This window comes from Centropristis striata, chromosome 10 (assembly GCF_030273125.1).
Source record: "Centropristis striata isolate RG_2023a ecotype Rhode Island chromosome 10, C.striata_1.0, whole genome shotgun sequence".
Taxonomy (NCBI): domain Eukaryota; kingdom Metazoa; phylum Chordata; class Actinopteri; order Perciformes; family Serranidae; genus Centropristis; species Centropristis striata.
The window spans coordinates 19,799,008-19,943,186 of record NC_081526.1 but is presented as its reverse complement, the minus strand read 5'-3'; the positions used below and the strand labels follow the sequence as shown (position 1 = coordinate 19,943,186).

The 144,179-nt window shown below is 38.7% G+C and overlaps 2 protein-coding genes and 1 long non-coding RNA gene across 3 annotated transcripts; all 3 read right to left on the bottom strand.

The window, feature by feature from the left end:
* Positions 1-28,134: 28,134 nt before the first annotated feature.
* Positions 28,135-69,840, bottom strand: tbx15 (T-box transcription factor 15). Its single transcript, XM_059343158.1, has 8 exons — positions 69,447-69,840; positions 61,470-61,677; positions 57,702-57,803; positions 47,991-48,162; positions 40,981-41,148; positions 38,288-38,352; positions 32,318-32,415; positions 28,135-28,967 (listed from the first exon to the last, which is right to left on the bottom strand). Exons 1-8 carry the CDS (start codon positions 69,631-69,633, stop codon positions 28,135-28,137), a joined length of 1,833 nt encoding a protein of 610 aa, XP_059199141.1. The 5' UTR covers positions 69,634-69,840.
* Positions 69,841-76,157: 6,317 nt separating this feature from the next.
* Positions 76,158-104,991, bottom strand: wars2 (tryptophanyl tRNA synthetase 2, mitochondrial). The gene is made up of 6 exons (XM_059343547.1): positions 104,879-104,991; positions 89,245-89,502; positions 86,437-86,517; positions 84,824-84,906; positions 82,372-82,490; positions 76,158-77,567 (listed from the first exon to the last, which is right to left on the bottom strand). Exons 1-6 carry the CDS (start codon positions 104,981-104,983, stop codon positions 77,119-77,121), a joined length of 1,095 nt encoding a protein of 364 aa, XP_059199530.1. The 5' UTR covers positions 104,984-104,991; the 3' UTR covers positions 76,158-77,118.
* Positions 104,992-108,656: 3,665 nt separating this feature from the next.
* On the bottom strand, positions 108,657-115,429 carry LOC131979174 (uncharacterized). The gene is made up of 3 exons (XR_009395032.1): positions 115,366-115,429; positions 113,621-113,813; positions 108,657-110,803 (listed from the first exon to the last, which is right to left on the bottom strand). It is a non-coding gene; the product is annotated as an uncharacterized LOC131979174 (long non-coding RNA).
* Between the last annotated feature and the right edge of the window lie 28,750 nt (positions 115,430-144,179).

Sequence of the window (144,179 nt, the reverse complement as noted above, 5' to 3'; positions counted from 1 at the left end):
AAGTGGATAGAAGAAATGCCTACAGTCAGTTGGTTAAGACAGAAGGAGGAAAGAAAGTGCTGATGGGATTATTCTTGCAGCAATAAAGTGTAACTTAAAATGGATGAACAGCTATATTTTATTTAGAATATTTGTCTAGTACAGCTTTAAGATTAGAGAAAAAAGGACAGCAATAAGAAGTCACAAAAGGGTCCTGAGGTGGTATCATACCTCAGCAGTTCTGCACAAAGCACCTCAAAATCAATGTGTCTAAAGCATCAAATAAATATAGATGAGAGAAAAAAAATACTTTTGAGCATGAGAAAACAATGCTGTAGCCACTTGTTTTACAATATAAGGCACATATCAGACACACTCACACACACCCTGCTGCTGATATACACTGTACCATACGTATGAGCACACACTGGTAGACTCTGGGATAAAGTACGTCGTCCTGGTGAGAGATTAATGTGTGTGGTGAGGAATCTTCATGTGATGTGACGATATCTGGAACATGAAGCGGCTGCCCACCCGCATGCCGGGGCTCCCTGTCCTGCTTTTAGATTTCCACTGGCCTTTAATGTGAAAAGCCCACCCTGCTGTAATTTGCGCTCCGCTAAAACCGAGAAGTGACTCAGTGACGGGAAAGGTTGCAGTGACCCTGTGAAGCGGCCCCAACAGCGCGGTATTAAAATGCAACTGACCGCGAATGCAGTAACATAAACTTTATTGCAACCACAAGCGCTCCCATCCTGTCATATGCCAAAGTCAGGACAGTTAATCTTTCATCAGCTTACGTGTTGCTTCACTGAAAATCGTCATAGAAATACATTTTTGTTTTATTATTGATATTACATAAATAAGAAGCAAAAGGCTGAACTTTGATGGAATGTCTACTTGTGAAAAAGACAGAAAGATGATATAAAACCAAATGTATGTAAATTATCACATTTTGAAAGTATTTACAGTAAAATTGGAAAAAAATAAAAAATAAAAAATTCCAGTGAGTCAGAGTGAAGCTGATACCTGATGGTGTCTGTCACTGTCACAAAATCTATTTCATGTACAGAAAAAAACGGTCATATCAATAAAATTATTTTCTATTTCAACAGCAAGCTGTCTTACTATGCAGGGTTTCTATATATATATATATATATATATAGTGATCATGTGTATTGTGCATATGCCCTGTACCTTGTGGTCTATCTATATCTCCATCTGGCTGAACAGGTGCAACTTCATATGCAGCCAAAGCGTTCTGGAAATGTATCCCCATAAATCAATTTAGATATAATTACAGACAACACTATTCATCAGTCAGCATGGGTTCATTTCATGTCTTCTGAAATGATTAGCATAGCAAGCTATTTTCACTGATGGAGTGATCAAGTTATGAACTACTTTCGTCTCTTTTATCGAGGTTCAAACTCGTATCTACATTAAGCCAACTTTTCATTCACATTTAAAATTGTTCTGAGTTATTATGTGTTGATGCATGTAGCTCACTTTGAACAGCAAAGTGCTGGCCTTTGTAAGATACTGATACTAGCATGATTAAAAATAAGATCCACTAAATGCTTAAATTTGATGAAAGATCTTTGAAGATAAAAGGTTCAACAAATTGTGTTTGGGTTGTCATAAAACTGTAACCACACATTGTCAATAAACAGCAATGTTTATATTCAGTTGTTTTTGTAACTTTTGGGTTCATGTAAACAATCATTTGAAAAGACAAAGTATAGATATATAATGTAATATATATACAATATAAATGTGTACTAATAATTTTGTGCTTTTAACAAGCTCATAGCTTCAATTTTTCCATAAAAGTGAAATGGTGTGCAGGAATCTGCTCACATGCTGGAGGGGAGGTGTTTTCTATAGCTTTCATAGTCAAAGCCCGTTTCAGACCATTTTTAACTAATGGTCGACACTGTTAACTATATTAATATACGGTTAGTTGAACACCAGTCATGCAAATTCTATGTACTTTATTTTCCCTTTGAGTTTTTGTGTATTATTTGTTTTTTGGCCAAGAAAACTGCATCAGATAAAATTTTCCTGAATATAAAATAGTTAGGATTTATCAATGAATAAGCTCTTTGTGAAAATGACATAAATTACATGTGTATTAACTGCTGATTTGTTAAACCTGAAATAATTGAATTTGCTTCAATGGAAGAAACACAGACAATTAAAACTAGAATATTGCGATGGCACTTGTAGCTAAATATTTGTTTAAAGAGCACTTTAATTAAAAAATAAAAAAAAATAAAAACAGTGTAATAAAATAATTTCCACAATATAAATGATTGACTTACTAGGGACTCAGTTATGCATTAAAGATGAGCTTTACCATCATTTAAGATGGAGTTTTGATGTCAGGCAAGAAATCTACAACTGTATATACAAATACGTAGTAATTACAAAGAGTTCTGAAAAATCAAACGCTACCTAGAGTAATAAGATAAAAGTTATTAATTATAGCATGTTTACACCAGCAGGAACAGCGAGACTAGCAGTGAAACACAGCCCCTCATTAGGACGATGTCCAAATCAACAAAGTTGGATCACATGCTGTTTAGTTGACAATCATAAAACTACTGGTCCGGCTCCACGGTGGTGATGGACTGAACTTGTGTGACATGTGGAATCAGGGAAAGTGCTGATTAATTAGAAGCCAGCTAATTGGTGGTCGTCTGAAATAAACATAACGACCTGGTGACACACAGTATGAGCGGTGTAAACGATCAGGCACATGGCACCCTGACAGAGAGGTGGGGGCGGTGGAGAGGGAGGAATAGTGTATAATATTACATTTGACTAACATTACAGATGACTAGCACCAACAGGCACACGATCCACGGTAGATGGATGAAATCTGTCCTCAAATGTTAGAAGGTCTTGTTGTTGTAGTTTGATTTTGGGTTGAGCTTAACATGGAGCATTGGCTGAGCTAGCAAATGTGCTATTTATATCACTGAGCTTCCCAAAAAATACAGCGTCTCACTCTGACTTAATCTGCTGTTTATATACTAATCACTGGGTGGTATGCATTTAATCTCTAAGTACTTATGAACTGTTTTATAAAGTTTTATGTTATTAGTTTTATGTTTACTTTATCATAACCCAAAAAAATCTCTTTGACTTTGATCAACAAAGCCAGTGACTTGGACACAGGAAACTGTGGTTCGCATCCCATCTCAGATCTGTTAACGTTGGTTTCTTGTACCTGTTAACACGATTTTCTTACAGGTCTTTGATTTTAACTACAACTACAAAGTAAGTAAAAGGAGCTTGTAGTGACGATTTTTTATGACAACTTAAATTGCAGCAACTCTACAGAACATTTAAGTTCTTTTAACACTTGTTTTGGTCTTTATCTGCAGCTCTACTTTGTCTTACTCTCAATGTGCTTATCCATTCTAGTGTTTTAAACTAAAAAGTTTGGAGAAGCCCACTGTATGCTACCTGCCCAGCATCAATCAGCTGACAAAATTAGCATCTGGCTCGAACCAATAGTGGAGCATTTAGCAGATGAAGAGCAACATATTTCCTTCAGGAGTTGGTGGATGCCAAAACATAGTTAAAAGAAGAGTGGATTTTGGATTTAGATTTGTAAGGTGGTTAGAATTTTTTTTTATATCTGCTGGATGTACAAAGGCAACTGTTTTCTAACATAAATCAACTTAAAATGTGATTTAATGTCTGTATGTTGTGTTTACAGCTTGTTCCACAGCCTCAAAGTGGACAAAAGTAATTGAGTTAATACTGATTTAAGTCCTGTAATGGAATTGACATAGAATACTATACCGGTGATAGGGTGCCGAATAAAAAAAAAAGCTGACATGGGTTGACTGAAAAGGCAATTTAAAACAGCATAATTGGTTGTGTAGTTTGGTGAATTGAATCTGCAGTGAATCCACCAGACAGGGCCATGAAAATTTCAAAGAAATCTCTTAAAAAGTGCAGATAGTGCCAATTGATACGAACATGCTCTGACCCTGTGAAACCTTGCTTGGCCCAATGATGGAAAAGTAATTCTTCCACTCTCTCTCCCTCTTTCCCTGGTACTGTAACTCTATATCTGCAGCTCAGCCATCGCTGAGGTGATTAAAGCAGATCTGAGCCAACCGAGTGAAATGCAGTCTGCAGGAATGTTCCACTTGACCATCCAGAGCATACCAAGTGAGAACGAGAGGTGGTGTATGGGAGGAGGTTTAAGTTTCACTAGACCTTCTAATGTTGTACCAGTCAACCAAACATTTAAGCTAATAAAAAGTAAGATGGTCAGTGCGTCGGCCAAGATAGTCAGTTGATGTGTGAAATGTCGTTGTAATATTAATGGAACCCCACTGGCATTAAAGCAAAACATACAAAATCTTAAAATAAGCTTTATTTCTTTTTAATATAAAGTTGGTTATGTAGTTATGAGTAGGTTAGTGTCAGGCAGATGCCCTCAATTGCAAATCTCCCTGTAGAGTCTAAGACTTTCTATCAAGGCCAACTTATCTTATATCCTCTGTTAAAATTATCACAGATTAAGTGTTACAATCATCTGTCTAATAATCCAGTATTCTCCTATAAATTGTTGCTACAGCTGTTACTACCTTACAAACAAGTCAAGCTGATCAGATCAAAACAGAAATCAAAGCCACACCATTGATGCATATTCATAGTGATTGCATTTACTGAGAAAATGTCCATTTTTTCACAATATTTGCTACTGACATTTCCATCTGGGGACCACACCAATATGCCTAAAAGTAGGACATTTTAACAGCGAATTGATTGAACGTTATGGTACACTTGTCACATTTGGTGTGTGTGAGTGTGTTATTTATCTATTATTATTTATTTATTTATTTTTGGATAATCAAGTTTAGTTGGCCTTCCAAAAAGACAAAGAGGGTACCTCCTTTTGATGAAAGAGTGGCATACCTTTAAACTGTTCTGTTTCGTCCCTCCCTCTTAGCTGACTATCGTTGTAACTGCACTCTCCAATGCCCTATAACTGAATAACTGACTGTTACATGATGTCAACCTCTGAGGGAGTTCAATTTATAATCCTCGCTCCTCCACATCTTTGGATGCTTAAGAGAAAGCCAATTTCTTGCATTTGGGAGATTTTATACAGCAGTGGTGATGCACATCATTTAGTGATTTCCTTATTCTTAAAGCCTGTAGATTTAACATTTGTTATGACTGTCATCTACCTCTACAGGTTTTCCATTGCTGCAGCTTGCAAAGAGCTTCCAAACTGCAGACAGTAATGACATTAGCAATATAATATAATGTCATCAGGCCTCTGTCATGGCTATTCTCACCTAATATGGTGCAGTCTCAACACTACATTAAAGAACTCCCTCTAACCAGATATGACTTACTGTCTGTCACTTTAGTGAACCATAACTGAGCACCTGCTTCTGCACACACAAAGTACTGACGCACACTCAAACCCATTCACCTTCATCCCGGGGTCACTGTCACATTCTTTAGACAGAGACAGATTGCCTGTCACACAGGTGTTCTTCCCTCCCTCCCCCTCCCTACACACACACACACACACACACACACACAGATGCCATCACATACGTAACTGTCATTTTGTCCTCCTAGCAACAGATGAGTGTTTCATTGCAGTGCAGGAGAAACATATAGTATCTAACTCAAATAATATTTGTGAACAATGACTAACAGTTTTATAGTTTGCTTCATCACAGATCAGCTAAGCTTTTTATTCCAAAAAGTATCAAAACATCCTTAAAACTGCTCAAAATGTCCCTGCAGAATTATCAGCATATCTTTTATCCATCTGTTTGCTCAGTATGCTAAATATAGCAATTATTTTATCAAAATACAGATATCCATGTCATGGTAAATGGACTGCATTTACAAAGCGTTTTTTTTTTTTTTTTTTTTTTTGCTTTACCAGACAAGGGGCTTTACAACTTGCCTCATTCAACCATTCAGTGATGTAGTCAAGAGGAACTTAATCCAGTTCAAGTCAAGTCTGAGTCAAGGTCAAGTCCAAAGGGAGTCAGGACCAAGGCAAGACCGAGTCCAGAGCAAATAAAGTCCCGTTCAAGACCATAATAGTCTCACAATAGTGTCTTTCCGATGCTAATATAGTGATTTAAGAGTTAGAATCCATTTATAAACAATATTGATCTTTCTTCTAACATCAAACTAATCTAGCACATGGCATTGGTAGAATCAGCCAATAAGGCAACATACTGTAAAACTTGTTCCTAAGTAAGAGCCAGAACAACTTCACCAATAGTCAAGCCCAATTTGGAGTCCAACAAGGTGCAAGACTTCAAAAAAGTGGTCTCACAACCAGACTGATAGACTGATAGATTTCAGTTGGAATACCCCATTATAACATGGGTAAAATCTTCCTTAGGATTTTACACGTTTTAACTATACTTTTTAATATAATGCAGATATTTTTATTAACTTTTGTGCACTTAGCAAGTCATTAATAACAGTTTGTATAATAATATATTTCAACACAACATTCCAACAATTCTTAAAATTCCTGCTCCTCTCTTCTTCTACCCCACCTATCTGAACAGTTAATTAGCAAAGAAGACATCCCCAACCAAGACATCATGATCTAGGGACACCCCTTGGTGTGAAGAATCAAGGTGTTAAAACGGGGAACTGATTTATTAAGTTCTAATTGTTGGTGTGGATGTCTCTCCGTCAGACAGGGGCTGAGGTTACTGACAGACTCCGCTGAGTGCTAACTTTTGTCAGCTGGCAGATTCATGGCGGACTGAAACCCCCGCTGGGGAAAGAATATTTTTGAAAAGTTGCAAAGTTGTTGCCACCACTCGAAAAATTGCTCCTTGTGTCCTAGAGGGGGTACTGTTTGTTTTTTTTCACCACCAGCAGGCAGATGATTAATGACTGGGGAGGGAGAGAGGTAGCATGAAGAGGGAGAAATAGGAGAGAGGAGGACAGACAGAGGAAGAGCAGGGGGTTGTGGGACTAAAATATCCTGATGTGGGGGGTCGGTGAGCTCAGCAACGGGGGTCGTCGTGCTCGCCTGCTGGCCGCTCACAGACCAGCACACGTAACATGCTTGCTGTAGATAGCAGGAGATTGCAGAGGCTCAAAAAAGCTAGGCTTGTCTGGCTGGGCTATTTGTGGAGCAGAAATTCAGCTACGGACACATACTGTCATCCAATGATGGATCAGTAGGAGAGGAGCAGTTCAGATGGGGAGGAGGGGAGGACTGGGCATCCTGTTGCAACACACAGGTTTTGAGGAAAACAAACCTCAGCCGCCAAGCCATGTGCCTGCCATCAAGCCTTGGACAATCCCAAACTTCTGCCGGTGTCTGATCACAGATACAGTTTGTTTTCTTTGGTCTGAATCAGAGATGGAAGGCTTACTGTGTATATTTGGTTCCACAAGCAGCTTGTTATAGTTAACTGTCATCTTACCAGGTTACAGATTTAAAACAAATCTGACTCCAGACTGGTAACTGTATCTACATGTGACAGCCTTGTCTGCACACTTTACCATAGTTGACCATCTCTGGTGTTCCTTTCATTTTAGCATTTAAAATTCCACTGTATCAATTTTTACCCTCACATCCATCTGATAACAAAATCAGTGACTCATGTTGGCTGTTTAACCTTTGCACCAGTCTGCCATTTTATGTATTCATCTTGCACAATGCAGGACAAGTGTAGCCCCATTGTGAGAGCAATGCTATTGATCACCATTTACATCTACTAGGTTTCAAAAATATTTAACCTATCGAAATTATTGGTAAAAGGTATTAACTGGTTTTAACTAAATCACTTAACTCCATTGGATTCTGACACTGCATAACCTCATCGCTGTCCTCCCTCTCCATCTTGAATAAAGTGACGAACAGAGCACTGAAGGAGAACTTTAATGAAGATATTCAACTGTTTCTTGGGAAAATGCCGAGCTCCTGAGAAGTATCGGTTTTGGACATACAAATGTTCTACTCGACAGTGAGGAAGAAACCTAGGTTTGGTAAAGCAACTATACTCTGCTTCCCTCGCATCAAAAAGACTGCTGAAGTTTGCATCATGTTGGTAAAGAAAATGTTAAACATGGCATTCAAAGCAATGCATTTTTCTCTGGATTGGTTTAGACTCAAAACAGAGCTAAAAGGGGGAAAACTGTGGTTGCTAGAAAAACAACTCCAATTACAAATGCAAAACAAATAAAAAACAATACAAGAACTAAATGAAAAGAACCTGTCAGACCACCCTAAAGTACAGACCCCTCCTCCTGTCCACACACCTTCCTTGTCTTCTCATCAGTAGTTAAACTGGCTCGACTGGGTTTGGAATAGCATCAGTGACCCCTGGGGCAAAAGTCTGCAGGTCGACCCCCCCTGTACTGTGCCCTCTGTGATTTATATATCTGCTCTGAATTTACAGCTTGTGAAATTCTCTCCGTTAACAGAAGGACGAGAGAGAACTAAGAACCAGGGTTGGTGGGAGCTGGAGGAACAATGGGCCTTTCCACCGGGTGAATATTTATGTATATACTGTATATGCACTGAGAAGGTATATTTGAAGTTGTACATATGTGGATTCAATACCATGTATAGAAAATGTGTGTGTGTGTGTGTGTTTGTGTGTGGGCATGAGCAGGAGTGTGTATGTCTGAGGCTGTACATATGTGTTTTAATGTGTGGATTCATGTGAATGACATATGTCTGTACTGTAAGTGTATATCTGTGTGTGTGTGTGTGTGTGTGTTTGTGGAGTACATTCCCCAGTCAGCAGAGCACCTGTCGCGGAGGAGAGCTTATAAATTCCCACGATAAGGAGAGGGGAAGTGTCACATAGCTGGGTGTCATTTTTTCATTTTTTTAAGATGTGAGGAAATGCCGCCCAGCTTGATCTCCTTTTGAAATACAGAAACACTCAAAATAGTGACAAGTTTCCCATGAAGCATAAACTTTTATTGATGTAGCAGAAACATTGGAAACAGCAAATCTAATTCAATCCTTAACTCCTTGTTTTACTATCAGTATGTTTCATCGGTTATAGTTCCTCCACAAAAGCATAGAACACAAAGAAATTGTTTTCAGCCGAAGCAACAACACCAACGGTATTGAGAAGAAATGTATTATTTAAAAAACTGGCATATGGGCTTCATTTGGGTCAACACGCACTGCAATAGGTTGCATTGCAACAGCAAAGTCTTACCAAACAGTTGTGAAATCACACATTCAGCAAACAAAGAGCAACATTAGCGTTTACTTGGAGCTGCAGCTGTGTTTAATTTACCCAATTTAGCTATTTCAACAGAAATGTCTTGGTCTTAAGTTAGATGATCCAATCTCATCAACAGCTAGTTAACAATAGGGGGTATTAGTATTACTAGTTTTTTTATTTAGCTTTTTTTTTTATTTAACCTTTATTTATACAGGTAATCTCAATAAGACACGGGTTCTCATTCTCAAGAGAGACCTGTTGAGGACATACAGCAATACAACACAAGTTAGAGAGAGAACAGTACATTTACGCAAAGGACACAGGTCCAAAAGTGATAAGTGCAATTCCAAATGTTTTTAAAAGAACTTTAATACTATAAAAATATAAACAGGATCTTAGGTGCTGGATAAACAGCTTACAGCGGATTTAGCAGAGCTTGTTTATAAAAAACAGATGCCTGTTACTGTTGGAAATGAGGATCAGGATCATATTGGATTTGCAGGGGGGGGAAATACTAAAAAACAATCATCCACTAGATACCATTCTTGCGATGAGATCACACCAGTTGCAACACCGTATCAAGCCAGAGGCATAAAGTGCAATGGTTAGTGTCCCCTTCCCTTCCTTCAAACTACACCTATCTTCAAAACACAGCCTTCATTTTGATTTGAACTACAGAGCTGAAAAATTTTGCAACTGCTTCTGGCACAGTTGCACAAAGACAAAATCTATCCTCAGACAGACATTTAAATGCCTATCAAAGTACTCAAAATTGCTTCTGTGGTATTTCCCGCTGCAGTGGGTCTCTCCAGGACCACATTTTGCCATGATAACACACAGACTCACAAGGTGAAAACAATAACTGCTATACTCTGTCACAGCTGGTAAAAATAGGCCGAGAAGCTTGCTTGACCTTAAGTGAAACTGCAGAGTTGGGTGATAATTATTATGACTGCCACTTCACATAACACACAGTCATTGTTAATCGAGGGAATATTAATTATTGCAGCTTTAAGTGATTTTATTGGTTTGCTTATATTCTATTGATGCCACTGAACTTGCATTTGATATGAGAACCCTATGATAGGTGATACAAAAGCTTTGAAAGCTCCAAAGAAAAGGAATGACAGTTAAATTAATAGTTTTAACAAAATACTATAAATACATTGAAAGCATTGGTGTTGTTTAAAGTGCCAATAACCATAGGAATGTCAGCAAAAATGTTTAAGTTAATTACCAAGAATTGGACCATAGATAATGATAATTTAATATTATAATGCTTTCAATATTGTGAACATTGAACAGAAAACCAACCTGATGATTTGATGTTCAGCAGAGTGAAAGTGTATCATCCCTGATCCCAGCTTTGACTTTGTATTGTGAAACCAAAAATTTCACAGTTATTTCCCAAATGCTGCTTCCTAAAATAACACCCCCCCCCACCCCCCACCCTCCACCTGGTGATCTGCTTGGGTGCCTCCTGTAAAACTGCCTCCCTACATAACTGCACTGCCACACAGCCCTCCTGGTATTGATGACACTCTCCTATTAAAAGAGATGTTGCACACATAATCTCCTCATTAATTGGTTGTCAGGGGAGATATTTTGTCATTTCATTCCTTGGTCAACTGAGACATTGCTCTATGTGTACTCTCTAAATCAGTCTGTTCATCACAGGAGGTTTCTATGTAAATGATAGGTTAAGATAATCTCTGTTAATTGGGCGACCAGGGATGGTGGGACCAATGAAAGGGAAACCTGGCTCATCACAGTTACTTATAATGGACTGACACGTGCAAAGTAATGTGCTGCACATTTGCATGAACACACCATAACCCTAAGATTTACATCTCACGTCTGTATATTGCATTGCGAACAGTTAAGAATGTGATGGTTTGGGTGGTGGACGCCTGTGTTTGCCTTTCATGTAGGAGACAGTAGTTTGAATCCAGTCATAGATCTATGTTTCATATTTGTCTTTTATGTTAAACATACTATTTCTCTAACTATAACCAAGTGTTGCGTTACTCTAACCACAAACCCAATTCCATATGAAGGCAAACTGTCCATAACCCTACCCATAGTGTATCTGCATGCACACATGAGCAGATACAGTATGTAAGAAGCTAAGACTTTACCTGTTCAGTCAGTGTAATTCAGCTACAGGCCAAAACCGTAAAATATCAAAGCAACTTCACCCCTGAGACGCCATGGAAACAGCTGTGGGTGATGTTGAACAGAACCAGGCTTCATGCTGATTTTACTTTTTTGTTATTTCCTCATTGATAGCTCATTTTTTTCTGAATTAGTGCAGAAACAAAGCAGAACTGCTGAACAAAATTACTGTAGATACAAAGTCATATCATGTTTTACATTAAAGTGACCTCAGCCAACTAAATGTTCGAAAGGGTCTCAAGCATACCATTGTTTTAAATCTTAAGTTGTCATACAAAAGTCAGGAAACTGAAATCCCCTTTGCCAATTATATTCAAATCTTCTTGGGTGGTTTAAAGATTTGACCTATCAAAAATGAGACAGGTTAGTAGAGTTCTGCTTTAACTCACAGCCCATGTTTAAACGATTAGTAGTTAAAGTGATTAACTTTTATTTTATTTCATGAAACTTCACAGGCTATAAAATACCAGTTTAATTAACTTATTGTCTTAAAACTACAAGGGCGTTTGCAGCAGCTGCTCAGAGCAGACTATGCTGGTTGATTGAAAAAACAACTTGAGGTGGTATATCTAAAAATAGGTGCAAGTTAAGTAATTTCACTATGTGGGCAACAACAAAACAAACTTTACTAAAAAGCCCAGGGTAGACAAGACTTAAATGGTTCCATTAAAGTGTCATAAATCAAAGTGTGATTATCATTGTATCATACTTTTCCCAACATGGAAAAACACAGGAGCCAAATGTGGCATGGGTGTTGGGACATGGTGCACGATGGCATGTGTGGGAAATCGATCCTTTGTGGTGAAAGTAAGAGGTAAACAAACAAACAGTTTTGCCGAATGTCATCGTCTCCCCGCTGGGCGTTTGTCGGTGGGGGTCAAAGGGGTAGAAGGGAAAACAGGAGTGGAAATGTCATAAATCAGAAGGATTTTAGAATCTGATGACAAACCTAATTCCTGTCTGAAAAGAGCCGAGCCGTCCCCCCCTGACTGTCATCGAAGCTGGCCTATAAACATCGCAGCTGTCACCCAAGCTCGCTCGGACCGCGAAGGACATGCCATCGTGCCTCTCACATGCTCTATCTGTGGGCCAATTCTAGACTGGAGTGGCTGGCGAATTCCACTTTGCATTTTGTCACATTCGGCCACAGTGGGGGCTGCACCAGGACCCCAACTGTAAACCACAACCACCAGCACCACCTCCACCCACTATCCCCTCTCATGTCTGACCATCTGTCGAAGGGCATTTACTCCTGCAAAATCACTTTATCCATCTATCACTCCGAAAACAGGTTGTGAAGCCTTAAAAAGGAAAACGTGGATAAGCGGGAGAGCCAGGTACGAAGCAGAGGGTGGTGAGTGGGTGAGAGAGGGGAGCTGGGGGTCGGCACACCGTGCTAAATGTTGTCACTGCGAAAGGTGAGTAGAGGAGCTTTAGAGCCATTTTCCACTCAACAAACACTCTGCTTGCCCCCCATCATACCCCATCCCAACCCCCTGCACACACACACACAAACTCAAACACACATGCAGTGGTAACTAGATAGCTCTCAGCGTGCCTTCTCTGTAACCTATACAACTAAAGCTGGCAACTCACTCACTAGGGATGAAAAAAAAAAGAAATATAGAATTACACCGGGACATCCAGGCATCTAAGGAGCACGTCTCACTGTTCCAAAACTGTTGCACTGACTTTAACCTAAAGCAAGATGAGACCCTTCACTGCTTTATACCACAGGGGCATGCAGGATGTATAGGCACCTGTGAGGTCTTAGCCAAGTCCTGCTGATATGTAAAAATGTATTATCAACTGTATTTCTCTGGATTTTTAGCCAAAAAGGGCCAATGGTTTTAGCCAATGTAACATTCTGGGCACATACTTCAATGGGTACATTTATAAGCATTGAGTACATAATAATTTAAGAATTAACACCCAATTAGGAATTTCTTTGCAGCATATTAGCAGCTGTTGGCTCATATTTGTGGTACTCCAAATGCATATAAACAGTTTTGCAGCTGCTTCCAGGAAACAAGTGCTCTGATAAGCCAAATGTTTAGTACAATACAACCGTACAAGCTGTTAGAGTTCGTTTTTTGCGGAACAGATGAGAGGAGAGTAAAATCTTTTTGACTATTTATTTAAGACAATAATGAAAGAGTGAGTGGTGTACATCAACCTTCTCTGTTCAGAAATCCCAGGCTGCTAAGCAGTTAGCTGTAACCACCTCCCAAAAAAGGATGACTATTCTTACTTTTACAGAGTTTTATAATGTAAATGTGCGACTATCTGATTGGTCAAAAACTGTTGGTGCAGCACCATGGTTTAGACTCGGTTCCTCCTATTTCTTTGGCACACAGGCTAGTCCTAGCCTTTTGGTGCTTCAGCTTCCAGTCACCGCCCTGTGGAAGGAAAAAGCTAACAGCACACTTTTGTATCTTGTCTAGTGTTCGTCAGTGTCTATCTCCACCTGGGCCTGTGACCTTGAATTGGAGCACAAAGAGTGAGGCTTTGTTATTCAACGGTACCCTCACCTGACTTCTATCTTTGCCCCAGTCATATTTATTACGGCCACTAGATGGCTTTTTCACTAAAAATGTAAACATATGTATGAGATTAGAACACTGACATAAATTGAGCACTCGTAATGAGACCCACGCGTGCGCAAATCAAACATCCGCACGCACGCGCATATTGTTTTTTCGAGTGCTTTCAAATCACTTTTATCAGATTAATGTCAACGATGGAGGAAACAAAAGATAGCGCTCAGACAAGCATATTAAAGTACATTGCTCTGTGTGACATTTTGCAAACTTTCAAGTCAAGGCAATTTATATCACCAAATCACAACCCATGTTCTTCAGGCATTCAGGGCTGTGAGATTTGTCCCGTTTGTCCTAGTGGAGCTGCCGTAACTTGCTGTCTAATCAGCGAAGTCGCTCAACCAATCATATTCGGTACAATGGTCATTGGCATGCCCGCCCAGGCCCGCCCCCTTACTGACAAAAACCGCCCACTACAAAAACACACTCACAAGCAGGCAGGTGAAAGTTTTGTGAGCGAGCAGAGGAGAGTGGAGTGCGTGCAAAGTGCGTGCAAATCGTGTTTTCAAAGCGTGTTTTCCTCCTCGCAGGCTGCAATATTGCTCTAGGGAGCAGAGATGCAGGATACAAAATAGCTCGCGAGTGATTTGAAAGCGCTCGAAAAAACAATATGTGCGTGCGGATGTTTGATTTGCGCACGCGCAGGTCTCATTACGAGTGCGCGGTTTATGTCAGTGTTCTAATCCCATACATATGTCTGTTTGGGGAACTGGTTCAAATGACTTGGAAGGTCTCAAAAATACTGGCAAATGTAGTTTGAACTTGTTGTTTCATTAGCTTTGCTGCCCATTGCGCGCTACTACCCAGGACTAGTACTCTGACTATTAAACAATACTCTCTTGTCAGTTTCTTACACACAATAAGCAAAATCAGAGAAACAGGTGCCCTGTGGGACTGAAAATGATGTCATAGGAGCAGTAAGAGGGAATGTACACTTTAAGAATAACCTGAAACTCACTATATCGTCTTCTCAGCCTCAGACTGAGCTGATAATACCATTGCAAGTGAGTGCACAAGAATATCACAGTACTTGCTATACTACTGACTGAACAAACAACAACAACAACAAAAAAACACCTTGAAGAAATGGATGATTTAAACAAAGTTTGTTATTATCTCATAAAGAGACACCTCTTAGGGCATTTTTGCTTACTCATGCATACATTGATTTTCAGTGCATTTGTTTTTGTTTTGATAGTTAGCCTTTACTGTAACTTAAGCATTTTCCCGACACAAGTGGTTTAAATTCCTAACTAACTGCTGCCCTGGGTTTCCCCTTCTCGGCTGGTTTCGTCGTAAATGGCCACAACACATCATAAATAAGAAGAATGTCACAGGGCCTACTTCCTGTGTAATTAAACCAACGTGTTGTACTGTATGTGATGCTGGAGAACGCCTGTGTGTGTGCTCGCCATATGTATGATGACACACAAACGCTCTGTCTTTCTACTGTACTTCCCAATCACACACTTGAAAGTGATGAGTGAACATAAAACAGTTTCCGTATCTCTTAATGAAAACAGCTGAAGCTTCACGTTTGGCTGCTGGATTTATTGAACCACAATGGCAATTTGGGGAAGAGCCACTGCGGTTGGTTGCCGTTGGTTTTAAGACAAAAATGGGACATTCTTTAGGGGTGACAAGGTGGATTTAACAGTTGAATATCGTTAAATGTAGGAATGAGCTGAACAGCTTTAAACAAGGTATGTTTTACTGACAAAATGTATGTTTGCAACTACTAAGTCCTGAGTTTTAATAAGTAACAAAGCATGTTATTGTTCAAAGAATGACATGGTTTCCCTGAATATAACATGATACCTATTTAAATGTGAGAAATTGCAAAATACATTAAAAACACATTACTGCAGATCAAAAACTTTTGCTTGCAAATTAAAAAGTTCTGTTTACAAATGCAAAAGCATTGTTTGAAAGTCTAAATCCAAAAGTTTTGAGTTGAATATCATGGGCTTTTTTTAAATTTACAAACAAATTTTTGGATTCAAAAAAGGAAAGTTTTGCTCTCAAACCTGTTCTGTTGGGTTGCATCGACACAACGTTAACCAAATAGATTTCCACCTAAACAGTCAATCTATGTTTTGGTTTATGAAGTAGTTTTTTGCTTAGCACAGTAAACTAAACAGTCAGGAGGATGTTTGTTATTTTAAAGACTCAGCAAAAAAATCCTGTGACCATGGCTTAACGCACACCCAACACTTTCTAAATGTCTGTTTAAAATGAATTAAAGTGTCAAAGTGTGGCAGGGGCTGATGTGTCTGGCCATCTGCCCTTTGGCCTTAAAGCAGCCCCACAAAACACTTCCTAAATCTCATTTTGCCAAAGTAGGAACTCATCTGTCAACACTTTTTGCCTCTCTGTAGCCAAAACAGTAATTATATCAATCACCGCTGCTACAGCTAATTGAGATAACAGCAGTGCAGGAGAGAAAGAATGAAGCTCAGAGCTGCGAGAGAGAGGCAGAGCTGAGGGCATACCCTGCTCTCTGGCTCCCTCCACCACAGGCTCCATTGTCATTTTCGGGAAGGTGATCACAGTAACAGTCTTGTAATTGGCTTTAAGTGGATTAAGTGGTGGGCAGGGCAGAGCAGCTCTGGCCAGAAATGTGCAGTCCAAACACAACCTGTTGCCCAGGCTGCGGCTGAGCGTGAGGTCTCAATCTGGACAACAGACATGGCTGCTTGAGCCGTCGCCAACTCATATATATGTATATAAAACATATTGCCCCAGTCCTCTCCTCGGATTGGCTGAATCACATTTGAAAGACTTTGTAAAATACCCAATAAGCACACACCTGTGACTACAAAATTGTTAATTAACTCATACCACTAGTGAGGCGTCACATAGCAACCTTTTTGTTTAGCTACTGTTTAGGAACTACAAGAAGACATAAAGTTAGTATGTACTTTGATGCTATGCCATGCAAGACTTTTTTTGATTGATAAATCACAAATATTCAGGGTTAGTCTTGCCTGATGTAATATGTAACTTTTAAACATACAGATATTTAATTTGTACATGCAAGGTCTTTTTGGGGAGGGAAACAACTACAGTAGCTATATTTTAGGGTTTTGGCAGAATGTTAGATGTTACATCAGTAAGCTAATAAATCTTGCCTAAATGGCAAACAAGAAAATCTAATGCTGAAATACATACTTATGGTATTATAGCAGTGGTATCCATATTCTCCCCTTTATGTTGTCTCCAGTACGCTTTTGCATTCCAAGGAACAAAATAATGTTTCCTTTGGCAGCATATAATTCCAGTGAGCTGAGTAACCAGGATACTCCTGTTAAATTTCTCTCTCTTTTTTTATTTTCTAATGGTTGGAGCTGCACAATACAAATTCCACTAACCATCCTTTCAACTGATCTTTCCTCAGTTCAGTTTAGGCAGTTACTAACAAGGAATCATATGGTAATTGCAAAAACACATTGTTGAATTTCTATAATAGAAAAAATAAAAAAAATGAGTAGTGTGTTAAAGTAGTGGTAAAGTGTTAAAGCTGCAGAACCTTTCGGCTGAGACTTTACAGTTCCACTTTTACAATTCATTTAAATGTGGCTCCTGCAATTAAGACTTGATTTGAAAGTAATTTCAATAAACTACAAATACAGCTGTATTATGCAATATGCAATCCAAACATCACAGAGTCATCCTCAATTAAAACCTTCTTTCCACTGGCCTTTTACTTGTGGTTGTAAATTTAACATGGCATTCCTTTATGGAGCAGGTGTGAGGGATTAGGCGAGGGTGGTATTGGTGGTGCTAGTGGTAGAGTGTGTGTGTGTGTGTGTGTGTGTGTGTGTGTTTGTGTGTGTAAGTGGGGGTGGCATTGGCCAAATTGTATATATGGCATCTCTTGGACTCTTTCACATACACATAGAATCACGCTGATTTAAGTGAGCAACAGGAGAATCATAAATTACATTATGCAATTTTAAAGGAAAATGCAAAAGTGAAACAACTGGGCAACACAATGATAATACCTGTCATCACTACTGAGAAGACAAGTGCTGTTGGAGAATACCTTCTGTCTGAAACTTTTACAGCTTCCTTTCTTTGACCATAAAGGAAAAGCTGCAGACATATGCTGCTTTTTGAACACCTGAAAATCTGGGGCAAGAAGTGTGTGTGCATCTTTATAATGCCATCTTTAGCTTTGTGTCATAGGTGTGACATCAGTGTTGTCTACTTTCGCATTTGAATAAGAGATGAAATAGCAAATTATTTGGATGGTTTTATGCTGAAAAAAAACACAAAAATGTTCCTGGAATTATAACTTTGGACGCTTTAGTAGTTGAAGTTGTAATACTTTTGGCTCTAAAATAATGACTTTATTCTGGAGTATGATACTTATACTAAAAAGACATAACTACCTATACCAATCAAATCTCTGTAATATAACAAAAAAGCCAACTTTGAACACTTTGCAACACACATATGGGCTTTGATTATTTTCTGGAAAAATTAGTTCAATAAAACAAATAAATGTCTATGAATAATGTTGACCCCAGAAGCCACCCATGAAACACCCACAAGCATCCGGTTGGCATAAGTGACAAAGTTGTCCTTGGTTTATACAACGATACATACACACACACACACAACTTTTCCTGTAACTAAACACTAAAGCCACTCACACACAGCACACACACACACACACACACACACACACACACACACACACACACACATCCGCAGCTTTTGTCCTCCAGCTGTGCATTTCAGGGACTTAAAAGAGGGTTTGGCAGAGTTCAAGCATTTGGTCAGTGCGTGTTTTTGACACACAGGTTTCAGGAGCTCGCTGACAATGTACAGTCCAAAAAGTCCACCAGAGTAAAGAGAGAGGACCCCGGCTTCCTTTTTCCCCCTCTATGTGCACGTCGCAATGCGATCCCAGCCAAGCTGCCAGGCAGCACAATGAACACGGGTGTGATTCAGCTTTCAACAGGCCTGTTACCGGGGATTACCCCGGTGTTGTTTAATAGTGTTATCCGGACCACAATAGAATGTTGTTTTATCAGAGTAATAAGTCACACACTTTGCTCACTGACGGCTATAGAAATGTCACCGTAAAATTTCTGCGAATCTGTCCCTGGCGTCAGCCCAGCCGGTGCAGGTGAGGTCCATGAGAGAGCACAGCTGCCACTCTCAAACTCGCATTCAGACACGCACCAGAAGGCATGTATGGCCCCCATAGATAGATTGATGGTGGCGGGGAGGAGAACCGAAGGCTGCGTGGCTGTCCTGAAATCAGGCCAGCTTTAACACAGCGGACACGCTCTCTAGCCCACAGTCATAGTAACATTTTATGTGACAAGCATTATAAAGGTGATTTATAGAACGCATGTGTGTTGGGCTGAATATTTTCCAGAGTATTTAGCCAGGGGTATTAGGTCTGCATTTTCAAATTTGCCTGGTTGTTCGCATTGTCCCTGGGTTGACTGTTAAACAAACTTCCTGTGAAAATAATGAGTGAAACCGATGGAAAACTACAAATGCCCTCAGAAGGCCTGACAAGGACGATGGAGGCACGGTGGCAAGCACACACTTATAAGCATTGTTGTTTTTATGGGATGGCCTTTTATGTATGGCACTGACCTCTGGCATGTTCTCCTTTGTACTCTTTTATACAGGTCAGACCTCAGCCAGAGAGCCAGTGGTGCTTGCAATTGGTCCACAGCTTTGATGTAAAATGCCTGCAGAAGCGAGTGGAGCTTAGTGGGGACAGTTCACATAGCTTGAGTTGTCAATCACAACATAGTTTACTCAGTCAACATTCAAATACTGTTGTGCTTGTCTAAACTTTCCTATTTCAGCCTGTTAAAAAAAGCACACATTCCCAGGAGGTACTCCATGTCTAATACATTAGTTTCCACAGTAAAAATTCCACTTATTTCCTTCTTTTTTTATGAAGGCCACCTGATCAATTGTCTGAACCATATTTCTTGGAGAAAAAGCTGACAAAAACACTTTTTAAGCTGTTTTGCTATTTTAAGCTGTAGTGGCTTCCTGTAAGGTCAGAACCTGCATTATTAAGAGAGCTTAATTTTCCACAACTTCTTATCCCTATGTTTTATTGCAAAATGGACTGCATTCAAACAATTTGACTATTATTTTGTGACAGATTATAATGTGCAAGGATGTCACATTGAAAAAGTGAGGAATGTAGAGGTCTCATGTTTTATTGCCAACAGTCAACCGAGTCAGATAATGTCAGAGGGGAGATTTTCATTTCTCCAGCTCGAGGCCTGGGGACACCTGTTTCACTGTATCTGGACCCACAACTCCCAACACCCTCCCCCATCATCCTACCACAGCCATTCATCCAACAAGCATGCTGTTCCACACCACCCAACACTCTCCTTTCCCTGCCATCACAAACACCCTCTTCCTTATGTTGTCCTAACATCAGTCCACTTGATTTTCACATACTCCTTCAGAGTCAGACACACAAGTGCACTTGAAAATGGCAGCCGTTGTTTTGATATTAGTTGTTATTAAAGCTTTTAACTATTAGCTTAAAACAAAAAATAATCAAGTTAACTACAAATACATTAAAATTGTACTAAAGTACAGTGTTTGAGTAAATTTAACCTAGCGTCACATTTCTACCACAATGCAGCCATGCACAGTTACAAAATGCAAATCACTTTTTATACCGACCAAAACCACAGAAAACATTTTAAGATGTGCTACAGAACACACAATTAAACGCTAGGCCTACAACATCAATACCATTATCAATTATATGTGCTATAAAATATATATTTTAACTTTTTTAACACAGACAACAAGAATGCACAATCTGCAAGAAAAGTGCTCCCTATCAAATGTTCTGCACTTGGGTGGGAGCATTATTTCATAAGGGACATTGATCTAAATCTGCTACCCATGAAATCTTAAATAAAGAAATAAAAAATAAAGTAATGCATTACTTGATAGGGGGAACTGTGTATCAAAATACACAACTGGTGAAATATTAAATAAAGACAAACAGTGTTCCCCACCCAACAAACATATGTTCCCCATCTTCTTACAATACAGTCTCCCTTGTTTGTCGTAAAAGGATCACCGTTTTTTTCGACAAGGTTAACATATTGAACATGAGCTGGCACATAAATAGTCCTTAATTAAAAGCTGTTTAAATCGTTTAAATAATAATGTAGTCACCGGTCACATAAGAGTAACTTCATGGTCAGTAATAGCATCAACGTCCAGCAGTTTTCAAGTTAGTTGTCACAGAGCTGGTAGCCAGCAGAGAAAATCAGACTAGCTTGTCCTCCTAAGTTGTTTTTAGCCGACGTTAGGCATGAAAATCTCAAGTTTTTTAATAGGGCGCTTAGCTAGCGTTAGCCAGGTGAAGTTTACTCCACAATGTTGGACATTTTCTGTTTCACAGACCAACCTGCTTTACTTTTAATGGAGCAACAAACCGACCCATAACATACCACACAGTGAAGAAACATATTTTTTTTATCTTCGTTAATTTATAATTTAGTTAGCTAATCTTGCCAAATTTCGCTAGATGCTACCCTTACAAACAAATGTCCGTCTCTGACATACAAGATTTGACCAGCCAATCAGAAGACGGGGTTAAGGGTTTTATTTATTTTTAATTTACATGAAATGAATACTTTTATTTATACTATAACATTAATAAATGTTTTCATATAAACAATACATTTAAAAATAAGATTTATTTTAATAAACAATTTCATAAAATATATGTGGTGTATGTGGTGTCCATCATAGTTACACACACCCCAGTGAGGTTTTTAAATAGCTTTGTTTTCCATTTTTTTAAAATCTTATTTTGAAGTCAGTTTTCACTTATGGAAAACAAAGAAAAGCAGTCATATTAAGGATAAGGAAATATTTTTGTATTATTTGGCATATATATTTGGTGTTTATGCTTGATAAATGACTTGATTATTAAATGATTGATCAGCTTTGTTATCAATTCCCAATACCAGTTGACTAACAGATTAATCAGCTGTATTTCAGCACTTAGCTTACCTTTACTCCTGCACATCCTTCTCACACTCCACCACTCCGGTTCTCACACTCTAAAATCAACCCTCCACTGGGGTTTCAATATCCGGGTCACCTGCCTGGTCAGTCACACTATCCGCTGGATCTCAGAGGACCTGACGGCAAACCTTCACACAGCACCGGACCTCTCTCATTTAGACATGGCGGCTTCCCAGTGGGGCGTCTTTGTACTCAGCAGGCACGGCACCGTGGGACGGCCTGGGCCAGGGGCTTTATCAGAACCACCTGCCTGTGTGGTGTCGACCATATCTCAAACATCTCTTTTCCCTCCAGAGGAAGAAGAAAAATCATTTGGACTGTTTCCTGTTGACCTGCATGCCATCGCTTAGGCCTTTTTTCTGAGAGTGTGAGAATATGTGTGTTTTTAATTTCTCCTCCAAGTGTGTGTCTAATTGAGAATACATGCTCTAAAAATGGAGAAAACTGCAGCCATTTTAGCCAGTCCTCCTCTGTTCTTGAATCTGTTGTAGTTTGGTGTTTGTTGGATTAAGATTTGTCTTTTATAGAAAAAACAGACTGAGGCTTGACATGCAAGGGGTGGAACTTTGGTGAAGTGAAAGTTATAATTTGAAAATGTCTCTTTATTAGCTTTTTTTAAACACACTGGGGGTTCCTTCATCACAAACACGTTATGGGGACTTGTAACCCTTTTTTTCAATATACCAATGTTGCCAAAACCACAAATCGATTAAAAAAGGAAAATGTGCAAAACATTATGTACAAGAAATCCAGAATCTTGATATTTAAAGTGACAGTTCAGCCGCAAGTCAGAAAACTGATCTTTCAGTAGTGTTTGTTAGATTGTTTTTAGATATTGGACATAGAGATGTCTGCCTGCTCTCATTGATAATGAAACAATATGACACCTATTTACATAAAAAAAAAAATACAAGACATTTGAAAAACTCCATATCAATTTCTCTCTCCAGACATTATGATGTCTGGAAAGAGAATCCATACTTAAGAATTGTGTTTCTTTGATTGTCTAAAAATATAATTCTATGTTGTGTGGTTTATACCCAGTTTGAAGTCTGATACGTGCAGATATTTCCTTCTGACAGGAAGCTCTAGATCTTTTTCCCAGATCCTTTCTTCTGATTTCTCACTCGCCTGTCCATTTCAAATCTGTTCTAAATTTACTTATCCACCACTGTGCATCTTTCTTTCTTCCAGAGAGACAAAGTGACCTAAGAGAAGAAAAAAAGTTTCACAGTTTGGTTTGTGGTGTGATCTTATTTTTTTGATTATCTGCAGTGAGAAAATCTGATCAGAAAGAAAAACGTTTTAAATTGTTCCCATGTGAATTAAGTCAGTGTTCGGAAGGATTTTGTGGTTCACTGATTATGTTTTTTGGGTGACAACATGAAGCTGAATGTTGCCACCCAAAAAGAAAAAGTCATCAGCAGTGATGTGATGTGACAAGAGGAAACCAAAACTTCAGAATTTCCAAATATTTTATGGAAAATTGACCTTGAACACTTTTCTGTTCTCTTGCAGGAAACATTTTATAAATAAATAAAAAGAACATGATTCTGCCATTTTAATTTTGTTTATAACCAGAATTAAATTCTTTAATCTAAAGATTACAAGCCAATGATGTGTGAGGTTTTCTCTTCTCTAACCAGCTTTTATTTTAATAACAACAGTCAACTCATGTGGGTCAGTCAGCACACGATGAGACTGAGACGTCAACATGTCCTTTCTTACTTTCTGAGTCATCCTGCTGCAGAGAGTACACAAGTTTCCTTCAGAGATCTGCACTTCTGTGACTGTAAAAACATTGGCCACATCACCAGAGACTGTATGTTTCTTTTTTTAAGCTTGACATCTGTATCATGACTTTATCAATCCTAAAATAGTTTCAAGATGTTCCTTGAAGGAGAGAGAGAGAGAGAGAGAGAGAAAGAGAGAGAGAGAGAGAGAGAGAGAGAGAGAGAGAGAGAGAGAGAGAGAGAGAGAGAGAACACTGGCGTAAGGCGGCTGAAGGTATGTGAAAACCCTTTGTGAAAAGAGCTGTGATTTAGTGTTTCAATACACATGTCAGGCGCACTGTAACACCTCAGAGAAGTGGGCCTGCGTCTCCTGTCAGCAATGATTTACTGTGAAGATGAGTCAAATCAAGGAATCTCGAGGAATAAACACAAGAGGGCAATAGTTTACCAGGAATTTCTGATTGGAGTATGTGATGTAAACTCACACTGTGACAGTATCAAAACCAGACGCTCACATCTGAGAAATTAAACCAATATTTTCAAGTCTTTTGCACATGGTCACTGACCCCCCTCAGCTGGACTTGCATCCAGTAAAGTTCCCCAGAGAGTGATTCTGAGTCTGTTAAAATGTCTGAAATGTGTTTGACGGGAAAGATCAATGGCTGAGACAGGGGGGGATTATGGGATACCCTCCAGTCAGCGTGCTGTCACTCAAAATGGCCTCAAAGCTGCAGATTAGGCACCAGATCTCTCTCATCTCTGTCAAAGGATCTCGTTAAAATACGCCGTCCTGTATCTCCAATTGTTCCAGTTTCATGTTTTACGGCGAGCTGGCCGCACTCGGCCGTTAATCAATCAGTGTGATCGTTTGCATATTTTGTTTCTAATGAAAGACGCCACGATGAAAGGCAGAGAGTGGCTGTTACTCATGCTCGGCCATTCTTTTCCACTTAAGGACCTGATGGATAGTTTACGGTATAAAAACAGACCTGCTGTGCATTATGTCATACTGCTGGACCCATGTGCACTGCCCCTCTTTACAAATACATCCCTGACTTTAACAGGCCCTGAGGTAAATCTGGGGTGAAGATGGGTGGGTGGGTGGGGGGGGGTGGGGGGGGGCATGCTGCTGGAACAAGAGCGGGTGTATATCAGACAAATAACGTGAATAATTATTGGAAATAATGTCCAGATAGATGGAGCGGAGCCAAATTATGAAATCATGCGCTTCTCTCCGGTACATCACCCGGCTCATTATTTGAAGTCATGCTTGGAAAAACAGGTGTTTCCAATACTGGGTCGCTGTCTCCACGGTCTTGCACCCCCTTCATTTTCTGATGATGGTTCAGATATGATATTTCATGGCTGGAGCTGTGTGCATGATAGGAAGTGATTGGGGAGAGCCGTTCAGAAGACATCCGTGTAATGGACGCTGATTGGCCCCCGGCTAAATCCCCGGAGTCTGAGCCTGTGTAACAAGAGGGGAACCACAAAGCTGGAGCAGGAATGATCCTAAATGCTGCATGTTTTTCCTCTTTCCGAGGTTCAAATGATTACAAGGGGGATTTCTCTGTCTCTTTAAACAGGTGCCATATTTATGTGCATGGAGCACAACAGCAGTGCAGCTGAGTGCAGTTGGCACAAGAGCTTTATTCTTCCAATTCTCATAATAAACAGAACCAGCAGGGAGAAAATTTGTCTTTTTTGGGTCTTTTTCTTCCAGTTTTCAGTTTATGATCGATGCATTGCATCAGCGTTTGAAGCTTGGTGCCTGTGATGTGGTGCAGAGCAGATGTGTGTGTGTTTTATATGTGGAGAACTCTGTGTGATTAATAATCATGTCATTCATTGTTATAGCTTCGAGACTTTGACTAACTCCCACAGTGAGAAAGTGTTTTTAAATAATAATTTATTTAATTATAATTGTTAATTTAAGTCAAATCCAATCCATCATTTTTCAGTAAATGGCCGTGTAATATAGACCAGTGTATAAAAGTATAATTATGTTGTTTATTTCCTTCACTAAACACTATAATTAGTTTTGCTTATGTGCTCCAAATAATTTTTTATGAGCAACACATGCGTTTGTACTGGACACAAATATTCAACTATTATTTGAGTGGTACTCGTTCATTCATAGGTATTCAGGTTTCCCATACAGTAGAATACCATTCATTCATTATCCTTCTCCGCTTCGGGTCGCTGGAGCCTATCCCAGCTGACACATAGAGACAGACAACCATTCACGCTCTCATTCACAATTTAGAGTCACCAATTAAACCTAAGTGCATGTTTTTGGACTGTGGAAGGAAGCCAGAGTTCCCGGGGAGCAAGCTGACACGGGGAGAACATGCATACTCCACACAGAAGAGCCGCAAGCCAGAGTCGAACCGGCGACCCTCTTGCAGTGAGGCAAGAGTGCTGTCGAATATCAGAGGCCTTTAAATTTGCAATGCTGTTATTCATTTTCTCTTTGGGCTTTGCACACAAACATATTCTCGTGAAGGGGTTTGTATGATTTCCAATGAAAAATTTTGCACAACAATTCATATGATGTCTTATGAAATGTGACATGTGACGAGCGCTGTTTTGAGGAATGGTGTTGCACCGTACATCACACTGTTTTAAAAATAACAATTGCTGTCTTAAACATGTTGTTAAAGTAAAACGGTTTAGGCAACAAAACCACTTCCATAAGGTTTGGCCTGACTGGGTTAGGCTTAAAGAGGACTACTTTCATGTGACAAACCACTATCCTAAAGATAGGGGAAAAGAACAGGGTTAGGTTTTTAAAAAATAAATAAAATAAATCTACTTCCAGAAGTAACTTTCATCAATGGGACACAAACATCTATCTCCTGGTTGAAAGACCAAGGGTTTGGCACATTTGCCAACTCTCCCAAAAACCCAGCAGCTGACTAAATATGGCTTTTAACATCACATTGCTTCCTCACTTAACAAAATTATGTGGCATATATGAATTCCACTGCACTACTTTTCGTAGGAAAACTGTTCACGAGGACAGAAAGGTGAAGTGACGACTCGTGGTCCGCTGACTCTCGTTTCCAACAAAAGCGTCTCTGTGTGAACAATGTCAGGCTGAAAAAATGTGCATGCAGGCTGGTGTTCTGTCAGGATTAAGCTATGAGTAGAGAAGTCTGTTAGCTGGCTGCTAGGCTAATATATGCAATGTAAAGTGTCGTAACCATAAGCCTATTGTGGCTGGTAGAACCAACCCAACAATATGTTTTTCATTTTTTAGAATAATTGTCTTAAATATGAAATATACTTTGGAAACCTGGTGCTGACAAGGAGAAAATGAAACAAAACCATGTACATGAATTAAAACGTTTATTGAGCTTTTTATGTGCTTGGCACCTGTATTTACATTTTTTAAAATGCCTCAAAAAAAGAATTACTTTGCCATTTCCCTTTTTTCACACATTTCTCTAACAGATTGGGCTGTAAAATTGTTATATTGCTCAGCACTTAAATACACATCTCTACAACACATCAAAACATACTTTAATTACTCTGTTTTCGCTATTGCTTCTTTTATAACTTTTCACACAACAACTTTTAAGCTTATGTTATTGATTGCATTCGCCATCTTATATATATGCTAAAAAACATAATCCACTCAAAAATAGTGAAGCCATTCCAGTCTATGAGGATAACGGGTTGATGAAGTTGAGTCCTGAATTCTCACGTAGACGCCTGCTGGGAGTTTCCCTCGGTCGACCCGACCTGCAGTTTCTTCATCTCCTGCATGCACGTGGAGCAGCGAGTCAGTCAGTGATCTTGTCCAGTCGTTCCTTTTATTCCAGCCAGAGCTGAAGACCATGACGGCGAGCTGCTGACCCCCTTTGACGTCTCTGAAATGCTTCGGCACAAGTGCTGTATGAAGTCTAAACTTCTGGATCACAGTGGAGATTCTTTGGTTGCATGACATCATGACTGCATGGCCTTTGAGTCCCGCAATAATCAAGAATGAGTCACTTGAAAAAAAAAAAGAGTGTTGCTACTATTGCACCATAACAGCTTCACAACTGATAATCCCTTCTGAACATCTCCTTCTTGTTACAATCTGTTGAGTTTGTCTGTTTGTTTCTTGTCAGAAACAGTAAGAGCGTCCGGTTTCAGTCCTGATTTTTCTGCTTCATTAATACAAAGATAATTAAATAATAGTTTTGCCTCCCTCTATAATGCTTTGTATGTTGTGGAGTGTCTTTAAAAACAAATGTCGTTTTCTGAAACCTCAGTACATGAACGCCAGTTCACCATCAACACCAAACCAGGTTCATAGATTAGAGATTTGTCTCTCGGCTGAAAGACTTTAGAAACGTGGAGGACTGTGAGGTTCAATCCTAGTTTCTACACCATGTGCATGGACATCTGAGAGGAGGAGCCGTACTGACGTCCATCACAGGAGCTGCTGCCCTGCTGGCTGCCACTGGTGTTGCCGATCATGTGCATAGTGTCCATGCTTCCGTTGGACAGGTACTGGCGCTCGGCGAAGGCCCCGGCGGGAGATGAGGAGCAGAGCAAACCTCCCTGGGGCTTCTCTGGGCTGGCGGCCAAGCGGGGAGAGGTGGGGAAGTTGTATCCGTACAGGTTGTAAGGGTTGTGCAGGGAGAAAGCGTTGTAGGAGCCCTGCTGCACGTGGTGGTGGCTCCCGCTGAACATGTGGGCGGAGGACGGGGAGGATCCGGATGAGGAGGAGGAGGCGGAGCTGGAGCCTCCTCCAGCCTGCATCACGTACTGAAGCTGCGAGGCGGGGAAGGACCCGAGCTGACCGCTGTAGGCATCCATCTTGCCTCCAGTGCCGCCTCCGCCACCACCGCCGGTCAGCGAGGCATGAGCGCTGCCCTGCATGCCAGCAGCAATCAAGGAGGAAGTCCTCTGCGGCAGGAAGGACTCAGAGGTCTGAGCGGAGGCCACAGTGCCTCCTGCAGCCTGGAGCCGTCCGTAGGAGCTGTCAGCCAGGCCGCCGTAACCCTGCAGGGCCGCCATGTTGCTGCGAGCGCAGGCCGGGTACTCTGTCAGGCCCAGGTTACAGAGCTGGCTTTCCCTGCAGCCAACATTGAAGGTGTTGGGGGCGAGGTGGAAGGTAGGCGGGGAGCAGGACGGAGACAGGAGGTGAGCCGCTCCAGAGGGGGAGGGCGTTCCTGTGCTGGAGGTGGTGGGAGAAGTGCCAGTGCTTCCACCTGGAAAACACATACAGTGATAATGAAGTAACTGCCATTTGTCAGCTTATTTTATCACTTTAATATAAAAATAAAAACTGTTCCAACACCAGATCCAGTTAAGTTTGAGTCAGTGTGAAAATACATATAATACTCAAAGACTCAAGGATCAAGAGAAGAGAACCACCCAAAGTGGCACAAACAAGCTTCAAAATTTTGTTAAATTCATAAAAGTACTAATAATAAAAGAGTCAAATATACATACATACATCCTGCTTGATTTACTTAAAAAATAAGCCAACGTTTTGCTTTAGATTGTTATGTAGATGAAGATGACTAATCTTTTCGTATAAATTACCAAGATGGCGACAGCCTAAATACTGAACGTGAGGCTTTAAAACTGAAGTCAATAAACCTCTGGGTGACATCACTGTGACAAAATCCACTATTTTGATGCAGGCTACGATTGGAACGGAGTAAATAAAATAAAAATCACTGCATGCTGTGTGCATGTATATTAGAAGACTGACTGTGATCACATAAAATATCTTGTTAAGGAAAAATGCATGACGTCTTCAACAAATGCAGATTAACATCAAAACTAGATACATTCAGGTAAAGACACAAGCTTCGTTTTTTATTGTTTAATTATGTTACATGTTTGCAAGATTTTTCCATGTTAAAGCAATGGTTCAGGTCATGATTAATCCTAATCAATAAATACACATTTTAACCTGTTGTAAAAGTTATTTTCAAATCAACTTTAAACAAACTGGAGCATGTTTTTTTTTGGCTGTTGTTGATTTAATTCATCTCTCATCTCTTTTTTCCCCCCCTTTTTCTTTCCCTCCTACAAAAATAGCTGAGAAAATTAGTTTGGGCTCGTTTTTTCCCAAGAAAATGTGATATGATGTGAAAGTGACATGAATCCTTGCCTGCCACCCTTTGACCTCCCTGTGGAGAGAAGCAAGAAACAGAGTTTGGTATCAACCACCAGTCTCTGTACACTGTAGTGGTGCAGAAAAAAGGTCTTCTACGACAGATTCTAATGTATAAATATTCCTTTGAGACAGTTTTCTCAATGTATGCCTGTTTTTTGACAAAATCTACCAAGAAAATTCTTCATCATCAAGATGTTTCTCCTAAATTTGAGCATTTTTATGTCTTTTTTTATATATATAAAAAGCAGAAAGAGATAGAATTTCGCACCACCAATTGAAGAATTTCCCATTTTAATTCCCCAATAAAGTAAGATATAATAGGAATTCACCTGCTGCTAATATTAATATACAATCTTGTTCATCCACATGTTAAACTCTTACTCTTAGACAAATTGCAGAGTCTTACTCTTTGAAACCGCTGCATACGAGATCATGAACCAAATCATAAAATATATTGTTGGTATGTGAGATAAATATGGCTTTAGTTTTGACCATGTCTGGTCAACAGAGCCGCCCCACAACCCCTCCGTCTTTTCCTCTATAAAAAGCCACAGACTCTTTTAGAGTTCAGACATGAACTGCACTGATTCAGCTGAAGGGGGGCTGGCACAAACTGTATCCACCAAAGTCAAGCTCCTTCACAGTGAAATGATAGCTGTGGGATATCAATCGCATATTTCTCTATTAATGAGACTTTGGCCGGGGTTCATCTTGCTGTTGGAGAAATTCAGTTGAACCCGGAATGAGGAGGAGGCATAACTAAATAATCCAGGACTCGCTTGGCTGGGGTTCTGATTTTGCACCATATGCCTTCGATAATATCGCTGCAGTGCAGAAGATGAGGGGGGGAGGGAAAAAATAAAGAAAAAGGGGGGAGAGAGATGAAGAAAGGTAAGGGAAAAGAGAGAGGGGGACGATAGTTTGGTGATGTCATGTTTTCCTCTGGTTAAAAGGGCTCGAGGTGCTTCAGTGCAGAGAGGGAATGGTTGATTACTTGAAGGGAAAAGGGTGTCTGGTGCCATAAGGGCAAACACACACACACACACACACACACACACACAGTCCCTGCACACATACACTAGTGTCCTTTCAGGGTGACACAGGGTTCACTGGCAGTGCAAGGACTTTGATTAAATCCTTAATCACTTTTGAGGAGTTTAATGATAACACATGTCGGCCTGCTCAGACAAAATACGGAGCGTCACATCATGCTGACCTGCAGAGGTGACCGAGATAGGCTCGCTGAGGAAACTTCTTGTCCGTGTGGCGTCCCTGGAGCCGGGACAAAGGGAGGTGGCCCCAGCTGACGCTGACTCGTGTTGCCGAGCCGTCCAAAAGCCACAGGGTTAGTTTAACGATTTTATTTTCGAGGGCTGCGCGTGATGTGAAAAGTTCAGCAGACGCCTGCCGACCTGCCAGGGGAGCAGCGTATGGCCAAGCTCAAATGAAGGACAACCATAGCTGATGTAGTGTACGGTGATATACGCAGGGAAAATATGCAGAGGGAGAGTTCAGGTCGGGACAGCTCGCGCATCAAGGTCATGCTAATTACCAGTGTGCACTATTTAAATGTGCAGTTATTGATTATTTTGCCTTTTTATAACCTCAAAAACACTACAAGTTCCTTAATTAACAACAAATTATACCATATTCTTGTTTATTTGCATCAATTGTTTTACTGATAATAAACCACAAGCGTAATCAATTGTTTTGTGCCAACATGTGGACACATTCAGTATAAATTCTACCAACAGTGTCAACAGTGAGTTTTTGGGATATACCACAGTGGTTCTCAAAGTGGTTGCCAAGATTTCAGATTACAATCAAAACCAGGATTAGTTTCATTTTACTATTATCAACATACACTGACACAGATCCGAATCAGTGACTATTCTGATCATGGATTTTGGATTATATTTAATGCTTCAGGTGCTTCAACTCAAGAGTTAAACATGTCTGTTTCATGAGAAAATACCAGAAAAGTTGTCTTCTATTAGGTGTGAATGAAAAGCTTTTTATCAGTCTTAACAAATGCTGATAGCAATGCTCCTTGTTTGTTTTTGCTTTAATTTTTAAAACATCAGCTTTGGATGCCAGTCCTTCAAAATAAAGGATTATTTCCAGAGCTGACCATTTGGGCCTACCTTATGTATATATTTTATTGTTTATTTTTGCAGGGACAGAGAAAACATTAAAAGTAATTGCACCAGAGTTAGTGAGTAACTAATACCAAGATGATCCACCGAACCCAAGTGGATACACAGAGACCAGTTTCTACTTTGTAGGGAAGGGATCTGACCTGAATTTTTTCTTGTCTTTTCATCTACTATTATGCACTTAATCTGTATATCTATACAGCCAAATACTTTAAGAGGCAACTGACAATCTTTGGGGGAATTTTCCAGAAAATAATATGTTTTTTTTACGAACCTTGCTGTTTCTGCATGTTGGTGAAATCTTCAAACGTGAGCGTCCTCACAGGAGGTCTCCAGAAAGCATAAGTCTCCATGATCGCCTCCAGGCCAGTCCTGACGAGAACACATACGCACACAGAGAGATTTAATAATATATAAAAAACTGCAAAAGAAAGGAAAAAATGGGACAATTATGTCCTGTGCATGTGTGCTGACCAGATGACATGAAAACTGACAGAAAGAGTGTGAGAGTTTGGTGGAAAGTGAGATGAAGGTGCCAAGATTGATATTTTATTGCTTGTTATTCAGGCCTCACATGGTCAGACTCCAACTTACATCTATGAACTGCTAATTCCTCACAAGCCTCATAGCTGCTGGAGCTCTTCTGTTAGTTGAGTTGTTCCAACAACTCTTCTTTCTCATTTTTATCTTGCACAACCTTATTTTATCATTAACCTTCCTATTTAAAAAAAAAAAAAAAATTCCACTGTTTTCTTTTATTTATTCTTGAGAAATCAATCAAGCCCACATGTTCAATGATGTAGAGGGTACAATTATAACAAATCATAAAAGACACATAATGAAGTTAACAAGAAAACAAACAAACAAACAAACAAAAAGTCAGCCACAGAACACAATTATAAACAGCTACATTCAAGAACAAAATAGTTTGCTTCACTTAAATGTAAAGATGTGTTAAGTTTAACGAAAATGTTCCACTTTTGCAACAGAAAAAAACAACAACAGAAGTTTCCCTGAATTTTATTTTTGCACGCAGAACTTCAAGTATGGAGTGGAATAATGACTTTGAGACCACTTAAATGTTTCTTGATGAAAACTGTAACTTTAAATAAGTCTGGGAAATACATTCACATTTGTCCCATCTTGCATGCAGTCCTGTAGATTTGTGTCCAAATGTTCCCCTTTAAAGTCTTCAAAAATGTCACATTTTCCAGCATCATGTCAAGATATGTGTCAGTTTTTCAAGTGTTGTACCCTGATATTCTTTGTAACATTGTTTTTGAACAACTGCCATGTAAATAAAAGCTATATTTTATATTAATAGTCCTACTATGACTATTGCATGTGTGGGTGTGTGGATATGAGATTGCAACAGAGAGAATATAAGTGAGTAAGAGCAGATATATTGAAGGGATCAGTTGAACAGAGAGGGGAAGTGATATTGGTTAATAACTTGTGTGTGTGAATGAGAAAGAGAGAGAGAGGTTGGTAGTAAATGAGCCAGACTGGAGGAGAGAGAGAAACTGGAGTCATGCTCGGAGGAAACTGGAGCCATTAAAAAGGAGCAGGTTTTAACAGTGCACATAAATCTGTGTGACGTTTCATCTTGAATCTGTACACGGTTCTCCTTCCTGCTTGATTTACTTTCCTGCACGCCGCTCAACCCCCGGCCCTGTCACTGCTCGCCGTGTTATTTTAGGGCCACTAACTCCCTGGCCGCGGCAGCTCGTTAGTGCACCATGCTAATCGTCCCGGCCCTCGCCATCACTGCACTCATTCATGCAGGCACACTGCTGCGAGACCAAAACCCAACAAATGAGCTGTATCCCTCCACTGCAGGCCATAAAGCCGGTCAGCAGACACACCTGACGACACTAACTTCTATATTAAGATGCTGTTAAGAGAGTCAGAAAAAAAGAAAACAAGCTGGTGCTTAACTTGAGAATTAGCAGTGCAGGTTTGCCTTTAGATTAACTTTAAATTTCCCCTCAATGTGGAATCAGTTGGTAATGTTTCACAGAAAACAGGCTGTATTCATACTGCAGTCACTAAAATACAGAAGTAAATGTTAGCCTTTATTTGATGATGTTAATATCACTCATATCCGATACTAATATAAACTGAGTAACGTTTAACAGACAGGTGTGTCTGAGCAACATAAACACATGAGGTCACACCTGTCTTAATGTTTGCAGCTTTTTGTTTTTTTAACACTCCTAACTGCATTTTAGCTGAACTGACTGTAAAAAGGGCGATTCATAAGAAAGCATACTATTTTATTAAAGGATCATAAAGCTTGAAATTTCTTAACCATGAAAAATTGTTGTGAAGCAGCATTTGCATTGTTAAAAGAGAACTGATTGTGATTTCTCTTTTCGAAATGCAATTATTATCATTATTATTATTATTTTGTTTGCATTGGTTAAAGACTTTACTGCAAACACTATAGATAAAATATATAGATATTGCATGAATATGGTGTTAATGTAGATTACATTTCACAACTTGAAAATAACAGGAGACCAGCTGATTAATTTGCCAATTAATGTAATTTTCAAATAATTGACATCAGCTGATGTCTGATTGTTATTAATTATTACGTTATTATATTATTAATTATTAAGTTATTATAGTAAGTTAAGTGAGCAAACCCAAAGATTGTTTATTTTTTTTTATTTTATTTAGGTAAGTTTATAAATATCTGTCCTCCCTCAGAAGCAAAAGTTGCTATACTGTTGTTAAGTGCTCTAAAAACTGCTAGTTTAAATCTGAATCTGAATCCTAATTCTATATTCATATTTTCTTTTTCTTTCTTTTTTTCAGGTTTCGATTACCTGTGGACTATTTTTTTTGCACTCTGTCAGCCCTGCAGACAGAGTGCAAATCTACTCAAGCACTTTTGTGTCTCCTTCCTAATAATTAATATTAAATTGTTGTATTTTATCAGATGCTAAACAACAGAAACATGATGTCTGCTTTATTTATCACCCTCTGCTTTCTAAACATCGGCATCAACGTTGGCCACTGACAAATCCATATTGGTTGACCACTACTTGACTTGAAAAGGATTTTTCTTGAGGCATCAAGTCAGACAACAGCCTACTGTGGCATCAACATTATTACTAAATTACCAGATTTATTTGTTATCATGTCGACATGGCATTTGTATTCTATTGGAATTTCACTCTGGAATTCAGTGATCACTTTTTATTATGTGATATGTATGTGATAGCAGCCGTTGTCCAAATCTGCCAAGCTGCAATTTTAAATCTGATTCAAGACACAAAGAATGTTCTAAGCATGACAGAAATGTTGGCAGGTTGCAGGGAAATGTGTGTAAAATGATCCGATCTGATGAAATAGTGCAGCCAAAGAGCCTTGGCTTTAAAAATTTCAATGAATATGCAGATACAGAGTGAATGTGATTCTGTCAGACACGGTGGAAAAAATGTTTCATCTGACTTTTTACCTATTGAAAAGGAAAATGAATACAAACTGTATTTAATACCCCCAATGACAGACAGAGTGTCCTGAGCTCATAACTACAAATCAGTGAGCGTTCTTTCTCCTACACAGTTTTTGGCTCATTTATTTACTCAACAAGCTGTATCTGAAGCTGCAGCCAACATCCAACCACCACCCCACCGAGACTCCTCCCAAATAAATCAATTAAGTGCTGCTATTGGAGTTTTATATTCAGTTTTTTAATTGTTAATTTAAAAGTCTCTTTTTCTTATTTTTGTGCTTTCTTTATAATGTTTTTCATATCAGGTTTTCTGTATATTTTTTGTATGAAATGTATTGTATGGATAAATCGTTTTTATTATTATTATTATTAATGCCCTAATATAGGGCTCTTTCCAATAATTCAAGGAAGAGTTTGTGCCAAGATTTTACGCCAAAATCTGAGACAAAAAAATCTAAATTTCCAGCTGTGGTGTGAAATATAATATAATAGTGCAGTGGATTGTAACTGTTCAGCAGAGTGACTGACAAACTTACAGTATGAGACCAATAAAACTTCAGCTGCGGCTCATGACCAAATTCATAAAGAATCAAAGATTAAAATCATCTACAGACACAAAGAGTGACATTCAGAATGACTGAAAAGACTTTTAAGGTGACAGAGGCTGTGTTTTGACTCTTAAGTCTCTGAGACTTCAACTTGTATCTGAAGAAAACAAATCCCAGCAGGAATTCGAAGAGAAGGAATCACGAGCTGTACGTGAGGATAAATTCATTTTCTCTCTCTCCAGACAAATATCTCATTCCCCGTTATCTTTTTATCTGTAGCTTTTCTGCAATGAAATTCTAATGCCAGTTCATAAATCAAACAGTCTATTGTTTGAAAAACGAAAAAAGATGTCTCAAATATCTGTGTGCCAATAATGCAGACCAGATGGAGGGGGCTGCTTTCATGTGCGGAGGGGTCTGGTGGTTGGGTTCTCTCCCTTCTCCTCTCCTCCATGAATGATCAGTCAGAGACAGAGAGAAAGAGATGGATTAAGAGAGGGGAGATGGAGAGGAAGAGAGTAAGGAAGCTCAGGAAGATTTGTCTTTACTGACAAAAATCAAACATATTTAATAATAGTTTAACCTTCTTCATAAGGTGCGTGATGTTAGGAGACATGGTTTATGAAGCCAAAGCTCAAACAGCCAACAGGAGCTCTCTCTCCAGGTGACATCAGCACACTAACAGTGACAATACAGCTGATGCAACTTTAACAGCTGACAGAGAGACTAAAGGGTCCGATGCACATTGTGCATGTGTGTGTGCAGGAAGAGGAGGGCTGAGATATAAAATATGGCATAAAATATCCTGTTTGAGTCTGTACATGATTGATGCTGCAGGACTTCCTGTGCAGACAGAGCGTTAATAACTGTGTTTGCACTGATTTGCAGGTTGAAGCATGCAGAGTTGACTGGGTCAAAGTGGCTAAAATTTGTTGAAAAGTGCATGTATTTTAATATGCAACCATTGTTTGAAACCTTTTTATGGCCATATCTAAGTATAGCAGGTCCTAAATATGTGCTGAAATCTTTCTGTATGTAACCGAATGTTTAAAAAGCTAAATTTAACCTTGAATGGAGAGATAATGGATCCATAAGCAGTTTACTGTACTGTTATTAACACATAAAATAAAAAAATATAAATATAAAAATATATTCTTCAATCATGAAAGGATAAGCTCAAACTCAACACTCAACAACTCAACGTTCTCTTCAAGTGAAGAAGTTGGCTTCTTGGGGTGAAGCAATGATATGTAGCTGCTACTGGTGTCATGATTCTATTCAGTTTTAGCACTGAAGGCTCTGCCATTGTCTTTAATTTGTGAAGATCAACATATCATTGGTTTTATGTCATTGGTTTTTATGTCATTTACATTTTTTTTAAAATTATTCTTTAAAAAAGATTCTACATGGTATTAAATATGATAAATACCACATTTTTAATGTATCACACTATATGATCAAATTTAAATAACATTAACAACATTAAATGACATATTTTACCAGTCAAGATTAAAAAATATTAAGTTTACTCAAAAACCACTGGATCCTGGAGGACGAAAGTTACTTGTGTCTGGGTTTTTTTCTCAGTCAGATGTATTTATTTATGATTACGCTCTGTCATATTTGTCATAGGAATTGCAAGAATTGACAAGCACCTAACTGATTGATTTTAAATTTAGAATCAAAATCATTACAACCCTGGTTGCTGCATCACATTTCAAAAATATAAATACAAGTTTGAGAAAACATCCTGCAAACCTCCTGCTGGCTGCGATCATCCCATTATACTACACTGAATGGTTATATTGTTGGAGAATATTGTGGCCTGATAATGTGCAATACATCTGTGTTGAAACATCAATTAACAGGAATAATCGGACACCAATCGGATTATTACGACTAAATAATTCCAACCTCCATTTTCTGCATTTGAAAGCATGAACAGTGTTATGCATGAGCTGAATGAGACAATGACAGAGATAGAGATGAAGACAAGAGGTGGACAGTGACTCAGTCTGTGCTGCAGATCTGCAGATTTGATTCTTGGCAACAGACAAAGCAGCTATTTTTATTTGCAGCAGCATATGGTGGTAAGTGCTATCTCCAGACAGTCATGTCCACATTAAAGATCACACGGATACAAAGAAAAAAAAAGACTGTTTGTGTGGCAGATTAAAAACACTAACAGACTGTAACCGGCTGCTCAGTTGGTAAACAGATGATAACGAACCTGTTTCTTCCAGAGTCCCTGAATCCTTTAGCAAACGGGTTGCGGTCGATCTTTAGTCTGGTGATCTGCAGAAAAGAAGGACAAGGAGAGGAGATTAAAATTAATTTAAAATTTAAAATAATAATAATAACTAGAAAATTTCCTCTGGGGGAAATTTTGAAAGGGCCACGGGGGCTACTGCCGGTGTGTGTACACTATGATGAGATTCTTCAGAGATTTCAAACAATTAATACTAGTAATGTTATGATACTATTCCTCTTCAAGTATTTATTTATACAGCAACCTATGCCCTTTAACCTCAAAATGTGTGTGTGTGAAACATTTGTATCTGGAGGAGTGTGCGCGCTTACGCGCGCATATGTGTGTGTGTGTGTGTGTGTGTGTGTGTGTGTGTGTGTGTGTGTGTGTGTGCATGCGTGTATCTTTAACTGTTATTACATTAAATGACCATTGTGTGTGTGCGTGCGTGTATCTTTAACTGTTATTACATTAAATGACCAGTGTGTGTGTGTGCGTGCATGTATCTTTAACTGATATTACATTAAATGACCTGTGTGTGTGTGCGTGCGTGTATCTTTAACTGTTATTACATTAAATGACCAGTGTGTGTGTGTGTGTGTGTGTGTATATTTAACTGATATTACATTAAATGACCTGTGTGTGTGTGTGCGTGCGTGTATCTTTAACTGTTATTACATTAAATGACCAGTGTGTGTGTGCGTGTGTGCATGTGTGTGTGCGTGTGTGTGTGCGTGTATCTGTAACTGTAATCACATCAAAACATAAAAGCGTGGGGTCGACCAATCAGAGCAGAGCAATCAACGGAATTAACAGCTGTGGAATCTTCTGGCAGAGTGAAAGCAGCCAGAGGTGGGCAGAGTGAAATTTCTGGCCTCGAACAGAAAGCATTTTTGGCAAAACCATAATACCTATCATTGATCCGACTTCACTTTGAGCGTCCTGAGTTCTTCCTGAACCTCTACATATGTTTTTTTTTTAAGAAAAAATGAAAAAATAGCTTTGTTAGAGCGATCTAAAAATAACAGTTAAATGTCACTTTTTCCGAAATCTTCCTGCGTTTTTAATATGGGACCCAATGAGGCTGTTGGTGGTTTTGGTGGCGCATCTTTGCGTCGTACGCCCAAATTATAACTCTGACAGCTTTACCAGAGGATTGTGAGTGAGAAGACAAATTTTCCTACATTTCTATGTATAAATTATTTCTGTAGAGTGGAATTTGCGGCCTGGAGCGCAGTTTTCAAATTTATTTTTTGACAGTTTTACCTCTCCCTCTACACTCTGAGCGATGACATCACACACTCTGACACGAACATTCCGTGCAATACACACCCATTATAATCTCAGAATTTCTCCAAAAATGATCATGGTCATTGAACAGAGATTGATAAAAAACTATACGACCTATTGAAACGCAAAGTAATACACCAATACACAAGACGTGTGTCTACTGTTTAAAGTTTAAATGGAGTCTCTAGGTGAAATTATGCCGGAGAAGTAGACATCTGAAAGTAGACGTCTGAAAATCTTCAATTAATGTTCTTTTTTGCTCATTTTCTTTCGGCCGTCCCATTCATTTCAATGCAAAATTTTGGGCAGTTTTTTGCGACTTACGTCGCGAAAAATTCATATTCCGTAGAGAAAAGTAATAGCACACCGATCCCGATCAAACCGCACATTTTGATATATAATTTGTCCTGCAACTCGAAGAGTTGCAGGACAAATTTGCATATTCATAGATTTGAATATGTTTATATTTCATATGTTAGATTTCAAATTTGCATATTCATAGATTTGAATGTGGAAATTATTATTTCTTATGCTGAAAAAAAAAAACATTATCAGACACACATAATTGTTCCATGCAGGCTATATATTTATAGGTCTCAATACCACTGGAGGAGATCTTTAAATTTGCCAACATTTTTGTGCTATTTTTTTTAATTTTATTTTTTTTAAAGCTGCAGACCTTTGCTAGAAGGAGGTTCCTGCTACAACACTAGAATTGACAATTAGTTTGAGGAATTAAAACTGCATTTTGGTTCATTTGAGAGGTTTTAGGTAGACAGTGTGTTTATAAGAAGCTCTATATTGATTTGACTTTGGCCAATAAAAATGCTTCTGAATGTCATCATATTTTAACAGAGCAGGTTGTTCTCATGAGCAGTTCGTAGTTATTACTACAAACAATAATGCACTAGAATTTTTAGCTTTCCCTTGAAATTATCGTGACAGTCTAAGTTATCATAAAACCACCATTGAGATGTTTAAAGGAGCAACTGTCACATTTTGTGATTGTGTGCTGCCAATCTTAAAAGAAGTGATTGTTACATGTCATGTTAAATATGATATCAAAGAAATCAAGCTGCAAAAGTGTGTTTTTATAACACAACCGCTTCATTGCAGGAAATGTTGCATGAATTTTTAGGGAAAAAATGCAAGATCAGCCAAATTTTAAATTAATTCTTGAGATTGCAAGTTCACAAGTTTGCAGGGTGTGTGATTGGTTTGTTTGGACGTGCTTTTTATTTTATTTTATTTTTTTTCACTGGGTGCCTGCATTTTATACATGTTGTTTTGTCTCTTTAAATTTAGTTGTGAAGCACTTTGAGACTTCTGCTCACGAAAGATGCTTCATAAATAAACCTGTGAGGAACTAAAGCGAGGATGCATACCTGCTGGTTCTGGTAGGCAGTGACGGTGGTGAAGACGGTCTCGGGGAAGCTGAAGGTCTTGACTCCCTCTCCGCTCGGCACTGGCTTGTTTTGAGAAAGTTCGCTGCTGAAGTCCTTCCTGATGACGTGAACACGAGGCTGGTACTTGTGCATGGAGTGGAGGATGATCTGAAAATATGAAAGGAAAAAAGGTAAGGCACAGCTCATATATTAATTAACATATTGTTATATTTGGATCATTATAATGCTGTGTAAAGTAAATGTGACTTTCCACTTTGCTGGTGATATTTTAATCTTTTTCTAACAGATTTTAGAGGGCACAGTTTGGGTTTTCAGCTGTCATGCTTAGACTTGGTAACTTCTAGCTACGCGCCTGTAAGGACAACACACACACTCACACATTGTGTAGGAGAAACATAGTGAACAGCTGTTTTTATTAGTAACTGGCCAATAGAATCGGTGTCGATACGTCCATTTTTGTACAGGGGCAGGCCTCGCCCAAGAAGAATAAAATATAAACTTTTATAGTGTTCATGGCACACTCTAACTGAATTCCTGCGAGAATGATGTTATTCTGAGACCAGATCTGCATAATTTTACCTGTGACCAAAAATAAAGCCAGTACTGAGACCTTACTTTATCTCCAGTGTTTGCTCTTGGGCCTCCAATCTATGAACCAAGGAGACTTTACAACTTTGTTGTTTGTTGTTTGTCTTCTTTGTGAGAACATTTGGAAAATATGCATAAATGATGAAAGCCATCTTCCAAATTAATCAGTCTTCACTATCTTATATGCATTTTACAACTCCTTTTTTTGTTTGTAACACAATAAAGAAAGTGTAGATTCTAACATTACTACCATGGCACAGTGACAAGCTCCATATCAAAAAGATCTCAAACTGGTGTTGGATCAGGTTTCAGTGAGGACTCAGCTGTAGATGTGAAGCATTGGAGGTCAGGAGGTGAGTTTGTTGATTGAAAGCCCTCGTAAGTTTAGTGATCTATCAAAAAACTGTATGTGCATGTGCCTCTAAACTTACGAAAACTCAGCCTTCAGTTTCCTTCTCTGCAAACACGATACATGCAAACTCTCTGCAGCATCATTTAGCTATCAGAGCTACGTGACATGAAGCGGAAACCAAGTTCACACTGTGATGACGCTCGCCGGAGGGCCGAGGATTATTTCACAGCAGAGCGGAGGCGTCAGACGGTGTCGGCCCCCGCCTCGCCTCAGGCCTCGGTCTGCTCTTGATTAATCAGAGAGTGAGAAAACCTTCCCAGAGCCAAACACCCCCGAACCTCCACCACCTCCCCCCACTGCTGCAACAGAGGGGGTCACTTCAAACCAGAACAGCTCCGAGTATCAGAAACACTTCTTTTAATGCTGAACACACTGATGCAGGCTGATAATCTGCAGTCAATGCTTTTAAACATTTTGTCTCCATCTGTGTCGCTCAGCATTCATGTATGTCATGTTTCAACACATTTACTCAAGTACTGTACTATAGTAAAAGTTTGTCATACTTTTAGAGGCAAATATTGTACTTGTACTATTGTACTATTTGACACCTACTGTAACAAAAAAAATATATGACTTTTCAGTAAAATATGATAAAAGATGATAAAAATATATATTTTTATCATCTATTCTGCAGTGCTAAAGTAAGTCCAGCTCTTTTTCAATGTGTTTCAATATTTTGCTGCTACAACACGAAATGTAGACAACATCACTTCCTGTTTATCAGACAACTTTTAAACGATGAATAGAAAAGCTTTGATGGAGTGGATACAGGTTGAAACACAATAATGTTTTTAGTGATAGATATTTTTAAAAGGCAGACAGAGAAGCCCACAGCTGCTTCACAGCCCAGAGGAGTCATGCTCCGAGTCTCCAGTCGGCCCGAGGTGAAGCAAAGTCACAGCGGATCACACACGCAGAGGGCAGCCAGAGGACATCAGCTGACAGTTGTTCACGCTCAGATACAATTAGGCTAAATAAGTGATGTTTTCATTGTCATGGAGGGTAATGACGTCCTTTTAACCTCCTTTTGAAAATCATCTGGACGTTCAGACCCGAGAGACACCAGCTCATCCCGCGTTAACAGATGTGTCTCCATAAAGTCAAATCTAATCACTTTCTGTTTATGAAGCGCATTTGGATTTTCAAACACGGTTAAAAACACTTTAATGACCGTGAAAATCCAGCGATCAAAGCAACAATTATCTCATCTGTGAAATGACATCCTGCAGAAGAATGAGGACACCAGCAGACAGCAAACTGTATGTGTCACACATGACTCCGCTGTCATGTGAAAAACTCGCCTCTGTGAAGGTCCAAGTGAAGAAAAACAGACAAATGTTCAAAGCAGACCCTGTAGAAAATCCCTCAGCAGAGTTTTAATCGATCTCACACAACAGCATCGATACATTCAACGCTTCATTAACAACAACAAAGCAGCTCTGAAACAAAAGAGAAGCAGCGAAAAGAAGAAATGTTTTGGCCACTTCAACATGCTTCAGTGTTTTTATTAGGTTTTCCCACAGACTGATGGGGACAGACAGGAAATAGAGGGCAGGCGAGAGGGACAGCGTGAAGCGGATCTGAACCCACGAGGACGAAGGCTAACGAGTCCAGCAAAGTCAATGAGGCGTCCCCAAAACAAAGACTTCTAAAGAACGAGACCCTCTGTGTACAAATGACATCAAGCTGCTTGATTGTTTTTCAGTTGATGAAAGAAACAGAACACAAAAAGCTCATTTTCAGCTACTTTCTGACTTTCTTGGCTTTAAGTTCAGCACCACATTGGTAACAAGTATTTATAATATCCATTGAAGACTGAACCGTTCCCAGTAATAATTCTGAAGGAAAACATAAAAATAAACGTTTATAGGGCCGTTGAGTATTTACTTTATACTTCTGCTCCACGACAAGCCAGAATTAAATATTCTTGTTCCTTTGGAGAGTAAAATACTTAACATCTAGTTTGTTGAGAACATATTACATATATATCTCAACAAAGCAAAATGGCTATTTCATATTTTCTGTCCTCTTCATATTGGCTGGTCAAATGCATATAAAAAAAGTGAAATAATTACACAAAAACAGCCTAAAAACAGTCTAATAAGACAGAAAAAATGACTACAAGTGACCAAAAAAACTGACAAAAAAGACTCAAAATGACCACAGAGACACAAAAAACTAGCAGAAGAGACACAAAACGATCCAAAAAAATACACCCTATGACCACAAAGACACACAAAATGACACAATAACACTTTCGATCTGTTTCTTCGTTTCTCCGTCTGTTTCTTTGTTTGTTTCTCTGTTAATTCCTCCATGTGTTTTTCTGGATGAGCCATCTGAGACATAATAAATATTTTTTTCTGCTCCTGTTGTGCGCTGTGACGTCTGATGATTCACAACGTTCCTGTTTCTGATGAGGCGGACATTTCACTACACCACAAGTTCACGAGGATGACCGAGGAGCGGTGAGGGTTCCCACACAGGAAGCTCAGAAATTAATTTCCTCTGGCCTCTGAAGGCCCCTTCAGGGACACAAAAAGCCTTTAAACTGAGCAGCAGGAGAAGAAAGACAAACCTCTCCTCGCCCACTAACAATCCATGTGTTATTACATTTGTCACCAGCGAGCTGATGGGATCATCTGCAGAGGAACCTGCCAGCCCCACGCAGCTCGCTACGCTAAAACTGGACACCGCCATTTTGTCAAAGCGTTGGAAACAACACCATCATCTGGCATCTCCGCCCTGATGGAGGAAATTGATTTGAAGCAGCTCCTCATGCTCTTTCAACACTATCTGCAGCAATCAAAGCCTCGAACATGGCTTCATGACAGGAGGCGGCGCGCCATCTTCCACTGTTTCGACATTCAGAGAAGAACTCCTGGGTTTGCTATTAATCCAGCCTAAATTAAACTGAAACCAATGCTCTTATAGTTTTACTCATTCCACAGAAAAGATCATATAAAAGGTGAGTTATGAGCTTTAATTTCATTCAAAGTTTCAGATGTTAACGGTCTTTAAATGATGTACTCTGCACCAGTTCAGTGGGGTTTTTTGATGCCCATTGAGATGAAATATTAAGTGAAACTTGAGCAGCACACAGTTGTTCTCATTATCCGCACAGCATTACGTCAAAGTTTAAATCCAGTTTTAAATCATCTGTTCCTTGCTCTTATTTTAAGTCTAGAGGCTTTTGCAGTCATAGCTCACAAACTATGGAACTGCCTTCGATCAGATCTGCTGAATCAAATAGCGTCCTTTTATAAATACTTCCAGCTTACCCTTTATTTCTGTAACTTATCCATGTGCTTTAAATGCATAAATGCTTGGTCGAATATTAAATGGTGAAGCTGTAGTAAGTGCAATGAAAATAAAGCTAAAAAATCCTATGAGGTGGATATGATGATAAAAAACATATTGAGACTTTAGACATCTAAAATGTGATTTGTGGTTGTCTTTTTGGCTGCATTAATCAGTTTTTGACCAATAGGGGGCAGAAAAACATAGAAACCGATTAACATATTTACAAACAAATGCCTACTTATGCATTAATCACACATCCAGCACCTTTGGTGAACATTTGGAGTATTTCTTCAAACACATTCTGATGAAAAACTTGAAATGATTGTATTATTTAACGTTGTCAAGTGGTCACAGTTTTAAGTTCAGGCAACAAAACTAAATGGTAGTGGTGAGGGAAAACAATATGGTTTGAGTTACATAAAACTATTTCCATATAAATACGGGATGCAGTTGCATCTTTGATGTATTCACGTAAATTTGTTTATTTACAAGTTCACTTAGAATAACTTTTACTTTCAAGCGGACACCAACAGTGAGTCAACTCACTTCCTTCCTTCGATCCCGTCACAATAACTATACGGCCATTAGAGATCACTGCCCGACAACAATAAGCAGCATCTCTTGGCACACATTTACGCAGGTTTCTCACAAATTTAAGTGCATTATTTTTCAGCTCTTTTCCAGCTATTTACCAGCTCCTGACAATTATAACTTGAGAGTTTATGAGCGTTTTTGTTTACTGCAGAGGTTGCCAAGCTGCTGCATAAATGACAATTATCTAAATTCTATAAATAAATAAAAACATTAGCTGAGTTAGCTTTTATTGTATAGGTTTTAAACATAATAATCAAAAGCAAATACAGTTTTCTTCCAGCTAATATTACGCCTTTCCCATGAAACCTATTTCTAACTGTGGAGAGTATAAAGTGCAAAAAGAAGGGACTCACTTCAGCTCGCTGCCCACTTGCTGATTATACATAAGGAAGGCAGTAAATCAGACAAATTGTGGTCTAACTTGTTGCATTACAGTTAAATATTTCACCTATGAAACCCACATTACACATTCGGAGGGGCCAAGAACCAATAAGAGACTTACTTTAGCTCACCACCTCTGTTACTGGCTGCAGGCGAGGCAGTAAATCAGGCACATTGTGGTCAGACTCAGATTTTAACTCAGTGGTGCGGCTGCTGGAGCGCTCTACAAATCAAATTCAATCATTAAGTGCCTTTAATGAAACCGTTTCAATACAAAAAGCTCTGCAGAGCCATGAAGGAAATGAATATTATATTTTTAAAACAAGGGCACGGGTTCAACTCCCAGACCTCTAATATCTCTCCACACTAATCCTCAGACCTAATAATATTCAGTCAGGGTGGACCATCTTCAAACAGAAAGTGTGGGAGGCCGAAAGTGTCCTGAACTGCAGAAAATCAGTCTCACGGCTCTGTGAGTCATGAAAGCATGAAGTCCGTGAAGTACCGTGTCAACTTTCCTTTCAAGCAAACGCATCAAAAACATTTCAGTCCAAGAAGAAGAAAAAAAGGCCTCACAGATCCAACATTTATTTCTGCAGCCCTGTGGAGGGACATGAAGTATTGGACGCTAATAAATCACAGCTCGAACATTTAAAGTGTTTCAGCTGAAATAGATATCATCTTTGCTACAGGATCACTCATTTCTTTCTGATCTCATTCATCTGTCGCACTGTGATGCAACAGTTTCTGAAAATGTGTTCAATTTAAGTGATTTGTGAGCTGCATAAAACCCCCACAATCACCATTAAAACATGTGAAATATTAAACTATATTTGACTCTTTTAAATATTCCCTTTGTCTTGTGTTGCCTTCAGGTCATGTGGGAAATATGAGCATGAAAAGTGCATGAAAAAGCACCACGTGCAGAGGAAACTTAGGCACTAAACACAGAAACCCTAAATACAGAAACCCCAGAAAGATTTAGTTTTTTTTTATTATTTATCTTTTGCACTTTGTGTATTAATATTTGGATGTGCAATGTGAAAATAAGCCTTGCAATCAGATAGGATGCAACCAGTGGTGGAAGAAGTATTCAGTTTACTTCAGTCTTGCATTCAAAACTTACTTAAGTAAAAGTATCAGCATCAAAATGTACTTAAAAGTATTAAAAGCAAAAGTACTCTTTATGTAGAATGGTCCCACTCAGATTGTTATATATTCCAAATAAATTATTGCATTATTATTATTGATGCATTTATGTCAGCAGCATTTTACTATTGCAGGTAGGGCTCATATTAACAACTTAATATACTTTTATGTTGTTTAATTTATAAAAATGCACAATCATTTTTATATTAATCACATTTTTCATGTTAAATCTCGACCTGAAAAATAACTAAAGCTGGCAGCTAAATGTAGTGGAGTATAAGTAAATTTGTTACTTGAGTACTTTAGTAAATGTTATTAGTTACATTCCACAACTGGGTGCAACACAGAGTTACATAATGTATGAGGCGATGTGTAATTCATCAATTTTGTTCCCGTCTTATATTTCTCATTAATATAGAGCTTTTATCTCATGCTCTAAATATGTCAAAATGGTCTTAAGTCATACACAAACAAAAAGATGCAGGAAAAAATGTTCCTTCACAAAATGTCCATGTAACTAAAAGTATTGAGCGGTGCAGATAAAGAGGAGAGTATCCCTTACGTGTCCCTGGTCGTCCAGCTCGTTGTTGGTGAGTTTGAGCTTGTCGAAGCTGACCACCTGCCTCATCCAGGTGTCTCCTGAGGCCAGAGAGTCCGGGTGGATGTACGCCCGTGGAGGCACCGGGGAGTCGGCATTTCCCGCCACCATCCACTTGGAGCTGTGGTACACATACCTGCAAGACAAGACGAGGGAAAGAGATTAAAACCAAGACACCAGAACTCTTGCTACATTAATGCGAAAGAACATCTGCTTCACCCAAGTATTGATACAAATTCCATTTATCATTTTCATTATCGTCTTTCTTCTTCAGCTGTTGTTTGTCTTCTACTGTACTGGAGCTAAATTTGTTTTTTTTTTTTGGTTCTGTTGCTTTGTCACTGATTTTTCACTGATGCTGAAACTTTACTATTAACTAAAGTGTGAACCTGAATTAATGATTAATTATAATTATTAATTATTGGCAAAATCTGCATTGTTTTTTTTTTTTTCTGAGAAAAATGTGGAAGCCGTGGAAATGTAGAAGTGAAGATTAACAATCAATCACAATAGAATTTTTAATTCTGCACCAGCTGCAACAACGTGTGGCTGGTATTTGCATGTGTGTGTGTTTACGTGTTTCATAATGTACAAATGCTGTTGTGAAGACACCTTCTGTAGCAGGAAGTACCTCAGAAGTGCTTGTGTCAAGTGAAATATGAATCACAGTTCTGCCTGTGGCATATTTTGTAAAAGCAGAAGCGGAACAACTGTGCAACAAGGAGTCACAAAACTGTATAGGTCGTCCTCTCTCTGTGTCCTTCCAGTGGTGGTTTGGACACAAATTAACTACTTGAAGCCTGACGAGATGGATTTTCGTGTCATTTTGTGATCTTGCAATTTTTGCATGATCTTGTTTTATCGTGGACATGCATCTCATCGCAAGACGAGCTCTAGCTATTACATTGTGCACATTTTCTTTACCTTTATACTAGTCTGTCAACTACTTTAAAAGAAGAATTAATGCAACATGAATGAATGATATGATGTTTTTATTACTATAACTGTGAAATAAGAAAACTTTTTACTTGGTTAAATTGGTTCCTAGTTTTTTTTGGTGAGTTTGTAATGTTTATTTTGGTTAACATTCAGCTGAAAATATATATTTGAGTAGCAATAATTGTATGAATACTGGACATTCCCCCTGTAATAGTTTGTAGAAGAAGTGTGCAAACTTTAATTGAATTAATTGAGCTTTTTTAAATATTAATGCAAACTGCATGTCATCCTACAACAACATTATTTCCTCCATCACAAGATTTCTGTGTTTTTAATTCACAGACGGTTAGAACTAATATTCCCTCATCACTTCCATGTTTTGAAAGCTCATTTGGATCTCTGAGGTTGCTTCGGGGTCGAGCTGGTTATTATAAAGGCTGTTTGGATTTGCTTCGGATTTTTTTCAGCCTGCTGGAAAAACAAACTCCAAACACTCGGCCACGTTGCCACAACACCGGCTTTAAGAATTCATCTGTTGTTTCTTCATTGTGCTTGAAATTTCTGAGAAGAGCAACATAAAATATTCCACATGCAGTCACACACTCGGCTGCATAGTTTCAATTAAGCAAAGCCATAATATTTGATTATGTTGTGTGTGAGTGTGGGCCATCGGGGCGTCCCACCCATTAAACAGCGGGGAGAGAAGAAGAAAGGCTGAGAGAAAGAAATGGACTTTTACCCTCCACTCTCCACTGTATTCAAAATAGAATAAAAGACAAAATGGAAATGCAACAAAAAAAGGGGAAGAAACAAGTAAGAATAGAAAGATTTATGGACAGAAAGAATGCAGCAGGACAAAGAAAGTCATCAGGAGAGATGAAGAAAGAGGACATGAGTGAGATAAAGTCGATAGGTGGAGAGAAAGAAAGGTAGAGAGAGAAATGCAGAATGGGAGAGCAAGGCTGAGAGAGAGTGGAGGAGAGCGAGTGTGAAGCACAGCTGTTTGCCTTTAGTTCTGGCCCTGCGCTCCGTCCAAAGTGTTTTATCTGCAGCGTCTCTGCCAAAGTCATCAGTCACTCCTGAAACATGGACAAAACTCTCATTTGGTCCTTTTGTTATTGCCTCTGAGGGCTGCACCGCCCTGCTACACACACATACACACGCACACACATAATATATAAACACATTCAGACATAACATATAGCAAAAGATACTACGCCTCCGTCACCACAAAACACATACACATATTTAAAAAGGCGTTTCTTAGGATAACACGCCCTCTGGATGCCATATTGGAGGTAAAATTAGCTCTATGTGACTGTAATTACTTCAGTGAGCTTCTAATGTTGCATTTGTAAACAAATGTACTTGATTAGAACTTTCAGTTTGACTGAAAATGTTTTTTTTAAAGGAGCTGAAGGCAGCCAAAACCTCTTAAAAACTACATTAATAATCAGATCTCATGTCAGACATTCTACTAAGTTGTTCAGTTTCACTCAAGCTTTTATCTGAACTCGGGTCTCTGATCCCAGCTGACACTGCATGAGAGGCGGGGTACACCCTGGATAGACTATCACAGGGCTGACACATAAGTCACTTTCAGACTGCTGTTTCAAGCCGAAATATTTACGTCTCTGTGATGTTTCGCCTTCAGTCTGACATCCCAGAGGCGTGATGGGGGACCAAGTGATCCCAGCTCTGTACCGCCTTAGGAGGTAGTAACAGAGGCCTTCAAAACTGTCAATTTTATCAATCAACGTGAAGCAGCAGGGTCAGCAAGATGGAAAATATGTGACGTATGTTATTTTTACGACCAACAGCTGGGTAATAAGAGGCGGAGCACATCATCACAAAAATTAAGTAAAATGCAGAAGAACTTTCCTTGAGCATGTAGAATCTCTACAGTGAGAAACAGCGCGACAGGCAGTTCTTCACCATCATTGTTTTGAATGCACTCGCTGCTGCTGTCTCTTATTGTATATTTACTGTTGCTGTTCTGATACACGCAACTACCGTCTCCTCACACTTCGTTTCACAATGCTGGATTACAATGTGAATGGACGCCAATATTATACAGTTGCAGAATCAGTGTGAATGTCCTAAAGCGAAAAGACAGCGGAGCTTGTAACAGGACATTCGCAGGACTTTTGCAGAAACAAAGTCTGAAAGGGGCTATAGAGACAGACAACCATTAACACTCTCATATACTCCTACGGGCAATTGAGAGTCAACAGTTAAACCTAAGCTGCATGTTTTTGAACTGTGGGAGGAAGCCGGAGTACCCAGAGAGAACCCATGCTGACACAGGGAGAACATGCAATCTCCACACAGAAGAGCCGCAGGCCGGATTCAAACCTGCAACCCACTGGCTATGAGGTGAAAGTGCTCTGGCTCATCCACTATTGACTTATTTGTTCCTATTTTTATTCTTCATATGCTTTGTTTGCACAGAAACATCTGGTATGGAGAAATATTGAACTCCTTAAGAGGTTTACGATGCTTAACAAGTTAAAACCGGACTGATTGATTTAATCAAAGTTTTCTTAAGACGCAAATTACAGGCTGCATCTGCAAACCGTCTTTGTTACTGAACTCTGCAATCACATGACCAAAAGCTACGTCTCTCTTTCTGTGTCCTGTTTGTTATAAAATACATGCTGTCATCATCACAGGAATCCAGTTTGTATCAGACCTTCATGATTGAGCAAGATGTCTTCACAAGCCTGTTGTGGTTTTTAATCTCACGAGCTCAATTGTTTGTAGATGCATTATGTCATATTGTTTTGCTATTTGTGCAAATAAAGACTAAAATTAAACTTTAAGCCCCTTCTAAAAAAAGAATATGTCTTCTGTCTCAGCAAAGCCCCATTATTGCTATTGTGCTGTTGCTCATGCTGAGTTAATTTAAAAACAACCTGGAAATGAGAAACACACACTTCCTGTGTGTGAGAAAAGAGCGACCACACAGCAAGAGGAACTGGCGGGCTCCATTTTTATCTGTAAAGCCACAAATTTACTGCAAAGGTCTTTACAATCTGTTCGTAAACACCTGAGTTACTAAAGTGATGTCTGACTTTAAACACAAACATGTAAAAAAAGGTATTTATGAAAAAGAAAATGTATTATTTCACTGTTAAATGTTGAAATTTGGTGAAAAATAATTATATTGTAAAAAAATTTTTTAAATTATTTTCCTGAAATTTCCCAAGTTTTTCTTGTTATTTTCTACATGAAGTAAGAAATGTAATTTTAAAAAAAGTTACTTTATTGCAAATATTAACCATAAATTATTTTTAAATTTGTAAATTATAATCATTTTTATACAGTATTATCTAATTGCTTAATGGTAAAATTAAAAAAATACACATCATATTGCTTGAATATAAAATGAAGGTAACTTTCTGCTTTTTACAGTAAAACTTTTGAAATAAAAAAGGTTTTAAGAAATCATATCATCTTACCATCGTTAATTAATTGTAATTAAAAGAAAACCCCCGGAATTTATTCTACATATAAATGTTATTAAATACAGATATTTACTGTAAATATTCATATTTGTAAAGAAATTATCTGTAAAATAACTTTTTACATTTACATGCACTATTTTATGATTCTTATTTATTTATTTATTTTTTACCCTGTACCTGTTTTTACCATATCTAATACCAAGCACACATCTCCACACACAGCTCTGACTTTTGACCTTCACACACACACACACACACACACACACACACACTGAAAGGGTGCCAGGCGTTTCTGTAATTTCCTGTTTGGAGTGCTGTTTAGGGTTACGCTCGGCGTTGAAGGGAAAGTGTTAAAACACAAGGAAACTTTAGCCCCAAACAGGACTGGAAATCTGATTAGTCCCCTCGCTTTCATCTTTCATAAATCTGCCATCTGGCACCGGCAAGATCAATAAAGAGTGGACTTTATGTGACACTCTTACTGGACAGATGGGGGGGAGGGGGGGGGGAAGGAAGAAGAAGAAGGGGTCCTTTCCATTCTCCGCCAGCACCAAACCACACAGCTGACTAAACCAAACTGTAACACGCTCACATTCTCTTTCACACACACACACACACACACACACACGCACATAAACACACACACACACACACAAATCAGAAAGCAAAAACAGGTTGACAGTGTGTGTGACTGTATGTGCATTCTCGGCTGATACACTCTGACACAGACACACACACACAGACACACACACACACACACACACAGACACACAGACACAGAGTTGCCAGGCCCAGGCTGTATATTGGGTTACTGTACTGAAAGAGTAAATATTACTATTGAATTACCATTCAGGGTTGACTGGTGTGTGCGTCCTGAGTGTGTGAGAGAAGACTTACAGTTTTGTGTGAGCAAGTGTGTGTGTGTGTGTGTGTGTGTTCTTATACTTATGAGGACCAAATGTCCTCACACTAATGTCCTCAGACTGGGTGAAAGTCCCACATATGGTAGTTTTAACTTGTCTTGATTGTGTGTGTGTGTGTGTGTGTGTGTGTGTGTGTGTGTGTGTGTGTGTGTGTGTGTGCGCGTGTGTGCGTGCGTGCGTGTGTGCATGCGTCTTGTTTTGATTGTTTTTGCTTTTGATGGTGTTTGAATCCATTTTATTTATCTATATAATTTATCTATTTTTTAAAATTGTTTTTTGTTTTTTTTGTTATTTGGATCCATATACCCTCCCAGTCTGGTCATTAATTTAATAATCACTGCAGTGCACAATAAAAAAACAAAAAAATGACTTGTCTGTAAACATGTCCTATGTTTGTTATTTTAAAAGGTTACTTTACTTTACTACTATTGACCATTTTTACCTTCACGAGATACCTAGTTGAATAAAACGTGTGTAATAGTCAACTAGTAGTCAAACAAGTAGTCAAAAGTTCACTAACGGAGGAAACTGATGTCTGATGTTAAGGATATGGAATAAATGCTCAAACGGCTTTCAATAAGACCATCTGATTAACGTTAGAAGGGACTGACATAACTTGAAATGCATAAATGAGTGTTTCATCCCTTTTGAATGTGTGTGTGTGTGTGTGTGTGTGTGTGTGTGTGTGTGTGTGTGTGTGTGTGTGCTGAAGCAGAACTGCGACATGCCCTGACACACAGTTGAAGGAATGAAGTATGTTGGAGGAGCCAGACAGCCCCCACGCTCGGCAGCCGGAGCTCGGAGCAAACCGAGGGACTGTCCACATAAAAGAGCTGTAATATATGGAGATTTAATGAGCGTGGTACCATGAGACGTTCCTAAAGAGGGGCAGGGAGCCCAAGTAAAGCAAGTCGATTCCAATAAAGGCCGTGTTTCCAGACCCCAAACTCCCTGGACCCGTGAGACACTCCAGTGACAGCTCCCAGCTCAGTTTGCAAAGGACTGTGGTAAATTCCCCAGCCAGGAAGAAAATCCTATTTGATTTTACAAGATCTTTTGGCCTCTAAAAGTCCTCCATGATGTCTTGGTTCGCTGGTGGGAGAGAGGCAGTAGGGTAGATCTCCTGCTACGCTCCGATGGAAAACTTTACATTAATAAACAACGATTGAGACAAAGGATGTCAAATGCATGCATTTCAGAAATCCCTATATATATTCTTATTGTTTAATTTTATGCAGGCCAACTTGATTTGACCCAAGAGGGAAAAGCATTTTCTGTGTTTCCTTCAAAGACTTGTTTTGCAAAAAGAGAGAGGAGATTCATCTGTGGCATCCACAGCCTTTAATCAAATATTCACTCTTGCATAGCAATGCATTAAAACTCCCAATAAACATGTTTCAAGAATTTAAATTTCTGCTTTAAAATGTGCTCACCAGCTGCAAAGAAAAGGCTTTAAAATACTGCTGGTACTGGGAACACACACACAACTCTACTGAGCTTCTTTAAAGACATGTCTCTAATGTTTCGTCTCATAAAGCAAATTATTTTCAGGATTGTAGGATATTTATGTTTTTAAGAGACAGTTTGATAGGCCATTGTAGGTTTAAGCTCTATACCTTGGGTTTGAATATGAGATAAAACATGTTTGCATTGGCATAAAGTGAAGTAAGAGTATCTTACATTTGAACTTTATGGATACATTTGGTGATATTCTATATTTTTCTTATTGTCAAAACAATCCCACATTTTAGTTCTCTGTCCCATAAAGCTCCATTGTTGTCCAGAGCATCAAATGTGTATTATTCCGCCATGGAAAATAGTCCCTAACAAATCCACTATTTATTCCTGTTTGAGTAAAAGTTGCTGAAAACTGCAGTCGCCAGCTGTTAAAAATGAAAATATAGATTTGTGAGCTGCTGTTCTAAAATCTGACGTCTGCTGTTGACGCAGGAACATCAACAGACTGAGCTGTTAATCTTATCCTGTGCAGCCGTGGACAACTGCAGCCTCACACATGCACACGCTCCGACACATGACGGCGATCTCCTGACAGCAAGAAGAACAGCTCCTTTGTTTGTTGTGTTTATCTGAACATATAAGTCAAAAGAAGAAGAAGCTGCGTGTGATCGCTAAAGGGTGTATGAAGGGGAACACAGCACGTATATACTGTCACACATGTTAGGGTGCACGTGGACTGTGCACACTACAAGCTCACTGATTGCACAAGGGATAAGTTACCCTTCAAATCTTTCTGACAGAAAGGGCTTTGTAACAGGTGGTTATGTTAGGTAAAGAGTCTATTTTAATCCACATCGCGATCTTTACCTTAAAATAAACAAGGGGTTTTGTTCGCTAAAGCTAACCATGTTAGCGTGGAAACTCAAATCTACAGAGCTCATTTTTTATTTGCTCTGGTAAATTAATCCTATTCGGACAGACTTCCAGCTGGCCTGGACCTAAACAGGCCAATCACAACCATTTATGTCATGTAAGGCAGGTTGGATAGACGACTGACATCCAGCGCAACTCATGGAACTCAGATCAAACTGTCAAACTAGATTCGCTGATCAAATATGAATCATGATTCTGTTCAAATTTTTTCAGAAACAAATTTCAATGACTTTCCGCTGTAATTAGAGAAAGTTTGCAAACAGGCAGCCATTTTCCTGCTTGAAAATTAGCTAAAGACTGCCCCAACTTGCAAATGTCACTCAGCGTCTAAACGCATTTTGGGGTGCACTTTTTTGAAAACGCGCCTTGGAAATTTAAAAACAATGTTATTTGAAGTAACTTCTGTGCGTCATATTTCTATGCCAGCTACTCAAATCTGGCGATGCCGAAACCTAACCAAGTAGTTTCCCTTATCAACATTAACTACATGTTTAAAACAGAAATGTGCAACCGTTTAAAAACATTAAATAGAACGGTTATATTTCATCTACATTTACATCTGTTTTTTGTTGAGACAACGTTGCAGTTGCACAATTGAGAGATGTTGAAAGATGATGAGAGGACAATTTTCCTGTTTCTGTGGGTCAATAAAGTAAAATCAACTATAAATACTAAATATGAGGACAACAAACCGGCAGCTTCAATAGAAAAACAGTGGCATCGACTTTTAGAAGCCATTTATTGGTTGAACTCTGTTTTTCCTGTAATGAGGCTGCAGCTCTGGGTTATTTGACACATTATCACTTCATCACACGCAGTAACAGCCTGAATCTGTATCAGCTTCTATAAAACCAGATGCTGAAGCAGGTAAACTTCTCACATTTCTGTCATTATACCAGAAAAATTTGTATTGCGCCACAAAAGTGACAGTATAAAGGGTCCACAGTGGACAGCAGCAGGTTTATGTGCAGCAGTTCAACTTTTCCTTCCATCTCGACCTCATTTTTCCCCGTTTCCGTCATTAGACCTAAATGTTGAGAGTTATCCTATTTGCAGCCTCTGGCTCTGCTGCACGGCCAGTGGGATGATGAATACATTTCAATCTCCTCTCTCCGGCTCTGACTTCTGGGACCAGAACTGCAGACCAGGACATCAGTCTTACTACATATCCAGAGAGATCCATCATATACAAGCCTCCCTCCAGCACATGCACACTTTAATCACTCTCTCTGCACTGCACTGTTGCAATGATGCAATGCAATGATGGGGAGTTTCTGCTTCCTCTGCTGCCAAGAAGAAGAAGAAGAGGAACACTTTTTGTAGCTTTTATGAGAAATCTGAAAAATTAAGGGGTATTTTTGTTCCATCCAAATCCAGTTATGTACGAGTATAACATGAGAAACAGCGTGAAGATGAGAAAAATCCAACTAGGTCAACATATTTATGCTCGGTCCGACATTTGAGAAGCATCCAGGAAAATACAGTTGTGAGCTCCAGCTGCAGCAGTAGTGGGGGCTCACTCATGCATTTACACATGCACAAATAACTGTGTGTGTGTGTGTGTGTGTGTGTGTGTGTTTGCATATTATGTACAGCTGTGCATTCATTAAAAGTTCTGCAGAGTGATATTTTCAGCCTGAACGCTGCTCATTTGTGCAGCAGCATCTGTGCATGTCTTTCATGCCTTTACAAAACAATAAAAAAAAACAATTACTCAGCGTTTTGTCTGCAGTTTAGTTCTCGTCATGGCTGGGAAGAATCTGACGCAGCATTTAAAACCATCATGGGGCATTAAACTTCCCACTGAAACCCAAAAGAATGAACTCATTTTGGTTCAGGAGCAGTTTGTGAGAGAAACTCTGAGGTGCATTTCTGCATTTGGAAAGTAAGTAAAACAGCAAGGAGCAGAAAAAAAGGTGCAAGGACAACTAAATGTAATGTAATGTCTGATGTACCTGTATCTCTTGTTGTCCACGGGCACAATGTCCATGGCGATGTAATACTGCTGATGAGGGTCCAGGCCGGCGATCTTCACTCGCATGGCAGGAAACATTCTCCTGAAGGAGAAAAAGGCAACAAGCAGTGTTCAATCTGGAGTCATTCTTATTTCTGTTCCTTTTTTTCTGTTGTGTGTATAAAAAACAAGAGATAAACATTTAAAAAAATACCTCTGTGTGGAAAAAATCCCCAACACTGAAAGCAGACTGATGAAGTCAGCAGCTGTTTCACGGTAAATTGACTAACAATGTGTATTAAAAGGTAAATAAACTCTGATACAGAACAACGCTCAAGTAATTTAGGAGAATTAAAGAAAGATGTATAAACAAAATAAAATCATTAAAAAAAACAGATTTCATGTCTGCAGCTGTGGTTGAAAGGCAACCTGATGTAGCCAATTTATTATTGAAGCATTTAAGTGTTTTGATTAAAAAAAAAAAAAAAAAAAACAGAAAACATGTTGAGAAACAGCGTGAAACAGGAAAACACAATGAAAACAAACAACACAGAGGAGTGAAATGATTATTTCTCTTGATTTGCGACGGGAAAAAATTTGTATGGCACTTTTTTCTAGATGAAAACAAATGTGTCTCGCACATGTATCCACTGTAGAAACATCTCAACTAATTCAACATTATCAATGTTTACCACCTGACAGAGAACATAACCAGTGTCTGAACTTGAAAAAAAGAAGAGCACCGTCGATTAGGGCTGGGAAACATATCGACAATATTCCACATTGTTGATGATTATTTTGAAAAATTGTTATTGTGTAATTATTTTGTCAATATTGTTGCAAATAACATAAAAAATATCAAGAAATTAGATTTTTACATTGTTTTAAAACATGTTGCTGCACAGTGCAGATCTGAGCAATCCTGATTTTTACAAAGACAAAAAGTACTGGATTAACTGGTAAATGACACAACTGTCACTTCACAAATTTGAATAATCACACAGAATTTTATTTTCTTCTCGAGGAGAAGTCTCTATTTGCTGTCAGTCTTAAATCACAGACATAAACATTTATATAAAACCTCAGCTGATGTAAACACAGTGATGTTTATGCAGCTGAATAAACCAATTAAACAGCACGCAGACACATTTTAACTATTTATTTACTGGTACACAAATTAAAATGTATAATGTTTTAAATATTGGGTGAACTTGACTCTGTTGTCCAATCCTACATTTGTTTTGCAGGCATTTGTTTCCTGATTGGCTTCTTTAACTGAAGATTTAGTGAAAAGCATCCAATCAGTTCACAGCTTATAAAGTGGCAACTCTCCTCTGCAGCTTTTGTTCAATCGGAGTTCAGTTTTTTAACAACATGGTCTTCAAATTAATTTAATAGCATCTAATAAATAAAATGTATTTAACATCTTTACCCCGAGCCTTAATCTGTCATTACTCAGATTTATGGATTTATAATATATACATATATAAAATGTGTTTTTATGCTCTTTTCATAAAGTGGGAAATCCACAAACCTCCTGAACATTTCCATAATATTTTTTATTATTCATTTACTGTAATAAAACACTTTGTTCCATATCATAATGCCACTGTGACCTCTGACCTTTGCACGCCAGTAATGTTGGGATTATTCTTTGGTTGTAGTCTATTTTTATTTAATTATAAACATATAAAACTGCCACAATGAAACAGTTATTTATATATAAATGAATGTATTTTTATTCTTGAAACATTTTCAGCCAGCAGCTTCTCCCCTGAGCTGCCTCCAGACTGCTGCTAAACCCCCATGGAAATTATATTCTAAAAAAAGAAAAAAGAAAAAACGTCACCTTTATGAACAGTGTGTGTGGAGAGAGGGAGACATTTCGACTTAATTCCTCGTTTTGCACTTCAAACGCTGCATTTTTTCCCATTTCATTTAAAGCTCGTAAATCCGGCGCTGCCTAATGAGAAAAGAGGGCTGTTTTCTTGCTTCCCTTCTCTTCTGGATTTATGAGCTTATTATGAGCAGGGCCGTGAAATATACGCGCGGCGACGGTCGTGTCCGCCTTCACTCTGCCTCAGCGCACAAATGATTGTTGCTCTATTTATGAGCTGATTACCAATTTAAAGCCAATTCATAAAAAAAGAGAGTGGAGTCTGTAACGAGACATCAGAGTTTATTTTCAATCTGAAGTCAAGACGAGAGGAGGAGCTGGGGACCCATGGCCTCCTTTTGCTGCGCAGAAAAATAAAATAAAACTACAGGTGGACTAAAATATATAGATCCAACAAACCCATTTTATACACTACAAACAAACACAACTCCCCTGTTAAACAGAAAAATAAACATGGTGTTTATTTTGGTGCGAGAGGCCAACGATTTAACGCTCTAGTCTAAAAAAGGTCCTGAATAAATAAACTACTTCTTAAAAAGAATTCCGATATACCAGATCACATGTTGCTTTTTTGCAAGAAGAAATATTCCAAACATCAAACGCCTTATTAGCCTGAAAAAAATCACAAATTAACCACTGTGAGGGGGGAAGAAATTTGGAAAAATACACAAAAAATCATTAAGTGCATAAACTGACTTTTCCTCGTTTTTACCCACAAAGTAAACACGGATACGATCTATTTAGGTCAAGAATAATCCAAACACTCACTGTAATCGTGAAACATTTGATCCAATAAATGTTACGAAAGGAAACTTAAGTTGGAAATATAGCCTAAGGAGTTATCTGACCTCACTGAGAGCGTCTATTCACTTCATGTAAGAACCAAACGCTTTAAAGGCGATAATTAAGACCTTGTTAAGAGCTGATGTCAGTCATCGGATTGATGTGAACAGGAGGGGAAATGTTAGTGGAAATGTGCACGGGGGGAGCGGAGCAGACTGCAGGGGAAAGGTCCTTCCTGCAGGATCCGCAGGTCAACCTGTGCGCTCGCTCTGGGTTCGTACCGCCGGGGCCCGAGAGAGAAACGCCGAGCATATCGGAGAGAGATTAATTAGAAGCAGCTCTCCTCATTCAGGAGGAACCTGCCGCGTCACGAGGGCCTGAACACTGCAGAGAGGCCTGCATGTGCAACACATTAACACCCTCCAAACACAGCTCAGAGGTGTGTGTGTGTGTGTGTGTGTGTGTGTGTGTGTGTGTGTGTGTGTGTGTGTGTGTGTTTCTTTAAAAAACATAACATTTTTGAGTGTTTGTCGTCTTAAGATTTTAGACCATAAATTATGTTTTACGAGTATAAATGGTCTGAATATTAACTTCATATTAATTTTAAAAAATGGAAAATGTTCCTAATCGAGACATTTTGTAGTTTGTTTTCACAAAGAGTGAAAAAAAAACTTTCGCAAATCGCCTTTCACGCAAAGTGTTTCTGCGCCTCCGCAGAGCTGCACCTGGGCTACTTAGAAGAGGTGTTTGTGTGTGTGTGTGTGTGTGTGTGTGTGTGTGTGTGTGTGTGTGTGTGTGTGTGTTGTTTTCTGCGCTATAACTTTGTTTCTTTAAAACATATATATAAATATATTTTAAATTTTAAATTGTCATAATCTTAACTGTATAACACAACGTAATAGAAAATAATCCTAAATTAAATTAGGATTAACGGTTTGTTCTCACCAAATAATAACAATAATAACTTTTCGGTGTAAAAGTTCGCAAATCGCCTTTTACGCACATCTGTCTGCGCCATGAGGCCTCCGCAGAGCTGCACGTAGACCTTCTGCGTCTGTGCGTGTGTATGTGTGTGTCTATTGGGCCTACCTGCCGGCCTTAGTGATGATCATCTCCGTGCCGATGTCGTGGAAGCGCTTCCACAGGTCCGCGCACTGCAGCTCCACCTGGATTTCCTCCATGGAGGCCGGGGGCGACGGTTCGCAGGGCACAGGGGCCAGCTCGGCGGGTGAGCCGAAGGAGCACGACGTCCTCTCGGCCAGACCCTCTCCGTCCGAGCCGGGACTCGCCTCCGAGTCTGAGTAGGGAAATGAGGAAAAGATGAGATGAGAAGGCAGCTCTAAAACAGTGGAATTAATACGCTTCGGGCTTTACGCAGGAAACTTGGCGCGGCGCGGCCTCCGGATCACCTGCAGTCTGCAGCTCTGGCTCTCTCACTCAGCTCGTCATGGAGCTCTGGGCTCGTGTCAAAAGCAGAATAAATGTTGCGTAAAGCTTTTTGAAATGCGATGTAGAGAATATAAAACTTTAAATTGGGCCACACAATGAAGGAATCCGCTGGGAAGCGTTCAGCAAATTAAGTTTTCCTCTCAAGTTCTCCTCCTGGACAGGGTCTAACAGACTGACCGCTCACAGTCATCAACACAACGTTGGAGTAGATAAAAGCAGACATACAGGAGAGCTCCAAGTCTGTCTGAGCCTCTCACTCACAGGATGACCTCAGCCTCCTTGAATTCACATTATTCACTTTATTTTAAACCATCAGCTCAACTGCAGGATGGACAAAATAACAGGAACACCTGAGAAATCACCCAAAAATCCTGCAACAACAACAACAAAAAATTATTAAAAAGCCTGATCCACAAAATGAATAAACTAACACTATGTTGATTGCTTTTCCACAGAGTGCATAATAAAAAAAATCATGATTTAGGAAAAAAAAAAAACCCTTAAAATATCTTATTGTAACAACCCAACAGCATTTTGGTTTATATTCCCTGAAATGCACCAGGAAAAAAATAGGATTTGGGGGAAAACCCCAAAGCGAAGGTATGTGTTTTTGCAAATAAACTCTATTCCCACCCAAAGTACAGTTAGTCAATGAACTCTGTGAACTTCCAGTTCAGCTGAAGGTTTTCTTTTTATTTTACACATTTTAACTCTTATGTTCACCATTATTCAATCTCCTAAACCTCTAATCTGAACAGAAAGTTAAAAAATGAAACCAGATTTGAAATCCAAGCTGTTTTTTTCCAATTAATAAAAAACTTTAAATGTCATAATCCATTAAAATAAAAGAAGCACAATCTTTCAACAATAATCTGCTTGATTCCAGCCTGTAAACTTCACTTAACACATGTGTGATGTTATTTAAAAAATCTAATGGAAACCTATCAGGGTCAAACATCAAACTGCGTTATAGTTTTTCCAGCTGGGATGTCTATGCTCAACACCTCAAAAACTGCACTTTACCCAGATACAACTCTTATAAGATCACCGCATAATATCTCTCCTTTCACTTTTTCTCAGAAATAGTTTACAGCTGAATATCCAACACCACCACCACCACCCAAAGAAATTCAGAAAAGAATCTAATAATGTATTATTTATTGGGAGCCCTGACACGAGGAGGCTGACTTGGCAGACATAGGGCACACAAATATGGTTATGCAAATGCAGAGCTGCTGAGAGACTGGACAGCGTCCCAGGCGAAAAACCACCACAGCACAGGCCGAGCCAACCCCGCTGGAAACAAGAGAGGAGGGATGGAGATAGGAAGAGCGGAGGGAGGAGGAGGAGGAGGAGGAGGAGAGAGACGGGTGGAGGGCTGTAATGACCACAGAGACACAGAGGAACTCTTTCCATCATCTTCTTGGGAGATCCTTCCAGTGTCACTGCAGCCAGGCAGGACTGTCACACATGATTACACACACACAGACACACACACACACACACACACACACACTCAGCTGCCTCTTTTAAAAACACATGATAGTGTTACAGGAAGAAACACAGGATGGATCAAATCCCAACAAAAAGAACTTTAAGCCTGCAGAGTTGTAATGTAATCTTCACTTGGGGCTAATAAGATTAGATCCTGCAAACAGCCATTTAATCTGAGAGAAGAGCAGCAATGGCTGATTGTGACTGGGATTCTTTTATACACTGCAAACACAGTGTGTGTGTGTGTGTGTGTGTGTGTGTGTGTGTGTGTGTGTGTGTGTGTAGAGTAATATTAGATATTCACTACACGATCGCAAAAGAATTCCCAATAGTAATATAGTTGCAATATCTGTATAAATAAATATACATTATTGAAATAAATATTGAAGTAAAGAAGAGTTTGCAGCTTTGATAATTGTGCTTTGTGATAATTTTTTCCTCATTTTTGGCAAATTGATTACACTCAAATTGGGAGTTTAGGGAGGGGGAAGAGAGAGACAAAAGTGAGAACAGAAAGAAAAAGAAATAATTTAAGAGGCACTCGATTATTTAAACCTTATTATCATGATATGAATTTATCACCAGTCAATTGCGTCACCCTGAGTGTACAGTATTTAGATTTTAGTCTTTTATTGCATTTTATCGCCACAATTTGTTTCTATTCTTGTTTCAACTTTTTATTTATTATTATTAACTACCATTACTCTTCTTATAGCTCTTAAATCATTTTGTTTTTATTTATTTTTTATTATTTTCATTAATTTCCGTGCACTGGTCTCTAAGTGTTAAATTGCTTTTGTCTCTTTAATGGTTTTTAAACCTTTTTCTGTCTTATTATCAGCTTGTCAGTCACCTGTGAAGCACTTTGAACTGCACTAAGCTGTAAGAAAGGTGCTATGAACATAAAGTTTGATTGTTTAATTGATTGAAAATAAACAGGGTGAGACTAAAAGTGCAACAGTGCACTGATGAGGTGAAAAGTCTTAGATTATCTCAGCTTTAAAATGCTTTGCACAAACGGACAGAGTCTCTGTACTGTAAACTGGACTGAGACTTCTGTAAAATGTTGTCAATATCAGATTTTAATCAGATATCAGCATCTCGGTGTCATTCAGCGGATACAAAAACCTACTTTCATCACTACAATCTACATTATTGTTACTCAAAAAGCTTTTGAAAAGGACTTTAATTAGCAAATATTTATAACACTTCATAGATTTAATTGCATTCATCTCAATCTATGCAAACTGTATATTTCTATTAATTTCATGTCACTGCATAGTCTTGTAAATGTAATAAATTATACAATGTTCATACAGTGTTTTATCCCCTTTTCCTCAATTAAAAAAGACACGTTAAAAATGTTTTCCTCATAAGTGGCATTATTTTCCTCATTTAATGTTCAATAATTGTGAATATTTCTAAGTCTAAAGTTTCGTCTACATGTAAAAGGCAAAAAATCTAAAGGAATGTCTTCAGTCAGGAGATTTGGGTTCTTGTAATCTAAATACAGATGCCTTTACACTGACAGAAACAAGATTTAACATCACTTTTAAAAAGGAAAAAGTGTTTAATCTCTGGCATTAAATTGCATATGCAGCTGCCTGAAAAGCCACATTGAGCAATCTCCATATCTCAAATCTAAACCTACATGTTTCAGAGGGAACAGACGTTTACCACAGAGCAGAAAGAGTCTCCATTAAATAAAATAATTTGGCTCCAAGCTGCAGAGAAGGGAATTCACCCGCCGACCAGGAGCCTGTCCACTCTGCTCGGACACCCTGTCATCAGGCTGAAGGACCTGTCCTCCGCCACTCACCAGCCACACACACACACACACACACACACAGGTCTTAACCAAGAGCTGGATGCAGGCAGATGCACAAACACACACCATGTAGCGGCAGAATGCATGTTCATGTGTCAAGTTAATGTGTTTCAAGTTGCAGCTTCAGTTGTTTTGGTTTCTCTCTTTAAACTGAATGAATAAAATCTGACATTTATTGATGAACAAAAATTTGCCCACTCAGCAGAACACTGGCTCTGACATCTGCTGTGGTTTGCCTCACACACACACACACACTCAAACAGAATACACACACACAGACACACACACACACAGACACACACACACACACACACACACAGAGGGCCTGTATCTTGCGGTTTAAGGGGCTCCCAATCAGCTCATGCCAGGCCTCATTAAAACGAGGCTAACATCCATAGTCGCCCACTAATCGGTCTGAATTTAATCAAGTCAGAGCTGTTCATCAAACTGTCCTCTGTGTCACACTCATGTCCGCCCGAGACAGCAGAAGGAGGGCGATAGTTCATTTAAACAATAAACACAGAAATGAAATAATATATTACTACATTAGAGGGAGTGCTTTTCATAAAGTTTCTGCAAACACTTCACTTTTTTTTCCATAACATGTATCCTTTCAGAATAATGGAAAGAAAACACACTTAAGTGTGTTTATTTTATTGAACTTTGTCTATGTGTGTCTAGATTTCTCCAAAATCTAGAAAACAAATGAGCATTACATGATGCCCAATTTGCAGAATAAAATGTTACATATCAGAAAACTTTTAAACAGAAAATAATTGTCTTCATTTAAGTAATCAGCTGGGGAAGATTTATCATATTCACCTGCAGCGTATCCCCTTAAATTACTAATGTTGTTGTTGTTGTTGTTTTTAGTATTTAGTATTACAAATGTGGGATTTGTGAATCATTCATATTTTTATTGCAGTAGCAAGTAGAAATATCAATTTGTAAAGATGGTTCAAATAAAGATGAATAACCTCTTAAACCTGGTTGTGTTTCTTAACTTTTTGCACAATCAGGTTTAGTTTAAACCTACAGAACTTTATTCAAATGTTGCCAAACACATAGAATACAGGAGGCCAAAATTGGGGCAATTGTATGAAATGTATCTCATATAACCTGCCATGTTTCAATGTTTTGTTGTGCAGCAATAATAAGTATCCCGTCTAGTATTTGAGTGTTTGAATAAGTGTACGCACCACATACATTCAATGAGGCGTACAGGCTGATACAGAATGAGCTGCATATGTGGAAATATTTATGTTTTCCAACTTTAGAGGTTTGAAAGGGAAAGTTGTATTCTAGATTATATGGAGACTACATTGAGGTTTAGCATTTATAGTGAAATGTTCCTTTATGAGGGATGTTTTTTTTAATGAAGTTGCTGCAGATTTCTGAAGCAATCAGTCAACCATGAAATCACTGAGTAACCCAGTGCTCACAGTGAGAGCACCTGTTTCCACACTGATGGAGACTGAGCAGTAAAAACTTCATGTAAACATCTCTTTTATCCGCCTGCAGCCTAAAGTATACTGAGACATAATGCTTTACAAAAAGAGCAGACCATTTTAGTATTATAGTTTTATTCAATAATAATAATAATAATAATAATAATAATAATAATAATAATAATAATAATAATAGGAAATGTTAAAAAGATGAGACTTCGGGTGTTTATCATGGATTAGTTCTGCGCGTAATCCGTGCGTAAAAGCGCAAAGTGTCACCTTGTAAATGACATAGTTTTGGTGAGGCCTTTTATAAATGGCATTAAATATCAAGTTATATTAGATGTAGTTCAACTTGTTAATTAATGTCTTACAGGGTAAATATTATGGAGATGTGGTAGTCGTACTTTTGTGAGGTCTAACAAAACTACTTTTTCAGTGCAGACTGAACTGCTGAGCTCTTACAGGCAGACCGTAAAATGCGAGCCTGGCCTCAGAGCCTGTGCGCCTCTCAGTCCTGCCCTTGTCTTTGAGGCTAATAAACGTGTTATACGACCAGCCGGCTTCCAGCCTCGCCTGGAGCTGAGTAAAAATAAAATCACTCCGTTAAGGATTCCTCTAAACCACATAATCTGACCACAGAGACTCGCTGTTCTCGGTCACCGCCGGCCGACGCGCCAAAGCGGAGGCTTTAGGACCCGAGCAGGACCCGCTGAACCTGCCAGGAACCCGCCTGCTAATGAGTTGGACCAGAGGGGGGCAGAGGAACCGGGAATTGGTTTAATTCATTGAGCCACAAATCCTAAAACTGTCCAGGACACAAAAAGCTGGGAGAAGAAGCTGAACAGAAAGACTTTTTCTGAATTAGTAGCGTCAGGGTTGTTTAATGACGTCTAACATTTCATTCTTGCCCTTTTTAACACAGTCACACACAAACACTCACACACAAATACTCACACAAGCTGTTTGTTATTAGCAGCGCTGGAATCAGCATTTAGTTTCACCCTCCTCATTATCTGCACTGCAGACAGTTCAACACACCAATATCAGCAACAACAACAACAATCTTCAAATAAGAGAAATCCCCTCCTCCAATCCTGCTCCTGATTTAACATTTTTTTAAGTTTTACTTTTAAACCACAGACAGCCTGGGAGCAGAGAGGGGCCGTGCGTAAAGGTGCTGCGCCCCGGAGGTCAGACTGAGCGGCCTGAGTCTGTCTGAGCAGCACACAGAGGTAACTTTCATTCCAGCCAGTCTTTACTTTCACACAGAGGTTTAACGAGCTGCGATGCGCAGATACCATGATGTTATTGTGTGTTTAAAGCACACTGAATGTGAAATAATTATAATAAAGGCCCTTTGCATTTGGATCTACAATTCTCCCGCTGATCAGTTTCACAAAGTCTAAAATTTTGCAAGAAGAAGACAAAATTTAAACATAATTTAAACAATTTATCTGAGGCTGAAGCAGGACGCGCAGCTCTGTATGTGTCAGTTTAAACATGAAGCTCTTTAGTGTCGAAGTCTGAACTCGAAGCGCAGAGAAAATATTAAAAGTATTAAGACGCAGCAGTTTTGTGTCTGTGATCAGGAGTTTAAAAACAGCCAGAATGTAACTGCACCTGTAAATAATTAATTCACGCAATGGAAAAATACAGAAGTTTATGTGCTAAAAAATATAGAAATAAACCATAGTTGAATTGAGGGCAAATCAGTCGTGACATAAAAAGGTGCCCGATATTAATTGTTAAAATAAAAACTTTTTAAAAAATGGCATTATCGCCTGCTTGTTGTGAATATATTGAATTTAAAAAAGCTGAAACAGCAAAAGAAAAAAAAATATTCATTTATTTGACTACAATTCAATAAAATTCCTCTTGATTTAAAATTTTCTTGTGAATTTAATTTTAATATTTTTTACTGTATGTTTACGCGTATCGGGCATTTCCACTCTTGCAGTGTGTATTCATTTCATTTATTTTATTTTTCATGAATTTATATTTTACGCGGAGGTTAGATTGCTGCTGATTTTTTATTGGAAACATTATTTTAACTTGTTTTAAATTTTCCGAAAATTGTCAGGTTTTTCATTTTATCATAAAGACTTCCTCAGCGCACTCACACTCATTGGTTTTCAGTGTGCGGCTCAAGAAGGGAACTCTCATTGCAGTAACAACTGCACTCAATAAAAGACTCAATATTATTTATCATCAGAGAACTTTATAATTCAAAATGTCTGAAATGAGTTTGTCTTTGAGAATGAAAAGTTTAAGATTCGTGGATTTATTTTGATGCTGCTGCACCTTGGTGCGTCGCGCCGAGGCCTCCCTGCAGCCCTGCAGCCAGACTGACAGCAAACACAACAAACTTCACGCTTTGAATAATTTCACACTCATATTTCTGATGTATGTTGAAGTGGAATCCACCAGTCCTGAGTCAGAACCAGGACCAGGACCAGTTAACCCCCATGACGGTAAGACTCATCTAATCTCTCTGCCTGGTGTTGAGTCATTAAATCTATTTTAAGTTGTTTTTATAGCTGAATTTAATGCAGATTAAGAATATTTTGATGCATATTGTGAATCATATTCCTGACAGGAGCCCAGCTGACTGACCCTCTACAAGCCCGCGCGCATTAGGTCTACAAGCTGCAGCTACAGACAGTAAACTGTGTGACGCGCCGCAGCAGAACCCGTGGAGCCTCTACAGCTACATGCCCTGTGGTGGGTTGGGTCACTGACAGTGGAGCCATGTTTTGACTCGGAACTCGTCGCGTTGCGCTGCGGGGATAATAACGCACAGATCCGGTACATTTAGAGCGGTGTGGTGCATGTCTGCGCACTGACCCGGGTCCATATCCAGACAGTGCGCCGGGTCCTCTCCGTCCGTGGCGAGGCTCTCCATGGACAACTCCAGCTCCTTCTCCTCCCAGCCCCGGAGCTTCCTCTTCTTGTTGGAGCCGATCAGGGCTTCCACGGAAAAAGCGTGGGCTCTCGAGCTCAGAGCTGCGGCAGATCGCCTCCTCTCACTCATTTCTCTCTCAAATCCACCCGGAGGGGGGGACGCGGCGAAAAACCCACTCCGTCCGTCCAACGCAGTGAAGCAAAACAGTGAAAAAAAAATTGCACACGTCAGTGTTTACAGCGCAAACTCACCGAGTGTCCAAAGTAATCCCAACTGTGACTAGAAACGCCGAGTCAAACAGGCAGACTGTGCCATCCTGGCTGCGTGAGACCAAGTCCGGCAGGATTGATAGTTCTGATGCGGTCTGCCGCTTTGCGCGTCTCTCCGTCCTTCCTCTCCTGTCTCTGTTTCTCTCTCTGTCCCCCCTAACTTCTCGCTGATTGATACTCACTTCTGGGGGAGTTTTTTTTCCAGGCGCAGAGGAGGCGGCCCCTCCTGCTCAATGTCAAACCAGCGTAGCCAATCAGAAGTGAGGACAGACGGCGAGACAAAGTGTCTGGTCCAATGGTGGAGGAGGGAGACGCGCGTCCTGGAAGAGGAACCGTCATCCGGACTGCATGAACCGACTCCATAATGCAGCATATATGGAAAAACACTTATTATATTTTCTCTTATTATGTCCATATGAGCCTTGCAGATTCCCCTGCAGACATTATGATGAAAAAAAAATTAAAGTCTAAATTTAATGATGCATTTACTGATCTCACCAGCTGTCCCGATGTCCCCGCTCAGATCCTGCAGCTTCACGGCTCCTCTAGAGGTGGATCATCCAGCAGGTCTGAGGCCGGAGCGCGGCCTTCACCTCATGGCCCCAAAAATCATTTTAATAGCCGTCTTAAGTCCATCACTAAACAGAGATTGTAGGAAAAGTCACATTACAGCTTCATTGTGTTCAGACAGCTGAGGGGCAGACAGGTGGGCTGAGCTCGGAGCTGCACGGTGGGACTCACAAAGGAACCAGAAGATTAACAAGTGAAATGTTTCAGGCTCTGCTCGGATTATTGAGCGCTTATTTCAGATCGGTGATACAGAATATGTTTAAATATTTTATAAACAATAAACTTGAGTGTTTACACAGTTTAAGAGCGGATATAAATATGAAGGTTAAATGTTTTAATTTACGCTTCAATATGCAGCTTGTCATCTGTTTATTTTATTAGTCCTATCAATATATGAAATATAGACTAATGTATTATTCATTAAATTAAGTCAAACATGTTGACGCCACATGTCCACTCCACTATCTTTATGATAAAAAAAATTACTGACATAGAATTATAATAAAATAACAAATTATTTCGAATCCAATAAGGAAAATTATAAGATGAATTAATTCCCAAATCAACTATTTAAATAAAAGAAGAATATAATGCGTTAATAGTGTTTGCAAAGTATCGGTATCAATTCGAAATATTTGGTTTTAGGACTTATTTCTAATAGCATTTTTAATAAATATATAGGCTGACATAATATGAAATACGAGTACTAAGTGCTAAATATTAAAATTCTAATAAAGTAATACAAATAAATGATCAGATTTAAGTAAAAATATACTGATCATAATAATGGTTAAACACAGTTTAAGTCAATGTTATTTTTATAGGCCAATATTGCAAACCAAAGAAACTGCCTCAGTGGGTTCTTAGAATAATAACGATCACCACAATAATTATCATTATTAGTAGAGTTATAAATTGTTTTATAATAGTATAAACTAATAAATAAAACTGTCAGGTTAAAGTCTTCAATCAAAACTGGTTTCCAACGATCAATCATCGCCTTTAAAAGACACATTTCCTGCAGAGACTCCGCTCGGAGCTGCATGTGATCAGTCTGCAGGAACACCAGCGGCTCATCAGATTCTTCATCGCCGGGAAGAAATTATATTTCCCTTCAGCGGAGAAACGAAACGATCAGGACGAAGGAGGTGAAGAAGAACCGTCATATTGCAGGCCTGAAGTCAACCTGCGGCTCCTGAACAAGACGCTTTCCAAAGGTCACCGATCTGCATTTATCACATTTAAAAAAAACTGTGCAAAATCTGTAGAAACTCTGATTGAAAGTTAAGAGCATTACAACAAGTTTAGAAATCGCAAATATATATATATATTATAAGTATAAAAATGAAAAAGGACATAATGGAAATATAATGTTGGAAAGTTTTAAAGACAGATTAAAAAAAACAAATGATCTTATACATAAATAAATAAATACACTTTGAGCTTCCTACTGACTCTTTATCACGGAAATATGACGTCAGTAAGTACTTTTCATTACCTTCTATAGGTTGACGTAAAAATGTGGACATAGAGATCGACGCATTTCTGACGCTTTAACGGAAATAATGTGCAGCTAAGAACATTTAATCTGATCTTAAACTAATTATTAAGTATCAAAACAGATAATAAGGGAGGAAAAAATAGTTTCAAACAACATTAAAACATTTTTGATCTGAATTAGCACAACTTCATGTCGTTGATGGGTGTTTTTTAACGAGATGTTTGATGATTTTTGTGCAAAAAGTAAACAACTAAATACCCCACGTGCGCGCGCGTCTGTGTGCGTGTACGGGAGGGTGGGTTTTAAATCCATGGGAGGAAACTCGTTAAACAAGAGCAGTAAAAACTAAAATCAACTGTTTGCAGTTTGGATCCCAATAATAGCTCCGATGGCATTTCATTCACCCCAAACTAAAGACTTTACATCAGATAAATATCTCCAGAATATTTTATAGAACATTCTATAAAAGATCAGTGCATTCAAATGGTTTCTTTCAAACTCTTTGTCTGAGTCATTTTAACATTTAACACGTTATTTTGTTGCCAGTTTTGTTTGGTTTTACGGTTTTACACACAACACAGAAAACTTTGTTTGGAGACGGCCACGTGCACGGTCAATGGGCGGAAACGCGCCGTTAATATTCAATTAGTGGAAGAAAGCGTTTGACCCCGCGTGACCCTGGAGGATAAAGCGTGCACTAAAGCATCCAAACTGACAGCAGCTTCTCGGGCTGTTTCAGCACCTTCAAATCCGGCACATGCACCGCTGTCCACCGTACAGGACTCTAAATATAGCGGGCAGAGCGTCTGCAGCAGCCGCTGGACAGCAAACATCCATTCTGACGCTCATTTTCAGGCGTAAAATACAAAATCTGCTGCATTCGGATGCTTTAACATTCGTAGATTGTGCATTAAATTAGAAAGTGTGTTGTTCATAATCAAGAGGTCGGAGTTCAGTCTTTGAAGCCTTACACGTGACAAGCAGGAGGACATATTTGTACTTTCCTTCAGGGTTTCTGGACAAAAACAAACATAAAAGCAGGAAACAAACAGTGTGACCTTGCACGCATTGATCCTCACTGTGCGCACTGACAAGAAGAAATCTGCCCCGTGGATGTTTTGCTTCTTGGAACACCAAAGGATTGTTTATGAAGACAAAGTTCAAGGTGGTAATTTAATAAACACTCGAATAAAAATAATAATTCGAAAAAGACAACGTTTAGCTTCTCCAGATCAGCCCATATCACACTGATCGTGAACGAATAATACAATGAATCTCAAGTATGATGATGTTATTATCAAATGAAAAAAATAACATGCAGCTGCAACCGATATGGGTGAAATAAGTGTCCCCTTTCTTTGCCAGAAAACCAACTGAGAAAGTTATAAAAACGCACGTTGTGCGCTAATAATCATGATTTAGAGAAAAAACATCTATGCCAGCCAGCTGTTTATAAATGAACCCCAAAATAAATAAATACATTTGAATAAAATGAAATAATGTAAAAAAAAAAAAAAAAAAAAAAAAAAAAAAAATACATAAAAAAGAAACTATAAAATAATAAAATACATCTATCAGCTCTAGGGTCAAAATGAGCAAATCAATATATTAAAAAAGAGAGAGAGAAACAGAAACATTCCTTACTTCTCTCAAGAGTTTAAATTAACACAATATTTAAAGAAACACATATGCCACTCAGCCCTACAGGCTAGCGTCACGTTGATATCAATGAAATAAAATGTCTAAGAAACTAGCACTCAGCTACAGAAGCTAAAATAAATAAATAACATTTAATTAAATTAAATGACAAATAAATACATACACCTCTTAGCTCCAGAATGTTAAAAGAGCCACAATTAATATGAATACAATTGAATAAAATTATACAATTACAAAGAAACAGCTAAAGAGACATCACAGCTGCAGGCCCTGAGGAATATTACAGAGATATTATCTAACTTCCTGACAAACAAACACACACACACACACACACACACACACACACACACACACACACACACACACACACACACACACACAATTATCAATAAAATCACAAATAAAAATGCGTATTATTGCCTCCTAATTAACCACTGCATCGCATTGTGCGATGAGAACAGTAACATGCTATTTGATTAATTAGCCTAGTCATAATGCTATTTCATGTGTTTTGATGGATAAACGGTCTTCTCTTCAGAGGTTTTAATATAGCCTAGTTTCCTGTTCACTCCTCTGCATAAACACTGTCTAACTTGAGTAAAAAGTCTCTTTTTTTTCTTCTTCTTTTTTTTTTTTTTTTTTACATTGTCTGTCTGTCACTGTATCCATGTATTAGGACTCTATTAAAGGTTTTAGCTCTGCGCGTTAAACGGGTCAGTTACGGTGTTGCTTTCATATTAAAGCTGCCCATTAACTCGTATCACATGAAACGCACACACACGTATGTGTCCGAACAGCTCGCGGTGATTTACAGCCTGCTGCAGTGTGTGCGTGTGTGTGTGTGTGTGTGTGTGTTCTATATATTTATATCCATACTTTGTGAGCTGAACAGGAGAGAAAAACAGGACCAAAGGGAAATAAACCGAGCGAGGACACAGCGCTGCTCCCAGGTAAACACCAGCACAGTTCCGTGTGTGTGTGTGTGTCCCTGCAGGACTGTTAAAGTACTACAGAAGTGCATTTTCAATTAGAGAGATGTGATGGCAGAGAGCAGAGTTAAAACAGCAGGAGGTTGAGCAGTGAGAGCTGCAATAAAGGAGGGAAGGATGGATGGATGGATGGATGGATGGAGGGATGGAGGGGGGGGGGCATTTTATTAAGAAAAAGGAGAAAAAGGTAAGAAAGGAGGTAAAATGATCAATAATTTAACACCAAAAGGGTGGCTTTTGGTGACACTGACTAATGACTATTGGACGATTTGATCCAAGGAGCCTGATTCAATTATCAATAAATATTCTATTCTGATTTGACTGTAAATCTCAGAGTCAAACGTGATGCTATGAAACTAAAGATCATTCCTTCATGTGGATAATGCTTATTTGCTTTGTTTCTCCAAATAAATCATAATATATTGGTTATTTTCTATAAATATCAATACATTGGTATGTTTAAAATACATATCCGTCATTAGCCTACTACATTTATTATTATTATTATTATTATTAAATCTTGTACTTTCTTCATTTTGGGGGGAATTTCTATTTTAATTTATTTTGAATTAATATTATCATTATTATTATTATGTCTTTTCCTCTTTATTTATACATTTTGGAATTTTGTTATCATCATCATCATTATGCTCGGTTCTGTTTTTCTTGTATTTTTAGGAGTAGATAATGCCACTAACCAATATCAATCAGTATTGAACCACATGTTGAAAATCATAATAAACAAAAAGACAAAACAAAAACAAAAAGTTAGAAGTAAGGGTGCTCATGTGGACAAAATAAGAAGTGTTTGAGTTTATCAAAAAATGAAAAAAAACACTGAGCTGCAAATGTACAAAAAATCATGAATTCATATTTTTTATTTTTCAATATGCACAGAGACAAAACCGTTGAATAAGCAAACAGCAGCAACAGTTTCCCAGTTTACCACCACACACACGCTTCCATCACCGTGACATCAGTGCTCAGATTGAAGTCTTTACCTCTGAACTTGTTCACATTTCGACTCCTCGTGGGGTTTGAAACGCGTCCTGAAGCTGCAGAGCAGAGGAGTTTCCCTGCAGCGACTGAAGATCAGCAGACAGGACATGCTGTTTGAGTATATTTTGATGCCAATACTTTAATACATGACTTATTCTGCTACCACAAGACTTGTGTATTTTCACTCCAGTTTTAAACTGTCTGACCTTTGCAACACTCGAAAATATAAGAAACACCCACAATAGTGCTGCAGTGGTTGAAATATGTTTGCTTTTTTATGATTTAGCACCTGGCATAAAGGCTTTTTAATATTAAATATTTCCTTCATTGTTTGTTAATTTTTTTCTTTTTTTTGGAGGGCCTGGATTGCCTTACTGTTTATCCTGTTTACACTCATGGGAAGAAACTCTGAAAAAGTGTTTGTCCAGATTTTAAACCATAATTAATCTGGTTTCCATCTTATTTGCATAAATTTGCTTGATTTTTTTTATGTCTTGTCAGTCCAGATTTCATAAATTCAATCCAGATTCACAAACACCTGAGTGAGCTAAACAGAAACATTAACATATTCCACATCAGTTCTTAACACCTGTGACCTAAATTCAACATACATTTGAAGACCATATTATTTAATATGCAAATTTTATTTGATTTATCAAAGTTTTTTTTTTTTTTAAAGTAATCCTCATTCTGGCAGCACATCAGTTCACCTCTGAGAACAAGAAGGCTGGAAAAAATATAAATAAATATGTGTGGTATTTACCAACCCTGCCGGCAAAAAAATAAAATGTTGGCATATCTGCAAACCACAGAAGCATTGACTTTTAGAAGTTTATGAACTGGTGCAACCTCTTCTCATACTAGTATTTTGTCTTTTTGGAGCCCTGGGTAACATCGTTTGATGCTCCACAGAGGCGAGTTTAAACAAGTGCTTAACGTTGAATTAAAACAAAAGCTAGGCAACTTTGTGAGGTTATGCAACAAAAGTACATGTTAAGTTTTAGGACAAGATCATGGTTTGGGTTAAAATGATCACCTTTGTTCGTTAAGTTCAGTTTAAAATTCAATGGACACAAAACACTCTCCACACCGACCTTCTTCTGACAAGGAGAGTTTGACACTCAACACATCACCTGACTTCCAGATTTCCTGCTTCAAGTGTCTAAACATTGGAGGATTTTACATTGGAGATAGTTAAAAGCACGAGGCAGCTCATACGGACGCTAAAAGGTGCCAAATATGAATGTCAACGTATCTGTGATTTGCACAAACCTTTTTCTGGTGACTGGGCTGTATTTGGGCAAACACATACAGCCAAAACTTGAGTAGATGAGATGAGTAAATAAGATGCAATGTCCTCAAAACAAGTGTGTAGTACATGTATAAAAAAGGACATCTTTTTTCTCTTGCTTGGTAGTGTCCAAAGATATAAACAACATTAATTTCTTTGGACAAATAACAAAAAGCTTGTCTGTCCATCAGTCTGAAGTCTGATCATGACGTTGAGTCTTTGCTTTCAACACGTTTTGCGATCAAATGAGTTACGTGCTTAAACATTTTGCAGATGTAAACAGATTGTTGGAATAAAACTTGAACTCAGCTGCAGTGAAGTTCTGAGCTCAGCCTCTCAGCAGAAGCCAACTCTCTGTCGGACCTCTCTGAGGACCGGCCCCGCCAGTTCTCGAGCCCTGCGGTTCCCCTGATCCAGCACCGCCTCCAGGTGAGCTTGGTCCGCCCGCAGCCTCTCGATCTCCTCCCTGATGGGCGTCAGCCTCTGGATCACCGCCTCCGCGACCAGGTTTTTATAGGCTCCAGTGTCCAGCCCTCTGGCCAGTAACACCGCCTCCTCCACGCTGATCATCGCCATGGCAGCATGGATCGTCACCAGGTTGGACACGCCTGGCCGCTTCTCTGGGTCGAAGGTGACCTCGGAGGTTAAGTCGGTGACAGCGCGGCGGACCTTGAGGGCGATCTCATCGGGAGAGTCTGTGATGGCGATCGTTGCCATCGCCTGCAGGTCAGATTTGGACATTTTGGCGGACGGGTCACGGAGGGATTTGACCTTTCGTGTTGAGCCTGAGGGAGGAAATCAGATTGAGAAATCCATTAGTATGATGAGACACAAAATATTAATTTCAAAATAAAACATCCAGCAGTTAAAAAAATTGGACACATGAGATCAAATCACATGACTTCTTCGTGACGTCACAATGTAGAAATGAAGCAGCTAAAGTTCTGGATTTAAACTCCATGCCAGTTTCTGTTTGATGATGATAGGCCAAGTGAAACCGGAGATAAGTTCAAATATATTTAGTATAAAAATATAGAGCTAGAAGTTCTCCTCATTTTACCTCTTACATGTTATATTAGTAACTAACATTTAAAATTCTTCACTGAGTATGATTGTGTTTGAAAGTTAAAGAAAAAATTTCATGATCAGATTTGATGTTTTTCGGGGGGGTTTGGGGTTCAAAATTTTGATCCAATAAGTCAAAGTGAAAAAATAGTTATCAGGTCATATAGGTAAAGTTGTGCTGAGAGAATTATACCAACATGGCATGGTAAACATTTATTTGAGTGGTATATACATGAATGCGGAAGCAGAATGAGAAGGATTCAAAAACTCCAAAGAGTTAAAAAACTCAGCTGTCAGGTTGGAAATCCAAACTTTCCAATCAATTGGAATCATACGATTATAAGCTGATCAGTTATTTTGTTTTCTGACAGCTGAAAACTAAAGATGTCAAACTCCTGTCTTCGCTGCTGAATCTTGCAACAAGAAGCAGTCATGTCGGAGAGAAAGAAACGGTCCAAACACACGGCTTCATTTCACAAAGATGGATGACAACAGCGCAGTTTGTGATGCCTTTAAAATGATCACTTCAAGTCAGGGTGAAATAGAAGCAATCTTTCTACACAACATGGGATTGAATTATATAAATACCAAAATACAAATACAAAATAACACAGAATAAGTCATTCACCATCTTTTGATCGGTTTTAAGATCTACCGATGGATTTTAGCCCAGAAATTTCTGGGTTTTTGGAGCAAAAGTCTTTAAATTCACACGTGAACGAGCTGCTGGTTTATCAGATTCAGACAGACGTGTACGCAGGGAAGTGAAATGATGAAATGAGAGCCAATGTGCAGGAATGAAGAGTTATAGTTTCATTAAAGCTGCCTGGTGTGTGTGTGTGTGTGTGTGTGTGTGTGTGTGTGTGTGTGTGTGTGTGTGTGTGTGAAGCAGACATATCTTGGTGTCTAGTGAAGAGCAGACTTCTCCTCCTTCCTTTCCTTTCTTATACATAAATCCGCTCCTTCCTTCCGCCATCTTGCGAGCTCTGACTCTTTCGATCACGTACACAGAAAGTCCACATCCTGTTTCTCGCTCGTCAGACGTCCTTATTATCTTATTAAAATGTCTCTGGTTTGGTTTGAAAGGGAAGGTGGTGACTGGCAACTCGGCTTTGCCAAAGACAAGAAATGAAGATCCACGAGTCTGAGCCAAACACAGAAACCCTCCCTGAAGTCATCTTGAGGACATCCCTCGTTCCGAATCTATTATCACTCTATTATTGTGATACAAGAGGAGGAAAATAATTCTTTAATCAAAGCTGCACTGCACACATGACTGACTCCATCTTGTGCTTTCATGATGCTGATAATCAAGGGAACAGGGAGAGGGGTGGGAGCCATGTGTGTGTACAACTGTGAGTACACACTGAAAAACAAAGAGCAATCATTTAAAAAATAAAACAGTAATAACGTCACATGCATATGGCATCATTGCATGTGACATCTCTCATGTTTTATTCTTTATTATTTGTTCAGAGAAAACAAGAGAAGTGAAATCCAGATGCACCAAAGCTGCTCTTACACAGGTGTGCTAGATGACCATGTCCATACATATAACATAAATAATAAATAAATAAAATACATGTCAACAACTGGAGATGCTACAACTTTCAGCAGCAGTGAAATTAATGTTAAAATAGCTTTAACACAGTTGCAGTAATTTTCCTGTGATAAAAAACAGCTAAAACATGAAATAATAGAATATATTAATATAATGATATATAATATAGAACAATCTAAATTTGATTATATGATATTTATGTTTCCATGTGTTGAACAAACAACTTGTAAATAATTAGGGATACACCGACTCAACTTTTTCAGTTGTTTTATTTGATTAATTAATAAGCAGGTGATTGGGTTCATATATATTGTTTTATGTGTAAGGACACATCCGGCTTGACTTAAACATTACTTTCCTTACTTTGCAAAATGCAACAAATAAATCAATCAGTATAAATTTACTGAATTATTGTTAAAACAAAAAAAATATAGAAATTAATTGAATATTGATACTGATACCTGATTTTATGTATTCATTTGTATTTATTTCCCTGAATTTCCTTTAAATTTAATTTGTGATTCATCGTCAATATTTTTCTTTAATATCCTTAATTAACCAGGAACCAGAGTTCTTTTGAAATAGGCAAACGTTGCGAGAATGGCAGCATACACATTTGCAGTTAAAACAAAAGGAAACAGTCTAACACAAAGAAAAAACAACAGAAATGCACAAAATGTATAACAGGAAGCATTTACCACAGAAAATTAATAGTTTTTAATTTGACCAGCGATGAGTTGCTTAAATTTGATATCCTCTTACAGACTGGCCCCAGTGGCAGAAGCAGAAAACATCTATATGTTGTAATATGTGAGACAAAATTACATGATTGTAAAATTAATGCTGTGAAATAAGTTTTCAAAGAGTCAGCAACTCTAATTCTGTAAAAATGTTTTAGCAAATTCAGTGAATATTTCCTCACGGTCCTCGAGCTTTTTTCCTGTGGCTGCACAAAAAAGCTACATTTTTATTAAAATTGCAATATGGACTTATGCAAATTCCAAATCACAGGAGGTGCAAGATTTGTTAAAGGGAAATATGCATTAAAATAACATTCTGAATGAAGTATTGTGGTGCTGCAGAGACGTCCAGACATACAAATTGTTTTATACTACAGAAGTGAAAAAACCCATCCCCCCCAAAAAAATCAAACAATAATTTAAATATATTTTTCTTTGAAAATGAGAAAGATAATGTTAATCATATTGTAATTGCAATATTGTTCAATACAATCGCAATTAAACTTTTTATATTCTAAATCATGCTGCCCTAATGCGTGCTGAAGAAAATCTATACAGAAAAATCACATTCATACACCACCCTGACTGTAAACAGGAAACAAACAACAACACTGGTCTGTTCTTGCTCCTGGGTGTATAAAGGGAGAGACAGTGGGAGTGAACACAATGCTAAATCTGCCACAAAAGTTCTATAGGAGCACTGACAGTAAGGGTGTATTTGTTTGGGTGCTGATTTCAAACACCGTCTATCTTTCTCCAGTATCACAGACCACCTTTAAGATGCCAACCCTAAACCACCACGTCCTCAGTCCAAACCCGGCTCAGAGGCTTTGCTGCTATTCCCCATTTCTCGCCCGTAATTCCTCTCATCTTTCTATCAACATCGCCTCCCAAAAAGGAAATCAGATTGCAAAGATAAAGCAGAACTGCAATAAATATACTCATTTCCAGCACTAATGACAATTGCTGCTTTGCTCGTCGCTGGATTTTTCTCGCTCCAGTTATCTGCTGGACAACAGTTAATGACGTTACATCATCATCCAGATGTTTCCAGCAACAAAAACAAAGGTTTGATTACAGAAATAACTAGTGTCAGTCCCTGACACTAGTTAAGTAAAACCTTTTTTGACATACTGATACACTTTTGGTTCGTCTAAATATACACTCTGAATTCTGAATCATCAAAACCTGGCATAATAATAACTTCAATTTTATCTTATCTTATCTTTCACGCATACAATTTTTATTTTGTTTTACACAGCGTCCCAAGTTTATTTTGGAATCAGGGTTTGTAGATACATAGATTTGTTTCCACGTCAAATCAGCTCTTTCCAAGTTTTTCCTGGTCTTAAATCAACTCTTTCTTATGTCTAGATTCAAATACTCACTGACTTATATTTTTGGAAATATTCTGACTGCAATGGCAGAAAAATCAAGTTTTAAGAACTCAGTAGAAGACAAAAATAATAATTAAAAAATGTATGATGAAAGTCATTTTAATTGAGAAAGAGAACCTGGTCTTCTCCTCTGTCGCCCCCTTTCACTCTCTATCTCTACCACTAACAAATAAAGCCAAAAAAGTCTGATTTATTAAGAAAACCCCATAACGATTTACAAATGTACATCTTACAGCTTAATGCAAATAGCTTTTGTTGCTGTGAAGGATTAAATTACTCAATAATTACTCGGTATACATTCTATTTACAGTGTAAAAGCAGTGATATCTCATTTAAGGAGCTGCTAATATAAAGAGAATGTATTTATTTAAGTTTTATGCTCCATAACATTTACCCGGAACAAACTCTTATAACAAGACTGAAGACTTTTGCCGTTCTTATTCTGCACTGTAACTTTTATTACGGCTGTTTTATTCTATTTCAACTTGTTTATGTTAATTTAAAATTTCCTTTCTTCTTTAATGATTTTTAAGTGGATTTAAATGTGTTTCTATAATGTGTTGCTTTTTCTCTGAATGCTTTTATTGAATCATCTTGTTGCTGAACTGAATTTTATAAATAAACTTGTGTTGCCGTCAAAAGGAGTTTACAGATTCACCGTGATGCTGTTTAAGCGGTTTTTCCACTCTAGTAAAAGAAGTGAACTGATGAAAACAGCCGAATACATTTTGCACATGCAGCACAGATCTGTTTCATTATCAGTAGCTGGCCTCTAAAAGCCCTTATCTGACTAAAAGCTAATGTGTGTATGTGTGTGTGTTCTTACTGAGCAGGGCGCCGGGTTCAGGGAACAGCTCTCCGTAGTGGTTGTTGAAGATGCGAGCGAGATGCTGAGCCAGCTCTAAATGCTGGACCTGATCCTCTCCGACGGGGACGTGAGTGGACCTGAAGGAGACGAACACAACATGAGCGCTTTCCTCCACAAACCGACAGCACAGCTGAAACACAGCAGAGCAGCATGTGAGCCCAGATTGTAGCCACTCGCTTTTGGAGCTTCCTTCAGGGCCGGTTTTGCAACTTTGCAACTGTCACCGGGGCGGAAATGATCCATTAATTTTGTCTTTAATAATATCCAGAGAGAGAGAGCATTAGAGATGAGATTTCTCTGTTGCTTTTTAAAACAGGAAATTAAATTTGGGCTGTTTGATGGTCCAAACAGAAACCAAGGAAGAGACAACTTTTAAATGTGTTCAGAAATATGCTCCTTAGACTTACTGCAAGGAGTTATAACTGGTTATAAGACACTCTCAATGTAAAATTGATTTAATATTCCATATGTCCTACATAAGTGAGCAAACCCCCCAGTGAGAAGATAAGAATGAATATCTAAAAATGTCTGTATGTCTGTTACTGGTCTTCCTCCCATAGAATCAGACGGCACACAGTCCGTGAGGGGAAAAAGTTTGACAGTTAGACGAACTTTAGCCAGTTAAAAGGAAGCAAGAGGAGATTTTTCAATAGAGAACTTTTTATTTTTTACGTTATATTTTGTGGTTATGTTGTAATACAGAAAATAATTGAGCAGACGCATGGGCAAAAAAAACCAGTCAATCTTGGTCGTTCAATAAACAGATGGAGAGAATTGTGGAATTTGAAAAGGACTCAAAATGATCCTACTTGTCCCTCGTTCTCCTAGACTCCACAAACAAGTTTTAACTTCGAGAAACACACACAAAAAATAAGAATATTATTAATATTATTATTAAATAATGATATTTAGATTATTATATGTATGTATGTGTTTTTTTTTTTAACAGTACATCAATTTCACTACTGCTGATTTTTTTTATTCTTCTTTCATCCTTTTTTGGGAGGGGAAACCATGAGATAGGCATGAGCCAAAGTATATGCAACACCTGCCCTTTATATCGAGGGATAAACAGAAAATTTAGAGAAAATATAAAAAAAAGTAAAACAATGTTGCTCCATGAAGCCTATCATTAATACACACAAATAATAATATAATAGATTAGGCAGGGCAAATATAGAAGCAGAACAAGCTGCAGTTTTGATGGATATCATCATGTTTAATAACCATGCAAGCTGAGAACCCTGCTGTGGTTTCTTTGATCAGTCAAATGTTTTGCCATTCAGATACAAACGATCCATCTGCGTTGGAGCATGACGGCCACACATGTCTGTGTGTCAGAACAATAAAAAATGGCTGCAAACCATGCTTTCTACAAGGCAAATAAAACTGCAGAGAAGGCCCAACGTGTGAAAAAATAATGAACACATCCTTTAACAGCAGCACGGGAAGAAATATTCAGATCCTTTACTTCCAGAATGGACCCACTGAGATTGTTTTCTATATTCCAAATATATTATTTGATTTTTATTATTGGTACATTTATGTACACAGCTGCTGTCAAAGCGGGGCTTATTCTAACTACTTAATATCCTGTTATGAGTTTTAATTTTATATAATCATTTCAAAATGTATCTTCTTTTGAACATGTTTAATCTCAACCAACTAAAGCTGGCAGCTAACTGGAGAAAAAAGTAAAATATTTGCCTTTTAAATGTAGTGGAGTAGAAGCAGTGGCGGAATGTAACTAGTACATTTACTCAAGTACTGTTCTTAAGTATAATTTTGTGGAATGTGTACTTGACTTAAATATTTCCATTTTATGTAACTTTATACTGCTACTCCACGACATTTTGGATGGATGTTGTACTTTTTACTCCACTACATTTAGCGGACAGCTTTATGTACTTTTGAGTTAAAGACTTAGCAAAAACATGTATAAATTCATGTGATTAGCCTTTTTTGCTTAACTATAATAATGCATTTAGAATATATAAAACAATCCGAGTGGGTCCATTCAGCATAAAAAGTAATTTTACTTTTGATACTTTAAGTAATTTTGGATGCTGATACTTTTGTACTTTTACTTAAGTGAGTTTTTGAATGCAGGTCTTTTACTTGTAGTTGGATAATTCTACAGTGTGGTATTAGTACTTTTACTGAAGTAAGAGATCTGAACACTTCTTCCACCACTGACTAGAAGTATAAAGTGACAAAAACAAAAAATGTTCTTAGGTATAGTACTTTCAGCTCTGTTCACAGATTCTAGGGTTCATATTTTTTGCATTATAATAACATTGTTCTTTGTGCAGAAAAAAGACTGAAAAGCTTAGACGATGGAGTTAAAGAAATAATCGTGCAAAGAGACTACACGCACGCACGCACGCACACACACACACACAGATCTCACTTGTAGAGGAGGATATCTGCAGCCTGGAGGACAGGATACGTGTAGAGACCAACGCTGCCTTCATTCTTTTGTTTGCTTTTCATCTGAAGAAAAGACAGAGGAAGGAAAAATCAATAATTTAATACAAGCAGACGGGGAGAGACCGTCTCAAGCTGACTTTCTTTTCCTCCATTTTCACTTTTAGGACTCATCGATTCTCAGACAAACGGGGACGGGTGAGCTCACATGATATCTTTCCACCTTGTTTGAGATCAATTCATGTGTTGGGTAAACAAAAAGGTGTTCTTGATGTTGCAACGGAGACGGAGAACAGGAGGCAGTTGGCTCCCTCGCTCCATCGCATCACATATAAAACTGCATGTGGCCGAGCAGAGAAACAAAATATCACTTTTTTCTGTTGTCTTTTAAAACCGCATGATTTTATGACTTTTATTATTTTGCTGCTTGTGAAGCACTATGTCACTCAGATATTGAATTTAAAAGCACTCAATAAATAAAGATCATTTTTTTGTCAAAATGATAAAAAACAGACCGAAGAGATGTTTGATAATTGAAGAAATGGAAAAGGGAATTATCTTCTTTTGCAACCATTAAACTGAAGTTAAGTGCAGACATGGCGGTAATTAAATCAGCATGACTCTGAACCAGGGAGAGATCTTTTAATAGACATAATATCAATAATCATCACAGTATACTATAAAAGGAGCCATCTTAATCCTTAAAAGCTAGCTTTAAACTCCAACTTGGGTTCTTAAATCCTCCGCAATCTGTTTTAATTGTGTTCAGCTATGAAATAAATACTTTTCATCTCCGGTTGATGACAAGGTTCGTTGAAAACAGATCTGACCCCATCGTGTAACAGGATGTTAGGGCTGGACTCTGATTCCACATCAGTCAATTCAAAATATTATTTGGCATCGCTAAAGACAGTTTTTCACGTTCAAAAAGAAGAAGCAATTTTGTCACATAATCACAAAAGGTTTTTTAATTTGTGCATCTTTAAAAAATCAGTAAGTCATCTTTAATGGTGTGAATATAAAATGCAGAATATTAAGCTTTGGTGGGATTAAGAACTATTAACTGAATCACTGATTTAAATAACAAATAAATAAAAAATACAATAAACAACCCATTAATGAATCTGACAGCTTCAGTTACTTTGCAGATCACAAAATATAAATTAACTAATAAATGATGATATGTGTTTATAGATTAAACTATCCAGCAGTATATAAAGTAATTAAAATCAGCTCCACATTTACCAGCTGCAACTTTAAAGTGATGAACACCTTAATACATCCCTTATTATAATCAAATATTATAATACACATTATTGTAAAATACACCATTCTGTATTATGAGTAAAAATGTTTCGATCAGTGCTGCACACAGATGATTTGATTTATCATAAAATAAACTTGAACATAAAACATGAATATGACGCAATTCTCAACCATGATCTCATAACACCCTAAACTTCACTGTTTACTCAGTGCAGAGTTAGTTAAAAACATACTCTGTTGCCTCTGCAGCTGCTCACTGATTTGTCTGATCATTTTTTGAGAGTATGCATGTGTGTGACTGTCAGCTGCAGAAAATGTCTTGGGTCTCACCTTCCACTGCGGTAGGTGTCGGAGGCGGGGCATGCTGGTCAGACAGCCGAGGATCCAGGAGAGCTCAGTGTGCTCGGACACCTGCACGACACAGAGAGAGACGGAGGAAAGGTGAGGTGAGGACACGTCCAATATCTCCATCAGAATCATCTTAAAAACACACACAGACCTGTAGATTTGTACACTACTACTTTTATACTAATACTACTCATACTTTTGGCCAATAGGTCGGATGTTTCTTTGAGTTTTAGAGTGTCTGACACCATCATTAAGTAACTTCTATAAAAAGAAATGACCACCAACACTGCACCGCAGATGGTGCTTTGTACTTCATGGGACTTATGAGAAGACATTTGTTTGAAGTACTTGATATAAAGCTCTCTAACCTATTTTTTTTTATTATTTGAGAGATAAATAGAAGTCACTAATTAAGCAGCCAGATTAAACAAACACAGATGGATGGGGGAGAGGTCTATGATGACACAGGGTGACTGTATAGCGCCTCTAAGTGGCAGAGAAGAGTACTGCTTCTCCCACTCTGTCCTCCACTTTTTACACAGAGCGGGACACCTGTCCACACCTGTGTTTACTGTGAAAACAGATGAGTTAAAAAAAAAAATATATATATATATATATATATATATATATATATATATATATATATGCATTTTCTGATAATAGCAGCTGATTTAGCAAAAAAAAACCAACCAAAACCAACAAACATGCAGATGAAGACAACCAGTAAGGGCGCTAATTTTAGAAACAAAATGAGGGTCTTTTTGAGGGAAGGAATAAATTACATATGTGGTCGTTTGGTTAGGAGGATTTGTTGAAGCAGAAACAAAGACCAAGCAGATTAAAGACTGGATAAGGACACAGTTGTTTAAAACAGTAGAAGCAGGAGTGACATAAATACAGAGAGAATGAGACTGAAAACAAGCAGGAAATAGATTTTAGTACTGACATGTCTACAACCCTTATTCAAAAAGAGTTTGGAATCTGTGTACAAGACAAATAAAAGCAGAATGCATTAAAGTTTCCCAGTTTCAGCATTAAATATTTATTAGTTGTACTGTGTTCAAATTAATGTAGATCACAAAGCATTTGCATATCATTGCATTCTGTTTTTATTATGTTTTTTGGGGGTTGTATGCGTTTTTTGTTTTAAATGGTTGTGGAAACAGTGAAAGTTAATGCAGCTTGTCCAATCCATCAAGCAGTAGTAAATTAACTCCAATGTTTCTGCTTGACAGTCCTGAATGTGTGTGTGTGTGAGGGCGAGTGTGTATGTGTTTGGGGATGCAGGAAATGCCCTGCATATTAAACTTTTAGGACGCCGGCTACATTGCGCTCCCTGTCTTTCTCTTGTTGCTTGAAAAGCATTCTGGTCAGCGTGACGTCAACAGCAGACAGTGGGAACATTAAGCCGGATTTGGGGCGAACATGTAGGGGGCCGGTATTCATTACACACTGCAGATAGACAAGAGATGGGACAGATGTGGACGACAGCGTGGAAAGGGATGGATATGGTTTGAAGTGCAATAAAAAACTGATATCTAAAAAGTTTGGGGAGAACAAGGCCTCCATTCATGCTGCATGGCGAGAATGCTCTGTAAGAGATATGCTGATGTTTCAGATCATGTGGCATCATACTGATAGCGACTTATCATGCAGCCGCTGCTGCAATTCCTGTAAAGATTGGATTTAAGAGAAAGTAAAATCCACGTTTCTCCTCAAAGTGTCTATAAAACACAGAGGATTTGTGGATCTGCTGATTCATTCACTTTATTTCTGATAGCACTGACTTCGGCTCGTCACCAGATCTGCTCTTTTTTTTTTTTTTTTCAATGAAGTTGAGTATTTTCTTTGGGCAGTCGTTGTATTTTTACATGTGGAGCAGGCGTGTTCAACAGGAGTGTCTCCTCGCTGCCAAGTTATGTGGCATGAAGCTAAACGGGAATAAAAATAGGACTGTGTGTGTGTAGAGGAGGGGAGGGGGCAGAGAAACACAGATGGACTGAACTCTCACACTCTCATGTAAAAAAAGAAAACGTACATAGTATCAAGGGAGAACAAAACAGCTGTTCTGATTTCTCTCTCCATGCTGACTGTAAATTTAAACGTGAAATCTGGATTTTTCTGCAAATGTTACGACCGTTATGATCCCTTTCACTTCCTTCATGAAGCCGAAGCCGGACTTAATGCTTGTTTATAGTTGTGTGTGTTTTTGTAGCCCCTGTGAATTTGCAGAGATAAGAATCAGAAGTGATTAAATAAGTGGGGGTTTTTCGGGGGGCTGGCCGGCATGTCAGCAGGTAAACACTACAGCAGTAAAATAAACAGTCAACTGACTAGATGACAAACTTAAAAAAATAAAATAAAAAAAAGACTACAAGCTGCAGCATTTTCAAAGCATAAACACACAAATATTCATATCCAAACTTTCACACAAGTCCACTGCAGCATTGGTCGTGTTAATGTTTGGTTCAAGAACTGCAGCAAATTAACAAAAATAATGTGCAGACATTGGATAAATACGTGAGGACAAGCAGCTCAGGTTAATATCATATTTAACTGAAAATATTTAGACTGAAAAAATACATCACCTTTGATTATGAGAAGCTGGGAAGGACTTTTTTCACAATTCGTTGACATTTTATAGACCAAACAATCAATAAAATAATTGGCAGGATAATGGAAAATGAAAATAACTTTTAGTTGCAGCCCTTAATCCACTTGACATTGCCACTGTAGTAAGTGACAACACAAGCTTATGTCATGTCCATCCTCCCGTCTTCTGCTGCTCACCTGAGACTGCTGGAAGAGAACCGCCCTCTCCGGGTCGATGCCGCAGGCCAGCAGGCTGGCTGCCATGTCCAAGATGTTGCTCCTGAGTTGTGCCGGGTCCTGAGGCTGTGTGATGGAGTGCAGGTCCACAATGCTGTAAAGCACTGAAGGATACTGGTTCTGCAGGGCCACCCAGTTCTCCAGGGCACCAAGGTAGTTGCCCAAGTGGGGCACCCCTGTCGGCTGGATCCCCGAGAAAACACGACCACCTCCTGGAGGCTGATGGAGAAGACAGGGAATATACTTTATTTGCACTTTGAAGTTAAATACTCTCTTACTTACTTACAGTAAACAAAAAAGTTGATATAAATTGTTTCCTAGCCTGTATTTCTTAAGATAAGGACTATACACACATGAACCATGTCATATGTGCTTAAATTTCCGTGAAAGGGAAGTTAGAGCATCTTCAGCTTCTGTACTGGGTCAAATTCACCAGTTAAACTGAATATGTGAGAGGTGTACAGCTACAAGAGCAACTTAAATCAACTCTTTTGCATTTGATTAAACTGCTAAAAAGTGGGTTGACTTGGATTTTAACGCAAAACGGAGCTACAGAAGACTGTTAGCTGCACATACACCTCCCTCACCTGTTTTAAGATCAGTAGGAGGTAGACATACAAATGGAAACTTTGCAGATTTTCAACCGTCTTTGCATCACTGCAGCACAGGTAGGGCATGCAAATGAACGCAACCCTGACTTCCTGTCTCGAAAGTCAGCACCTGACCCAGAACCGCCTCAAAGACCGGCAGAGCCTCCCTTAAAAAGACCTCAGTCACAATGTTTTGGAGATGAAAACAAAGTTTTCGCCCACTGATATCCAAATGCCCAAAGGTTTCACTTGATCAGAAGAATTATCGTAAACAAGTACAGGATGAGTCATCAAACACTTGAAACAGTTTACAGGAAGTGGAAAGACAGATTTTAATGTAAAAATACTGACGTTTTGATGTGTATTAGGAACAGTTAACAAGAGGACACAAGATAAAATCTTGGAAAATGCATTTTCTATTTCCCTCTGACTTTAAAGGCATAGTTTCCATGATATTAATGATTCCAAATGAATGCATTACTGATAATTTGATTTAACATCCTCCACTCCAAGCAGAGTAAAGACTTGATAAAGGGCATAAGTAAACTCCTAAAAATGGAGAAGAGAAACTTGCAGTGTTTGTAGAGAGAGGGTGAAGGTGAAAAGGTGAGAAAGCCTGCGGAGACTGAAGTGTCAGTGTTAAACTCTTGGCAGGTTGGAGGCCAGCAGCGGTCATGCTTGTATTACCGAGATGCTAACTCCATGGCTAGCACCTCTGTTCTCTCCCAAACACATCGAGCACAAAGAATGCATCACCTCACGGGCCAACAATAATAATTAACATCCGGCCAGCCAACTTCAAGGCTGCTGTGACCACAAACTGGGGGGGAAGGACACTGGACGAGGAGGGGGAGGCAGAGAAACCACGGAAATACCATACAACACGCAGCCCACCATATCACCAACATTATAACTTTATTTTACAGAGCTGGAGCGAGAATAGCAGCAGGCTCTTCACCCCCTCTGAGGAAAGAGAGAGATCACTCGTTGTGTTTGTATCGTTGGGCAAACATTGTGTTTCTCTTTCTGCAGAGCCAGGCCGGGCCAGACCGCTTCATTTCTCCTGGCACCGGCCCTCACCGCTGAACCTTGGCTTTCAATTGGCCCTGCTGGAAGAGAGACCAAACCGCTGCTTGTGGCACCGGGCACCACATGATACAATAAGAGGGCAAGCGGAGCGGCACCTGTCATGAGACGTGAAACCACGATGGCATCCAAACTGTAGGGCTTCTTCACCAAAGCCATTATACAGGAGATTAGTGCTCAGACGGAGCAGAAACACTCAAAGACCCAGGCTGGGGTTTAGTGTTTTTGTTGGGCAGTTAGAAAAGACAAAGTGTTTGGTGCCGCGGTGACGCACATTTTGCCTGGCCACCATGGAGGTCTGGGTTCAGTTCTCGGCAGAGGTGCGGCACAGTGGTTTGAACTCAGGTGGTGAAGAAGGTGGTTGGGGATCACGTCCTTGTTGGGGAGGGGAAGTAGAATATGTGGGAGAGATAACATGAATCCTCAAGTGCACAAGGGTGAGAATTGGGTTTAAAAAACTCCAGAGGGGGAAATAATGCCAAGGACTTGAGTAAATACTAAGAATTCACTTCATGAAAAGAAAATTCTGATACATTTTTTTGACAATGTTGTTTATTGTTGACAGATGAAGAGTATATCTTCTCAAAACTTCAGTAATCAAAGGATTGTGTCTGAAAACAAAATTATTCCAACTTTATTGGAAACCATGAATATTAAAATCATCATGGTGGAATTTTTTGCAATATCTTTACCAAAAAACATTTTTCTTAAAAAGGCTTTAAAAACCGAGGGCATTTTTTCCGTGCAATTAATTCACATGTCACTATGTTCGAATAGTTCTGTAGAGCCATTGTCAGTGCAGTGTCAGACTCCAACTCACATGCTAGCTAACCCAAAAATCGGCAAAAAGGAGGAGCTAAGGCCAGGATGAAGCCTAGTTAATGAAACATACCACCTGACACCTCAGAGCAGCCATGTCCTTAATTAAGTGCAACTATAAGACTTAATATAATGGAGTTATAATAAAATGGATGAGTAATATAAAAATACGACCCACTCACAGTTGTCATGAAGGGGGAAATAAGAAAGACAAAAACTGTTTTGTATCAGGCCGTAAACATGCTTATTTCAGCTGTAAAGGCATATAAGCATGTCGGGTCTAAGTGGATTGACTTACTTTTGGAGCCAGCCTCAAGCGGCCAGTCGAGGAACTACAGTTTTTGGTACTTCCCTAATGGCTTCACTTTTTAGCCACAGATGTTCCGTCTCGGTTGTAAACAGCAACAGCTGGACAGAGAAGCCAGTTTTAAAACTCTCCCCCAACAAAACCCCACGGGATCTCTGTGTTATCACCTCAAATCTGACGGGCGATCGTATGCTCCCCGGCTGCACTCTTCAAGGTTATCATAACTAATCATTAAAACCTGAAGTTTTCAGAGGATATCCTCTTCAGTCGATGCTGAGCAATCGGTTATCTTGACAGCTAGCTGAGCAACATCACATTCAATCTGACTGAGGGACAGGCTCAGCACAGGCTCAGAGATCAGATAACAGCTGCTCTCCCACCAGCCGGGCACAGAGCTTCTGCATCTCTCAGCCCTGAGGGATCAAATAACAACTGTTCTGAAGCCAGCGTGGTCCACAAAGTCTCCATCTACTGGCCTGAGGGAGCCGGTCGCTGCCCGGCAAGAGAGAGGCAGGAAGGAACTGGGTGCTTATGTCATTACCGACGGGGTAATTGCACTGGAGTGCCATTGATGCTGAGAGCCTCTTAAGAGGTGTCAGGATTGATTTGGGTGTGGACGGGGCCCCGAGTCTGGCTCATGTGTGTTCTCACCTCGAGCTGACACGCCAAACGCATGTTCCCCCTCTGCTCTGACCCCCAGGGGAAGCCATTAGCCATGCAGACATGGTAATGGTGTCATTTGAGCCAATCGAGTGTCAAATGAGAGTCAACGCCACAGCTAACTAGCCACTGGGCACATCGCGATATCACGCAAAACGCTACTTCAGCAGACACCTCTGTGTTACTGTTGATCAGAGGAAAGTCTCTCCGAACATTCGCCTCTATAGCTGCTGGAAGTGAAAGTAGGTTACATAAAGAAGTAAATCAACGACTGCACGATGACAGAAGAGACAGCAAATGTTGTAAAGCAATTCATGTTTGTAATGAATACTGAGCTGCAAAGCCAACAGTAATAAAATACTATCATCAAGCATGCTTTGGCTGTGGGCCATATTAAACCTGGTAAAGTGAATTCAACATTCTGATACGTGTTAAGAGTTTGATTTCATATGTTGGAGGAGTGGCTAGGAGCAGCCTAAATGACACTAAAAAAACACCTTGGAAGACCTGAAACCATCAGAAAATAAGGGACTCAAATTTGGCTACATTTCCTTACAAAAAAGATCACTGGAAATTATGAGTACATTTATTTTACTTCTATCTTCATTGTTTTCCTTTTTAATATTTATTGCTCCCTGCACCAAGTAGCATCTTGCATCAAGAGCTTTGTGTTTAAGCTTTTTAAATTAAGTTGAGTTGACATTGGTTGTGATTGAAATTAAATAACATGCTATAAAGTACACTAAAACAATATGTGGAATAAAGACTTTTAGAATAAAGACAGCATCCATGGCACATGTTTTTGATGATTTTAACAGCCGAAGTACTCCTGCAGACTCAAGAGCTTCACAATTATCGCTGTCAGAGACAACAGAGCTGGTAGAGCTGAAGTTGCACAGGTTTTAATGGTTACGCATGTCCAACCAGTGAGGAGGCTCTCACAAAGTGACGTGGTAATCACGGCTAAGTGCGCCCAAAAGGATTCATATGGTTTATTTACACAAAAATTTGTTGAATACTAGTACACACATTCAGTATGTAATACACAATTTGCGATATCGGACCCGGCGATTGTTCCCTGTTGGAATATTCCAAGATCTGATTAACCGTTTAACCAGATAATGGCTCTAGATGGGAAGTTATTTAAGTTCCTCATGTGGCAGGCATGCATGCCTATACCAACTTTCATAGCAACACAGCAGATTGTAATCGAGACATTTCCCTCAAATACAAATATGCCAACCTCCCGGTGTAAAAAGCTGAAGTCAGGGGCTGACCAAAGTCAGGAGGATTTATCATCTGGGAATCATGAATGTCTGTACCAAATTTCATGGCAATACATACGAAAGTAGATGAGATATTTCAAAGCCAAAAGGGTTCATTCTTCTGACGTTAATAAAAAGTTTGGAAGCCTTGGACTAAATTACAGTAAATTAAAAGCAAGCAGTGGTGGGCAGCGTCATCTGCCGTCATCTATTGTCTCCTCACTTCCCTCTTTCCACGTCTTTCTCACAGTCGATGGACGCCTGTTGATGACACATAGCAGACGCTGGTAACGCTGGTTGTTTTTTCCTCATATTTTACTCTGACAGGCACAACACTGTTGTATTACATCGTAGCTAAAGTGACGAAAGCTTTCTCCATCCACGTCTGCCATATGCTGAAGGCATTACGCACCATGTGTGTGTTACATTAACGCCAACAGCTAGAAGGTTACATACACTAAAAGGCCATGTTTTCACACCTTTCCGGGAATATGTGTTCATTTGTCTGTGTGTGTATGTGTGTGGTAATCTCCACAGGGACAGAGGTCGTGTGCAAACACAGGAGTATGTCCGCACGTGTCCTAGTCTTTCGCCTACATCAACATCAGTTAAGTTGTGAAGGTGTCCGTTCATGTGAATCTGACAGCTCACATCAAAGTTCAAAAAAAGAAGCACATCAAACAAGCAGAAACAGGACCAGCTGCAGTATTATATGGAAAGCAATAGTCAACAGATTCACTTCATTTGAGAACAAATAGACTGTCTTCTTCTTTTGGAGTAATTGCCGACTTTCCAACAATTCCAGAGAAAATCTAGTTCCAAGATTCCATGGAAACGACACATCCCTTTTCTCTCGCAAGTCTTCCAGAGTCCTGGAACCACTTAATTGTGGGAACTGAACGACAACTGTTGGACTCATCCTTTTAGTGAGCGCAACATGCATACTGAAGACTGTATAACGATGACAAATCGTACTGGGACCAGATGTATAAAACACAGTTTGGTCTTGAATCATACAAAGTCTTTTTACCAGATTTATAAAGCCATGGCCAGTTAAACCGGGCAGAAATATCATTAATCTTTCTTGGTGGCAAAAATGTACATCTTCTACGTTCATACTGAACAGTTAAAAAAAATATGGACCTGCATTTGTTGCACCTTCAAGTAGAATAATTGAAATTGCTAGGGAACTGCAAATGATACACACTCAGACAAAAAGAAAAGAAAAATAGCCCAAAAAATAACAATGCATATTAGATTGCATCTCATCACATTTCTGTATTTCCAATGACAGCATCACACTGTATGCAAGTATCTATGTGGGTCTGCAAGCAAGCTTTTTTCTATTTTAATTACTAAATGCAGGGTTTTTAGTCATATTAACCTTGCGCATCTGGCTCCTAAACATATGTTGTTGCTGTTTTTCTTTGTTTCAATCATTCAGTATTTGATGTTTTTGCTCACTGGAGCCAAATCATCCAGTTGGTTTCACTTTAATGGCTGCATTTAAGGTATTACCAAAACATGCTATGAGAGGGGACAGCTTTAAAAACAGACCTGAGATAAACATTTTACCATTACTGTACATCTGTCTATTTTAGTCAAGCAGCAACCTATGAGTCTGAAAGGTAAAGCCAATGTGGAAATGCCTTAAACCTGCATTTTTTCTATCAACCAGTGGGGGGCGATTCCAATGGCTACAAAAGAAGTCCAATTATATGAACTTCAATGAGAAAATTAGGGTCCCATTTAGAGTAAAATAAATAAAGCAGGGTATGATTTAGGGCGAAGCTACTGCTTTGGTCCTAGAAAGTGTGTTTTTTGTTTTAAAAAGTTAACTGTAACATTTTCGTTAAAAATGTCTGGCATTCAGTTGTACTAAAAGACCCTCCAAGGACTGGACTGTTTGGCTTGAATTATAGATAAAACTTGCTAACCAAGCTAACATAGCATCATTGCATCCTCCTGGCTGCCTGATCTGCCTGCACATGTGCTAGTTAAATTGCCAATAGCCCAAATTGCCAAAAAAAGAGGCTTCAAAATTATGTCACAGTGGCTATGTCCAATTTTTAAAAATACAGATTATGATTTAAACTGCTGAAATATTTCATGTCTTAGATTCTAATACATTTTTACTAGCAAGAAAGTGTTTCTTTTTACATACTTTTGTATCTGCACTGTTCGAGGGAGCCTGAGAACTAAGAATGTAGCTTCCAACGACTGCTTCATTGTAACTGTTGTGCGTATGAATATAAAGAACTTGAGATTGGCCAATATTATTATTGAGCAGTTGTGGCTTCCAGCATGTCCAGGCCTACAGTCTCACTCCACTCAATGTTATTAATCACAGCCGTGGTTTTGGTTGAGCTCTGACTTGCAAAAACAGTAGATTTCTCTTCTCAGATCTGTTCTGGGCTGCTTTTCAGGGCTCATACATCATATCAGAGCCTGGGAGTCCCGGAGTGGCCCACTGACATCTCTCTCACCAAGGGGCTGATGAGCAGCGCCGACGGTCACCACCATTTTACCGCGCCAATTTCAACACATCTCAGAAACCACCTCTGGGGGGGGACGCTGCCTGCCCTGCTGTGAATTACCATCAGCTCTTTGTAGGCCAGGTAAGAGCTGCAGATCCGACTGTGGCTGCGCCGAGATGGGTCGACGGATGGAGGATTTTCGCAGCTCTCCCGCTGGGTGTTCAACACACAGGGTCCAGTGTTCTTCTCATGTCCTGAATGCCCAACGCACCCCATTAACACCAGCACCATGCTGAAATGCACCTTAACACACTGTCCCCCTATCTTTCTTCATCTCTGTCTTTCCTTCACTTTGGGACCTGTTAACGCTGCCGACCAACAGAGCTGCACTTCAATGAGGTATCAAATAGGAAATGGGGTTTAGTGTATTACCCCCCCTTTATCCTTAAAAGCATATGTGCGTGTGTGTGCGTTTAGCCAAAGTGGGAACACACCACAGCTTGAAACAAAGTGCATATGACCACAAAGAAAACATACACACATAAAATGTGTATAAACATGCAGAGGCAACAAAATGAAGAATGGAGTGGTGGATAGAGCAGGAGAAAGAAAATGAAACAAGAAAATGACGGAGGAGGCAATGTGGTAAAAAAATAAATAAGAATAAACGTGTGACTAAAGCCCAGTCAAGACTTTTTTTTCCATTTTTCCTCCCAGTGACTGCGTTGGAGGGGGAGCAGAGGGGAAGGTCCAAAAGGAGCGTTTGATTAAATCTGCGGTTGACGTGTGGGACAGGTGAGATTGATGAGGTTCCTCTGAGTTTCACACTGTGCGGAGAGCGGGGGTACAGGAACAGAACACTGCAGTGTGGCGGGCCAGGGCTCGGGGCCTGCTCGCGCCGTGGGGTCCCTCAGCTGATTAATGGGACTGGAGGCCCTTCAAAAACAGCACTCCCCGCAGACAGGGCCCGACGGAGCTCCAAAAATAACCAGGCAGGGGAGGCAGCCCCGGCCTCCAGCCCTAACAGGCTGCAGCTTCTGCAGGAACCAGACTTCAATATGGCCTGGGGGGAGATAACCAGGAGGGGTAATGCCTACTCAAGACAGGAAGCTCTAATGACTTTTCTAGTTTATAGGAAGTGACAAACACTGACAACTGATATTCGTATGAACTACAGTGCCATATTACCTTCTGATGTAATTGTTCACAACAAGGAAAGAATGTGCAAAACATTAAACCAAAAGAAATATAAAGGTTACACAATGTGTAAAACATCTTGCTGAAACTGATTTACAAACTAGTTCTGAGTATTTTGAGGACTCACCATCCATGTTGGCTTAAAAGTTGAAGTGCTACAGTTCTATAACAAATTATTATTATTATTATTATTTAAAAGGATAGTTCCAGTCCTTCATTAAGACTGGTTGTGTTGTGTTCAAAACTGTTGCAAAATACTCAGCAAAACATACACCTTTGACCACATCATATAAGTGTGACTGCACCAAACAAAATGAGGTCAGCGGTCAGAAGTATGCAACACTGTTATTCACTTAGTGCACAAAAAAAACAACACAATGATGCTAGTAAAAGAAACAAAGATTACGCCTACAAAGACTTATGTTTGAGCAGCAAGGGAATCCGCTGGGTTCTTTTGCTTCTTTGGAGAAATACCTTGCTGCACAATTCGTCAGCCTTCATCTCCATCCAAGGCAGGCAAATTGCACTAATGATTTATGGCAAGTTAACTTATTTATGGTAACGCTAACTGTGCATCCATTTTTTCTTGTGAATGTTGCCACAGACATCAACTTTATATACTTTATAATACTGCAAATGCAGCAATTTTCATCAGTGGCTTATCGATACCATTGGGTGCAACATAATGTATTTTATTTCAATGTAAAACTTCAGGATTATTATTTTAATGTAAACGGTTGGAGCAAGTACTAATTTTCACAGCGAAGGCTATTTTATCAAAATACTATGAAGTTGGTGATGAGACTTCACATTGCCGTTTGCTTGAAGTGCCAGGAATACAATTCAGGACATAAAGTTTGTGTAAAAGATTCAACAAAAGATTCCTCAAAAAGACTGAGCAGTAGTGACAGAACCAACTGTTTAAACTCAAATATCATAGCAGAAATTATTTTATCCTCTATATGCGTCTATATTGTTTGACTGGACCAGATGCTGTTGCATTGAATGGCAGCAAAACTCAAACAAGATCAACTTCTTTGCAGACGACACCGTTTTTTTTTTTTTTTAATGTCTAAGCCCTATATCCTGCGCCACCTGCTTTGCCAACAAAAATACAAAATAGACAGTATTAACAGGTTATAAATCAGTCCTGATAAACAATTGTGAGCTTAAAACCAGTATCATGGACTGAAACTGTACTGTAAGTTAAGGTAAAACTACTACAATATGTCTACAATCACATGTAAAGCAGCTCTGTGCAGCTGGAAAATCCGGGACAAACTTAGTTCATGTGTGCCTTTTTTGTTAAATAAACATATCCATGCCAGAGCTACTTGTTTCCTCCCAAATAGTTTCAAATAGTTTCATTAAACCACTTCCTCCTCCTTCTGTGTAGACAATGTATATGGTTAATTTTATTTCACTTTCAGGAAACAAATGACTGACAGGAGGGCTAATAATACCCAAAAAACACATAAAAGTCACAACACAGCAGAAAATAAACGGCACACACTTCATAAATTTATCAATATGTAATTATGGTACAGCACCCGTGGCAAACCTCGACCTGCAGCTCCTCTCTAAAGAGTCCAGCCATTTCCTCAGTCAGAAGTCCTGAGTGCAGCTCGAAAGGCTTGACACCAGATACTTAGTACGTTTTAATTAAACGTGTCAGACACTTCCAAGACCTGGCTCAGACTGAAACACAGGAAAACTAGCAAGATTCCCCAGCCACCACAATGATCGCACAGCTACAGGCTGATTCTATAATTCCACTTGGCTAGATATGACTTTTTCTTTTAAGAAATATGTTGACATATGGGATACATTTTAAGGAATGGGTATTGTGCAGAGCGTCTGAGTGCCCGGGCTGCAGAATGACTACGACAGACCTAATTACACAGAGGGGACTGCTGAGAATTAGCGGGCTTTTCTGACAGTTGAAAATAAATAGGGCAGTTAATGAACATCCTCAAAGGGGAGGCCATGTTTCCTCGCTCCCACCGGCCTCTCCCATGCGGCGCGGGAGCAGCTCTAATGGTTTTAGCTGACACCTAAGTAAGTGAATTTGGAGCCGAGGAGAACGGAGAGGCAAATTAGAAGTCACTTCCTCTTTCCTGCAGCCCGGGGCTGACATGACTGATATCAGTCAATAACTGGACCACAGGCGAGGGACGGCTGGATGGGGAAGCCTGTGTTTCCAGCCGACAGGAGGCTGGAGGTTGGTGTGAAGTGGTCAGGCTGTAGTGAGTACACACCTTTCAATTCAATGAAAACAAGACAAAAGCTAAACTGGGGTTCAATTAATCAATGCAGCATCTCAAACAATAATAAGGAGTAAGGAATTTGTAGGTGATTAAATATTAGGTCAAGAGGCCATGGATGTAGTTTTTACTTTGTCTGCACGGTCTAGATGCAAGACTTTTTGAGAACAAATTATAGTGAAGAACAAAATACTCCAGCTAAACCTCCTGCTAACGGAGAGGAACAGACATCTCTACATCTGCAGGAAATTCATTTATATGTCGAGACATTCCCAGTTGATATGAATGTGACTCTTTATAGGATGTTAGCATGCTTCGTTTGTTATTTTAAGCTTCAGGTTGTAAGTTTGGAATTTAAAGATTATTTAAAGACTTGGCTCCGGTATCTTGTGATGGATTACTATTTCTGATACTTCATAAACTTAATGGCAATTTAGAATTACTCCTCCATAAAGATGGGGAAATCACATGAGAAGAATAAATACATTAATAAAGAATGGATCCTACATTTCCCATATTGCAACTCAATGCATTCAAAGGGTAGGGTAAGCGGGATTTGTTTTTAGTAAGTTATTATTAGAAATATTAGTTTACAGCATTTTGCATATAGAAACACTGTGACAACATTTCCACTGATAGATATTGAGCATTTCTGTGTGTACGACTGATTTCATGAGCCACAAAAGAGGCAGACAGCTGTTCATGCACAGATGCCAAAAACCTTGGATTTAATGGTTAATGATTTTTGCTTGACTATCAGAATCAGCACTCTGACTTCAGGTGGCATTCTAGTTGAAATTTCAGACTGGAATGTCAGAAATTTAGACTTCCCAGTTCAAATGGGAAACACCATCACACATTCCCTACTCCAGAGTCACAAAACACATTAATATAAAGGCTGAGTAGCACTTGTTGACACAGGAACTTGAGATCTAAAGTATGCGAAAAACTTTTTTTAGATATGCTAATCAACAATGCTAATAACTCTGTACTCCAAAACATTCACCTGTGATGTCTCTCCCTATGAAAAAAATATATAATCTGCTGTGAAAACACTGTCCTGTCACCCAGTCAGGACTGCAAAAAAATTGCTGACAACACTAAAATACAACAGGTTATCTCACAGATTTTAGCTACTATTAGCAAACATTAACAACAAATTTTAATCATGAGGTTTTAAAAATCAAACCACAACTGTCTCACAAACATTTCTCTCAAGATTCAAAGCATCTGAACAAAGGTCCACTTCACCTTATGTCCCTCCGCTGAGGTTTGGTGACTTTTTAAAACACTTTTTCCAGCTCCGCAAAACCTTGTCTTGTTTGACGCACATCACACCTCAGGGCTTTGTGAGCACGCTTGTGTTTTGCACTCAGCCGTTCACATTTGGAGAGAATTAAAACAAATGAAAACCAACACTTCATTTCTGATGTTATTGCTGGTAATGAAGCACTGCTGTGATGCTTTTTGAGTCCCCTCACTTCCACCCCCTTCCTCCCCTCTCGTCACACACCTCTCTGGCCCTCTCCAGAGACTCTGCCCTAACAAAATACAGACGGGACGGCGGTGAACGTGCAGTACTGTATTACAGCTCGTACATCAACCAGTAACAGGGCTTTAGGCAGATGGTTGAGGTTTTTAACTGCACAGTAATGCAAGAACAGCTCAATAATTAGCATGGTTGTTGTATTGAAACACACTGGTTATTCTTACATGTGCCAGGGGACTCGTTGTTTGCCTTAACACCCCATTTGCTTCTTGTAGGCAGCCGTGCAATGATAGGAAACTCTCAGCTGAGTTATAGGCCTGCTTAAAAAAGTAAAAAAAGGTACACTCAAGCAGTGCTACTGAGGATATGATGTCACACGCCAGACCAGGAGAGGAAATTTCGACGAATAAACTCAAGATAGACGAAAAAATGGCATTGAGTCACAAATAAAAGCTGCTACAGAAAATAATAAATGATTAATGAAGGACTGTTAGGTAAATGCCTAAAACATAATAATCCAAAATGGTGTAATTTAATTTAGAAGCCAATTTAACGCAGGAGCCACAAAGTCATAAAAAGGTCCTTTTAACAAATAATAATAATATTGTGGTTTTCAGTTGTGAAAACTGTGAAATTACTCCGCAAGTACAAGTACCTCAAAATTGTACTTAAGTACAGTATTTAGGTACATTCCACCACATGTGATTTTGTAAAATCTAATAAAAAATAATCAAATATATCACATTTAATTCACGTGGTGAAAAGTTGTTAATATTGTTATGGAGCCACAGTTCTCTTCAACTTATTAAGTTCAACTTCATCTTGTGATTTCCTCCACTTCCCAGAATGCTTTTCCCCAGGGGTTGGGCTGTAACCCTGTTGGCTTTCATCTGGACTCCAGGAAGGAAAGAAAAAAAAAACTTCTACACTCTTTGATTCTGAGCAACGGACACCAAAGCGGACAGACAGTGTTTTAGGTCTCTGCTGTCCAACTAAAAGCAGCTGCTTTAAATACCAAAACCTGCAACAATCCAGCCAGTTTTCTCTACATGTGTTACAGTAACAGTCTGAAGAGTCTGTTACACTTTAAAGCAGTGGATTAAAGATAAAAAATATACAACTTTTTTCACTGCAAGAAGTGCTGCACTCTGGGCTCTCTGCCTGGAAAAAATGGAAAAGATGATTGAGTTCTTGCACTCAGCTGCTGTTGGTCGACTTAATGGAATAAAAAGCAAAAAAGGTGAATAATGTTCATTCCAACCCCAGTTGGGTACAGGTGCAGGAGGAAAAAAAGGAAACGAAAAGGCCATTATATCCCAAAGACTTTGTAAAACATGGACACAGTCAGACCGACTTTATATGCACTATGCCTTAAGCTACAGGAGTTTTGGGTGACAATAAATTCATTATGTTCAAGGATTTGAAAACCCACATAGTGCACAGCATCTGTGGTCTCCTTTGTGAGAAGAAGCATTGAGACAGAGGAGAAACAATCCATCACTCTCCATTGACTGTGTATCAAATGAAGGTGCCTTCTTGTCAAATCCATCTGTTAGCAGGGCAGTCTAAAGGTTAGACCCTACGGCTTGGAATAGGAGGGTCCCAGGAACTCAACTTTATTTGTAAAGCACTTTAAAAATGTGCTGTACATGAAGAAACAAAACAAGAACAATAAAAAAATAAAACAGGAACAAACACTTAAATAGTTTCATTGCTTTAAAAACTTTTTTTAAAAACAAATAAAAGCAAACCATGAAACACTAAAACAACAGCAGAGTCTCGTGCGTGGTTGAAAGCCAAAGAATAAAAATAGGTTTTAAGATGAGTTTTTTAAAACTCCAGGAACGATAGGTGAAGAACTGAAGTGCCCTTGAGGCACCTAATCCCCCACACAGCTGCCTGCGTGCAGAAATGTGCTGCCCACTGCTCTTAAGCACAGTGTGTGAAAAGGATGGGTTAAATGCAGAGGTTGAATTTCCCCATTGTGGGACTAATAAGGGAATATTAAACTTAGTGAACAACAAAAAAATGTCTAAAAGCTGCTGCAGGTGAAATGCACTGCCATATCGTGATAAATTTTAATATGTGATAGCTTTCAATAAGTGCACTGGAGTTTAATGAAGGTTTAATACTGGAGTTTGAGATTAGATTACATATCTGTGTTGTCATTGTGCAAGAGCAACAAAATTGAGTTTGCAACTCACGTCCACTGTGCACTACAATAGACATGCAAACAACAAGATGAGGTCAACGTAGCCTAACTCTAAAAACTATTTAAAACCTTCTAAAGGGATCAATCAAATAAAATAAAAAGATGGGATCTGTTATGTAAACAGAGGTACAGCTTTATGTGCAACTGTGCACAGCAGCATGAGATAGATGGTATAAATAATGTAAAAACGGCAGTCTGGAGTGCAGACAGACAACTATGAGGTACATAAAAGGGCATAATGTTTCATGTCGTTATGGGGTGCAGTGCAGCACATATAGTCCATGTTTGGAGAGGTGGGGACAGTTGGGGGCGGTCAGTCAGTTATGGGAAACATTTAGCTGACTGATTCAACATTGTGATATTTCTGTCAAAATCACTTTCTTCTTTGTGTCATTTAAAACATCTCCATGAATAAAGCGTTTGGAATAACTAGATCCTGATAAGAAAAAACATAAAATTTTGCTCCAAAGTGACATTTTGAAGCCATGATTGATTCTGCTGAGATGAACGGTCACGTGACAAATATTCACTGAAAATCTGTTTACACAGAGCTGAGAGGAGAGGATGGGAAAATGCAAATAGTTCAATATGTATGCATGTGGAGACACATTTTTTTCTTTGACACTTGTAGGCACTAGGGGGTGTGTGTATATATATATATATATATATATATATATATATATATATATATATATGTGTGTGTGTGTGTGTGTGTGTGTGTGTGTCATTTCAATCCAATTTTTAAAAATAATTTATCAGAGAAATTCAGCTACTGTTTAATTAATTTAATTCTTTCTGTGATTAAGGTCATTATAATTTTGTTATTCTGCACAAAATACATTTTAGTAGTTCCCACTTCTAGCCATAATTGTGCTGATTCCATAGAGCTGCAGACATTTTTAATTTTTTTTTAGAGATTTATATATTGTAGTGAAATACAAGGCTACAGTGAGTAAAATGTGGGGGGAAAGAGCAGAAACGCCCTGAAGGTAAAACAGTCAAAGCAATCACTATCAGGAGACAAACACCGAGAGAACGAGTTTAAATGAATCCACATTCCCGCCTTCAATTATTAACATTAATTCCTAACAGGGAAAAACGGAATTAAATCAGTCTGAATGTGTAAACAGAGGACACAGAGTTTAGCGCTTTAGTCTGTGTGTGAATATTAAGTCACAAACTGCACCTGAGACACAGAAAGTCTCCGTTAACAAAATATCTTCACATACCTTGTGCCCCGTTGATGCAGCAGAGCATAGACATTTTTTAGGAGAATTAAACTTCTGAATGAATCTGAAGAGATGTTTGATGTTAGTCCGCACGGGCAGCGCCATCTTGAACCATGACATCACACTACGGTGGCTTTGAAAGGACAAAAGCGAGAAATGCGATTAAGAAATTTTAAGGCGGGACGCAGCGGATGAATGGTGTTTAACTAACATATATCAACATAACATGTCTACATGTCTACAGTTGGTTACTTGCATTAGGACTGTTATTTCTTGCATTACACGTTTTAAGAAATGTTTTTTTAATATACAAATGAGCATGTCTAATATATATAATATGTATATATACCGGTACAGTATATATATATATATATATATATATATATATATATATATATATATATATATATATATATATATATATATATATATATATATATATATGTATATATATATATATATATATATATATATATATATATATATATATATTTATGTATATATATATATGTATGTGTGTGTGTGTGTGTGTGTGTGTGTGTATGTATGTATGTATGTAATATGTGCTCATTTCAATTAATTTTTCAGAACTGAAATCTAAAAATATTTGAACTGATATCTAAAATATTTGATAAAGTTATATATTTATTGTAAAATTCCATATATTTTGTAAGGCACTACAGGTGGATAAGGTAAAACTTTTAACTAATAAATATCACCATGAAACTTCCCCAGTTAATTACTTACATTAAGAAAAATATATTTTTTTGTATTTGTATTCAATTGTGTTGAATATACAAATGATGCATTATTCTGACGCAGAATTTAGAATTTAGGCGAAATCTCAGAAGCTAGTGTAGCAAAATAAACGTGTATAAGTGTGTATTTTTAATGTAGCCTTGAGGCAAAGACACACTTGTCTCTTTTAAGATTTGGGGTTATTGTGCTTCTATATTATATTATAAAAAGTACAATATTTGCCTCCAAAACAAAGATAAAAGAACATCAAAATTGTACAGTACTTCAGTAAACATTCTCACTACTTAGCAGCAATAAAATGGAGACAGTTAAGTTTACACTGTGAGGGCATAAAATAAGAATTTTGCAGACAGTTGCTTACATTAATGTGTATCATAAAACATTGTGTTGAAGTGTTCACCAGCTGCCTGCAGAGATCTTTATGTCTGAACAGCTTATAGACGAGGAAGATGTGCAATTACACCCTCTCCCCCAGCGCCACATGTACAGTAGGCTATAGAAATGTGTCAGGCATGTGCGGTTTCCTCATTGTCTGAGGGCTTTATGTTAATTAGGCAGTGTTGTGTCTAGGCCTGAACTTTCCCAGGGAGGCAGCTGCAGAACTATTCCATACCATACCTCATTACAACGTGGCGATACACATACTATAAGTGATTATGCTGCATGCTGGGTAGAGTTACAATATGTTTGCAGGGCACGCTGGCCGCTCCTCGAGACCTCTTATTTCTGAGACATCTGCTCCTGATTTTTTTCCCTCTCCAGCTTTTGCATCTGGTTGCATTTGCAGCACAAAATACAGACTATCATTCCATATTCATTATTATTTCCCGAGGCGCTGCTGAGGCAGAGCTCTTTGGTGTTTCACAGGGTAGGGACCTGAGCTGGTATGTTCTCTCACGCCTCACGGGTGATGGGAGAATGGGAGATCTGGTCGGTGGAGCAGAGACTGACTGGTGGGAGATGCATCTGTATGCCTGCTGGTCTGTGTGTGTGTGTGTGTGTGTGTGTGTGTGTGTGTGCGTGTGCCTTGAGCTCCTGTTTTCTGGCCACCCAGCAAAGGTTGGTCCTCCTGCCCTTCTTTTTTCTCCTGATTCCTCCACTTTTCTTCTAAGTCCAAGAGTAATTTCTCTCCTTAAATCTCTCCTGCTTTTGATTAATCTATTGTTTTCTGTGTGAATGTCATTGTAAAATGTGGTATAATATGTAGCACAAGAGCTGATTGAGGAAATTATGTTGGAATGTAGATTGATATATTTTCCATAACCATAGCACTATCTACCATCTATCTATAGCACCCGATTTGAATGTTTTTCAGACAATTAAATGGGAGTTTATTATCGATTATCATCCGATAAGTATAGACGAGTAGCGGCCTGTTCCACCTGCTAGTAGACCAGTAGGTCGTTATCAGCTGTTACTGTATATTAACATGTGTTGTTTAGCGGCGCCCTCTATCGCCTGTAGTAAGACTGAACAACGCATAGGTTTAAATGACCTTCACCCAGAAGACCAGGGTTTGTGCCCCATCTCAAAACAAAAATTAACAATGCTATTTGAATGTCACATTTTTATGTGACCAACTATATTGCTCCTGGTGCTAGCGTCATCTTCGTAACACTTTCACTTCAACCATTTACGTACATTTATTTCACTTTTTAAACTATCTTTTATAATGCCTGATCAGGATGTTTTTGACCCTATGTAAGAGAAGTAGTTTCGTAGCATGATCATAAGGAAACTTTAGCCTTCTTACTAATCGTAACCGCTTTGTTTTTCAGGGAGCAGCCATTGAATGGGATGATAACAACCATCTCAACCTGCCAGCAGGTGGAGCAGGCTTCTACTCACCCATTCTTATGGTAATGATTACCGCTGATAATGCCCATTCAATCGTCTGATAACATTGTAAATGGTTAAAAAATATTTTAATTTCATGTCTGGTCATTTACATAACCCATATCTCATGGTATTATTGCTCCACTGTCTTTATGATCACACAGTGAGAACCAAATTCAGAATGTTTTGAATTAATATAAAAATGTAAATAAATAAATAAATGTGAAACATTGTAATTCAGAAAGTTTTATTATTGCATTCAAAATAGAGTTAATTTAACTTTATTATTTTTGTATTAATGCAAACATGATGAAGTGAAACCTCAGCAGCATGATGTACATTGTAAAATGACTGACTTACATGCTTTTATAGGAGGTGAAATGTGGTTGGATTTTTTTTCATTCTTTGTTTCACTGGGAATTAAAGTGTTAAAAAGTGTCCATCACTCAGTTTGAAGCAGAAGAAGAAGAAATAGAAACTCAGCAGTCTGATCTCCAGAGAGGAACAAGAGGCCGTCAGGTGATGAGTGAAGACTTTGTGCTTTCATCACAAATCTGCTCTCCCTTCACCGTCAGGGTGATTCATTTTTCATCCTCATCAGGCTCTTTGCACCTCCTGCTACTGCTCCTCCTCCCCAAACTCCACATCCGAAATCCTTTTCTCACCTCCTCCTTGATAATTGTCTCCACTGTCTTTTGCCTCTTCCTCTGCCGGTTTGAGCTACCTCTACTCCACTGCTACTTTACTGCACCACATTTATTAAATACTTTAAGTTGCTTTGCAACAATCAAGGGATAAATTATGATCATAGATTAAGATAAATCCTTATCGATCTTTGGGGGATATTCTCGAGCTACCTTGCAGATAAAGTAAAATCATTTATTAATTCTATCATTTATTAATAAGGTGGATAAGCTCCACCTTTAACAGCTGTAACATTTAACTGATGTATGCTTATACTTTTTTTTTACTTTTTGCGATATGGTAAAAGTTTAAATTCACGATCTTACCTGGAAGTATTGTGGTATTGCTACCTTTACCTTTGTTAGAAAAATTGCATGAGGAAACCTTGAAAATTGATAATCTGTCACCAACAGAAAAAACCTCAACATTTTTCTGCGCAGTTCGTTGATGGGGAAATGAAGAGCTGGAGACGTCCAAGTTTCTTAGTTTAACAAAAGTTTATTACAATACGTCAAAAAATGTGCACTTTACAGAGATCTCTGGGTTCAAAAACTCATGTCCCTGAATACAAACAGACGTGTTTCAGTTCGTGAAGTCTGAACCACGACTCTCTCCCTGAACCCATTAAAATACTAACATTTGTTTACAAAACATGCTGGTCGATTTCTTACAGGAAGTTCCGCCTTCTTGATCGCTGATTCGCCAGTTTTAATTAATACAACGGCACGTCATGCCACCTGGTTGCTTGCTGCCCCGGACAAGGCCATCCTGACCTGGCCTCTTCTCCAGAACATTCAACCAAAACATTTTGTCTTGTTATGTATAACAAAGATATTATGTCTACAGAGTCAAAGGATTTTCACTGTCTCACATAGATTCTAAAAGTCTAAAAAATATGAAACAGACAATGAAATATATGTAGTCAAAGTTTCTAAACCAAAATTAACACACAAACAAAATAATTGTATCAAAATCATATTGCCTAATTTAATATAAATGCATTGAGATATTTATTACACTCAAGGTTTGACCTTTGATAGTGACCTACGTCACGCACAGAGACAGAGAACAGGGACAGACACCAGGGAGTCAAACAGAGAAGCAGAAATCAAGCATCAAATCATTTACCAATATAGAAAATAATCAATTATTTTAACACCTTATTGTAAGTCGCTTTGGACAAAAGCGTCTGCTAGGGGCGTCCTGGTGGCTCACACTGGTAGAGCGCGTACCATTAAGGCTGAGTCCTTGCTGCAGCGGACCCGGGTTCGAATCCGGCCTGAGGCCCCTTTGCCGCATGTCTTCCCCTCTGTCTTCCCCTTTCTATCTGTCACTATCTAATAAAGCAGCAAAATGCCAAAAAAAAAAAAAAGCTTCTGCTAAATGACATGTAATGTAATGTTTACCTGAATGTATATGGCGAGTCTTTAACTAGTTTGAAACAGTCTAAATTTAATAAAGATGCCTCTAAGACCTACATAAGCAAACAAGACCAGTGAGAAGAATGACTATTTCTATAGTCATTCTTAATGCCTGTCCCCAGATTCGATTCCCCAAAGTATCAGATGAAATGATTCACGGCACAAAGGTGGAAATGCTTATGTTTACATTTTCTGAAGCAAAGTTTTACAATGGGTCATTTGTTAGCCAGTTTAAAGTAAGCAGGGGGAGATGTTTCTTAAAATTTCTTTACTTTTTATGTATATGTTGTGGTTATAACTGATACTGGAGCAGGATCGGCAAAGAGTAAAAGAAAATAATTTGCCGAAGATTTTTAAAAAAAGCTAAAGGGACAGTGATAGAGCATGAGCAAGAATAAGAGTCAACTTTTCATCAAATAGAGATGGAGGGAGCTGCAGGATTTTAAAGAGTTGTTTCCTGAGTTGGACCTCGTCTTCCTCTGAGACAGGTATATAATATGCCTTCTTTATGAATGAAATACATTGTGAGACGTGGTTTTACATCAGTATATTAATTTACATTTCCCCATCATTTTACAGTTATGGGTTACAAATTGTATATCACCACAAACAGATACATTACCTCATCGCTTTGCATCCTGCAAACACCTGTGTGTGAAAAAAAACTGTATTAAAAATAAGTTGTCTTTTTCTCACTGGCTTGGAAAAGACTAAAGTCCATGTCAGCCTGGTCGAAATCTTTACAATATAAGGCAATGGAGCTCATGGAAACACTACCGGTTTTGTCCACGGGGGGCGCCAAAATCAAATCAAAATGAAAGTTTCTTGAGCTTTTAGTCAACATCTGAGTGCTTCTTTCACCACATTCAGAGACACATATATTTATGCAGAATATGTAAATATATGCAGAAAACATGAACTTCTAAACACAAATTTTGATACTTTCTCACACTAATGCTCTTCAGCAGCCCTTCTGAGTCACGGAGAGATGCTGGTGGAAGAGTCCGGCTGGCGGCGACCGACACTCCACCTGTCATAATACAGCCAGGCAAGGCATGATGGGAAGGTGGGGGGGCCAAAGATGTGTGTATGTGTGAGTGTTTTCTGGATTCTGGATCTTGATGCTGAAAGACAGGATCTCCCCTCTGACACTGCAGGCATTCGGAGTCCACAGGACGTCCACCACCCAAGTGGATGGATGGACAGCTAGCAGAATGACGGACACCTTGACAAACAGAAGATGTGTTGGTGGAGTGAGACGGATGAATGAATGATGGATGAGTCATATTGACTGAAGTACAGACAGACAAACGCCTGGATAGATGGATGGACAGACGATCAACTGGACAGATGAGTGGATGAATGATAGGATTTGGCCAGAGGGATAAGGAATAAAAATAATAATAAAGATAGTGTGAGATACTGAGCAGAGCAGAGAACGTGTCAGTGACTGAATTGTCGGCCGACCGCACACAGCCTGCAGCGTCACTCCCTCACCAGCCCGCTGTTCTCAGAGTGAAGCCTCGGCAAGCATAATAAACATTCAGTAAAGTATTTTGTGTAAAGCAATGTTTGCTTCCCCGAGGAGAATCTGGATTTCATTACTAATCTGTGTGAATGTGCATGTGTCAGTGCATCTGTGTCTGCACGTATATGCATGTGTGGCAGTGTGTATAGAAACGTTCATGTCCACCTACAGTATGTCTGTACGTAGAGTTGGGCAATATAACAATTTATACAATGGCATAGTAGTGAACTGTATAGATTTTACTTTAGTGTCTCTGACAAGGTTACTATCCTTTTGATTTCTCAGGTTTTTTAGGTCAACACCGCAATTTTTTCTGCATGACTGCTTCCTTCAAGAGTTTCAATATATTATATATTATTATTATTCTATTGTCATTGTCTTTCAAGAATATTTTCCTGCCTTCTCAAATTAGGATTCGATGCTTTTCTTTCTGCTAAATTATTAAAAAGGTAACATTTTTTACTATTGATTTGATGAAACAAGCATTTAAAAGTAAGACATTTTACAATTAAATGTTTATTAATAATAATAACAAATCAATGTAAAAACAGAAATGATATCTAAAAGGGACACTCAGAGAGCACAGACCTCTGCTAAGGCTAAAGGATTTTGCAATGTTAACAAAAGTTTAAAATAATGTGTGTATCCATTCCGTGATTTAGATCAGCTCCAACACCAATGTGTTTTATTCTTTAATTTGTCTCGATTTCTCTCTTGAAGACATCTCTGTGTCCTGTCAATCAGATTTAACTAAGTGTGTGTGTGTGTGTGTGTGTGTGTGTGTGCAGTGGGGGCTGTGGGGGCTGTGGGGTCCCTCAGGGAGGCAGTCTGTTTCAGCACCTTGTCTCACTGCCTGTTGTAGTGTTGACAGGACAGGAGTTGGGGGGCAGACAGGGTGAAACACAGAATCACAGCAGATCAAAAGGACACGTCCTCAGCTTCAGCATGCATACTGTTAATATTATTATTCATATAATTATTGTTTGTTCATTTCGTTGAGTTTTAAATAAATGTTCTGCATATACAGTTTGATGATTTCCATTTTTTGAGTTATAAGCAGACCGTACTGGACTGGTAATAACACTAATGATAACCGTATCCCAGGTTTTCCAGTAAGCTACCTCGCTCAGGGGCGCTGAAAAGTAAAGCAAGACATTCTGCGAAGCAAACACTTTGCTATCATGTCTAAACTTTAGTGAATCATAGCATACCTGTTATGGAATTAATCAGCCGATGCCCCAGATCAAAATTTAACCTAACTTTTCTGTCAATGTCAGTTTCTGAGCCGCAACAAATGTAAAAAAAATGTGGTCTGGAACAACTGAAGCAGTTGTTTATCATACTGTGCCCCCTAACAGTCGACTAGAGGAGTGAGGAGTCAGAAATCAGCACGCAAACTAGGGTATGAAACAGTCAATAAAATATATATATACATATTTTTTACATTTTGAATCAGAGCAATCATGAGAGATCGTTGAGCACATAGTCATAGATGTGCCCAAAAATATTAGACTTTTTGTTTTGAGATGTGTAAATCCAAACTGGAAAGGAGATATTTCCTGATAACCATTTAGAAAAAAAAGAAAATGATTTTTTTTTTCATTTTTTGTTTAAATCATTTTAAAATTATATGAAAAAACAAGCCTTTGCCCATTTCCTTTGATATGCTTATGAATAAAATACATGTGTGAAAATCTTTCTCAGCTTTGTACACAGTTTTTTTGTTTTGACCCGAAAGTTACAATGTACTGGATTCTCCACTGCTTCCTCCGGGGAATAGAAAATGCAGTTTGTTGTGTGTTTGGATTATTAGTTTGACAAGTTTGTATGGCTTTATCTCTCTTGTTTTATAGACCAACTCTATGATTTTTTTTGTGACCTCGCCTAAACCTGATTATTAGTGATGAATACCTTAATAAACTAAGGTTGATTGCCATCATACCCCCTCAGTCTTCCAACTCCAAAACAGTGGTTGCATAAAATGAAAATCTCTTGGCTGCGATAAAAGTTGTTTTCTTTGCATTTTAGATGAGCCATGACTTCATATTACAATGCTATGAAATGTACAATTTACAACGTAACTAATGTAAACAAATGAGTCCACTAATAGTAATATAGTAATACTAATTATTAGTCACATGTCCTATATTCCTGATATATCCTGCCATGAGGATGAAGCAGAGTAACTCAAAATGAAAAAAGCAACAAAAAAAATTTGCCCAGTTCTCAGTTATGCTGCGGTGTGAGTATTTTTTGGAGCTACATGCATGCATATTTCATGTCATTAGAGTGTACTTCAAAGCCATTATTAGCCATGTAGCATGATGAGAAAAGTGTAACTGAGAGCTCTGTGTGCAGTTTTCTGGGAACCAGACGTGCTGTGTGTTCTGGGGGTTTCCGCCACGCAACCTCCGACTGAGCTGAGGTCTGAGCAAAGTGTCAAAACTGATGAAGACTGCAGAATGGGAGCGAGTGTGTGCATGCACGTCTGCTGTATGTGTGTGTGTTTATTACCCGTTTCCAGAATAACAAAGGGATCGGGGGATGAGTGGATGCCAGTGCAGCGTGTAATCATAGCCAGATCCTACAATCCATCAGCGCTGGGGTTCATCGCAGAATGAGTGACATCGGTAGATGGAGACTTTCTCCTGATTCCACCGCAGCAGAGACCCGGTCATTAGTCAGCCTGACAGCCCTCATTTATTCCCTGCGACGTGAAAAATAATGACTGTCTTTTCGGGTATGAACTCCCCTCTCTCCCCCCTCCTCTCCCAAACAGCCCACCAAAGAAACTAGAAGTCACGCAGACAAATTCAATTTGGAGGACAGTTTTTCCTTGTTTTCTCTGTAGTGTAATTCCTAGAGACTGCTCTTCCTTAAAGTCAGATGTTTCTGGATTTGGTCATCTTTTCCTTCTTTCATTAACTTTAAGCAAAACTAATGCGCCTCGTTTCATTCAACATGTTGGTCTCCTTTTTATTCATCTGTTTCACTGTTTTTTGGGTGATCTCAATGTGTTTCTCTGGTTTTATTTAGGAGTTTTTTTCGTGTTAATGCCAAAAACATTATTCTGTTAGTAGTACTCTAAAGTGCACATACAAACAGACTGAACAGACTAAACACACATGCACAATTTTATATGAACTTGCTGGTCAGCGGATGAGTTTTCCCCAAAACTAAAAACACAAGACAGGACTGAATTTCAGGAATGGATTTTGTTTGTTGAATACGTCCCTTGCATGAACATGAATCACTGTGTGCAAAACACATTACAGGCTGCAGTCATACAAACGCGAATGCAGGTGAGTCACTAAACGGCAGTCAAAGTTTACCCCATGACACAGATACACAAGCTTGCTTCGCAACTCGAAGCGAAAGTTTTATTTGCCCTCATAGAATTGCACAGTAAGTGAATATTCACCAATGTTAAATTTGCATATGTGTGGCCGCAGCCTGACACCACCATGGCTGTGTTGCTGTGCTAGCACACCCCTAAAGAACGCAAAACAACTGTATGGCTTTGACATCGTCATTCCACAAAGAAAACGAGCACAGACAGACTCACACTCAAAAAAGTTTTGAGAGGTTGGATCAGAGATCCAGATCAGACTGTTTATAAAGATGGACATCATGACAACTCCCCACTAGTGAGGCCAAAACATCTGGATCGCCCCCTGATGGCGGGCTGCAGTACAGGTTATAAACCCCGCCCCCTCCATGTTAGTGGATGGGACATAAGCCAAACTAAAAAACTCAAAGTCGAGGTCAATTAAATGTTTCCCAAAGATGCTGTCCGTCATTTTAGGTTGTTCTTATCACGCTGAGTGCTAAAGTGTTGAAGTGCATTTTTATGATAAGTTTGGATTTAATTATATATTATATAATTTGTATATTAAAAATAAAATGTGACATCATGATTGACAGCTATAATTGACTCATGATTGATGGGTCACAACTGTGCAGACTCTGCTTGTGACGTCACCAGAACAAGACGGCAGCGCTGAATGTTGTCCAGTGGGAGGAAGTGGAGACACGTCGTCCTTTCTTTATACAGTGTGTGCGGTGGATCAACATGCATACGGCTGCTCGTCCTTCTCCTCTCCTCGACCTTCTATCACAGACATCATTTAAATGTGTACATTTGCCACTGCTGTCACTGTACACTCCATAAGTACTGAGCTAGAATGCAAAACTTGCCAAGTAGCAGTAACTGAGGGAGACAGAATTTACTGTATAAACTGCTAAACACAACACAGTACCTGGACTCAGCATACACTGGCTTCTCTACATGTGGCGAGGCTGGCGTCACTCCCTCCAGCTTCAGATATGTGCTAACACAGAGTAACGAAAACCTGAACTAATAAATGATTTAATCATTAAAGACCAGCAACACGGGCCAAAGTAAACCCTGATCTCCAAATGTGACCTTGTTATCCAGTTAGCTGTGTGTGTGTGTGTGTGTGTGTGTCTGTGTGTGTGTGTGTGTGTGTGTGTGTGTGTCTGTGTGTGTGTGTGTGTGTGTGTGTGTGTGTGTGTGTGTGTGTCTGTGTGTGTGTGTGTGTGTGTGTGTGTCTGTGTGTGTGTGTCTGTGTGTCTGTGTGTGTGCTTCCCCTTGAACTTGATGACTGATTAAGAGTTAGAACACTGAATAAACTGTCTGCCCAAATATCAGCAATCCAGCGGGTGTGTACAAATATGTCCGTGTGTGTGTGTGTGTGTGTGTGTGTGTTTGTCCATGCATGTGTGTGTGTGTGTGTGTGTGTGTGTTCTCAGCAGCCACTAAAAACACCCACAACATTATAACACCTAATTTAGTCTCATTTAAAAGAAGGAAAAGAGTGAAGCAGAGGTCGATGGTATTTGCTCTACATACAGATGTGAAACAGGAAGCTGCTTAACTTAAACACATCTGAGAAAATTACACCTGGGCAGCTGCCGTTTGCAAAAAACTACTTCAATATTATGACTTTATTTTTTGACATTTGATGTTTTTATTTGGAGCGGCTTGCAGGGAGGTAACAGGCAGGAGCTGAAGGACACTCTGACAGGACGGGTGGATAGTTATGGTTATGATACACTCTTTCCCCTCTATTTCTCAATCTCAATCACACAAGTTTTATCTGGTTTTACGACCACAATGCCAACACCCACATCCACAGCTTGGAGAGCTGAAAGAAGACTCCTTTTTAAGTGAAGAAAAAAGGCTTCATATCATGCTTTGCTGTGAATTCCTTGCGAGTCAAACCCCAAAAACCTCCCAGTATGACAGTAACCAGTAAGCTATCAGTTATTACTATATTACAGCTATCTGTAAAAAAGATGTTTACCGTTGTGTACTCACTCAAGCACAAAATGTGGGCTTCAGGCTTCTGCAGTAATATGGATGCATGATTATGTCTAGAGACAAACAGAACATGTATTTTTTTTAATGGTGATTATGAGCCGAACCTAAAGGATTTACTTAAACTTGGAAGCTTACATATATTATTTTTGAGCATTTCAACAGCATGGACAAAAACATATAAAAATAATAAAATAATAATAATAATAATAATAATAATAATAATAATAATAATAATAATAAGCATCATCATCATCATCATCATCATTATAATAATAATAATAATTAAATACAAAAAATTTAATATTTTAAAAAATCAATTAAGATTACTCTTTTGAAGTAAAATGGCCTCAATGATTGAGACGTATACATGTAAATCATGGAGGTAATGGATGGTAATGTGTGCACCTGGGTGTATGTTTATGTTGTTCAAAAGGCTGTATGCTTGTATAAGCATTAAAGAATGTGTGAAAAAGTATGCATGCAATTTTTATTTCTATGTTTTGATGTTAATAGCTAATTGGGCTTCTCAGTAACCAAAACAGACCTATTTCATTTTATTATCGTTTTATTTTCTTGCAGCTGTTTTCTGTTTGCTTAGAGTTTGCACAATTACACCCATGAAACATGTAAAAAAAAAGAAGGAAAAAAAGCAAAATATTAATGAATCCAAGTAATTCAAGATGCTGTGAAGCTACTGTCAACAACACACACTTTCTGCACATGTTTACACTCAAACACTACCTGCTGAGCCACTGGAAGGCTTTTAATGTGAAACATGTGTGCAGGAAGTGTACGTGTCCATTGACACTGGCTTAACACTGGACATAAAAACTGCAAAGTAGAATCGACTGCAATTAATTAATGAGTGAGAAGAGTACTTCAGTCCAAAACAGAGAGCAGCAGAGTGTTGCACTGATGGAATTAATGCTGAGGAAATGTGCATTAGCCTAAATTCATTGAGGAAAAAAATGCAGAAAGGGAATTAAAAGCAAAAAAAAAAGAGGCGCAGGTAGAAAACAGAAAGACATGCACTACAACCTTTCAGAATTTTCCAAATTGTATTATTAATCTTTTAGAGATTTTCTTTGTCTGATGCTTCATTATGTGTTTTTTTCACAGTGAATTATTCTACATTTAACCCACAACCTTGTCCATATCCATATATTATTTTCCCGTGTGCATATGTGAGGAAGAGACAGGCACATATGTAAGTGTGCGTTTTAGTGCATGTGTACGGGTCTGCTCACATGTGTAATAGATGTGTAATATCTGCTCCAAGGCCTCATCACGGCTGTCAGCACGTCAGATCTTCAGCGTGTGTGATGGAGGATTGTTTTACTGAAATTCATACAGCTGGAACCGCCCGCCATCTCTCCACCAAAACCCCACCGCTCATTTTCATTTGCATTTCAGCCGAACCGCCCTCGCATTCGCCGCGGGGAAAGTTTGAAAAAACAGCCAAACAGAACGTGTGTTTATCTGTGAGAGGGAGTGACAATGTCTGATTGTCTGCTGTGTGTATGAGAGTGTGTGTGGAGTATCTGATGGTCCCAGGGGTGTGCGGGATTCCTGCAGGACGGGAGGACAAATATATCGCTTTTTCAGATTATCTTTTTTTAATGCCACAGAGCATTCGAAACATGGGCTTAATGCGTCACTGTTCCAGTATAAAACCAGTTACAAATGCATAACTTTTCAACAAAAAAATGGAGCCACATATTTTGTCTCTGGTTGAGGAGATTTAGTGCAAAAGTCCACAAAAATTGCCAAGTTAAAGTGCCACAAGTGAGTTTACTCACAGTGGAGTACTACACAGCCTGTGGATAACAGTTTGTTTGTGCATAATGAGATGGAGTGTGGAGTTTTCCCTACACTAGCCTAAAAGCCAGGATATCTCCACCTCTGCTGCTTTGATTTCCACCACTTTCTTTAAAAATCTTTCTCTTGCAGGTCCCTTACATTGATGAAAGTGTAATACTAAATGGCTTGAATTGCCATTTATCTACAAGGTTTTAATTCAAACACTTACTTGGGAGTCACAAGCAGGACTGAAGTGATGTTATGATATTATTTGTTATATGTTGGGGTGTGATGTAAAGCCCAATATGCCAGTACCTACATTTAGTTATTTATATATTTTCATAATCAATTGATATGTGAAAAAAAGTCCCAGAAAAATGTATAAAAATGAGGACAAAAAGAAAATATAAAATATAGTACTGTAAAAAATGATATAAAATAGAAATGTTGATATTTTCTAATCATTTAACAAACTTCAAAGTGAGTGAACAGAAGAAAAATCTAAATCAAATCAATATTTGATGTGACCACCCTTTGCCTTCAAACCAGCATCAACTCTTCTAGGCGTTTTTTCTTAAAAAAAAAATAAAAATAAAATAAACATCTGATGAGGTAATTCATAATTACAGGACAATTGTCAACTATAATTAGTAGTGGAAAACCTAATATTTTTTTTAGCAAAATCAGCCAAAAAAAAAAAAGTGGGCTTATATTTAAAAATCATGGAACTAAGCCTCCATGTACGTGTGTGTATTTATGTATGAGTGTAACTCAACAGGTTTTTGAGAGAACAGTGTGTGTCCACATTATGTGACGGCCTGTGTGTTTGTCTTGACATGTGTGTGTGCTCCCCAGCTGCAGCCCAGGCCGAGAGGATCTGGCCCAGATGGATTTTGGGTCGAGTCCTGCTGGAGCAGCAAACACACTAACAAGCATGAAGAGCCATAGTCGGGATCAGTTTCACTGAACGCGGAGCCAACGCACAGAAGAAGTAAGGCTGTAGAGCGACTGCTGTTTACACACTGAGGAAAACATGGAGGCCTGAGATGCAACGTGTCATTGTTGCACCAATTTTAAGTTCAAGCTCATTTCAGTAAAAAAAAAAAAAAAAGAAAAGTGAAAGGTGTTCAGATTTGCACAAGGAAAAAAACTCTGCCTAGAACTTCTGCTTTGCTTATTTTGATCTGGCAAATCTTAACAAAGCTTAACAAAGCAAGAGACATATGTACTTTTTATTAGCCTGATTAACATATGATTCATGATTCACTCAATACATATAGGTAATCATGAACCCTGATTTACTAAATATGTTTGGAGGCTTTCCAAAGAACAATCACAGTGTATCTCATCAAATAATTGCATTCTGTTGGTTTGTACATACAGTATATGTGTTTTAAATTGATTATGTTTGTAAAGGAAGGGAGAAACTTTTCATATCTAATGCACTGAAATAGTTTTCTTATTCATCTGCATAAGAGGCACAGAGATCAGAAGGGCCAACAAGCCATTATGTAAAATTATGTTATAGTTATTTTTGAGTCCAACAGTGTGGCATTTCCCTGTGGTTCCATCTGGAGACAACATCTGAGGACATGAAAAGACCTGAGTGATGCTTCACTGCCATGAGAGGAGACACGAGTGCTTCCCAGCAGACTTGTTTATGAGCATATACATGATTAAGAAGAGATGGTGTGACACAAAGATGCTCCTCGTCTGTGAAATTATAGGTCACCCAGCAGGAACTTCCTCTCATTTTGTGTCCTTTTTTTCCCTCAAGCAGCATTCCTACTGCAGACCGTCATGCTGAAATGTGACTTGGTGTCAGACTCTTTGATTTTCCTTGACTGATTGTTGTATGGCAACTATTTTGGGACGCAACTAAAACCAATCATTAAATGACAAGCATCTGCAGAGTCACAATAACTGCTTATGAACCCGATCACACAGAACCTGCAAGATGCAAGAAGCACCGCACCGCCTTTCATTGCGGAGAATCAGACACGTCACTTCTTTATTATTGTTGAGAGGAAACCACTGACTCAACTAGCCTTGGCATTAAAAAAAATGACAGCCAGAGAGCACTTGATCTGGCTCTGATTGAGGATGAGGGAAATGGAGTTTCATATAGGTACAAAGACTCTCAAAAGGAGGAGAAATCACAGGAAGTACCACCAGCTGTTCCAGGGGCTTTGCCATAAACAATAGTCAGTTCGAGGCTTATTTTAGGACCAGTCAGAGACAGTTTTGTCTCTAAATTCATTTACAAAAAGTGGCCAAATATGCTCTGTGTGTGATCTGGCCCTAAATGTGAAACAACAGACAGGACACCACTTCATGTTCTTAGAAAAGTATGTTGCATAATGCTAACATCTGCTGCAACACCACCTTATTTGGCCGCATAACGTTATCAATTTGTTTCAATTCAAGTAAAATATTGCATATGTCCTAAAACAATTAGTTATGCAGTGTATGTAACTTTACTCAAGTAAGTACATAAGTGCAAATGTCATGTATTTGTACTTAATTGAGTATTTACATTGACGTTAACTTTATACTTCTACTGCAACATTTAAGAGGCAAATATTGTATTTTTTACACTACATTAAGCTGACAGCTTTAGTTGCTTTTCAGGTTGAGATTTAAACCATGGGAATGTGTTAAATTTAAAATGATTATGCATTTTTAGAAATATAACCACATAACAGTATATTAAGTGGTTAAAATGAGCCCTACCTTGACAACAGTAAAATGCTTCTTACATTAATGTATCAATAATAACAATCCAATAATATATTTAGAATTTATAAAAAAATCAGATTGGGGACATTCTGCATTATGAGTACTTTTACTTTTGATACTTTAAGTACATTTTGATGCTGATACTTTTGTACTTTTACTTCAGTAAGTTTTGAACTTCTACTTGTAGTGGAGTAATTTCACAGTGTGGAATTAGTACTTTTACTTAAGTGAATAATTATTTTTCACTTCATTTCATTAAGGAACAGATATAAATTAGACTTTTTTTATGAGTGATTTATAAAACCCAGTTTAAGCTGCAGTGTGAGCACAGCCTCTCTGTTTCCCACCTGACTTCCTCTATAAAACTGTGCTGAAGTTACTATAAAAACTTCCAGCTGTTCTCACGACTGATTATTCAAACTATCAGATCAAGAGAGAAGCTCCTCCACTCAGACAAAGAGTCAGAGCAAAAACAGAAACTCCATCATCAGCATATAACTTGCAGCATAATTAGAGCACACACAATGACTCTGGCTGCTTTTGGGTTCATGCTCTTGTATTTTCTGTTATGATCATTTTCAACCTGTCATGTTTATCTTAAAGATTTGTGCTGTTTAAATTTCACCTCAAACTTGTATAGAAGATTTCCTGTCCTACTATAATAAAAACAAAAATAAAAATGAATGGAAATTATTTTCTTCCATTTTATTAACATTTCACTTTAGTCATTGTAATGTTTTTTTGTATTTTATTGTTTAATGATAATATAAATATGATATTATTTCTTAATGGTTGCACATTTGTTGTTAAATTCAAAACATAATTTACAGAAACAAAAACATTTTTATTCAATGATTTTTTTTTAAACACAATTGAAATAAGTGCTACCTATTATATAACTGTTCATATTTTTTTATTATTACATTTTTATTTATATATAAAAAGATAAGATACATTTAGATTAGTCCCACTATGGGGAAATAATATGCTAATATATAATGTTACATAATATCACCCATCTTTCTCTCGATATTTAGTGCATGTGTATGAGTCCAATGACAGATTGGAAAAATTAATTTTTCGAAGCGGACCGATAAATTAATTAAATTAAATTGAAGTTATTATTATTAATAATAATCACAATATACATATACATATATCATTATTACTATTATTTTTTATCAACAACATTATTATAAATTTATGGGTATCTCATTATTGTTGGATACAAATTTTATTGATAACACACTGATTTTTTTTTTTTCGTCGTGGAAACTGTAAATTTAAAACATTTTTATAAATACTTGTGTATATATATACATACACACACACACACACACACACACACACACACATGCATGCATATGCACATAATATAATAAGTAGGTACTGTAGGATCTCTTATACCTATCTAACCTTCGAAAATGCCTGTCCCATATAATCCCACATCCTGAAAATTACAGAGCTTTCTTCTAATGAGTTTCTCTGCTGCCTGTCTCCAGCCTCGACATTCCTGCGCTAGGTTTATTCAGCTGCATTCACCGGCCTCAGCAACAAGGGATTCGCACCCGCAACCATCCGGGGGCAGACTGACGAGACTCTGCTTACTGTCCGAACTCACCGGCCTCCAACCCACCCACATTAATTATAATTACATTTCCAGCTTCCTCCACCTTCTACCTTCTTCTTCAGCTTCCATCTGTTCAAAACCGCTCGCTGTCACTTCATATATTTGCCTGAGTCCTGCACCAATCTGTCATTAAACAGGAGGATTTATCCCTGTCGGGGAGCTGCAGTATAAATAATGTGCAGTAACTGCTCATTGTTTTCATTTAATTGAGATTTTTGGAAGGCGGACGGTGGGCAGCCACTTCTCGGCAATGCTTTATTAGTTTTTATCGCCCCAAAGACAGGAACGTGTGGAGTGAGAGAAATATGACAGCGCAGGTCAAGCCAGGAATTGAACACACGCAGTCAGAGTACATTTTTCCAGGCGGGAGCAGGGGGAGCGACACTTGTGCGGTCGATTTTGGACCGACTGAGTGACCGGGGAGTTTAACACTGACTCATCAGTGTGCTTCTCTGTCAAAGGTTGCACAGTTACAGCTGTAAGGCCAGTGATGCACATTTGGTTTTCACAGTGGACAGTAGATTTGTTTATCTGAAAACTGCAAACACATGTTCTTCTGTAAATCTGTCAATAGTCAACACAGCGAGACTGTTCTGAGCCCACAGGAGCTCTATATTTGCATGACGAAGACAAATCGCCCTAAATTTTCCCTCAAACCATTTCCTCTTCAGGGATCAATAATTTCCCGCTCAACTCATGCTGATCATGCTCCTGTCCCACTCCTGGCCCAGTTAAAAACTGAAAATTACCTAGTCACTGCCTTATTATACAAACATCTCTACGACAGCTCTTATGTTGTTTAATATTATGCTTTCACATATTTTCTCATATTTTGTCCTATAGGCCTGAATAACGCTACAGTGTTTGATGTTCATAGTGTCAAAGTGTCAAATAATGTGCTAAACATATGTAAAAGTAATCCTTGTGAAAAAAACCTCAAATGTCTTTCGGCTCAAACTGACATCTAAACCAATTTCTATATATGGTCATCTGCCACATGCTAATGTCAGGGAAACCTGTAATCTTGGTTGACGATGTTGTTAATTTCTCCCGAATTTCAGATCACATATCAGCTGAAAGAGGTTTCGTTGTGTTGTTTTTGGCTTAGAAGCTTTTATTGGGTAATCTTTTTACTGCAGAAAGTGCTGCTATACTACATCTAGCTACCTGCTAACATCAGGGAGACCAGTCATTTTGGATACAAATGATGATAATTTCCCCCCAATTTCAGAGCAGATTCCTGCTGGAAACTGTTTACTTGTGTAGTTTAAGTTATTGGTGAATTTTAATGAAAGAAAGTGCCGCCATTGTAATAATAAATTTGGAAAAAATGCCACCTCAAAAGTAAGGTTAAAAAAAACAATGAATAAAAGATGTTTTTTGCTTGTAATAAGTTAAATCTGCCAATGGAACAAGTAATTCTTTGTTTGTTAAAATGTCTTGATATAGGATGTTTATTAAGTGTGATAAGAAATGTTTTTTTGATTTTGCTTTTTGCAGCGGCTGCACTTCTTTTTGTGCAGTTGTTTGTTGATGATGATTTGTTGTATTTTTTTTTGTAAAGTCTGTCACAAGAGTCTTTTTCATTAGGTTTTTAAAGTGTATATTATAGGCCAACTTCTGTTCATTGTTGGGGATCATTACTGACAAATAAGCTAATAAATAAAGTTTCCTAATTAGTGTGGGTATGACTTTTTAGAGCTGCAGTCTATAAAATCCTTATTTAGCCATTTCAGTGTCCTAAATTGACAGAAGAATTCCACAGGATTGTCCTGGCACTGTGATAAGAAGAAACATGGTGAGTATGGCTCAAACAATTGGCAATTGACTCCAAAGCACAAAAACATTGGGATCTTGGCTTTCACAAACCCGTATCAGTCAAATCCTGCTTCATACTTAAAACTGTTTATGCCAACACACACACTCAGCAACAAACTCTGAAAACGCAGACTTTCTGGAGAACCATCAGGTCTTAACATCCTCCAACCTCTCTGTTCTGTTTTTGTTTTTTTCTGCTCTGCTCGGTCATGTCAGAAACCGACGCCAGCCTCCTCTGTCTCCCTCACTGCTAGAAGTGGAAAGACGCATGAGGCAAACAGCCTGACGGGCTTGACTCCCGGCCAGGAAGAAGAAGCAGATGAAGAAGACAGTAAGACTTGGCAGAAGCAGAGAGATCTTCACAACCGTGGCAGCGACTGCTACAGTACTGTACCTTTCCAGTTCAGATGGAAGGGGAAAATACGACAGCTTTGAACCATTCTCATGAGGCCGAACGACCTTCATGCTGTTTTCAGAGATGCTGCGTCCAGACTCCACAGCTGACTAACCTTTGACAAACAAGGGAGAGATACTTCTGGCAGCAGAAATTCTCACAGGAATCCCCTCCCTGCTACCAGAAATGAAAACTTATCTGTCCGTCGTCTGTCGCTTGACCTCATGTATTCAATGTGAGATCCTTCTTTCTCTGCAGCAGGTTACAGATGAGCAGAGTGAACGGTAACTTACAAACACAAACTAGGATACAACCAGCAGATTTGTTTCTCATGCTGAGGTCTCCGCCTACCGGAGAGATGTTGTAACGAGAATCCTGATCCACCCGGCTGCTCATCTCCGAGCAGTAAAGACGATGAGAAACAATTAAGGGTCATGAACGAAGCTAACTATCCGTAACAGCACTGAGTGCAGAGGGGTAATGAGTCCCAAAGATCGTACCACAGTTCATGGGTGAACGGCGGGGAGCAAGCTACGCTGATGGAAACGATGCGCGCTGATCAGTGCATAATGCACGCCCAGCTTGAGGTTTGAATATCATAAGGAAACCCATATGGGGGGAGGTGGGAGACGGGAGGTTTATCTCCTCGAGAAGGTGCGTTGGAGTGACACCACATCTGTGCATCAGTAGCGTACTGTTCCACCAAGGAGATCCATCTTCTTCGGATTCTGCGCTAATCAAGACCCGGGTAAGAAAAAACTGAAAAGATTCGGGTCATTGAAGCAACGATTGTACAGCAGAGCAACGTTGCCTTGGGAACTCGAACACAGCCCATGTAAATAATGTGATCTATTGGTGCCATCTGGAAAAGATTGGGCCGAAGGGTGCCTCTTTCTTTGCCTCTTCTCTTTGCTGTATGTGAGGGGATCCATTACCGTGTTTATTTGTGCAGCTAAGCCTTGGTCGGCGAATAGGATTATATGGTGGGGGATTGAGAGTAGATCCTACACAAACAGTGCTATTAAAGCTGGATTTCTGATATATCCTGAACAATAATGGATTTACAAGGCAGGAGTTTTTTCCTCTCTTCATCTCACAACCTCTTCATTTTCCAGAAATTGAAACCAGACCCACAGAGAGCAGCGCGGCTCTTCTGTTATGTGTGCAGTGTGAGAGAAAGAAAGCAGGCCAGATCAGTATTTATCATAGGTTTAAAACAATTAGATACTAGACTGTAAGAGGGAGAAGAGAAAGAGAGAGAGGAGGCGCACAACCTGCATCGGTCACCGTTCTATAGCTCGTAAACATCCCACATGTGGCAAAAAGAGATGGGGTGACAAAACAAATCTCTTGTTAGCCTTCTCAATACATCGAGCTTCCCAACTCTAAGCTCAAAGCCCACAGATTCCCATTGAATCTTTAAAACCTGGGCACAAATATTTAAACTATAGATGATATAGCTACAATATATTTTCCACAGATAAGTACTCCTACAACATAATACAACCTAGTGCTGGACCTAGTCAGTTAGTTTTGCGGTAATTTGATAACATTAAAGTTGCAGTATGTGATCCTGGAGAGAAATAGTTGACTGTTGAGTCTCATTCCCAGGTCGTCAAATCCTGACACTTTGGGTTGGTAGTCGGACCAAACCACTAACCCAACGCGTCAGGATTTGATGACCAGGGAATGAGACTGAACAATCAACTATTTTTCTCCAGAATAGGGATGAGACAATGAGTTGATTGTGCTGAATTTCCAATATCAGGATTATCATCAACGAGCACACTCTCTAGTTACATACGTACATGTACAAAGTCATACAGTTTGACTCTATGCCACAAATGCACAATCCAGTTGCACCTTATTTTTCTCAAAGAATCATTATTTTAAGTAAATTCTATACTGTTATATATCATTATTATCTTTTGATATTATGGTAAAGAAGTGGAAAAATAGAGCCTGATTTAAAAATAATTCTTATATAACAAATAACAGACACAATGTTACTATGTTACAATGTTGATACAATGTTGCATGATTTCAATGATTTCATGTTTTTGGTGCCATTTTAATCATATTTGGATGATTTAGGGATTATATAGTGAATCATCATTGTTTGGTGAGGATAATGATGACTTGGAATTTACATATCATCCCATGTGGACTCCAGAGAATTGCATACTGCACCTTTAAATATAGGATGTGTAACTACATTTTGATTATATTATAATGCAGGGCCAGTTGAAACAAACAGCTGCTAACACTCAGTAAACCTGGGGATGTTGTGGTGTGAGGTTTAATCAGAGTTTGACTGAGTTCATTTATGACACAGGTAATAGATAAATCCACACTAAAAACTCCTATTGGCTGCTTTAAGATCTTGTAGGAAATCAAGATAAAAAAATTGTGTTTGTTTCTTCATTCATTCAAAAGAGAAACACATTTTAGACACAATTTTCTTTTCTTTTTTTTAAAAAGGGGAAGGACACAGTGCTCGGTCAAGACCAAATGGTAACAGTTGTTCTAGTTTCAAATTATTTCAAAATCTTATTTAGCTTAATTGTGTTTTCTATTTTTTCTGACTGATTTCACTCAACTTCTGATTTTACAAATCTATTTCAGTTCAACTTCAACCCAATTTGGAAGAACACACACTGGGCACTTTGGGGTGAAGACGTTATTTTACACTCAAATCGTTGAACAAACCCTGTCAGCAGTCGAGCCTTCGTCTCTCCTCGTCCTCTGCTCACCGACCACAGCAGCAAAATGCTTCATTCTGTCGTCTAACCACTTCTCCAATAAGGCTCAATGTGGTATTGTCAGCTTTTTTCAAGTCACCCTCTTTTTTGCCATATTTGAACAAATGTTTGTAATTGAAATCAAGATGTTGCTCAATAAGCACTTAGTGTTACTTTGAATATGTACAAATATTCACCAAACCACAGATTCAGTGACTCAGGACTTTGATTTGAAACATACATTTCCTTTGCACGTAACATTTGCCCTAGGAAACTGTTGCATGTGTTGGTGGAGTGGCCCTGCAACCCATTGCCATCCGTTCCTCTCTATTGTTGGATACTGATGTTGACAGGCCTTACAAATAAATAATTATCTCAGTATTTCAGAATTTGATGATCTGATTTGAATTAGTTTAATATAGTGCAAATGTAAATTAGATTATGCTCAAAATAAACAAAATAAGTTCCAATTGGCCATGAGAGAGAGAGAGAGATTGTACATTAATACTTAAATTATTATTATTGAGCTCCTTTTAATGATTTTGTTTTACCTTTTTTTCCATTTTTTTGCCCTAACCACATTTAATGTCTATCACCAACAAAGCACTGCCGGGATAAAAACAGTGAAATTAACACCAAAGGGGTTTACTGAAATCAGCTCCCCGCTTAGCAACACATTTAGCACCACGAGTTAGAAAACCGACCTGAGTTTCAACAGGTTGCCTCGGCTAAAACGGCCTAAAGTATAATATGACTTGATGGCTTGTGTTGATTTCTGATGAAAACTGCAGACCTCAAAGCCGTCATCCAGATGTGTGTGTCAACACCAGGAAGGACCAGTCATCAAGAAATGGGGAAGAGAGAGCATACTGTCAGCTTCACACACACACACACACACACACACACACACACACACACACAGCAGAGATTGAAGACATGCAGATAGAAGATAAGAGAGAAACACAGCAGTGTGTGAAGTTACTGTAGAAATAAAGAGAGAAAGAAGGAAACACTGACTGTTGACAGAGAAAAATAAACTTTACTTTAGAATAGAGGGAAGTGTAATGTTGATGATAATTACAATACAACTGTGGTTTATCCAACTTTTCCATAGTAGAAATGATCGTTTATGCAAAAGATTTCAACAGCAACTACTGAGATCTTTCTGGAAGGCGAACTTCTCCCACTGTGCCATCAAGGCCATAATGGAGGAATTACTACTGGTCAGTGTGCAGGCATTGGATGATGAGCTAAAGAGCCTCCACACCTGCCAAGGTTTTAAGTGGGAGGTCAGGAACAGTGGTGTCTTTTGTTTTACCAAGATTGGTTGGATCTTTGAGTGCCGTACAGCACCATTCAACCAGGTGACTCTTTTAATTTGTTCATCTTATGATGAATAACGCACAAGTTGAAGGAGCTGGCAGGATTGCACATCCCTAGAGTTGTGCTTTGTACATTTTTATGTGACAAATAAAACTGATTGATTAATATTGATTGTATTATCAGCCTCAACAATCCAGTGGGTCCCAACTACAAAACCAGAAAGTAAAATAAATATCGAGACTTTTTAAAATAAGAAACATTTACGATTTACGAACTTGATAAAGTTAAAGGGTATACACGGTGGGGAAGTAGTTAGCATTTTCTTACAGCAAGATGGTCACAGGTTCGAATCCAGTCTAAAGACTCTAAATTGCCCGCACAAGTGAATGAGAGCTTGAATGGTTGTTTGTCTCTATTCGTCAGCGCTGTGATAGTCTGGAGTCCTGTCCAACCATAAGTGGTTAAGGATAGTGATGAATGAATGAATGAATGAATGAATCAATGAATGAATGAAAGATAAAGTTAGATATTTAAGAAACATAACTGAACTGAGAAGGGACAATCAGTGGAGATGCTCCAAGGCATCAGGAGACAAATATTTCATGAGAGTGTGATTCCACCAAAAGAGAGAAAGAAGCAATGGGATGGAAGAAACAGAAATAGAGAAAGTAATGAGAAAACTAAATTCTGGATACTTTCCACGAGGCCACAAGTCAGTGCAGAAGTTCACACTGTCAGCAGCATCATCAGTGCACCAACCAGAGAGAGCTGCACAAGTCAGAGCTAGTCCAAGTGGATCCACCCAAACTGGCCACCATAATCAAGACACACACACACACACACACACTGATAATCAGGCCTGGTGATTTCTGGTTGCTGCTCCCTGTGCTCTCCAATGATCTGTGGTTAGCCATCATCTGGATTATATTTCTTCACTGGAAACCAGTAGAAGGAGAGTGGAAGGAAGGAGGAGGAGGAGGAGGGGGGATGGGGCTGATGGGGGAGTTGCAAAAATAGAGAGATAAAGGAAACAAAAAGAGTGAGAGATCAGAGGAGTATGACAGATGAAGCAAAGGCATCACCCTCTGTCTTTCTCTCTAATTTGGCTCCCACTGTCAAGTTTAGAGGAAGTGGGGCTGCCATGTCTCCTTTCCCCCACAATCCCTCACATCGGCTGGCAGCGGACCCCCCTCAGGGACCAGGGACAAGGGTAGTGGGGTTTTTTTTTTGGGGGGGGGGGGTTTGTTCCTACATGGGGAACCAGGATTCTCACGGTAGTTATCCGTCCTTACCAGTGTAAATGAGTCAGGATTGACCTCCCTGCTGGTCCACATTACACGCCGACTTGATAATTTGACGCCATTGTGCTTTCAGAGAGACGTTGTGCTCGGGGACAGTGTTTCTTTCCAGTACATGCATATAACAGGATATTACAGCTTCTCTAATGACATACAAATTTAAAAAACTGATGTTTTGACCCAATTAGTAACTTTTTTTTTAAGAATGAATATTGACGAATCTCACCATAATTAAAAATCTGAACCTGTGTTTGTTAAAAACAAACAAACAGAAAAAAAAAAATTAAAACAAGAATATTTAGTTTAAATATAATTGTAGTTAACAGTAACAGAAAGAATGAAATGAATACATTGATGAGGTTCTGTTGTTGGCTTATACAATTATGCTGTTCATTACAAAGCAGTGGAAATGTTATCCTCGATGTGGCTTACATATACAAATTCACAGACATATCAACATGTGTTTTATATTTTCTGATATTTACTGATATGAAATCCTTTTTTAAAGAACATATAATGTAGAAATGATACTCTTCACATCATTTCTAAAGGTGATTTAGAAATGGTGTTGGAAGCTATTTATTACATTTCTATTCTGTTTTTAAATTGCCATGCAATTGACTAATAGTGAACATACACTGATGTTTATTTAGCTATGTATATTTTTAATTGTCAATTTAAATGGTCAGCAATTAACTGATACAGAACATACAGAACTATTTAGCTTCTTTATTTAAAGAAATTCTATATTTAAATGGTCAGCAATTGACTGATGTATAGTATGCATATTTATGGATTGAATTTATAAATTGCTTAAGGAGTGTTTACCAGTTATGTGCTACATATTAACTATAAGTGGATCTTAACTGATATTAATTTAGATGAGATGTACCGTAAGAGGAAATATCAGATGACATATATTCAGTATATGGTAAAAACATTGACAAACTATCCAGTCAAAGCTTTCGTATGTCAAAAAGAAATAGCATATTATTGCATTCTGTTATAATTTACATTTCAGACAATGTCCCAACTGTTTGAGTTGTATTAGGTGCTGGTACTTTTTAGCGTCATTTGCATGATCACAGCATTATTCTAGTACAATTTGCATCATCAAGTCATTCGCACAATCACTGTTCTCCACTTCTTTCACACACCAACACTGATCTAATATTTTTTTTAAACACATGCACAAATATTAACACCACCCGATACATCTCTGACACATGTGGAGTAGACTTCTAAGGCAGATTGATGTTGCACATGTAGCAGTGCGCCCTGATACTCAACCTGCTGTACAGATGTATGTATGCTGGTGTGTCTACGCAGCTGAAACACTGCAGGAGTTGGTAAAAAAAAGGAGGGAGAGACCATTTCACAACAATACAGAAAAGTGGAGATTTTTTGGCTGTGCTAAAGCAGCTGACACTTTTGTGAGCTTCGCTATAAAAACCTCAAACTGAGATACAAAGACGGATAAAGAGAAGATGTGAGAAAAGATCTGGGATAACATCAGACGGCTTGCTCATAAACTCAGTATTATCCCATTCAATTTATATTCATATATGCAACTATTTAGCATTGTTTTGAAGCCCATAGGAACACCTGGTTTTCCTTTGTGTGCAAACGTTTTAAATTTATACACATTCAACATCCACGGGAGGCGGTAAGACGTTCAACATTTTGGGAAATGCTCATATTTGCTGTGTCTCCTACAGTGAGATAAAGTGATTAATGTCTTATATCTGCACATTAAATCTGGAGCTCCAGTCAGGATGTGTTAGCCTAGCCTATCATACAGGAAACAGGGAATTATATTTTAGCAATAACAATGAATCTTTCTCAATGTCTTGGCATAATGAGGTTGCAAAGTCTGGTACAATGTTCCCTATTTCAGCAACCATAACCAAAACCTAAGTCTGTTAACTGAATCTGGCAACACGCACAGAAGAGCAGGGGACGGAGGAAAGAAATTGCCAAGAAAAAAGTTGATATGGGGCCCATATCACTACGTCACTTCACTTTTAAAAAAATGATACTGTGTATATCCTTTGTGTATATAAACATATTTTTATATTTCATTTATTTATTGTTCATATTACAACATCCAACAATCGATTTAACATACAAAAATCTATTTAACATGCAACAATCTATTTTCTGTACAATACAAAATACTATGTGGAACATTAATAATAACGATCAATAGTAATAAAATGTACACATTTTATGCTTATAATGTGTTGTTCTAATGTATGTATATATATGTATGTATATTATTTATATATTATAAAAAATATACACTGTTTTTCCCTGTTATAGTCCTTATGCTAAGCTAAGCGTATCACCTCCCTAGTCCATCTGCAGTAAATACCAAATATAGCTATTTCTTAAACTGGTGTCCAAGTGACATTTGTATGACAATGGAAAAGCTTATTTAATGACATTTAGTTAGCAAGCTGACTTCATTTCAAAATGGAATCCATTATAATGTGACTAAATGACATCAAGGCCGATTTAGGGTTATTCGTTTCCAGAAAACATAAACCACCTCTATAGATCTCTTTCACAGCGGACGCTTTGGTATGTCACAGCAGGAAAAGCACAGGTGTAATATATAAAATGAATTGTGTGTGCATTCCATTTAGATGATTTCCATGGCACTTGTATTGTGCATGCTGACTCACTGGCATCACTGACTAAAACACTTAATGGAACGAAATGTGTTTCACCTGTGCTTTAACGTGAAAAGGTCTATTTACATGTGATTTTGGCAGCCACTGGTTGTATCACGATTAGTCATCTGTTGTCCATATTAGCTCTTCTAATGACTGGGAGGACAGCAGAACTTCCAAACATCTCCACTTGGGGGCAGTGCCACAGTTTGGTGCTGGTGGTTTTCATGCTCGATACTGCTGGAGCAGTGAAATGTGGAACTTGTATGATTGCTACATCTGTAGTTAAAACAGCATGAAAGCCTCAGAACTTCCCCCCGAAGCCTCTGAGGCTGGACGGGCTCCCAGCGAGGAGGAACCCTGTAGAGTCAGCTCCGTAACTCACACAACAACTGGCACACAGGCAGCGCTTGGCCCTTTGTCTGACTTCTATGTGTCATACATATGTGAGATGGATTTCAGCTCGTACAACAATAACAACAACAGTTAAACATAGCTGAATCCCTTTCAAAGCCTTGACTCGACTTCAAAACTCTGTCCAACAAAACGTGACAGTAATGTGAAATACAAGAAGCACACATATGATATAAAATGAAGATCAAACTTAAAGGACATTAGGGTGGTGTGTGCTTTCTGCACTCTTAGCTGATCAGAGTAAACATCCACTTTACACCTCTTGGATGTCTAGTAATCCTGTGTCTAATAATATTTTTACGAGGAAGTTCAATGAGATTTTCACCCTCATAACATTCTAATAGACCAAAGCTTTTGAGCTCTTTCTCTCTTATCTTACACACACATATGTGCACATACATCGGGCCTCACAGGTTTCCAATATTATTTGATGGGAACTAAAGACTACTGAGATGAAGAGGGGAAGAGTCAAGAGGTCGAGGACATGAGAACATCTCATCTTGGAGAGCGCTCAAGAGACGCGCTATCAAAGCCGCTTTCCTTCCGCCCATAAATACCAGCTCAATGAATAATATCCCCCCCTGCCACACCACGGGCATCAAGTCAAAATCACAGATCTGTTTAACACATGAGAGGCAAGATCATCACTTCAAGGAAGACTCTATTGCCCGTGCAATACAACTGTAGTTACAGACAGTGTTTTACTGTGACAAGGTGGGCTGATGGTTCAGAGATGGCTCTAATCATCCATCAAAACCTGCTACGTGAGTCTCGATAAAAACTTAAAAATGTGCAGATAATGTGTCTTTCACTGATAAGTTTACAGGGTAAATCATGCACTAACATTCTACCGACTATTTTAACTTAAACCTGTAAAAACTGATTTTCTGACTACTTGTGATACCTGCTGAGCATCCTGCTGCAGAGCTCCAGGCTCAGGCCTACCTCCACCACCAGGACCCATGGTAGAAAATCATGTGTTTATTGTGTTTCCTTATTAACAAATAATGCTTGCATGCCAATGTGTTTTATTGAGCAGTATATTGTTTTATCAGCATACCATTAAAAAAAAGCCTACTTAGTGTATATTTAAAACATTGTATCACATCCACTGTATAAGCAGGACGGTTATAAGACGACTTGGGTTTCACGTTTCGCTTAAAATGTATTTTCTGTTGTGCTTTTATAATGCTTATCATTATAAAATAAGTGTATTATATGTTAAGTGAATTGTATGTTTAGGTGTTTAGCCAATCATCAGGATTTTATAAAATGCGTTCATTAGTTTGAATAAGCCACAGAACCTTCACCAATAACACCAATATGTACAATACAACCATACTGTTTCAATATCACTGTAATTTATAAAGTTAGATAACATAATGTTAAGCAGCAACTAATGATAGCCAAACGTAGCTTGCTATTCTAATGTCTTTAGCAAACTAACATTACCATTAGCTCAAATAATTACATTAAGAGAGTGCTACTACACTAACGTTACATGATGATTCACATATTCTAACTGATGATACAAACAAATACAATTACATAGAACAAACAACAACATTTTATACGTTTATAATTTTTTTTCTCTTTTCTTCTCTTTCTTTTCCTCAATGAAATAATTAATTGAATAAGCAAACAATTAAACATGAATATTTATTTACTTATTTATTTATTCTTTTGGCACTGCCTCTTGTAAAAAATGCATAAATGTGGCAGGATGAATTGAATATATGATGAAGCTGCTAATATTTGTAATTTCATAACCTGCAATAAAGTAATAAAAATAAAATAAAAACAGTGAGAAAAAAAGGTTAGTACAAGTAATTTGCTGTTAAATGTTACATTACCTAATTTATTAGTATAAGTTATAACGAAATATTAAATCATTAATTATTAAACATGAATTAATAAAGTTGTTTGGTTTTTTTTTTACCTCAGTGTTATTGGTGAAAATACAGATAAAAATTATGACAAATTCAGATTCGCCAGAGGAGGTGGGCTATTGCCTGGAGCTCTGCAGCTAGGCCCGTCTCATTATTCTCTTGTAAAGTTGTTATGGTAAACATGTTTACAAGTAGTTGCACATTTACACATCCAGCAGACCCAAACAACATTAACTCTAATTTTGCATCATGTTTTTGTCCACATGATTAATAAAATTGTGCTTTTTATATATATCTCAGCATCCTCCAGTGGGAAATATTTGGCTCTTAGTAGCTTAATGCTCCACTCTGTTCGCTTGCTAGCAAAAACAGCTGGGGTGCTGAGGGTGAACCAAAACACTAAAGTTATGGGCTGTAAAACCAAAACAGTGAGCTAAAGGATACTGTGAAGTGTGATGCAGATATTTTTCTATGGTTCCTCCACATTATACAGTCATCCAACCCATTGGATCTAATATATATATATATCAGCACAATACAGACACATTGATAGAGCTGTTTGAAACACTTGAAACAAGTTTTGTTTAAGTTACTATGATATCAATGTTGTTGTTATGTGTGTGTGTCATAAGCCATTATAATTTCAGTGTGTATGTGGATAAATCCATCACATGGCATGAGTTATGTGAATAAAAATCTGTTTAATAACATTTTACAACATGGTTTATTTTACATTCAGCTTAGATTTCTGTGTCTGAGGCCAAAAAAAAGAGTTACAAAAATGTATGGGTCAAGTTAGGATCATTTGCTTGTTGAAAAGTGCATTGATTACAATGCTACAATTCTACAATGTCATTTAGCAGACGCTTTTATCCAAAGCAACGTACAAATGTGAGTAATACAACACAATCAAGGATGAATCAAGAAACATAGAGTAGAGTAAGTGCTGTGGGTTAAGTTCGAGTCCATTAGGACAAAAGTGCTTTATAGGTTGCAAGAGCGGTCAGTGCAATACTTGTCGTAGTCGTCAGTGTAGATCAAGAGTGAAGGTGTTCAGTAAAGAGTAGGGTCTTCAGTCTCTTCTTAAAGATTGAGAAGGACTCAGCGGAACGGATGGAGTTAGGAAGTTTGTTCCACCACCGGGGCACTACAGAGGAGAAGAGTCTGGTTTGAGACGTAGAGGCCTTCAGCGGCGGAGGAGCCAAACGTCTTTCACTCGAAGAGCGACGTGGATGGGAGGGTTTGTGAATCTGAACAAAGGAGTCCAGATAAAAAGAGGCTGTGCCCGTTGCTATTTTGTAGGCAAAAGACAAGGTTTTGAATTTGACATGCGGAATGTGACCAGGAGCCAGTGCAAAGAGATGAGGATCGGAGTGAAATGTGCTCTCCTGGGCTGGTTGAAGCCCAGACATGCAGCCACGTTCTGGATCATCTGCAGAGGCTTGGTGGTGCATGCAGGAAGACCCGCCAGTAGCGAGTTGCAGTAGTCTAAACGAGATAACACAAGGACCTGAACCAGAAGTTGTGCCGATTGCTTGGTGAGATAGGGTCTGATTTTCCTGATGTTGTACAGGGCGAATCGACAAGATCGGGCAATTGAGGATACATGAACCTTGAAGGTCAGTTGGTCATCAATCATGGCACCCAAGTTTTGTGCAGAGCTTCTGGGTACAAGTTGCATGGAACCAAGCTGAAGATTGATAGGCTGATATAAGGTTGGACGGGGTGGGATGACAAGGAGCTCCGTCTTTGAGAGGTTAAGCTGAAGGTGGTGTTCTGTCATCCATGTGGAGATGTCCACAAGACAAGCAGAGATGCGGGCCGAGACTGTGGGGTCGTTTGGTGGGAAGGAAAAGAACAGCTGGGTATCATCGGCATAACAATGGTATGGTTAAAGAAGTTAAGAGATGTTGATAGTTGCTGAGGTCAGGGGTGTTCCTGGATTTGCGCCATTTTCTCTCTGCCGTTCTGAGCCCTGATCCAGGTTTCAGTCTGAGCAAGCACTTGTAAGTTCAAAAGATTAACCAGCGCTTGGATGAATTCAGTCTTGTTTACAGCTGATTGGCAGTTCCATAAACCGAAGGTGAAAGAAGAGGTGGGTGAGGCTTTCGTCGTCTGCAACAGATTCTGTGTTAATGAGGGCTGATGCTTCCGCTGATGCTACAGAGAAGCAGTGTCTACATGTACCAGGCGGTTCACTGCTGGACCCGCCCCTTCGCGTCACTCAAGCGAATTAGACAATCGGTGACATAGAAGCGATAAGTCACTTCCTTATTCACAAGTCTATTTAATGCCCAAACGGTCACAAAACTACATGAAACCTAGACAAACTCAAACAAAATTACCACAAAACCTTACTGACCTGTCTCTGTCTCTAACATACAACACAGTGCTTGTTCTGGATTAGACATTTTGCTGCGGTAAAGTAGTGATGATTTGTGATTTTATTTAAAGGCAGTATAAGGTGGTTTCGGGGGTAAGAAATGGTTTCTGACCAGTGTAGAAAACTGTTGATTTAGGGGGAAATGTGTTTGGAAAGCATTCTTTTGCCAAAAAAATGAATGCCCAAACATTTCTTCTGTATGATTATAGGAAATAGAAAATCTAAGTGTGAATAGTGAAACTTTGCATCTTAGAGCTGTGGACAGATAAGAGTTCTTCATATACCCTTCACTGTATCCATTTTTTGTTTTTAAACCTTTATTCAACAGGATGGTCTTTTGAGATTAAAAATTGCTTTTCAGGTGAGTCCTGGCCAAAATTGAACTGAGCCTGTGGTACCAGATGTATTGTTTTTTGGGGGGTTTTCTTCTTCCACTACATTCACTTCTCTCCTGTGGATCTCTAGTCATTTCTGGCAGGGGATAGAGGATGACAAATTCAGTGATTTTCCCCCGAGTGGGCATGGAGAGAGGGGTTCCTAAAGAGATCTTTACCAGGAAGCCACAGGTCTTAAATAGCCTGTCGGGGGGATTACTGCAGGATCTCCTTAGAGCCGGGCTGACAGAAAAATATGACTTCCAACACATCCATGCTTCTTTTATCAGCCATGGCAAGAGAGACGGGCATGTGGGGGATTTTTTTCTGATTTCTTTCCTTCTTTTTTTTTGGAAGAAGGGAAAGGGAGGTGAGGAGAGGAGAGGCGGAGGGCAGCGTTCCTTCTTTCCATCAGAGATGCGGAGCTGAGGGCTTCTGCCAGCGAGCAGAGCTTTGAAAGTGAAACGTAAGAATGGCAGATCACAGGGGCCAAAGAAAAATGATATTCTCCCCGTTACGACTCCCCAAGCCAGGGCCTTTGTTGTGGGGGCTTCTGCTTTTAACTGGAAACAGGTCCAGGCGCCTCCTGTGCTTCTGCAGTGTCCCACACACTCACACACATGTGTACATACTGTATGCTTCAGTTTACGGTGCGTTCAGTCACATACTTACACACGCATTCTAACTCTCCATCATTTCTCCATCCCCTGAAGCCCGGTGACAGCTTGTTAAACCTGATGCCATGTGCAAAGCCTCGCTCTCTGCAGGATCTTTGTCTTCAGCTGTCAGTGAAGACACCAGGTGGCCAGGTGGGGGCGTCCTGCTACAGATGGCAGGTGGAAGCCAAAGGCCACGTTGCAGGTAAGATCAGAATGCAGTGCAGAAGGAGAGGAGCATACTAACATCCCTCCTGTACATACAAATCTGTCAACACCATCCTGTTCTCACTTTCTATCTCCTCCTGAAAAAGTATTTCACAATGTGAGATCTGAGCCCATCTGAACTGGTCACTGAAATGTTTCTTTGTCAGATATGTTATCAGATATTTCTCATTTACTTTGAGGAGAGGTGTGACGGGAAATGCAAAAGAGGGAGAGTAAATTTGAAACATATTCATAAACGTGCCATCACTCACCATGATATATTAATAACAATTTTGTTCTTTGTTCCATTTATCTGGACCAAAAGATAATTTGAAAGTGAGAGTAACTCACTGTGCATGTGTCACATTTTTCACTGGACACAACTTCTTCCTCTTTATTTTCTCCTCTCTGAAGCTGCTGGTTCCCACACAGTTGCAGTTCTGGTGCAAGATGAGACTTTCGTAGCCGAGACTGAGACAGTATTCGTGGTTTGGATGTTTTCCTCAAGCTGCAAGAGATGAAAATCATATTGAGAAGACATTTAGTCCCATATTGATTTAAAATAAATTTCATGTTAAGCCAATGAAGTGAGACGATTCCATTTAATTTCAGCATAGTTATACCTGTCATAGGAACTTTCTGAAAACAATAACAGCAGGAATATTTGATCGCTCCACAAGATAAGACGTGTCGAAGGCTGTTTTGCATTATAAATACATTTTCTTTTTCTTCAATAAAGTCAGATTGCAGCTCTCTGTATTGGATTAAATTACCCCCCTAAATGGATATTTGTGCAGTAAATGAAACACCCTAGAGGCAAGTACAGCACAACATCTCACTTCATTCTTCGAGGGGTAGCAACACACACACACACACACACACACACACACACACACACACACACACACACACACACACCCTTACTCAAAATACATGAACACTCATGCTTTCCATTTGCTATCTGATACGGCTTATTTTTGTGGATTTAATGCTTTGTTGAATCAAACAGAAAATGTGTAAAACTAATGTGGCGCCACTTTTCATTTGGTAAATATGCTTTGTGTGCCCGGCGCCCTGGATCCATATTTTGGGTGAGAAGCAGACCGAACGGGCCTCAGAGGCTGTGCCAAATCCTGTGGCGAGGTGGGCGTAGCTTTAGCATGTGAGCACTCATCTTTTTGGAATTAAAAGAGGAGGTGATTGACAACTTTTGGTGATGGCCGGAGGGGCGATTCAGGGGCCTTATTTTGATTCGTTCACACGCACATGCATGCTGCTTACACACAGAAACAAATGTGTGCACATGCATACTCTTCCTGACCCAACTGGTCTTTAGAAAAGCCCACAATTTGTCCAGATTTCATCAGAGAAGGAAAATGAAAGTTTAGCATACTGTGTGTAATGCATAACAAATCCTTAGTCCCTTCTGCCAAACCATACAATCAAAGGCCCAGATTTGACAAAAACAACTGTAGCCTTTATGTTGTAAAACCCAGTTATTTGGGGATGAAGGATTCATACATACAAGAGCCCCAGAAAAACATATTTAACCTTTAACTTCTTTAATGCTAACTTGAAAGCCTGCTATTGTCTCTCACTGGTTTCTTATTGGCAGTGACACAGTCAGTCAGTAAAGTGATTCCCATGCCTTTCTCCTCTGCTTGTTCCACATCTGCTGCATATCATTAAACGGAAAAATCCAGTAAAAATATTTACTTCCCGCTCGGCCTCTTTGAGCTAAAAATACTTTTCCAGTTTTGTTCTTATTGATTGGGCTCCGAGAAATGTTGATGGAGTTTCTTTATGTGCAGCTGTCACAAATCAGGTGTCTGATTTTCATCAGCTGAGTCCATCCTGTGACAGATTATTGTTGCACAGCAAAAGGCATGGAGACTGATGTCTTCTGATGTTTACTTAAAGAGACAGCCTTGAATATTAAATGCTTTAAATTAAATTCCTATTCCTCAGTTTAAAGATATTAAATGCTGCCTCAACACCCATCCTTCCTGCAATGGTTACTATCTCACTTTCTGCAGTGTTATTATGTTTTTGTGGCTTTCCCTATTTTTTTTTACTAATTCCTTCAAACTCTCAAATGATTCTCCTAAATGAGGCATGTTACTCCTCAATCATTCTGGTAATGGAGAGGATATGTTTTCTTTGTGCCCATGTGTGCAAGTCCAAAAGGAAAAGATTTTGCTAAGCGTATTCACAGCTGCGATGTTTATTTGCTTTTGCTTTTGCATAAACATATAATTAGTTACAGCATTAAAGTACTTGTGTGTGGGTTTTCAGTGGATGTGCACAAGCATTCTGCTGGAATGAATATTGCATAAGTGGTGGTAGATGGGACGAAAAGTGTATTATTAAATTCTAGTACAAATAATCAACAATTGAACCCAAATACCTTGGTTGAAAAAATAGATTCAGACCTTTTTTTTAAAAAAAGTAACAGGTATTAGCAAATTGATTTTTCTCCCTCTTGTTTTGACTTGATTCAGTGTTTCAAAGACTTTTTAAGTCCCACAAAAAACAAAAGGGTTTCCACAACCAGGATGACACACGGACTTGAAAAAAAAACATTGCATCATCATTTTGGTATGGGGTACACATTTTTTTTTATTCTAATGTGTTTTCTTTTAAAATGTCTTGTCAGTCCAAACCATAATGTATTTAGTTTAATATCATATAAAACAGTAAAAAGTCTCTGTATTTGAGAGGCTGAAAATCAGTTTTACTGCCATTTTTGCATTACAAAATCACTTAATGAACTGATTCTCAAAATAGAAAAGAATGTATTTTACATATTTCATTATTATTTTTATTTATTTTCACCACAGTGTATTTGTGTTTTAATACTGTGTTTTCCAAAGCATCATAGCTCCAATGCTCCATCTAGATATCATCAGTCCGGTCATATGTAGGAGCTCTGGACATTGGATTTAGAGCACAAAACCAAAGCCAGTGCAGTAATACTTCTGAAACAAACCAGACCATGAAAAATAGACTGATTACGAAATAAAAATGAAGTGGAGGTTACGCCCATTAAATCCCAGATGACTTTGCCTCCGAAGCAAACAGTAAAAATCTAAGAAATCTCTATTTTATTTTGTGCGGGCAGTACATTTTACATTTTATTTTATTTATTTTTATCCCATTTTTAATTTATTGCATCTTACTGATCTATTGTTTACTACATCTCTTTGTATTGTGTTATGTATTTATTGTTTGTGCAGCACTTTGGAAACCTTGTGTTTGCTAAAATTGTGCTATATAAATAAAGGGGATTGGATTGGATTGGATGTCTGGCAGCTCAGCCAGAACAGCTCCTTCATCCAGCATGTGCATGAATGCAGATATTAGTTGTTTGTGTGTGTGTTGCTATGGATGTATGCATGTATGCTTCCTCCCTCAAATGAGCATACCTATATAGCTATATATTCAGATCTCAGCAAAGAGAAGAGGTGAAGGTCAGAGACTCCACTCAGCGTGCAGATGTAGACAAGAACAACTTATTTGAATACTGCTACATCTCTCCATCACGTACAATATATCTGGGCTGCGGCCTCTTCCTCCCCTCAAGAGGGAAACAAAAAAAGCAGCAAGAATGAGTAAGGAGTTTGGTTTGATTTTAATTGGTCAGGCTATTACACTATTATTTGCATAATTTGTACGAAGGGAATGGGCAGGCTCGGGGAGAGCTGATTAGAGAAAATGTCACAGTGGATTCACATTTCAGCAGCAACTGATTGGACATGAAGCTTTCCAAATGAGCCTCAAGGACACATGAAAAGTCTTCAGATGAGGAGGAAAAAAAAGAAGAGAAGACGTGGAAGAAAAAGAAAAGCAAGCAGCGAAGAGGGCAAGCTGGAGAGTACTGTTATCCCATTCTTTTTTCATATAGGAATTAAATCAAAGCTTGCTGGAAATTCAATGATCACAAAGAATCATTCCAGAGTATTTATTACATATCATGAAGTAGAAGAGCTGCGCACCATGGGTTTTATGTGTCTTTTTATTATCATAAAGTCTTTGTGTCCCCAAGTCAAGTTCAAGTATTCACCCCAGTAAAAGGGTTCACACAGCCAGGCATGAGGACACAAAGTTTGAAGCGAGTTATTAGACAAGTCGAGTTCTGGCCCCCCAAACTTCAAAGGGTTCCTTTTTTTTATTATAAAACATTATAAGTGATTATTCTGCGTAACTGAGTGTTTTGCTGAAAGACAAAGAGAAACAGAATGACAACAGCAGACATGCTAACAGTCCCTGAAGCCGCTGGCAGGCATTTTCCTCATCTGTGCCCGCGCTGCAAACACCGAGTTGTCCGTCACGTTACTTTCAACAGTGATTTAATGTGTAATCTGTCACTCCACACTGCTCAAAGGCAGCAGGAAATCTTCTGATTTGCACTGCAGAGGCAGGGAAGCTTGCTATTCTTACTGTATGGTTGTGGGAAAAAAACTATTGCTACATCTCAGATACTTAAATCAATGCTCACATAAAATACATCATGTTATACTACGTGGCTGCTCTGATTCATTATATTTTAAACATTTATGCCAAACCTATGCGTTAAGTTGACAATTCTCTGACTAAAAGAGTTTATTTAGACTCTGCTCTATCCCTGCTTACAACTTTTTTTTATCAACCAACATAAAATGCAAACTCTTGCAGGCAGGGCCAGTAGCCGTTCCTGACCTAAATTATTTATCTAAATTATAATCTTAACTGAAGATTTCTTGCTCAAAAAGGGGGAAAAATCAAGGAACCCTTTATTGACAAGAGAAACAAATCCTTGTCTGCTTTTTCCACTTCTCCACTTGACTACAAGTGTCCTTAAAGCCATGATTAAATTGTCATTAAGATAAGATAAGATATTCCTTTATTGAGGAATATCTCAGGATATTCCTCAATTAAGATTAAAACTGTGATCATCATGTCTCAAACTGATCTCTTCCGGATATAATGCTTTCAAATCAGATGCTTAGATGCTGATATTTTACTTCTATCAAAACTCTACTATTGCTTATTGTTGTAGATATAAGATCACGATAAAGTAATTTAACTTTTTCTCCGTGTACTGGATTTGTTGCCATAAATTACTTCAAGTTCCAATTTCTTAAAAAGATCTTAACGTGACATCATTTTACTGGAGCTCTGCAAAACAGACTGGTGGAAAAGCTTGATTAGTGAAGTGAAAAAATGCTGGGAAAATGTGTTTCCATGAGGTGAAGAAGAAGCGCTACCCTTCTATTTCAATAATTGTTGTCAGTCAATCGAGACACTGAAGAAGAAGTCGAGCTGCTCAACACAAACAGCTGTGTCTGTGGTGGACACGCACACACACTTTCCCTCAGGCCATTTCAGTGCGTTCTGATGTAGCATTCA

Coding starts and splice junctions, on each gene's coding strand:
- tbx15 (XM_059343158.1), bottom strand. CDS start 69,633: ATGAGTGAGAGGAGGCGATCTGCCGCAGCTCTGAGCTCGAGAGCCCAC. Junction 61,678..69,446: donor CTGTCTGGATATGGACCCGG/GTCAGTGCGCAG, acceptor TTCCCTACTCAG/ACTCGGAGGCGAGTCCCGGC. Junction 32,416..38,287: donor AGGGACTCTGGAAGAAACAG/GTTCGTTATCAT, acceptor TGTTCTCGTCAG/GACTGGCCTGGAGGCGATCA.
- wars2 (XM_059343547.1), bottom strand. CDS start 104,983: ATGGCGCTGCCCGTGCGGACTAACATCAAACATCTCTTCAGATTCATT. Junction 84,907..86,436: donor GACACCTACCGCAGTGGAAG/GTGAGACCCAAG, acceptor TCTTTTCTTCAG/ATGAAAAGCAAACAAAAGAA. Junction 82,491..84,823: donor GCAGATATCCTCCTCTACAA/GTGAGATCTGTG, acceptor CGTCTCCTTCAG/GTCCACTCACGTCCCCGTCG.